Here is a 144,179-nt window from a genome sequence, read left to right as displayed (position 1 = left end):
ATTTCTACCAATAACATTTTTTGTGTGTATATTAATATATTATATCCATATATGCAAAATGTCCCAATAAAAATTGTATAAGTCATTAGGGTGAATTTTGAAAATATACTACTAGGTTATAGATAACCAAGTTCTTACTCTACGTCTTTTTGTCTTCATACATAGAGAGGACAATAGCTTTGAAGTACTTTTACTCTGATCCCCTCAATTTAGTTTCTAAGAACATATTTTGATGACAATAAATATATTTTTAAATTAGAGATATAAACATTTATACAAATGAATTATATTTTATGTTCTTTTATTATTTTTTGTTCATTTACAATGCTTGTTATATATACATATTCATTGATTGATTATGTTTCTGAGGCAAGGTCTTATGTATTTCAAGCTGGTCTTGAGCTCCTTACCTGTAGGAATCCATCATTCCCTTGCTTGGGAAAATTTATTCTACTCTAAATTACTTTCTGTTCTACCTAAGCCTTCACAATATCTCTATACCTAAAGCCTATACTTCTCAAGCCTCACCAAAAGTTTTATGACTTACTTATACAAAATTTTAGACCTAACTTAGTAGATAGATAGACAGATAGATAGATAGATAGATAGATAGATAGATAGATGTACTTGCTGCAGCCTAACTTCTACTATTAACCTGTTCTCTATTTACCATTTTACTCCTGAAGAAAAGAATATCACCACCTCGCTTAATTATCCAAGCATGCCCATTTAACCCACAGTGTTCCGTCTTTTTATCCTCCATACCCAAGTTCCACATTCTGGTGTCATATGTGGGAGTCTGTCTGAGTCCAGCTCCAACCTGTTGAAGGGTTCTTGCGGGGGGAGGAGAGAGGAATGAGGAAGTATTAGATAGAAAGATAGAAGGAGATGATAAGAAAGACAGAGACACAGGATAGCTTTGGGAGGGCCCTGGGTCAATATGAAGTCACCTTGAGGTTTATTCCAAAGGGCTTTTTATACAATGCCCCTATTAAGATCAAAGCACACCATACAGCCAAGTGTAGACCCTTCAAAACACCTGGTACCACCCCTGTGGCCAAATCATCCCATTATACAGCCCTGCTGGGTAAAGCAAGCTCAGACTTTCTGACCTTGAGTTTAGGTCTTACCAAGAAGCCTCTGTGAGCCTCCACACTTACTCTCCTACCTCTACCTCCCAAGTGCTAGGATTAAAAGCGTGAATCTCCCTCACATCCTGACTTCAATCTTAAATTAACAAATAATTGTATATATTTATGGAGTGCAATGTGATATTTTAATACTGGTATATATTTTTAAATGATCTAGTTAGGCTTATTAATGTCTCTATATCTTAAATACTTTCCATTGTGGTGAGATAATTTAAAATCCAGTCTTTTAACTCTTTAGAAATACAAGTTACCATTTACTACACTCACCAGAAGTGCAATAGATGTGCAGAGCCATCTCTTGCCAGAGACTTTGTTACCATTGACTAACATTGTTTATGAACGCCCATTAGTTTTTGGTCACCAATCTACTCTCTACTTCTATGGGTCGGGATCTTTTAAAGTTACACACATAAATAAGATGACACATATACGTGAACCACACAAGTAAGTGAATATTTGTCTTTGGGTGTCTGGCTTATTTCATTTTGAATATTTTAAATTTAGGTAGTGTGGTAGTTTGAATGTAATTGGTCTCCATTATCTCATAGGGAGTGTCGCTATTAGCAGGTGTGCCTTTTTTGAAGGGAGTATGGCCTTGTTGGAGGAAGTGTGTCACTACAGGGGTGAGCTTTGAGTTTTCCCATGCTCAGGATACCACCCAGTGTCTCAGTCAATTTCCTGTTACCTGCAAGATATAGCACTCTTGGCTCTAGCACCATCTCTGCCTGCACATCACCATGCTTCCCATCGTGATGATAATGGGCTGAACCTCTGAAGCTGTAAGTGAGCCACTGCTATTAAATGTCTTACTTTATAAGAGTCACCATGGTCATGGTGTCTCTTCACAGCAAGAGAAACCCAAACTAAGACAGGGAGTAAATATCATCTATCTGTTTTGGTAATTATTATTTTAATCAATAGTTTTGATATATCATTGTTAACATACATTCTTACAAACATTTTGAATGGCAAAGTGACATTACATGACAGAATAATTTATTGGACAAATTCTCCATGTTGGCAGTTGAGGATTTATCTCCATTTTAAAGACTGTATCCCTTGCTGTCTTGGTTGGAAAACCATTATGAACTTGGATAATTGATTTCATGCTATTTGGTGATGTAGTGAACACGGTAATGGAATAGGATGCAAGCTGTATACATTCAAAATATAAATCTGGCATCTCTGAAACATTGTGGGATATCAGCAGACTTTAAGAGTAAGGAAGTTTACCAACCTACCAGTTGATAAAGGCTCATAAGAAATCATATTTCTTTACATCAAAATTTCAGTTTGAGAAGTTTTTATGATGAATATCTAACAAGAGAATTTCCACAGCAAATGCTATGCACATTGCAAAAATTTCCACTAGAAATTTTATTTCACTTTACTTGATATCTATAAAAACATTTCAGTGTCTCAGTGAATGAATGATACAATCTTCCATTGACTAGACTATTTGGAACTATGTGTTAAAAAGGAAAACATGGGAACAAATGTTTATTTAAGTTTCTCTTTTTCTTCCTCATGATATTTATGTCATGATCCTGAGATTTTGTTCACATAAACAACCTTTTCAGGATCTGAGATAATTTTCAACACACATAATTTTGTTCTTAGTTCTCTGACTTCCAAAAATACACAAAAGCTAAACTGAATTTCAAAATCATTCTATAAGGGTGGTCAGCCAGCTGTGCCCACATTTTGTAAAATGTGTTTATAAGTATCTAAATCTATTTTAACTGAAATCATCACATTCTGCATTGACTTTGATTAAGAAGAAGAAGGAAAAGAGAAAAACCACCCAGCTTTTACACTTCTTCAGACAGCTGTCAGCTCAGCACCGGAGGGAAGTGAACGCTGACTCCTGAGCATTGCTGGGAACTGCTGAGTGGGCAGAGCTGTGGGAAACCATTAAATAGTAGCGCAGATTTAATCCTAGATCAGAAAAACACAGGGGCATTATCTATGTTATGAGGCCTGCTTCCGAGGTCAAAGCTCCGCAGCTAGGAAGGGAGGAGGGTCACAGGAGGCCAGGAGGTTGAAGGGAATTGAGACGTTGTAGGCAGATAAGCCTCGGTTTGTCAATAGGCACAGAGGCTGCTGGGCAGACACACGTTGGTACACACAAGCTACAGATACAAAGACTATTGCACAAACACTGGTTACTGGTAGGCACACACAGACCTACACAGGAAGGCTGGCAAAGGCAAAAGAAGAAAGCACAGGTCTCTAACCTCAAGGCTTTGTTTATATAAAATCACACAAAAGTGGCATTTTTCCAGAAATAGTTATTGCTTTGCTTTGTGTAGCTTCTGGGATTGGTCGATCTGGGGTGGTAGGGAAGGAAGAAAGGACAAACACTAGGACACACAGACGCAGAAACACTGAGATCAAGCTAGACTTGGTTCTCTGATGGAGATGCTCTGGAAGCTCAGAATCTTTGTCATGTACAGGGAGATGGGGTTACTGCATACGGATCATCAAGGAGGCTGCGTTACTGTACACAGCTGAACAAGGGGCAGTTAGCTAATCTCAGTTGTAGCAGCCTCTGTATGGGAGTAGTCTCAGGCCAAAAACATCTGGGGAGAGAAAGCTGCAAGCACTATTAACATTTGCACATGAACCAGACGAAGGCTTTGGCATCCCTCTGGACCTCACTTGGGGATGACTTTGATACTCCCGCTGACCTGTGGCCTTGGGATCCTTGGCATACTCTGCTCATGTCAAACAAAAAGCATTCATTAAATCTCTACAAGTTATATAACAGATTACATCACTACATACTTTTGAATTCACTGAATATCTGCTGTCAGCCATTTTTGTTCATTTTTATCCCCGTAGATATCCAGTGTCAGCCATCTTACGTCATGATGAATATTTATACTAGCACCATGTTGTCTAAATATAAACTGACCAGCATAGCCTTCAATAGAAGGTGCCTTCCCACCTTCATTTTGAAGTTCATTTGAGTGCCTTTCTCTTACCTTTATAGCTGTTTATACATCATGAACAGCTGGTTTTGTATCTGTTGCCATCATACAAATGTTATAAATGTTTTAAAACAAGAATGACGTAAGATAAGCCCTACTAATTTAGGCAAAACATAAGAGCTCTGAAAGCAGCATATGCTCCCATTTTTCTACCTTTGGTGTCAAGCATACATTTGTTTTAAAGAGTAAGCCCAACACATGGTTCCCGAATAGAGACCTCAAATTGAGATGTAAGATTACAGCATTCACTTCAGAGATGATTTTTTCGAGTCTGCTAAGTTAATCAATATTCATTGGAAGTCCACTGTGAGGGACTTGCTGGAGCTACGGCAGTGAAAAAAAAAAAGCAGCGTTGCCATCTCAGTTGCTGCTGATGCAGGGGAGTTACTCAAATCCAACCCCATTCTCCCTCGAGAAACAGAGATTAAAGCTATGGATGTGGCTCAATTGGTAAAGTACTTATTATGCAGGCAAGGGGACCATAGTTGAGAATTTAGCTTTGTGAAGGGGTGTGTGTCTGTAATCCCAGTACTGGAAGTGGGAGAAATGAGGATCCCTGATACTTACTTTCAGCCAGTCTACCAAATCGATGACTCGGTCTCAGGAAGTAAGGGGAAGAGGAGTTGAGGAATATATATAAGTGACCCTCTGGTCTCCACGTGCACTTATGTACATATATTGTAGAATATTATTTTAAGGTGTGTTACTTTTGTTTATGCTCTGAAACATTTGTTTAATGATGGAAAGATGTATTTGATTAAATAAAATTCACCTGACTCAGGAGACTGAGTCAGCAACTAACTGACAGGAAGTGGTAGGGAGGAGCCAGGGGAGAAGGGTTTTTAAGGAGGGACAAGGAGAACCATGAGGACTCTTTGGAGGAGGAGAGCAATGAGAAGAGGTGAGCTACTTGCTATTTATTCATCGTCTCTGAAGAGCAGAATTCCACCTTAACCTTTGAATCTTGAGTTCTTTAGAGGGACAGAAGTTTAGTTAAATTCCCTTCATAGCTTTGCAAGACTTGGGAGCCTGTGGGAACAGAATTCCCTCTGGCTACGGCCCTTGTGGCCTAACCACTGCTGGTATCGGCAGAGTTGCAGTTGCTGATTCAGACAGTTGTGGCTTAAAAGGAAGCAACAATTAAATAAAAGGACGACATACATATGTACTTACACATACATATACATACACAAACACATGCATAGAAATACACCACAAACACACACACATCCACATAGATGCATCTGTTTCAATAGAATCTTATCAAAGCCCAGATGAATCAGAGAATCATGCCAAAAAAGTTCAGACTCAAACTGATGACTGTTGAGTGCTCAGTCCTAAATGGAACATCATTATCAGCTCTACACATGCCCAAGGATCTGTGGACATCAAGTATCAGGGAAAATGGGTGTCCAGCCCGTCGATAGTTCCCTCCCAGGGTCCGGGAAGAATCTACAACCAGCTGATAATTTAATCTTTGATGAAAAGAAATGAATCTATGTACATGAAACTCCTTAGTCCATACACTTTATTATTCTGTATCAGTTCTCTCTCTACACAGCTTCTATTCTACTATCATCTTTAGTTCGTTTCTTGCCTGATTTCTCTCTACATTTATCTGCTGTCCCCTCTAGGTTCTATCTTAATTCCTTCATCTTAGTTCTGCCCCATCTAGTTCTTTCCCATATCAGCTCCTCTCCCATTGTTGTGCCCACATCGCAAGACCCCCAAGCAAGACCACCATGGAGCCAATATCCGATCCAAGCACACAGGAGTTTATTAATAACAAAACAAGCCCAGGCTTTGCCCATGTCCAGCACTTGACACATCAGGTGGAGGAGGACAGCTCAGAGCACTCACTTCAAGGGGCTTATATAGGATAGGTTTATGTCCAGAGAGTCACATATCTTGGGATTAGACAAAGGGGCTAGGGGTGAGGTAGATGCAGGGTATCTATAGAGACATATTTTTTTTTTTTACTCCCTGTGTCCTGTTTCTGCTGAGCCCAGAATATATACATTCAGATTTATTGTCCCAGCCTTATCTTCCAATGAGTTAAACTTCTGGTCAGTTCTAAAACTGCTGGTTAGCAAATACCTTTAGAGAAGGGGGAGGGAGCATCTCTCAAGAGGGCTACTGATTTTTCCCTTTCACCATCTCCTTCTCTCTCATCTTGTTCTTCCCCATCTGGCTCTTCCTCATCTTCCATCTTGTTCCTCTGGTATTCTCTTTTAGCCCTTTAATCTAGTTCTTCCATCTAATTCATTCCTCTCCAGTTCTTACCCATCTAGTTCTTCTGGATTTTTTTTGTCTCTTCTCTGTCTCATCTTCAAGTTCTCTCCTCAAAATTCCTCCTCTCTCTCCTTCTACCTATCAGTTCTCCATATTCTTCCCATTCTCTCTAAATCTCCCAGGAATCCAGTTATAAACCCAAACAATAGCAATCCTCTCACAGAGCAAGGTCACCAGGCTTGAATTCTTATGGGACCATGAAGGCAGGTAAGAATTTTCCTCAGGCAGTGACCACCAGGCTTTCTTTTACAACCCAAAAGGGGAGTGGTAAAGGAGGAGGTCAGTAGAGAGCTAATGATTGGTTAGTATATCAAGAAGGTAATTTATGTGCTCAATCTACATTCCTAGAAGTGGTTAGGTAAGAAATTAGGAGTCTATTAATAAGGCTGCAAGGAAGGAGGGTCTCACCCTAAATTGTACAAGAAATAAAGCTATCCTCCTGACTGAGGAGACAGGTGTTGTTTCATTTGGCTTTGGATGCTTAAGTCTGTTCTTAGAGAATACAGAGGTGTCTCTGATAAGGTATTTCATCCCTCCAGGGATGGTCCTGGCCACATGCCACCAATGACGATAATTACAAGGAAGCTTAAACTGGGGTTCTGGCTGTGCATAACTGTCAGTGCAGAAAAGCTACAATAGCACACAAGAAACTCATAGCAGGAAATGGCTGATAATCAAAAGCCAAATATCACCAAGGCTCCTTGAGCCTCAGCTTGACCTCTGGAAGGGCCCTGGCTTCTTCCAGGTATTAGCTCTGTCATAATCAGCTGAAATCCTGCTTTATATATTTTTGTGGCTTATAGCAATCAAGGAAAAGGGGAGGAAGATTGAGGAATAGTGCTGCAATTGCTGTCCTCTGGACATGCCATGGCCATTGCACTCATGAATTCACTGCAGCTATGGTTACCTGCACAAGGTCAAGGCAACAAGATCAGTCAACATTCCATCAGGTAGCACTAATGGGACTAAATGGGTTATCAAAACGGGAGACAGTACGTGAAAGGAGGGTAGGTGAGGGGTGTTGGAGGATGCCCAGGGGCTGTTGCATAGGGGAATTGGGTCAGTATGAGCAAGATACATCGTATAAAATTGTCATGGAATAAGTTAAAGATAGTTTTAAAGTTGAATTGTATCCAAAATTGGAAAAGACAACCCTTGACTCCTCTTCCTCGCTTTCTTTGTTTGGGCAGTCTGTCCTTGCATTTCCTTCCTGAGCCCCCTCCATGCTTGGGATTGTAGCTTTGCTCTTCTGAATGTTGGGAACTCTTTGCTGTAGGGTGTAGTCTCTTAAGGGTTTGGTTGGGGCTATCTCCATCCCATTCATTCTATGAAATCAAACTGTTTTATTTTCTTACAGTCTCTTACCAATAATGTTTGTAGCTGGAGTTTTCCTGCCTGGCCCACAGTCAGGACAAATCTCTATCACCTGCCAGTCCCCCAGCCACTCAGACACAACCAAGTAAACACAGAGACTTATATTGGGTACAAACTGTATGACCGTGGCAGGCTTCTTGCTAACTGTTCTTACAGCTTAAATTAATCCATTTCCATTAAGCTGTACCTTGCCACGTGGCTTGTGGCTTACCGGTATCTTCACATGCTGTTTGTCATCGTGGCAGCTGACAGTGTCTCTCTGACTCAGCTTTCCACTTCCCAGCTTTATTCTCCTCCTTGTCCCGCCTACACTTCCTGCCTAGCCAATGGCCAATCAGTGTTTTATTTATTGACTAATTAGCAACACATTTGCCATACAGAACATCCCACAGCAAATGTTGATTTTTCTGTATATTTCTTTCTTCCCAAGAGAATATAAATTTCATGAAAATGAAGACTTTTCTTGAAGGCAAACTGGTCTTGTCCACCACTTTATTTTAGTATATAAAAAAGACACTTAGGTCCCTTCATAATCCTCCATTCCTTCTCTCTTTTTATTCCAAGCAATCAGTGTCTGTTGTTACCACACATCAATTTCCTAGAAATGTATAAAAACTAAAGCGTGCTTAGTCTTTGTGCTAGTTCCTCAGTAAAATTGTTTATCCTCTTCAAAGTCAGTTTCTAAAAATTTATAGTTTTATAAAGCATGGTTTGGGTGGTGAATCTTAAGAAATTTTTTGCATTAACTCAATGTCAAAAATGTTTTCTACCATTCACAATTCCATATATTTTATATTTTCCAAAGCCCCATTTAGTACCAAGATTAATTTTAACATTCAGGCCTATGATTACTTTGGCAATGCAGTATACCTTTGTGATTATATTGGGCCCATATGGATAATCCACAATCTCCTGCTTCCAGGATTCATGACCCAGTCACATCTTCATTTTTGCATTTCAAAGTGTCATACTCATGGGGTCTTATGGTTGGGAAGTGGCATTGCTGAGGAAGGTGTAATCCCACCTACCACAAGTGGACCCATATGAGCAGATATACCTTTGGATATCTTTGTATTATGTGAGTGATCATCACGTCTCTCTAAAATGGTTTACTGTGGTGAACAACTTAAAGACAAGAATGGAAAGATTAACTACTGACAAAACCTTAAAACTTTGCCACCAAAACCCCATTCAGATGTAGTGAAATAGTATAGGCTTGGGAGCCAGTGGGATTTGGGTTTTAAATACAAATAAAAAATATTCAAGGTTTTTAGTATTTTTGCAACGTGACCTTGAACCTTCTCATTTAATTCTGTCATAAAATTACTATTCAATAATAGGCTATAATGCCTACTTTGTGTATTATCTGAGGAGTAAGAAATAACAAGCTATAACAACTAGAGGAACCTGGGACATAAAATGTATGATGATGATGATTTATATTTCTTCCTCAAACATTTGCTTCCCTTGTGTTGTATTTTTCCATGGAGTAATTTATGCTTTGTTTATTCCTGACTTATCTACGTATATGTCATTCACCTTCATACTAGTGCCATGACTGAGACCATGCGCAAGGTGAGTTGTGTGGCCCTTTAATTGTAGAGGACCCAGCCTAAATCCTCACATCATTATGTTCCCACACGGTGAGATCAAGCCATTTCTACTCACAGATGTTCTGATCTTGTAAATTAGGGAGTAATTAGATCTACCTACCTCAGAGTGGTAGGTCTAAGATAACAAGTACAGTGAGGGTCACAGGACCGAGAACAGATGCATCATGTTCATGGTTGTTGGCTCTGTGGTGCAGTGAGTTTGTTTAACCCCTAGAGGGAGCTGCGAGCGAGTAAGACGCCCAGGAAGTAGATGAAATAGATGGTGTTTTTCTCTTGGATTCTGCTTTTAGCAAAACTGATTAAGGGGTGATTTAAATTGCACAGATTCATCGCCATGTGACATTATGTATGCATTCATTAAATTGTGAAGCAGAATTTAGGTTCAGTCTGGGTTAACAATAATTTAATTATTTTACAAAATGTTCTTAATGTCCTTGGCAATACTGGAAAATTCAAATAATCTCACACACCAGCGTAACCTTCAGTGACTGACCAAATTTGTAAAGCCCATAACTTATGATGTGTATTTTTGGTATATACATATATATATATGAATATGAATTTGATTACCCTAAAATAGGCAAGGCAGCAATCACTTTGAGTCTTATAAACCATAACCTTTCAGAGAAATTAATTCTTCCTGTGGCAAAGATTGCTGAAGCAATAAACTATAAATGGCTTTTATGGAAGCAAATCCAAGGGAGTTACAATTAACATCAGAACATCCAGATAAATCAGAACAGCCCTAACTTCATTTTCAGCTTATTGAAAATGTGCACTAAGGAATATATAACGCTCAACACCAGATCGAGGACCTAAGATTAATGAGTAAAGAGAGGCATATGAAAGAACACTGATGTGACATTTACTCTTCATAGGACAAGGAAAAGATAATGTAGTTTCCAAAAATGGTTTTCCTAAACAATTACTGAATTCAATTCTTATAGCAATTGTATATGAGCTATTGTCTAAGTGAAATAAATGATTTCTGGGTTTTTTTTTTTGTGAACTTATCATAGCCAGAATTTGATAGACTCTCATTAGCATAATGAGGTATGGTCCTGAGTTTGAGCTTCACAATGGTGCTTTTCCTTTCCCTAACACAATATCAGTTGTGAAAGTGCTCATAGTTTGTTTGGAGATTGTGTTCATTGAGTGTTCCCTTCTCTCCATTCTCGACTTCCGTCAAACCTCCCCTTAGGCTTTGGGGAGAGTCCAAATATTCTCTTTGCTTCTTCAGTAAAACTCAATCATCCTATCTACCTCTCCTCCACTCCATAGTTATTTCCTCTTAGGTATCCCAACACACATGTTCTGTCCTAGTTATTACTAGAGTCTAGACTTTATGTGTGGACTCTGCTTATATTTCATTTTGTCTGAAAATGAGAACCCATCAAGGTGTTACATAACAATTATGAGTAAAACTGGATTATTTTGGTAGTCATGGTGCTATGTATCATGCTTCCTGTTCAGTCTGCAAGATGAGGACACTAATGCTAATGATATTGATTGCACATGGAGCCCCATTAACAAAATTAAGACACCAATGTATCCTTTCCTCTCTTTCCAGAAATTATTTTTCCATTTACTTAATTTTAATGGTCATTATAAGAAGGTTCATTAAAATTTGTCTATTAATTTTTAGGAAAATGAAGAACATGCTTAAGTTACATATTTTTCCACAGACCATCTTAGTTACTGTTCTATTGCTGTGAAGAGATACTATGATCAAGACAACTTACACAAGAACATACTTAATTGGGCACTTGCTTACAGCTTACAGAGAATGAGTCCATTATCATCATGTCAAAGAGCATGGGACTGGTGGGCTGGCATGGTGCTGAACAAGTGGCTGAGAAGTACATCTTGATCCTCCAGCAGCAAGCAGAGACAAAGAGTCCTGGCGTGGGCTTTTGAAACCTCAGTGCTTATCCCCAGTGATATATTCCTTCCAAGAAGGTCACACTATAAATGAGTGTTTCTCTCCCACTTGCTAGTTTCCAAATAACCACCCAGCATCTTATATTAATTACGGAATGCTCAGGCTTATTACTAATTGGCTCTTACATTTAAATTAACCCATTTCTATTCATCTATGTATTGCCATGTGGTCCATGGCTTTACTGGTCCTCTGGCATCTTGCTTCTTGGGTGGCTGGCTTGTGTTTCTCCCGACTCTGCCCTTCTTCATCCCAGTACTCAGTTTGATTGTCCCACCTAACTTCCTGCCTGGCTATTGGCCAATCAGCATTTTATTAAACAATGAGAGTAATACATATTCCCAGCATACAGAAGGATTATCCCACAGCATCACACCCACTCCAATAAGGCCATACCTCCTAATCCTTCCCAAACAGTTCCACTAACTGGGGACCAAACATTCAAACATATAAGCTTATGGTGGCTAATATGTTTTAGGTCTCCCTGAAGGCCTCTCCACTGTCACAACAAACCAAATCAGACCAAATAAGGAAAAGGCCCAGGTTTAATGGGTAAAGCATTCCTGGGCGGCGATTCCCTGGCCCCAAAGAGAGGAAACAGGGACGAGAGACCGGAAGAACCACATGTCTGTTTTCTGGGATGAAGCTTATATACTCTGTGGGAGTAGTCTTGAGCCTCTCTAGGGGAGGAGCTACGTTTGGCAGGCTTTGAAGGGACGGGTTTGGGAAGGAGTTATGTTTGGTGGGCTTTGAAGGGATGGGTTTAGGGAAAGAGATAGGGGAGAGAGGAGTTGAGGTGGGTCTTCCACCAGACTCCTTCCAAACATTCCAGACTCTTTGGGTATAGGGGTGCCAGGGGTTGAGGTGGGGCTCCCACCCAAATATTCCAGGGTCCTTGGGTATAGGGGTGCCAGTGTGCCAGGGGTTGAGGTGGAGCTCCCACCCAAACAGTGGCCATTCTCATTCACATCATCACATAGAGTATAAAACTCTTCTCTTGGACTGACTGTAGTTTGATTTTTTTTAAATTAATTAATTAATTTTTTTAAATTTTATAATTTGATTTAATTTTACATATCAGCCATGGATTCCCCTGTCCTCCCTCCTCCCTTCCCTCCCCCCAGCCCATCCCTCATTCCCATCTCCTCCAGGGCAAGGACTCCCCTGGGGATTCAGCTCAACCTAGTAGATTCAGTCGAAACAGGTCCAGTCCCCTCCTCCCAGGCTGAGCAAAGTGTCCCTGCATAGGACCCAGGTTCCAAACAGCCAGCTCATGCACTAAGGACAGGTCCTGGTCCCACTGCCTGGGTGCCTCCCAAACAGTTCAAGCTAATCAACTGTCTCACTTATCCAGAGGACCTGATCCAGTTGGGGGCTCCTCAGCTATTGGTTCATAGTTTATGTATTTCCACTAGTTTGGCTATTTGTCCCTGTGCTTTTTCCAATCTTGGTCTCAACAATTCTCGCTCATACAATCCCTCCTCTTTCTTGCCAATTGGATTCCTGGAGCTCCACCTGGGGCCTGGCCGTGGATCTCTGCATCCGCTTCCATCAGTCATTGAATGAGATTTCTAGCATGACAGAGTGTTTGGCCATCCTATCACCAGAGTAGGTCAGTTCGGGCTTTCTCTCGACCATTGCCAGTAGTCTATAAAAAAAAAAAAAAAAAGAATGGAATCTGACTGTTGAGATTACATTAATTTAGAAATAATCTCCTTGTATTCATTTTGCTGAAGATTTTTTCTGCTTTAATAGAACTCTATGACTCTAATATTCCTAAGTACTGTTATTTACCAGCCTACTTTTAAAATAAATGAAAAAAAATTAATTTAATTTTCTTTATTTTTCTCTCATATATTACATCCTGATCTCAGTTTCTCCTCCTTCCTCTCCTCTCAGTCCCTCCTTCTCCCTGCCCTCTTCTGCAGGATTCCCTGAGTTATGCCTAATGTTTGGCTGTAGGTCTCTGCTTCTGCTCCCGTCCATTGCTGAATAAAGTCTCTCTGGTGGTCATTATGCTGGGCTCTGGTCCATGAGTACAGCAGAGTATCATTAGGATTTGGCGGGGGGATATCAAGTTTCTTGTTCCTGGCCCTCCAGGTAGTATCAGGGTTGGGGTCCTCTTGCGGCATGGGTCTCAAGTTGGACCAGTCGTTGGTTGGCCACTTTCGCAAGTTCTGTGTCATATGTATACCATACATCTTGCAGTCAGCACAAACTGTAAGTCAAAGGTTTTGTGGCTGGGTTGGTGTCTCAATCCCTCTACTGGACAACTTCCTGAACAGAACACCAATAGCACAGGCACTAAGATCAACAATTAATAAATGGGACCTCATGAAACTGAAAAGCTTCTGTAGGGAAAAGGATACTATCAAAAGGACAAAACACAGCCTATAGAATGGGAAAAGAATTTCAACAACTTCACATCTGACCAAAGGCTAATATCCAAGATCGATAAAGAACTCAAGAAATTATACATCAGCAAACTAACTAATACAATTAAAAATGGAGTAGAGATCTAAACAGGATTCTCAACAGAAGAATCTCAAATGACGGAGGTGTACTAAAAGAAATGTTCAACATCCTTAACCATCAGGGAAATGCAAATCAATATGGTTCCGAGATTCCATCTTACACCTGTCAGAATGGCTAAGATCAAAACACAAGTGACAGCTCATGCTGATGAGATGTGAAGCAAGGGGAACACTCCTCCATTGCTTCTAGGAATGCAAACTTATACAGCCACTATTGAAATCAATATGGTGGTTCCTCAAAAAATTGGAAATCAGTCTACCTCAAGAACCAGCTATATCATTCTTGCCACATACCCAAAGGACACTTCATTCTACCACAAGGTGACTTACTCAGTTATGTTCTAGCAGCATTATTTGTAATAGCCAGAACCTGGAAACAACCTAGATGTCCCTCAACTGAAGAATGGATAAAGAAAATGTGGTACATTTACACAATGGAATATTACTCAGCTGTTTGAAAAATAACATGAAATTTACAGGCAAATGGATGGAACTAGAAAAAACATCCTGAGTGAGGTAATCTAGACCCAGAAAGACAAACGTGGTATGTACTCACTTATAAGTGAACATTAGCTGTAAAGGATTATCATGCTACAACCCACAGACTAAGAGAGGCTCAGTAACAAGGGAGTCTCAACGAAGATACATAGATCTTACTTAGAAGAAGAAATAGAATAGATTTTGCAGGTGAACTAGGAGCAAGTGAGGATGGGAACAGGAGGGATTAGGTGGGGAGGTGAAGGGAGAAAGTATTGGGAGAGACTACTGGAATTGGGGGGCATTTCAGGGGTAAGGTAGAAACCTAGTGAAATGGAAACTCCCAGGAATCTACGAGGATGACCCTAGTGAAGACTCATAGTAATGGGGAATATAGGACCTCAACCAGACATCTTCTATAACCAGGATTTGTTGTTTATTCTCACAAAATTCATGTGTTAGGAAATCAGTTCACAGAGAGGCAGAATGCATAGGTATTATGAACTTTAAGAAGTAGGATCTAATGGTAAGCCTTTATAAATGGAGTGTGCCCTCAAAAGGCATGGGGACCAGGTGTGTTTTCCATAAGGGACTAATAGAAAAGCTTGACCCTGGCCCCATCCTGTCTTCCTTGTTTCCTATATGAAGATTCAACCTTTATCCTGCCTTATGGAGGGTCCTGGCCAGAGCCTGTGCTTTGCCTTTCAGATAGCTGTCTTCCAAAGCAGTGAGCTAAATGTGCCATTTCTGATGTAGTTTGCAGACAGTAGTTTGTTATAGTGATGAAATGCTGTCAAGCACACACATATAAAGAAAAGCATTATGTATATAGAGAAAATTTACATTTGTGATACATTTTGAGTTGCAATGGGTAAACTACAGCAGCTTAGATGTGTTTTTTTCCCACTTACTATTCATCTCCATGCAGAAACCAGGGAAGAACCAAAGCGCATACGTGTGTGTGTGTGTGTGTGTGTGTGTGTGTGTGTGTGAGAGAGAGAGAGAGAGAGAGAGAGAGAGAGAGAGAGAGAGAGAGAGAGAAAGAGAGAGAGACAGAAACAGAGAGAGACAGAGAGAGATAGAGAGAGACAGAGAGAGATAGTAGTAGTAGTAGTAGTAGTAGTAGAAGAAGAAGAAGAAGAAGAAAAAGAAGAAGAAGAAGAAGAAGAAGAAGAAGAAGAAGAAGAAGAAGAAGAAGAAGAAGAAGAAATCATAGACCATATCATTACCTGTTAATTCTCTCTGGTGACATCTGAGTTCATTAAGAATAAAATTAGATTCTTTATTAATACCCCAGGCCTCAAATAATGCTAGTTTTCACCAGTCTACTCCATTTATAAGCTACACTGTTTTTTCTCTCATTCTGATTTCCAGCTGTTGAAAAGACTTCTCTCCTGCAACAAACAACACTCTTCCCTTACTTCTTTTCTCCAAGAGACTCATTTCTTCTCATTGTTTAGAACTCAAGGAAATTTCTTAGAATTTAGGAATTGACTCATTTAGAAAGCTCCTCAAACTTTCTCAGCACATCTGCCGCTGCATCTGTGTGATGGCACTCAGTACTAAGTGACCTCTCCACCAAGTGGTGCACTATGTAAGAACAGATGACCCATGTATCTGTGAGTCCCAGGGATCCTAAAGACAAACAGGGCTCTGAGCATTTATTAATCAAACAATTAATATATGCACCAAAAGATAACATTGCTTAGCCTTTTTTTTATATTCTTTTAGAACATTTCTTGAGGAAACTGAGGTTGAGATTGCAATCAGCTAAGTTATTCTAAACATGTAGCAAGTTATCAGTTAGTAGAACCTGTATCTTGATAAATGAATGCTGACCATCCTTTACCTGAGATAGCCAAGGATAGGTGTTGCAGATTTGCTAGAACTAAGTAGGCATGGAGATTGTCATCTTTCTCAAAGAGTCTTTCTGGAGATGAAAGAGAAGGTAAGAAAGAAATAGGGGTAAAAGAAAGTCTTGTTTATTTGTTTATGAATTTATTTATAAAGGTATTGCTATATAGCTCAGGCTGACCTTTAGCTTGACTCCGTCCTATTCTGTGTTCTAAGTGCTGGAATTACAAGCATGTTTCCATCCTGATCTGATTGTTTTTATTTTTTAAAATTTTATTAAATAACTAAATGTAAACATAATGTTTTATTAATTCTTAGAGAACTTCATAATTTTTTATTATATTCACCCCAAACCCACACTCTCAACCCTTCAAATATTCATTCTCTCCTCCATAACCCCCTTTTCTCTTTGAGAAGAGACTGTCTCACAGCAGATGTCCTGGTCCTCACAATCTTTCCACCTCTCTTCCGTGAACCTTACCTTAGGTGTAGGGATTGTGTTATAAATGTACTAATTGGAGATAGGCATTTGATCTATGAATTTTGACAAATTGTGTCTTTCTGTGATGATTGTAATAATCTTCATCTGCTGCAAAAAGAAGCTTCTTGGAGGAGGGTTGAAATCTGTGACTATAAGGATGTCTTTAAGAAATGATATAGTAGAAAGAATATATTAGTAAATCTGGCATGCATTATTAAAGAAATTTTATACTTATTTGCTATAAATTATTCAAAGAAAGTACTCTGATAGGAGTAGATACTATTGTTTAGTTAGTGATATAAACAAAGTGAACTTGTTGGAGAGTTAAGGATTTGGGTTTGTCATGTGAAAATTTAAAGCAAATTAAGAAATGTGCCTGGTTAAGTAGGAAGTATAGCACAGAATATATTGCAGTATCTAGTGGATAAATTGAGTCAGGGTAATGGAGCATCTTAGCAGATCTCCAGTGCTGAGACCCTGGGAATAATTCCTTTGCTGCTTAGGTTTATTTTTCAAATGTGAGGAGTGTAGGTAATCTGTAAGGTGTAAGAGGTCTACAAACTTTGTAACTAGTGGGAATGTGGCCAGTTTCTGAAGTAAAAGGTACATAATTCAGAGCTAAGTATGTGAATCAGGCCTGAGGGTTCAGTTGGTTTGAATTCTGTCCAGAAGTCCTTTGGGAAGTTTGCCACCTCTTCCAAGGCTCAATGTAACAATGTTCCAATGGTCAAGGTAACACATAACACCAATGGGCAAGGTAAGATCACAAACATTTCCTGAGGAGATTATACATTTTATAAATGGAAGAAATGTAAAGATGGTTTGATGCAGTACTTTTTAAGAAGTAAAATACAACTTTTACGAAATAGTAATCAATATGACCTCCATGATCAAATAAATGTGGAAAGGATTATCTAATACATTTGGTTGGGAAATATTCAAAACTTACCAAAAAAAAATTAAACTATTCAAAAATTTGTCCATAAAATCTATGTAAATTTCTGTCTCCCCTCACTTAAAAATTCTTCAGCCCCTGAATAGCTTACTGACTTCTATGGTTATCAGATGAAATACACATATGTGAAGATTGAAAGCTGACAACCACAAATGAGAGAAAGCATGCACTGTTTGTCTTTCTAAGTCTGAGTTATATCACTGAGCATGACTATTTTCCCCCCTCATCTATTTACCTATGGATTTCCAATCTTTGCTTTTCTTAACAGATGAATAATATTCTATTGTGTAAATATACTACATTTTCATCATCCACTCATCAGACGATCAATATCTAGGCTATTTTCCTGGCTATTGTGAGTGAACAGCAGCAATGAACATGGATGAGCCATTTCTATAGTAGGATATAGAGACTTTTGGTTATATGAACCAAAAGTGGTTTAGCTGAATCATGTGGTAGATCTATTTATAGCTTTTTGAGGAATAGCTGCACTGATTTCCATAGTTACTGAACCAGTTTGGATTCCCACTTGCAGTAAGTGTTCCTTTTTCCTCACAACCAAACCAATGCTTGTCCTCATTAAATATTCAAATGAAATTAATATATATTAAGTTCCTACCATGTTCCAGTCTCCATTTTAGGGCATATATTAGTGCCAGAACCAAGGATCTGGCCCTTATAGAGCTCAGTATTCTGGAGGGTTGAAATGAGGAGTAAGGATTGTCCCTGATGCTTCTTCTGACTCTTGGAAACCTATTCTTCATGCTGGATTGCCTTGCCCAGCCTGAAAACAGGCAGAGGTGCTTGGCCTTAAGTCAGCTTGATATGCCATGCTTTGCAGTTGCCCATGGGAGGCCTGTCCCTTTCTGAGTGAATACAGAGGAGGGGTGGATTGAGGAGGGTACGGAGGGAGGTAGAAGAAGAGAATGGGAAGAGAGGAGGGAGGGGATGCTGTGGTTGGGATGTAAAATTAATTAATTAATAAGAAAATTCTAAATTATGGAAGGAAATGTTAAATGCCATCACAAGACTTGTAGAAGTGTAAAAAGAGATACGGGGCCTATGCAGGTTAGGAACAGTCCTCATCCTTGATTGTACAAGCTATCCAAGAGATAATTGTACAAGCTGTCCAAGAGATGATTGTAAAAGCTGTCCAAGAGAGGCATCATTTAGAAGATGAGATTTGAATACGTACTTGAAGGAGGGAAAAGAATGAAACCAGTAGATGATTGATGGGTAGAATAGCATTTCAGGCCGAGCAAACAGCTCCCTGATAAGTTCCTTAGTTTTCCTTTGAGATCTATTTATGTCCAACTCAGAGCTCTCTCTCTCTCTCTCTCTCTTTCTCTCTCTCTCTCTCTCTCTCTCTCTCTCTCTCTCTCTCTCTCTGTGTGTGTGTGTGTGTGTGTATGTGTGTATGAGTGTGTGTGTGCATATGTGTAAGATGTAGTGACTAGACTGAAGGCTATTCACTGTAAACAGAGAGGCACTGAAACACTGGAAAACATCCTTACACACACACACACACACACACACACACACACACACACACACACATTAAAAACAATATGTAGGCATAGATTAATAATATTTGTTGTGACTTAGTATGTTGCTCGGAGTAAATGGGGCCAGAAAAACAATTTTCTCCATTTGAATCACCTATAAATGGTTGATTAAGACAAAAGAGACCAAAATTCATTTCGTTCCAGTGTTGTTTTTGCTCGACAAGCAGGCTTCTTGCTAACTGTTCTTACAGTTTAAATTAATTCATTTCCATAAACCTATCCCTTGCCACATGGCTCGTGGCTTACCAGGATCTTCACATGCAGCTTGTCATGGTGGCGGCTGGCAGTGTCTCTCTGACTCAGCCTTCCACTTCCCAGCTTTATTCTCCTCCTTGCCCCACCTATACTTCCTGCCTAGCCAACGGCCAATCAGTGTTTTATTGATTAATCAGCAACACATTTGCCATACATCCCACAGCACTTCCCCCCTTTTTTTTTTTTCAAAAAGGAAGGTTTTAACCTTAACAAAGTAAAATTACATATAATTTGGGAATTTGGGCGTAGCTTCTCTTACTACTTCCTGCTGGAAGGGGGCACTGTATCTTATGGGGAAACAAAGAAAATTTTAGGATTATGGAATAGTCCATGAGGCTGTATTGTCTGAGCCAGATGCCTTCAAACCGTTCTGGATGTTGGATCATCTGGGCCATGGTATCATCGGAGACCTTTCAGGGGGTCTTGGCTGGTCAAACCTGATGTATCTTAATCTTGAACAAATCCATAGCCTCTGGCTTTCTGTGGAAACAAAAGCAGAGTCTCTTTTGCAAAGTAACATATCCTTACATTCAAATTTTGAAGTCAAGGTATCTTTAAAATATACATTTTGGCATAACTCAACAGCTTTTACAATCAAATGTTTTTCTGCAGTTAAAAATCCCAAAGACAACACAATCCAGATTCTCTGTGTAATATCCATTTTTACGTGGCTTATTTTTTATACTACCTTTACTGTCTCTTTAATGACTTTATTTTTTAAAACTATGTATTTGTTTCTATAACTCTATATATCACCTTTTTTTGTCTCTTTCAAGCCTACGTATCTTTTACACACATTGTAAACTATTACATCTGAATCTGTCTTATTGTGAATCTCTTGCCTTAAACTGCAGCAGCTGTGGCTGCTGGCTCCGCCCACCTCAGCTTCCCAACATGGCTATGTTTACCACCAGCTCTGGGAGCTGTCATAGGTCCATGCTTTTATCCAAGCAGCGTGTAGCTCAGAAACCTCTTTTTGTTTTGTACCAGCAAAGTCTAAATCCACCATGCAGCTTAATGTGCCACTTGCAGAAGCCTGATTCCCGCCATACTGCAGGTTGAGCACGCATGCCAGGAACCTACCAGTAGCTGAAACCAGCAGCTGCCGCTCATTTGAGAGAGACAATTAGGAAGCTGTTTTTAGCTCCGTTTTAGAATCTTTTTTCTCAGTTTTTAGGTGGAAACTCTTGCCACCACATTGGACGCCATTTGTAGCTAGAGTTTTCCTGCCTGGCCCACAGTCAGGGCAAATCTCTCTCACCTGCCAGTCCCACAGACTCTCAGACCCAACCAAGTAAATACAGAGACTTATATTGGTTACAAACTGTATGGCCGTGGCAGGCTTCTTGCTAACTGTTCTTACAGTTTAAATTAATTCATTTCCATAAACCTATCCCTTGCCACATGGCTCGTGGCTTACCAGGATCTTCACATGCAGCTTGTCATGGTGGCGGCTGGCAGTGTCTCTCTGACTCAGCCTTCCACTTCCCAGCTTTATTCTCCTCCTTGCCCTACCTATACTTCCTGCCTAGCCAACGGCCAATCAGTGTTTTATTGATTAATCAGCAACACATTTGCCATACATCCCACAGCACAGTAGTCTTTCTAAATACCAATGAAAAATATACCAAGAAATAGATTAGGGAAACAATATCATTCACAATAGCCTCAAAGCAATCTTGCAATAAATCTAACAAAGGAAGTATAAGATTTGTGTGATGAAACTTTAAGACACTGAATAAAGGAACTGGAGAAGATACCAGAAGAAGAAAGACCTCCCATCCTCATGGATTTGTTGAACTGATGTTGTGAAAATGGCAGTCCAGTAGGGAATCTGTAAATTCAATGCAATTCCCATTGAAATTCCAATGTAATTCTTCACAAAGATCACAATGTAATCTTAAAATTCATATGAAAATGAAAAAGACCAAAGATAGCTAAAAATAATCTTGAACAATAAAAACAGAGGACATTAGCACCTCTGATTGCAAGATATATTACAGAGCTATGGTAATAAAAACATAATGGTATGACATCAAAACACACATATTGATCAATGGAATGGAATTGAATCTTCCCATTCTTAAGACTTAAGCCCACTTTCCTACAGTCACATGGTTTTTGATTTAAAAAAAAAAAAAGACCAGAGGTATTTATTAGAGACAAGACAGAATCTTCAACAAATGGAGCTTGTCAAACTGGATAGTTACATGTAAAAGAAGGAAGCTACATTATTATCTCTCACACTGGACAAAATTCAACTCCAAGTGTGTCATAGACCTCAATATAACACTTGATACCATAAATCTGTTAGAGGAAAAAATAGGGAGTACCTTTCCATTTAAAGGATAAGGAAAGGATATTAGGCCAACAGTTGACACATGAAATCTCATTCAATTAAAAAGCTTCTATAAAGCAAAGGATACTATGGTGATATTGTGTTCCCCAAAATATTGTGCATCCTAATAAACTTATCTGGGGTCAGAGAACAAAACAGCTACTAGATATAGAGGCCAGAAAATGGTGGCACACACGCCTTTAATCCTAGCATTCCAGAGGCAGAGATCCACTTGGATCTCTGTGAGTTCAAGGCCACAGTGGAAAACAGCCGGGTGTGGTAACAAGAGCCTTTAATCCCAGAAAGTGATGGCAGAAAACAGAAAGGTATTTAAGGCGTGAGGAAGTAGGCTGGTTAAGCTTTTAGGCTTTTGAGCAGCAGTTCAGCTGAGATCCATTTGGATGAGAACTCAGAGGCTTCCAGTCTGAGGAAATGAGATCAGCTGAGGAACTGGCGAGGTGAGGAAGCTGTGGCTTGTTCTGCTTCTCTGATCTTCCAGGTTCACCCCAATACCTGGCTCCAGGTTTGTTTTTATTAATAAGAACTTTTAAGATTCGTGCTACAGGATACTATCATTCCAATGAAGAGGCAACCTACAGAATGAGAATAAAATCTTTACCTGCTATACATCTACATATAGGGCTAGCATCTATAATATGAAAAGAATAAAAAAAACTGAACACCAAGAAGACAAATAAACCAATTAAAACTTGGGGCATAGAACTAAACAGACATACAAATGGCTAAGGATTATAACTTTTAAAAAATTTCAGCATTCTTAATAATAAGGAAAATACAACTAAAACTACTTTGATATTTCATCTTATCCCAGTCAAAACAGCTAAGATTTAAAAACTGACAGCAAATGTTGACATGGATGTCAGGAGAGGGAAACATTTACTCATTACTGGTGGGAGTGCAAACTGGTGCAGCCATTATGGAAATCACTGTAGAAAATTCAAAAAAAAAAAACTAGAATAGATCTACCCCAAGATACAGCTATACCAGTTCTGGGCATATTGCCAAGCGATTATACATCCTACTACAGAGATGTTTACTCATCTATGTTTGTTTTGTTCCTTCATTCACAAGAACCCGGAAATGTAAATTGCCGGAAATGTAAATCAACAGATGAATGGATAATGAAAATGTGAACATATACAATGAAATAGTATTTACCTGCAAAAATGAAATTATGACATTTACAGGTAATTGGTTAGAGCTAAAATTAATCATTGAGTGAGGTAACTCTGGATAACAAAGATAAGCAGTATGTCATTTTTCATATGTGGATGCTAGCTCTGAATCTTAGATATGTATGTTTAAATTAGAATATCCAGAAAACTAGAAAGGGGCCATGGAGGGATATTTATAGTGAATGGGTTAGAGCACAGGTGGTATGAAAAGAGAAACTGGAATAATGGAAAACAGAAAGTGTTAAATGGGTTTGGAGGATAGAAGGGCAAGCTAGAGGTAGAAGTATGGAAAAGGATAACCAACACCAAAGTATTGGTGAAATTATTTAGGCCACTCCACGTAGTTAAAAGGAGATTTATTTAATGGCGTAACTTACAAATTAAGGGATAGGTAGGTCGCGGGGTCTGGGGAAGGTGTATCACAGTCCAGCGGTGTTCTCTGGAGCTCTCCTCTGTCTACCTCCACCATCCAGCGTCCTGGAACCAAGAGAGCGTTCGCCGATCCGGATCTCGGGTCCCCAGGCGCCTCCCTTGGCCCCGCCTTGTAGGCGTGACAGTTGCCGAAGTCTCAATGGGGGTTGGAACTTCCAGAACAAAGCTGGAATGGCTACCCACTACATCTCCCCCTTTTTGTCTAAATAAGAAAGTTCTAACCTATCAGGCTTAGAAGGCTGCAGTTTAAAAGAAATAGGCTCAAGCTAATATAAAAAAAAATAAGCCACGTAAAGATGGCTACCACACAGAGAATCTGGATTATGTTCTCTTTGATATTCGTAACTGCAGAAAAACATTTGATTGTAAAAGCTGTTGAGTTATGCCAAAATGTATATTTTAAAGGTACCTTGACTTCAAAATTTGAATATAAGGATATGTTGCTTTGGAAAAGAGTCTCTGCTTTTGTTTCCACAGAAAGCCAGAGACTATAGATTTGTTCCAGATTAAGATACATCAGATTTGACCAGCCAAGACCCCCTGAAAGGTCTTCGATGACACCATGGCCCAGATGATTCAACATTCAGAATGGTTTCAAGGCAACTGGCTCAGACGATACACCCTCATGGACTACTCCATGATCCTAAAATTTTCTTTGTGTCCCCATAAGATACAGCGCCCCCCTCCAGCAGGAAGTAGTAAGAAAAGCTACGCCCAAATTCCCAAATATACCAAGCTGGCTTTAGAGATGGAATTGGCTCACTCCCCCTCTAAACCCAGACATATTGCTTAAAAAAAAAAATGGTTAAAAGATTCTTGTGTCCCAAATCAGAAGAGCCCTCTGATGTGGGACAGAGAAAAACCAATATTTTTATTTAAAGCAGGTTGATTATAAATACAATCTCTTTCTAAAAAAAAAAAAAAGGGGGCGATAGTTTAGATATGATAGAATGAAAGGGTAGATTAATGAACCTACTTTTAAAGAGTAACAACTTGTTTAAAATGTTTTACATCGCTATAGATTTTAGTTTATTGATACAAATTTAAACTTAATTTTGTTATACTGTATATATATTTCTATTCTTATTTGAGGTATTATGTTTATGTAACTCATTTAAAATTGTAATGGATAATTAAAAAATAGATTAATAGTTAGTCATCTATGATAATATTTGTAGCCATGTTAATTAAATCTTCTAGGTATACATAGATATATTTCAGATAGATAGGTAGTCTTTAAACACTTCAAAGACCTACAGAATATGGCATTTAAAATGTTTTAAAAATTTAGACTTTCTGGACAGTGAGACATGTCTGCTCCTGACAGCACCGATTTACTTCAGAGAGGAGTATGGGCATCGAAGACACTCTGTATGGAGTTTATCTTCACCTTGACCAAAATAGCCATTTGGGCAAGAAACTGTTCTTGCCTGGACTGCTTGATCAATTGGACATTCAGGACCCATAGAAAGGTGACCACTGAACTTTGCTTGACAAAATTGTCCTTCAGGTTCCTGCTTTGCAGAGGAAACTTCCAGACATTCTACAGGACACAGAGAAAAGTGAATAAAAGACTCTAGGCCTGTGGGCTGAAGACAGATGCCCCAACTTTACAAGAGAACTTTGAATGACTGTCCAGGCTGTCAGCTGTCTCTGTCTACCCTACAAGACTCCTAAAAGTTGCTTGCATCCTTCTCCCATTTCTCAGGTAGTATTATATCCTTCTGAGGTCTTTGATGTGGCTAAAGACTAGATACTTACAATTTTCCTTAGTTATGATAAAAGATAAGTTAGATATAAAACCTTAAACTCACAAATATAAAATAGATATCTTCTTTTATATTGTAACTATAATTCTTACTTGATAATTATTTTGTTATATGTAATATTACTATGTTGAAGTTAAAACCTTACTTTTTGAAAAAGAAAAAAAGGGGAAGTGCTGTGGGTATCGCTCTATGTAAATAAAGCACTGATTGGCCAGTGACCAGGCAGGAAGTATAGGCGGGACAAGGAGAGAGGAGAATTGAGGGAGGAAGGAGGAAGGAAAGGGAGATGAGCTGGAGCCACCGCCAGGAGAAGGAAGATGTAAAGTACCGGTAAGCCACGAGCCACGTGGCAAAGTAAAGATTAATAGAAATGGGCTGAATATAAGAGTGAGAGCTAGACAATGATAGGCCTGAGCTAATGGCCAAGCAGTTTAATGTAAGAGTCTGTGTGTTTATTTTATAAGTGGGCTCTGGGACTGGTGGGACTTGGCGGTGGGAGCTGGAGAAAAATTCTCCAGCAACACCAAAGACCTTTGAAAATTCCACATGGAAATCCAGTACTATAGAAACTTCCTAAAAACACAAATATACATACATAAAAGGAGTTTAAATGGAGTTATCTTATAATGGGGAGACAATGACTCTCCCAGACACCACAGGCTATCAAATACAAAATTCAATGCCAGGTATAGATTACCTTTTGTTTTGAGTTATTGGTCAGCAGGTTCCCACTGATATCCACAGATACTACAGGATGTTGCCATTGCTCTTGATGGTGAAAATACCCCATACTTGATTCATGGGGAAATGGTGCTGGTATCAGTATGGAAGATTTCTTTATCCCCACTGCTTAGCTTTCATAGTCCTGGGAGGTTCTATGCATTCTACTGGTAGAGAAAAGTAATCAATGGTCTTACTCAGCTGTGATCCATGTGAACATTCATGACTGGCCTATCAAGGTACACCCACTGGTGCAAGTGTGGCACAAATGTGATGGGAGCTACCAATTATTTTATTAATTAGATTTAAAGCCTGGTCTACAAGATCAAACGTATGCCTGGTACTATTTACATGTCTGGCTGGGGGGCGGGGGAATATAATACTATTATTCTGCTAAATGGATACAGTAGTAAATTGCTTCCTAAGTTCTTATTTCTTTTTGTTTTTTTTCTTTTTATTTCCTTCTTTTTTTTATTTTGCAATACAATTCAGTTCTACATATCAGCCACGGATTCCTTTGTTCTCCCCCCTCCTGCCCCCCCCCCCCAATTCCCACCTCCTCCAGGGCAAAGCCTCCCCCGTGGACTGAGATCAACCTGGTAGACTCAGTCCAGGCAGGTCCAGTCCCCTCCTCCCAGGCCGAGCCAAGTCATCTTGCATAAGCCCCAGGTTTCAAACAGCCAACTCATGCAATGAGCACAGGACCTGGTCCCACTGCCTGGATGCCTCCCAAACAGATCAAGCCAATCAACTCTCTCACCCATTCAGAGGGCCTGATCCAGTTGAGGGCCCCTCAGCCATTGGTTCATAGTTCATGTGTTTCCATTTGTTTGACTATTTGTCCCTGTGCTTTATCCAACCTTGGTCTCAACAATTCTCGCTCATATAAACCCTCCTCATTCTCGCTAATTAGACTCCCAGAAATTAGACATCAAAATGCCCAACAGTCCAATTAAGAAATGGGCTACAGAACTAAACAGAAAATTCTCAACAGAGGAAACTCAAATGACTGAAAGACATTTAAGGAATTGCTCAACATCCCTAATCATCAGGGAAATGCAAATCAAAATAACTCTGAGATACCACCTTACGCCTGTCAGAATGGCTAAGATCAAAAACACTGAAGACCCCTTATGCTGGAGAGGATGTGGAGCTAGGGGAACTCTCCTCCACTGCTGGTAGGAATGCAAGCTTGTACAACCACTTTGGAAATCAATATGGTGCTTTCTTAGAAAATTGGGAATCCATCTCCCCCAAGATCCAGCTATACCATTCTTGGGCATATACCCAAGGAATGCTCAACCACACCATAAGAGCACTTGTTCAGCTATGTTCATATCAGCATTATTTGTAATAGCCAGAACATGGAAACAACCTAGATGCCCGTCAACTGAAGAATGGATAAATAAAATGTGGTACATATACACAATGGAATACCACTCAGCAGAGAAAAACAATGATATCATGAGGTTTGCAGACAAATGGATGGACCTAGAAAAAAATCATCCTGAGTGAGGTAACCCAGACTCAGAAAGACAAACATGGTATGTACTCACTCATAAGAGGATACTAGATGTGGAACAAGGATGACTGGACTGCTACTCACATCACCAGAGAGGCTACCTGGAAAACAGGACCCCAAGAAAGACACGGGGATCGCCCAATGATAGAGAAATGGAAGAGATCTACATGAACAACCTGGACATGAGTGGGGGTAATGAAGGGTGAGGGTCGAGGGAAAAAGAGCTTGGGGGAGCAGGAGATCCCAGCTGGATCAAGAACAAAGAGGGAGAACAAGGAATAGGAGACCATGGTAAATGAAGACCACGTGAGAATAGGAAGAAGCAAAGTGCTAGAGAGGCCCACAGAAATCCACAAAGATACCCCACAATAGACTGCTGGCAATGGTCGAGATACAGCCCTAACTGACCTACTCTGGTGATGGGATGGCCAAACACCCTAATTGTCGTGCTAGAAACCCCATCCAACTGCTGAGGGATCTGGATGCAGAGATCCATGGCTAAGTTCTTATTTTTATACCCATAGATTAGTTATTGTTCAACTCTTACAGAAAAGCTTCATTTGTAGTAGACGGTAATTAACAGAGAGACCCACAACTGATCAATGTGCAGAGAATAGGAAACTGTGGAGTGTTCAGCTCTAAATGGGATAGACATCTCTATTGCACCCCATTCCCCATGACTCAATGATCAGCCCAAAAGAGATGTCAGGAAGATTTTAAGAGCCCAAAGGAATAGCTGTCTGAAGTGACATAGTATTTGCTAGACTTGACACGGCCATTGCACACATACAAACACAGAAGCTGTGAATGTATGCACAAGTCCTGTACCAGATCAAGGCAGTGCCATCTCCTTGCATGGTTCCCAGGAAATTGGCCTGACTAGAACATGGTGAGGGAATGAAAAAGTACACAAACACATAGACAGACAGAAATGTCTGGACTTGGGTGCGTTGGGATTACTGATGGAGAAACCATAGCAATCTGGAAGTTCAGTGTTAATCCCACAGAGACAAGAAGAAAGACCACCAACCCAAACTGGCCAAATTAAAGCAAGCTGTATTCATGTACATGGGATCTGGTCAGCCTGGGCTGTCTCCCCTTAAGGTGAAGTTTAAGAGACCAGCCTTAAGCCATATTTGCATGTGCTTTTAAAGGGTAAAACCATGAGAATTCTGAAAACATGGTTACTGAAGCAAAATAAAGCAGTTAAAAAGTCCTTCCTTGAAAAACGTTTACAGAGCATTTTCAAGAACAAGGAACAGGTGGCCCAGGGTTTACAGTAATCTAGGTCAGACTCCAGGTAACAGAAACTTAAGTTTTATAGTAACAAAATGGCTCCCAGGAACAAAATGGGGCTGGGCTGTTTTCTCATTCAGCCTATTTGTTATATAAAGTTCAACAGAAAGGTGGGGTTATTGTACACAGATACAGAAGGATGCAGGGTATTACATACAGACAAACACTGAGGCAGGGTTTATGGTATAAGATGGATCAAGGAGGTAGGTTTAGCTAATCTTGGTTGAAGCAGTCTCTGTAGGGGAGAAGTCTTTAGACCATAGTATTTGGAGTGGGGAGAAAGCTATGGTAGACACTTTTTATACACACTATCAACACTCACATACAGACCACCACTTCCCCAGGAAGGCTTTGCTATTTCTCAGAGCCTAGCTGGGGGAAGGCTCTGCCATTTCTACAAGTCTAGGAATGGCCCTTGACATGGTCGTCATCATGTCAACAGCACACACTCACTCACTCAGGACTTCACTCACTTAGGGATTCCTCTGCTCCCATTCCCTAGCTGAGAAGCAATTGCCAACTGGTGGTTACTGGGGCAAGAAGAGTCAGTTTTCTTCAAGATGTGGGCTCTGAGAGGCAGTACATGGTCTATCAAATGATTCTACATCCATGCACATACGGCAACAATGCATGCCCTCAGCGGTATTAAAACAAGAGAGAGAAAGAACATGAAGTTCAGAGAGAAAGGTGTGAAGAGGAGTGGATGGAATGTGAATTTTATCAAAACACACTATATGGCTGTATGAAATTCTCAAACAGCAACAACCAACAAAAAAGAAGAAAGACTGTTAACTCTGAGATACGGCAGGCTGTGTGCAGACTGGAGTTTGTAGGGCACAGATCAGGAAGGAAGTTTTGGGCTTCTGGTCTTTCATTATAAAAGTTGAGACACTGGAAGTGAGATTTGTTGTATGAGTCAGAAATTCACAGGGAAGGTTTGAGCTTTATAGATTTAGAAACAATCAAGATATTAAATATATTACAAACATGAAATTTGAAGAGATCACCCCGATTGTTTCAAGACATCAAAGAATCCTTCTTGGATGCAGTAACATGAGAAAGAGGAGGGAAAAGCAGAGAAACCACAAAGTAAGGAGTGTCCAAAAAGAGAGGAGGTGAATCAGGAGAGTGTCGTGGTGTGTCAGACAAATGAAGTGATGCAGTGGGTGGTGTGGAAACTTTCAGATGCCTGACAGTTCAAGTAGGGTGAGAGCTAAAAAAATAAACACCAGTGTGAGCAACGTGGAGTCATCGGTGACCTTGACAAGCACAGTCTTAGAAGAGTTAGGAGAGCTGTCCCTTACAAACCTGGAGGAAAAGGAATTGGAAGAGAATGAGAAGGGAGGGCTAATGAGACATCAAGAGAAAAACAGCTTTCTAAGGAATTTGAAGCAAACGCGATCAAAGAAATGGTGGAGGAAGATGGGGAGTAAAGGTGCTTTTTCTTTTAAGATACAATGAGCCAAAACGCCATGTACGTGCATGCTTGTGGTAACAAGGGGAAATAGAGTGACATATATGTATAACGTGGGAGGGAAAGAAGAAACTTGCTGGAGCATTTTCCTGCAGCCATGTGGAGCTGCATGTACGAACTTTAAGTGTGTTAGAAGGCTTTATTTGGTAGCAGAAATAGTTTGCTTCAGGTAACCTGTAGGAAGAGAGTTTGACAGAAGGAATGTAGACAAATAGGTGAGGCATCTTCTACCAAAGGCTTCTTCTGGACATGGAATTTGTCACTCCCTCTCCACCTACGATCCAACACTTAGCAATATTCTCTGTTGTGACAGTAAACCACAGAATATTGTAAAACTGATGAGTGCCACCTTTTCACTGTGACACAGTATAAACTGAATCTCCACATGTGAGGCCTGGCTCGAATATATGGTTAGTATGGATAATACCTCACTTTCTGACAGAAAAACTAGTCAGTTACTAAGTGATCTAGTCACTTGCTACTTTTTACCTGAGCTCATCGACACAACCTATACTGATGTCACAATTCACAGGCTATTCCTCAGGCCTTTGTATAAACAGCCCGTGAGGAAATATTTAATGAGTGAATACATTCACAAGTCAAGTGAATTTCTAGGCCCCCCAAACTAGCAAATCACCTCTTTTCATTTATTATATTAAAGACAACTAAAATTTAAAGTACCAAAGTAAGTACTTAGACATGAGAATTGAGAACTAATTCAATGAGTTTTTTTTTTTTTTTTTAATTTAACAGCTTACAATAAGACACATTCGTTAACACTCAGTTTACTGGAGTCAGAAGTCTCGCTTGGGCTAAGACCAAGCTGTCAGCAGGGCTGTCCTTCCTGATGGCTCCAGGTAGGAAACCCTTCTCAAGCTCACTCAGATTATTGGATTAATTCGGTTCCTTGTGTTTGTGGGGCTAAAGTTCCTGTTTTCTTGCAGGCCTTTGGTCAATGGTTGGTGTTTGCTCCCATGGTCCAGGCACATCCCCTGCTTGTGCTTCCCATGGGGCCCTCTGCCAACAACCCCATATTCTGAATCTTTCTGATTTTGGCCAAAGAAAGTTCCTTGCTGTTTAGACTTGTGTGATTAGATTGGGCCACTGTAGATATTCCAGTAAACTCTTATAAAATTAATCATATTGACAAAGTCCTTTTGCCATGTAATTTAAACACACACACACACACACACACACACACACACACACACACACACCAATTCCTATGGATTAGGCCATAGATGTCTTTAGGGAGGCTGTTCTTCCTACCAATATTTTACTAAAAGACTCAAGGAATTTTCAACACACTATGCAGACATTGATATTCGTAATATCACTGTTCTATTTAGGGAAGCAAGAAGAAGAGAAGTAAGCAATCACAATTTCCTAAATTTAATTCATTTGCTGCTTGGGAGCTCTTCTCTTTCCTTCCCTGTCCCATTGGTGAAGTGATAACCCATAAAGGTCTGGTCAATAATTTATTAAAGTGTGCCATGAGAATAACATATTCATGAATAAGTAGACGCCACCGCTGGTCCAGCTGCTGCTGTCCTGTGGGTCTGCCCCAGGGGTGATGAGGACCAACCTCAAACCATGCTTCTCCTCCGCTTGCTCCTGCTCGGACCACCCAAGACAGTGAGCTCGCGACTCCTTTCCTCAGTTTTTATCTGGTCACATATCCAGAGAAAACCATGCCCATAAGGATAGTCACCCCAAATGTCATTGGTTAAATGGATCGAACTCCCACAACATATCCCTCCCTTTCTCTCCATCCCTTTTCATTCTACTCAGTTCCTGAAACTCTACGGAACCGGGTGCCAGACAGTACTCTGGGCACAATGGATGTGAAAATAGAACTCATTTCCTTAGCTCAGAAGCAGCTCATAGGTTGGTTGAGTCAACCTCCTAGGCATAATTTGCAACAACAGGGGTAGTGATGAACACGAGCAGACAAAGAGATTGAGTTGGCATTATTAGGAGTGACTTTATACATCATGCTATGCCCAGTGCTAGGGTGGAACAACGGCGATTCTTACAGAGTAACAAGACTTCCTCAAGATTCTGAGCCGTCTTTGAGAAACAATTTTGTTCTTCACCTTACGTTCAACTGCCCGAATGAAAACTTTGTGGGCATTTCATTGAAAATAAAAAGAAAACACTTCAGAGTTGACATAAGCCCACTTGCCTTTCTATAACATAACCTTACAAGGTCAAATAAAAGCCTATAAAAATCAAGGCTGCGAGTCACGATTGATGGGGGCGGGGCTGAGCTGGCAAGCTGGCCTGGGGCCTGCCCATATGTCTAAGTCCTTGTGGGACAGTCTCCGCTCTGGCAGTTGCTCTGTCTGCACACTGCAGAAGGCTGATGCACGAATTGGCAGGGCTCTAAATATTTAAATGGCAGCAGTTTGCTACAGGATACTGGCCCTGTTCTCCATAGCAGAAAAGAAAAGATTCTGTCCTGTTAGTTTAGTGAAGTCAAATTTACTGTTCAGTGGGCTACTGGGAATACTTTTGTGTTGGTCCATTCATCCTAAAACTGTATTCTAGAGAAGTTTTTCCAAAACAAAAAATCACTTGGTAAGCTCAATTTTTATTTGTTTGCATATTTATTTTTGTGAGATAGGATTTCATTTCATCAGGCTGATCTCAAATTCACAATCCTCCTGACTCAGTCTTCTGAGTAGTAGGATTACTGGAATGTTTAACTTTAATTTTATTGAACTTTATAAGAAAATTACCTAAAACACAAAAATGTACTCAATAACAAAATAAAAATCTAACCTAGATAGAAAGGTAGAAAATAAAAAGTTAAATCATTTGCTCTATATATCTACCTGTAAAATCATATTACAAAATATTCATTTTTTCATTATTCAGCAATAGTAAGGATTTACCTCCTTGTGGCTCCTTCTATAACTAAATACAAACTGTTATGCCAATACTGTGAACAACTTTAAATACATTTATTTATGTTTGAGGCCTTTTAAAAATATAGAGTTTACCAGTCATACCTCCCCCACTAGAAGTTGATTTAGTAGGTCTGTTCTGGGCTTAGAACTCCAAATTTTTCTAAAGGTCTGTTGTGATTATTTTGTTCTACCAGAGTGAAGTATAATCTATTCAGAAGGATGGTAAGAATGATAACACAATTGGGCCACTATAGCAGTATTTGCTTAGCCAGCAAGACCATGCTTGGCGTTTTGATCCCAGTGCTTGTGGATTCCACAACATGGAAGCTTCTCTTCAAGTAGAAAACATCTTACCTTGTGTTCATTGTTTTTCTTTCTCTTCTCACAGTTCCCCTGCCTCTTAAAAATAAATCTTACTGTCAACTCCACGCTCCCTGCTTTTATCCTGCGAGTCAGTGAGTTGAACTAATTGATGCCTCAGTTCATTGTCCTGAGAAAATGCATGCAGGGAAAGGTCATTAAAATTGCAGAGGGCGAGTTCTCAAAACAGATGATCAGAATTTTCTGGGAAAGTGTATAATCTTATGATCAATTAATAGAATGCACATTCTCAACAGTTGGAAACTCAGAATATTGATTTAACATAGCAATTTACATTTAGTAAAAATTACTCATCACACCAGGGAGCAAAAATCCCCTGTGCATAGTTCTGCCTGCCAAAGCATTTAATGCAGCTTCAGTTGTTTATAACAAGGATATGGCTGAGTCCTCAAGTAGGATCCTCCTCAATAGGACATCCTAAATTACCATGCTCTCAGGGTGGTAGATGGCGCCGTTTGAGAAACAACCTCCAAGAGGACAATCTGCTTGCTAATAATTATATGTCCTGATGTTAAGTCTCTTTATTACCCATATTTGTAATACAGTTTTCCACATTGTGTTCTAGATTACAAAGTGCCCTAAGTCATACTATATCTCAATATGCTGTTTTCTTTGAACTTATCTTTCAGGAGAATTTAAGTTTAATCATTACCTCCTATGAGAGGACTTGCTATTTTAATTTTTAATAAAAAATCCTCAGTGCAGTCATTCCTAGGAATCCACACAGGTAAAAACAAATGAAGATATGTAAGGGGCACCTTTTCCCTATACCAGCTTCTCTGACTTAGAAAGCAGCAGCAGATTTTCCTGAGATCAGGTACGCTGTCTTGGGTTTTGTGTTGGATCCTTTTCTCGATATTGCCTTTATTCCAAGACCCATATTATGCTAAGAACTTCAACATCTCCTTTCTAGTAACAGTAATAGTGAACAACTTGAAATTAAAAAATTAGCAATACCATATGCAAGGTCATTAAAATCATAAAATATTATGAGATTAATTTAACAAAAGAGACACACTGTCAACTCACAGTGAGCTTGTCTTAAAAAAGAAGAGGGACATTTTTAAAACTTAATTTTCTATAAGAAAATATAGCACTAGGAAATTTCAATATTATTAAGGTGTCCATTTCCCTACCTACTTTGTGTGCATGTACACATGTAGGTGTTTTTGTGAATGCACATGCGTGTACAACTCTTGCGTATTTGTGTCTTTGCATGTATGCAAATGAGTATGTTCTTGAACTGGTACACATACATGTGTGTATGAGTGTCTTTGTGTGGGCATGTTTGTGTGTTCACATGCGTAGTTTGGGGGTTATATGTGTATATGTGCCTCTGTGAATATATGTGAGTGTGTGTCTGTGTGTATGTGCACATTTGAGGTTAAGCCCATGTGTACATGTGCATTTATGTGCATGTGTAAATGCAAGTTCATGAGATTGCATGCATGTCTGTGTGCATGAGTCAGTAGGTGATGTGTGTATTCATGTGTGCATGTGAGTATGTGGCTGTGTATATATGTGCATGCATATGTATTTCTGAATCTGTGTAGTAGTGTTCAGGAATATATCTGCATGCACAAGTTTGTATCCATGTGTGCATGTGAAAGCATATGTGAGTCTATGTGTGCATGTGTAGGTTTGTGTGCTATTATGTGTATGTGTTTGAATGTATCTATGGGTGTGGGTGACTGTGTATGTATGTGTGTATATATATATATGTGTGTGTGTGTGTTGTGTATGTATGAGTGTATGTATATTTGTGAGTATGAATAAGAATGTATGAGCTTACATTGATTTCTGTGTGTTTATGTATGCTATTAGGTGTATATGTATGTGTGTATGAATATGGACATGAGTGTGTTAGTGTGTGAGCATGTGTATGAATGCATGTGATTTTGTAGGAAAATGTGGGTGTTTTGTGTATAAGAGTGTGAGAAAATATGCAGAGTAATTGCATAAGTATATGAATGTGTGAGAATGAGAGTGTATATGAGTGTGTGAGGGAGTGTGTGCATTTGTAAGTGTATGGTATGTCTGAGTGTGTGCATGTAACATGTAGATTGTGCATGTTTCAATATATCTGTATATGTTTTTGTGTGAGAGTGGGTGTTTTTGTGAACATGTTTGTGCATTCATGTGCAGTTTGTGTGCATGTATGCATTAGGGGGTGTTTGCAACAACTGTGTGTGTGTGCATGAATGTTCATTTGTGAGTGTATATGTGTGCAGGCATGATGTCCATGAGAGTGAATGCTTGTGAATATGCACATGCAATGTTTATGTGTCCTACAGTATTCAGGACAGAACAGGATTAGTAAACTAAGAGACAAAGAAGCTGACACAGAGTGTCTTCAAATAGACTCACATACATGTGATGAAGTTATTTTCCACAAAGCTGCAAAATGATTCAATGACAGAGAAGGCATTTTACAAATGATGCAAGAAAAACTTTATAATTACTAAAAAACCACTTTAACTTCTGTCTTATAACATTCTCAAAATGATGAAAAATATAAAAAACTAAAGGATAAAGTTATAAGCCTTCTAAGATAAAGCATAGTTAAGTATTTTCATGAACTTGAAGTAGGCTGAGATTTCACATGTAAATGATGTAATCACAAATTAACTTTATTAAAATGAAATAACTTGTAATCATACGATACCATTGAGAAAAGAACTAGATAAGCAGTAAGGTGAGGAAACTAGAAATGACGAATTAATCTGAAAAAGGCTTGTGTCTCCAACATATAAAGAATTTTTACAACTCAATAATAGTGAGACTTATACAAAATAAATGAAACATTTATGGGAACACTTACTAAGTTGAGGAATAGTAAAAGCTTAATAAGTCCACTAAAATGCTCAACATTGGAGCTGGAGAGATGTGGGTAAGAGCACTCACTGCCCTTCCAAAAGACCTCAGTATGGTTTCCAGCAACCATATCAAGGAGCTCACATCAGCCTCTAACTCTAGCTCCAGAAGATCCAACAATGTCTTCAGACATCTGAGAACACATCCATGTGGCACACACATATACACATAAATATATCTGACACAAATCTTCAGAAATGCTTAATATTATTAACCATCAGGGAAATGCAACATACAAGTCACTTTTTAAAAAGGTCAAAAATATCAAGCAGATATTGTGCTCTGGAATTCTCCATGCATGGCTTGTGGAAGTGAAATCAGGTAAAATTACCTTGCAAAATTGTTTGATGATTTTCAAGAGTTAAACATATATGTATTCTATGACCTACAGTCATAGACTTTAGTATTTACCCAAAAGGACAGTAAACATCCACCCACAGAATCATCATTCTATAATGTTTAGTACTACTTTATTCATAGTTTCACCAAGATGAAAAAAAAATTGAACAGTGGTTAAAGATAAATGATACTATATTATAATGAAGTAAAAATAAAGAGAAAAGAATTACTCACATGCAGGCACACACACACACGTCATAAGTCTCAGGGTATCATAAGTTCAGAGAAACTAGAAACAATCTATTATTAATTGTTGGTAATCTTTATAAGAAGTTTAAAATAGTCAAAAATAATTTATGATACTAGAAATAAATGGCTGGTGTCCTCTGGAGAAGCAGGGAGTCATAGTACAGGGGGTAGGAGAGGATTTCAGTCATGGTGAAATTGTTGCACATCCAGAGAAGGATAAGAGAACTAATTTGTTACATTGAACAAGTTTTGCACTTAAAATTTGTACATTCATTGAGTGTAGAGTAAAACCTAGTAAGGCATTAGAAAATACCTTCCAGATTTATCCATTACTGCTTATGACCTTAGTTCAGGCTTTGAATGCTCACACGCTCACACATATCTTATGTAAGAAGTGAGTAGTTCTTTAGGCACAGAATTGTATCTCAGAAGAGGTGCAGTGTGGTCAGCTTCCCCAAACTCCTGTGAACTTCTGCAACTTTCCCACAGTGATGGGCTTTAACCTTGCACCAGATTAACTAAACTCTTTCCTCCTTAACTTGCTTTTGTCAAAGTATTTTATCCTGGTAGCATGTAAAGAAACTGAAACACTATCTATACCATGCAACTTTTTAAAACAAAGACAGAAACAAGTGTCACTTAAATGCAATTCAATTGCATAGTTCACCCATGATCTCTGTGTATCATTGCTATCTGGTGATGTAACTGTTCCCCCATTCACTTGGGATTCTGGCATCTGCTTTAATAGGTCTAGTCCCATCATCATCCCATGTCTTTGTCCATGCAGGTTTCATTCTGTACCTTGGTTTTCATTTCCTTTCGGCCTCTGCAGTTCACTCATATTCTCATGACAGACCCAGTCACTGTCTGCTTCTATTTTATTGATAGCCTTATTAAAATATGGTTCACATGTCAAAAATCCACTTTATTTATTTATTGTACGGGTGCCAGGAAACTTTATTTAAAGCAAAGTGAAAGTAATAGAACAGGCCAGAAACAGGCTTTCATGAACGGCAGCAGGGCACGTGAGGAAAAGCATTCGGAAGACAAGTACAGCTGCTCAAAGGTCTTTACACATAAGGGTGTGTAGCTGGCATCACAGTTTTGAGCTGTTTCCATCATTTTGGATGTGTGTGTGTGTGTGTGTGTGTGTGTGTGTGTGTGTTTGAGAAATAATTTTACATTTATTTATTGCTTTGTTGGGAAAGACTACACATGCCCTCATGTGAGTGTGGAGGTCAGAGGACAAGTTGCTGGAGTTGGCTTGGTTCTCTTGTAACATGTGGGTTCAGGCTTGGTGGCAAGTAACTTTATCTGCTGAGCCATTTCACAGGCCCTACTGTCATCCTTCTAACCTCACAACTCCCTACTTTACAGCCCTAAGCATCTGGTAACTCACATTCTATTTCTATAGATTTTTCTTATTCTTGACATTCACATGAGTGAACTCACGTAATACATGGTCTTTTGTGATTAGCTTCCTTTTTGTACAACTTAAGTTACATTGTCTAGCTTGACTATATTTTGTTTATCTACTCACCTTTGACAGAGGTTTAGGTTGTTTGTACTTTTTGGGTATTGTGATTACTACTATAACCATGAATATATACACTCCTGTATTTATGGATGTATGATATAATTTCTCTTAGATATTGTCTTAGTTACCTTTCTATTGCCGTAAAGCGACACCATGACCAAGAACCAAATGCTTTCTTATAGAAGAAAGCATTTAACTGGAGGCTTGCTTTCACTTTCAGAGGGAGAGTCCATGACCATCATGACGAGGATCAAGGCAGCAAGCAGGCTAGCATGGTACTGAGCAGTAGCTGAGAGATTACATCCTATCCATGAGTTGGGGACAGAGAGCAAGAAACTGGCCTTGGTGTGGGCTTTTGAAATCTTAAACCCCACCCTCATTGACACACCTCTTCCAACAAGGCCACACCTACTAATCCTTCCCAAAGCAGTTCCACCAACTAGGAGTCAAGCATTTAAATATATGAGCCTTTGGGAGCCACACTTATTCAAACCACAATAGGTATTTATTTATGAGCTCTCTCTATATGTCTTTATGTGTTGTCTGTTTCTAAGTTTCTTTGTATCTTATTCTCTTGACAAATGAGGCTTGTTTTTCTCTTATTAAATATATAAAATCCAATTTTATTTTCTTCCCAAACTGTGTAATTCTTTCTATACCTGTTTCCTTACCTATTGGTACCATCACTTATTGCTCCAATAATGTATCTGAAACAACTATTAAGTATCTTTTTTTTAGCACAACCTGAAGACCTAGCTTTGGTTTAATATTGAACAGTCTGTTATTAAACAACTTCCAGGTTTGGTATCATTAAATTTTTCTAGTTAAGAACCTCAGCTTAAAGACTATATGGCACCCAAGACATGCCTAACAATGATTAATCTTTATTGTCAACTTATTTTTAAAATTACCTAGGAGATTGTTGAGGTGTGTCCTGTGTGTGTCCAGAGAAGTTGAACTGAGGAGAAAGATCCACTTTGAATGTGGCAGGAAAATCCTGTGGGATGGCGAGCTGGAATGAGTACAAATGGGGAAAGAGAAAGCTCCTTAACCATGACCCATCTCCTTTTCTACTTCCTAGCCCATAGTGACCTGAACTGCTCTGTATCACAGCCTCTGAGCTGTCTGTAGTGGGTAATTTGGTCCTACAGCCAATGTTCCCATACCCTAGCCTCCATCAGAGTCTGGTGTATGTCCTAGAACTCTCTGCTGTGCCGTTCTGCTTGCCTTCTCCACACTTACCTGTAGCACACTGCTTCAGACTGCTAATAAAAACAAGATGTCTATTGCACTTGAGTATTTTCTATTAAGTCCTATTCTTCATAGCAATTTGCTTACCTTAAATTATACATTTTTTTGCTTTCTTTAATTTTAACATAAATTGTGGTATTCATTTATTTTATTTTCACTTTTGAGGCAGGGTTTCTCTGTGTTTCCTTGGCTGTCCTGGAGCTCACTCTATAGACCAGGATGCCCTTAAACTCACAGAGATCTACCTGTCTTTGTCTCCTGAGCATTGTTATTAAAGGCATGCTTTACTACCACCCAACTTTAAGTTGTTTTAAAGTGGGATAGTGTGTGATTCTTGGAGCTAATGACATAGATACCCTATTATTCCTGATGACATGTTTGCTTATAGATTGGATACTTGTTATATATTTGATTGATCTATATGCCACCCTGACATTGTTTGTCTTTTATTCATTAGTATTGAAAAAGCTACAATGTTCTTCTCTCTCTCTCTCTCTCTCTCTCTCTCTCTCTCTCTCTCTCTCTCTCACACACACACACACACACACACACACACACACACACAGCATCAACCTTAGGAAAACGGCAGCTGGATGAGCCAAATGATTTCCGTGGCTCTCACAAGAAGTCTTGCTGCACTGATGGAGGACACACTATTTCCTTATTTTAATTATGGACTAATCAAATGATCTTGACATCTTAAACCTTGCAAAATCTTCACTGGCCTTCTGTTAAGATATACACAAGTAGAGGAAACTCAAATGGCTGAAAGACATTTAAGGAATTGCTCAACATCCCTAATCATCAGGGAAATGCAAATCAAAACAACTCTGAGATACCACCTTACGCCTGTCAGAATGGCTAAGATCAAAAACACTGAAGACACCTTATGCTTGAGAGGATGTGGAGCTAGGGGAACTCTCCTCTACTGCTGGGGGAATGCAAGCTTGTACTTTGGAAATCAATATGGTGCTTTCTTAGAAAATTGGGAATCAATCTCCCCCAAGATCCAGCTATACCACTCTTGGGCATATACCCAAGGAATGCTTAATCATACCACAAGAACACTTGCTCAGCTATGTTCATATCAGCATTGTTTGTAATAGCCAAAACCTGGAAACAACCTAGATGCCCTTCAACTGAAGAATGGATAAATAAAATGTGGTACATATACACAATAGAATACTACTCAGCACAGAAAAACAATGACATCATGAGGTTTGCAGACAAATGGATGGATCTAGAAAAATCATCTTGAGTGAGGTATCCCAGACTCAGAAAGACAAACATGGTATGTACTCACTCATAGGAGGATACTAGATGTGGAACAAGGATGACTGGACTGCTACTCACATCACCAGGGAGGCTACCTGGAAAACAGGACCCCAAGAAAGACACGGGGATCACCCAATGACGGAGAAATGGAATGAGATCTACATGAACAGCCTGGACTTGAATCAGGGTAATGAAGAGCAAGGGTCGAGGAAAAGAGAGCTTGGGGGAGCAGGAGATCCCAGCTGGATCAAGAACAGAGAGGGAGAACAAGGAATAGGAGACCATGGCAAATGAAGACCACATGAGAATAGGAAGAAGCAAAGTGCTAGAGAGGCCCACAGAAATCCACAAAGATACCCCTGTCAGGGACAAGGACAGAATCTCTAATTAGTGGAAAAATACAGACCCCCCCCCATAAGACAGGGAACTAGATTATCTTACAGTCAGGTTGCCTAGCAACAGGACAATGAGTCAGAGCCCTTGACCCTTTCACCCTGTAAACATCCTATACAAACATCCTGTTAGCTTGCCCCACCTTATGCAGATGACAGCTTCTTGCTCCCCCCACCCTGCAGGAACTATATAAACCCTCCTGGAGAAAAATAAAGTTGCACCTTGATCAGAATCTAGACTTGGTGTATTTCCTTGTATCTCCTGTCTCTACATTCCATCCTTAGGGCGGTCAAGTACTCGTTTAAGCCCTGCTGGCTGGGGCAACTGCACCCAACATGGATGAAACCATCTCTTGAGGATTCGGAACGTTGTCTCCTGGAGGAAAGTTGTTGGATCCCCTGAAATCGCCTGGTTCAGGACGCGATCCTGGAGGAGAGCTGAGACGATGCAGGTAAGAAAGTGGCGAGCCATGGGACAGGCAACTTCATCACAAGATTTATTCCTTTCTGGCCTAAAAGAGACCCTCAAGATACGAGGAACTAGGGTAAAGAAAAAAGATCTTAAAGCCTTTTTTGATTATATTATAGACACATGTCCTTGCTTCCCCCAAGAAGGAACCATAGATGAAAAAAGTTGGGCATGCCTCGGGGACTGTTTAGATGATTACTACAGGACTTTTGGACTAGAGAAGGTTCCCATCACCACATTTTCTTACTGGAAGCTTATTAATGACATTCTTAGGGTCTATAAATATTCCCCTGACATACAAGAGCTTATTAATATAGGAGAAAAAATCTTCAAAGAAGCCTTTTGCTCCCCCTCTACCTGCCCTAAGACCCCCTGAGTGCTTTCTCATCTGCCTTCGGTCTGTCCTTCGGATCACGACCTGCGCTCTATGGAAGAGGGGACGCTCATGACTTTTAAAGCTAGGAATCCCCAGGAGTCTGCTCCTGCCCATCTTTATCCCTCTCTTAATATTACCTCTAACTTCCCTCTAGACCCCAGCCAGGAGGCCTCCCTAGAGGATTGGTCCGAGGGTAGTGGTGTTTACAACTAATTGATCACAACCAGTTACAGATTTCTTTGTTCCTTCTCCACTCCCACTACTACACTTGAACAGCCATCCTCAAAAACTTGGATGCTAAAGAAACTTCTCGGCAACTCCCCTTACGATACAAATGTAGCACAGGCAAAATTCTCTCCCTGCCGAGAGACTGTTCGGGCTGGACAAAAACAAAAGTACCTTCGTTAAACACTTGGCCTTTGAAAATGCAAACCCTGCCTGCCAGGAACTAGGGCTTGGGGTAGCTACTGGTGCTTTTGGGATTTGCCGAGGCAACCATGAGTCCCCTAGGTGGCTAGAGGGGACGGGGGACATTTTGTCTCTGGATGGGCAGTCGCCTGGTGTGCAGGACGGGGGTCGTCTCTGAGATCGTGTTTCTGCTCCAACAGAGTAAGGCCGGTCTGGATGGGGTGGTGGTGGAGGAGGATCTCAAAGTGTAGGAGGTGTTGGTGATGGTTTGTCTTTATGGGGGGGGGGGGGGGCGGAGCTGGCCTTGGAGGTGGTTACTGAGATTGGGATGCTGGCAGGACCAGATGCTTGCTGTTGTGGAGGGTCTTGGTGGCACTGGGGGGAGGGAAGTTTGTGGGGCGTGGAGGGTGGAGGAGAGGACCTTTCCACCTTGGCGCCTGCCGGCTCCTTCATTCATGGGGAGAGAGTCACAGGGGCCGGCAGGGGGAGGGTGTTCTGGGGGGGCCAACAGTCTTCTGATTCTCATGATGTGAGGTAGGAGAACATTCAGCATTAACACCATTGCTGATCATCACAGAAAGACTAAATCCTGTTAATGGTGCCATAAAAGAGATACACTCTGCTCCCAGATGGCTGCCAGAATGCCTGGTTAGAGCTGTAAATATACCTGATCTGCCCAGGAGAGATAGCCCCTCTCCTGAGGAAACTTCTTCTGTTTCAAATGCTGTCCCTCCAGCAAGCCCTCCAGGCTGTTGTCCTTACCCACAGCAACCCCCACCAGCTCTTTAGCTCTGTTATCACTCTGCTCAGAGTTCCTGTGGGGGGACAGTGGGAACTTTACAGCAAACTGTGTTTGAGACCTTTCGCACAGTATACAAGTCCCATAGTCAATCACATTCTGGGCTGAGCGGGGACACTGCTTGTCACAAATCCAGTCTGACAGCAGGGGTCATGTTTCCAAGAGCAGTGCTGAATTTTCATCCAAGGTGTCAGAAAGGCTTGTCAGACTTGCTGGCCTTGGTGTCACAGGCGGTCATAGCCATGTTGGGCCAGCTTGACACAGCCTGTGGCTGGCAGGTAGCACAGCAAACAGGGCAGCACCAAAGAGAGGGCACCCATGAAGGACCGGCAGGTACAGCAGTTGGAGCCGGAGTAGGAGCAGGGATGATCGGTGCAGGAGCCCTCATCATCCCCATTGGTGCAATGGTAGAAGATACCTTGTACTAGGCACATGCATGTGCCATAGACCCAAATCTTCCTTGCTCAGTTGATTCTAGCCTTCTGTTTATAATGATACTCTTTTAATGAATTCTGTAACACTGATGGCAGAGGAAGCCCACCGATTCCATCGTATATAGTGCACCTGCAGATCACTGGGTCAGGTCGCTGTGTTGCCACTCAGGGCACTTAGGTCCCTTCCATCTAGACTAACCTATTACTTCCTCAGATCAATTCCTAGATCTCTAGGAAGAGAAGCCGTGCTGAGATGACTGCCTTGACGGGAGCCTGTTACTGCCATCACCTTAGCAGTCCTTTTGGGGGTTGGAGCAACGGGAACAGGCACAGGAATTGCCTCTCTGGTCCTGTCCAACCAACATTACTCTGAGCTTCAACCTTCCATAGATGAGGATATTGCCCAATTTGAACAGGGAATTTCTGCCCTTGAGTCATCCCTTTCCTCACTAGCTGAGGTAGTTTTACAGAACAGGAGAGGCCTGGATCTCCTCTTTCTACAACAGGGTGGCCTTTGTACTGGGCTCAAAGAGGAATGTTGCTTCTTTACAGACCACACCAGGATAGTCAGGGACAGTATGGTAGATTAAAAAAGGACTAAAGAAAGAAAAAAAAAGAGAGAGAACAAGAGCTTGGGTGGTTCCAGAATTGGTTTTCCACCTCCCCTTGGCTAACGACTCTTCATTCCTCCCTCCTAGGACCTGTTGTAGGCCTGCTCCTGGTCCTTGCCTTTGGGCCATGGGCACTTTCCTGGCTTACTCAGATTCATCCAAAGCCAAATAACAGACCTGCCAGCCAGGAAGATCCAGGTTCATTACCACTGCTTTGATATGCAGGACTCCAGGGTTGAAATTTCCCCTGACTAGAGATGCCCCACACAGACCCCTTCACTCGGGGGAGGCTGCACCTGTGTGTGGGAAAAAGGCTCACTCAAGGCATGATTGGAGTGCAGCTGGGACTGCACAACTGGGGACCATGGTACCCCAAAATCCCGAGAGCCTGGATTATATGCCCTGTTGCATAGCTGTTGTGCAGTAGCAGCCTTGCGCTTACCCATTTCCGCTCCCTCAAAAAACAGCACGGTCCATTGATTCCCACACTATGGGGATGCCTGTGGTGCTTGAGTCTGGAGAGACATTCCCTCTCGGACCATTTTTCACAACCTTTAGAGGGATAGGGCCTCTGTAATCCTCCATGAGAAGCCTCTTTCAGAGCCCTCCTTTTAGACCATTTGAACCTGGTTTATGTTGGCTCTTAGATTTATTACTAAGAAGGGGGAGATGTTAGGGACAAGGACAGAATCTCTAATTAGTGGAAAAATACAGACCCCCCCCCCCATAAGACAGGGAACTAGATCATCTTACAGTCAGGTCACCTAGCAACAGGACATTGAGTCAGAGTCCTTGACCCTTTCACCCTGTAAACATCCTATACAAACATCCTGTTAGCTTGCCCCACCTTATGCAGATGACAGCTTCTTGCTCCTCCCACCCTGCAGGAACTATATAAACCCTCCTGGAGAAAAATAAAGTTGCACCTTGATCAGAATCTAGACTTGGTGTATTTCCTTTGTATCTCTTGTCTCTACATTCTGTCCTTAGGGTGGTCGAGTACTCATTTAAGACCTGCTGGCCGGGGCATACCCCCACAATAGACTGCTGGCAATGGTCGAGAGACAGCCCGAACTGACCTACTCTGGTGATGGGATGGCCAAACACCCTAATTGTCGAGCTAGAAACCCCATCCAATGACTGAGGGAACTGGATGCAGAGATCTACAGCTAGGCCCCGGGTGGAGCTCTGGGAGTCTAATTAGCAAGAAAGAGGAGGGTTTATATGAGCGAGAATTGTTGAAACCAAGGTTGGATAAAGCACAGGGACAAATAGCCAAAGGAATGGAAACATATGAACTATGAACCAATGGCTGAGGGGCCCCCAACTGCATCAGGCCCTTTGAATGGGTGAGACAGTTGATTGGCTTGATCTGTTTGGGAGGCATCCAGGCAGTGGGACCGGGTCCTGTGCTCATTGCATGAGTTGGCTGTTTGAAACCTGGGGCTTATGCAGGGTCACTTGGCTCGGCCTGGGAGGAGGGGACTGGACCTGCCTGGACTGAGTCTACCAGGTTGATCTCAGTCCTCAGGGGAGGCTTTTCCCTGGAGGAGGTGGGAATGGGGGGTGTGCTGGGGGGAAGGGGAGAGGGGCAGGAGGGGGGAGAACAAGGGAATCCGTGGCTGATATGTAGAACTGAATTGTATTGTAAAATAAAATAAAAAAAAAAAAGATATACACAAGTGTATCATTCAAGTATATGACTCTACTGGGCATATGACTATAACTTTGAATAAGTTTACCAAACAAAAATGATAAATTTACCTTATTCATGCTTATTATAAACCAAGATGTCAATGCAGTTTTTGTAGTTTCTCCACGACTGATGCTTCTTGCCAGGATTATTTCAGTGCTGCTTTACTTTAAAAATGTCTTTAAAGTAGAATATAAGCATCAACAATTTGTGAAACCCTCTCGTCATTTTGCTTATGTCCTTTGAAGTTTACTCCAAAAGGCAGAGATATGTACTAGAAATACCAAACTGAGCGTCAGAAAATGGGGGGCTTGTACCTGGCTGTGACACTCACTCTATTCAGACTCCTGTAAACTACTCACCATTCACTTTCTTTTCTCTTGGTTTCATAATAAAACTTCTTATGGTTCTGATGAGGAACTAATATTTTTAAAGAGCCTGAGACACCCTTTGTGGTTCTTTATTGACTGTGGATCGAGCCCCGTTTTTTTCCTTGACTGGCTTAACATAATTTCTCAATGATTTGCATATCAAATCAATTTGGCAGAATTGTGGTTCTGTAGATACAGTATCACATCGAGCATTTGTCTTTTGGATTTGGTTCATGCACTATTTAAAGAGCAAAGTGTAATTTGTTGATGACATTAAGTGTGTGGAAGCTAAATTTTAACACATTCAACGTTTCTTTTTGTATCAGAGGTGCCTTGAGACTTTGAGTGTTGAGAGAGACACATGAATCCATACTCTCTCTTTGACACCAGGAAGAGCTGTTGTGATCTGTGTTAGTTAGTTAGACATATTTTTAAATTTCTGCATTTATAGTGAAATATAACTTCAAGAGAACAATGCAGCAGAAATTGAGAAACAATTTTTAATAACATTTATATATTCAGAGCAATATATTTATTTTCCTTTAAGATCTTAAAACTTTTGTTCTTTATATTTCTAAGAAGCCACTTTCAATCAAAGAGGGATGATACTGTGCAGTTGGATTCCCCCATTCAAATCTACTTTCTTTTTTTTCAAACCTAGATTCTTATTTTGCTCTCAGATTTTGTGTTTGCCTGTTTTCTGTTGCTATAACACAATATGAAGCCTGTGTAAGGTCCAAGTTCCTATACCAGGAAAGGAAGAGGGTCACAGTAGACCAGGAAATTGAAGAGATTTTGAACAGTCATATGGATATAAGACATACTATATTCACTTAGCATGAAGTCCCCTAGGCAGACAGCCACCAGTAGGCACTTACTGGCATATCTGAGCCACACACATGCAGACCAGCATACAAACTGCAGGTCCTGGGTAGGCACACAGGTCTGCAAGAGATGCACACAGGTAGGCAGCAACAGTGCAGGTGAAGGCTCTCCCCCTTATCATCTAATCTCAGGGCCACATTTAGACAGGATCACACAAAAGTGTCATTTTGAAAAAAAAAAAGTTGTAAAACAGATTATGTCATCATTTACTTTTGGGTTCCCTGATATCTGGTGTTAGCCATTTTTTCCTCATGATTTATAGCCTTCCCTCCTTTTCTGCTTCTCCTGATGTCTAGTGTTAGCCCATGCCTGTTCCCCATAGCTGAATACTTATAAATAAATTTAAAAAAGCTTATGTAGCTCATAGTTTGGCGACTGAAAGTCAAATATTGAGTGGTCCCATCTGTTTTGCTTTTGTGAAGAGCACCATGGCTGCTCACAAGATAGTGAAGAAGGAGGATGAGGACGGCTTCATGGCAAACGGACACCATGAGATTACAGGAAGCCAAGTCATTCAGGATCCAGTCTTGTTCTTTTGGAAACCACCTACTCTAGCAAGAACTAAGCAGGGTTCTGAGAGAAGCTCAGTGATGCCTCCTGGCCTAGTCTTCCCAGGGATTGGCTCACCTCTCCCGAGGTCCCACCTCCTAACAGTTCACTTTAGTATTGCTACACTGGGGACACAACTTCTCGCACATGGACTTACAGTGGACACAGTCCAGCCACATCCAAACCAGTGAACCCTCAACTGACTGCAAACTGGTTCTGGTCCTGTCTGCTTGACTGAAATCTTCCTGAGAAAGTGGCCTATAATTTCCAAATTGATAACCAGGAACACCTACCTGCCAGTCTTGATTCTCTTGTGTAGCCACTGCTTACATTTCACAGTAGTTGCAATCATAGAAACTGTACATAGTAAGTTTCATAAATTGTCTACATTTTGTGGTTGCTTTCGCTGCTGTCTTGATGGTTTTAGTAGATTACCCTCTCTACCTAGCTTATTTTCAACAAACTGTCACCATCACCCTGCTGTTTTTCTGAGGGTCTTCTCTTGAGATGACCCCAGTTTTAATTATGGCCTGAGACTATTAAAGAATTTGATGCCCCCCCCCCGCTTTTTTTTAGACTGAGATACTACCTCTTATCTACTTGGGAGGTTTGATAGGACCCACTTGGGGTTTCTGAGCTACTTAGAACACATTCTTTCTGAGGACTTCTGCTACCCTGCGAGGCACCTCCTTTTCCCCCTGTTTCTTTCTTATCTCTCATCACATGCCTTTTACCTTATGTGGAGTGTTGGCATACCCAGCTGTTAAAATTACACATCCAAACGTGGCCAACAAGACAAGAGTGAAGTGTTCTGTGAATTCCAGAGAGTTTATTTTTCTGATACAAGAATTACCTGTTCCCCTATTTTCTCCTTTTTTAAAACCTAAAATCAAAACTGAAAGTTCAATTGTCACTTTGCAATAATGAAGTGGCCATAAGGATAAGAACCATTCAGTAAGGGTGGAAGGCCAGAAAGAGAGAAGCAGTTTGATCAATTGTTATAGCAGCCTTATAACCTTGGATTATTTAGACATAATTTTAGTTGTGAGAAAAAGATCTCAAAATAATAGTGGTAAAACAAGATAGATGTTTATTTCCTTTACATGTAAAAATGTCCAAGAATAAATAAGTCAGACAATGGTCTCTCTGTCCTTAGTTATTCTCTTCCTTTTGTTGCTATGTATTACTTCAGAATAAAAAGCTCAGCAAGCCATATAATACAGCCATCACATGCACATTTAATTTAATGTCTAGAAAGAAGGACCAGAAAAGACACGATGTTTCCCTTTAAAAAACACTTGCAACAAGTTACATAGGGGACTTCTATTTATGTCCTTAGCCAGATTAGTCATGCATCATACTTAAGTGTTAAGATAGCCATGTGTTCAGCTAGAAATGATGAATGTCAGAGTGAAGAAATAATGTGACAGACAGGGAGAGTAGCCGGCTGTTTCTGTTCCAACTGGTCACCCAGGACTTCTGGACACATTACAAAGAATTCTGGACTTCACTACATCTCTTTAATTAGGATTCAGTTACATGCAGCCAAATGAGACCTCTAATTGATAATTAGGACTCAAGGAAAGGTCCTGAAAGTAACAAAGGACAACTGTGATTTATGGAAAGAAGACTCTGAACAGTAAGGACTTAGATTGATACTTGAAAATTGGTGATGATTCTAGGAGGGATACCACATGTTCGCCTGGGCTACAGGATTCGGAAAACAAAAGAGAAATCTGTGCTATTGGGCTATGTATCCATTTTCTCTTACTCTCACCAGCCCATCCTTCAAGCATTGAGGGAAGAGTTAAAAAACTGGAAAAACCCAAACATCATACAACAAGGCAAACATATAAATTATGGTACGTGCAACTTCGGAGCAGTCAAAGTAGAGGACTACAGCTATATGAGGTAGTAAGAGAGAATGATCAGTGAGGGAAAATTCCTGAAGGCCTCATCCTGTCTGATATTGTTCTTTTCATGTGAAAACAAACCCAAGCAGACTGAAACATACTGTTCTGGTGCATGCAATCCCATGACAGGCTTTTTTAAACAAAATATTGATATTAATAACATAAAATTCAGCTTGTTATTAACCTCTATGAAAAAGAGAAAAGGGATGGAAGTAGGCAGGAACAGACATGTGATTTAATTACAAGGGAAGGTATATGTTTTTAACTTGAATGGTTTAGATTTACACTTTAAACTCACATGTCAAACGCTTTTGTATCAAGTAATACATAATAAATTCCTATTTTATTTTATGTGTTGGTCTGAAACAGTGCCTCAGATCAACCAAAAATATGTTGGCTTGCATAGTTGGTCATAGGTTATTCCTGTGGGCCTGGCAGAATTGCTAATCGCGTGACAACTGGCATTTTCAAATTAGCCCAACATAAACACTAAGTTACAGATTTCCTTAGTATTAAACGTAGAAGATATGCATAATGGTGTTTATGTCACGCTTCAGCTCTTGTTGCATGATCTACTTAAAAATGTGTTCATTTAAGTTTAGAGGAAAATAATCATTTCTAACATACATTGTTTCAAAAAGAACATGACATGTAAAACCAGATACTTGGGAAGCAAGGCCACCTTACAGACAGATGTAGTGACGTGTGTGAAGCAGGAATCAGAAGGTTGGAAGACAGGGTGGGAATATTTTTTCTTGTAAACGTTTTGCTCTGTCCATTCATTATGGGTTTGAAGCACTGACTTGAAAGAACACAACTATTCACAGTGCAGTGTGCCCCATGCCATGCTAACTGTAACTACACTAGTTCAGTTTCTCAGATCCTCCCTTTGTGCAGGAAGCCACTGTAAACACTGTAGATGCATTAGATCTTAAAGTGCAAGCATGAGGGAAGCCAGCTGTACTGTCTGATGTACTGTCTGAAGATGTCTGACTGCAAGTTACTTATTCTTGCAGACTTATTCTTACTCTATTCTGTTTCTACTATTCTCGCTCCTTCTCATTCTGAAGTGTCACATAATTTACCTGCCTTTCTGTAAGCAGATATAGTAGAAAATTTTCTAAATCAAAAGTGCTGAATGCTTCTCCTTACTCAGTTTCCTTTTACCTATATAAACCTGCTCCCCTGAGGGCCTGGGTTTCCTCTTATAAAAAGAAGCAGTGCCTTGAAATAAAGTACAAGGAGACTAGGAACCAGAATGCATCACAGCAAATCTGAGTGACTATCACTATGAATGACCTAGTGTAACATTTCTATTAGTAAAGCTATAAGTCAGTAGAGAGGCTGTAACTGGAAACAGTTTGAAGACCGTGTCTGCAAGCAGCCTGGTTGGCATTTCCTCCCTCCTTGTTGCATAGTCGATGGTTTCATGCATAGCAACAGCCTTGCAACAGATCAGCAGGAACATAATGAGCACACTTTCAGCAGGAAATGTTAAATCATCCATATCTGTTGTCATGGGCTGAGTCTCCACTAATTCAGGGGTTGGCTTTCTCCGTTGAAAGGGAGGAAAATGATGTTACGTTGTTTACCGTACATGAATAAATTGAACACTTGGTGATAAAGTGGAACATAATTTATGTATTTTTTTCTCCCCTTAAAAGAGTATCCTGGCAATACTGCCACAGAATTTGCTTAGCTTCACTCTGCTTTTGGATAATCTGCTTCTTTCATCTAAAAGAATCTGTGGAAAATGCTGTAATAGAACAACAAAAGTCCTCACCAGAAATTAAATGGAAAATGGAAAAACAATTTTATTGATTAGAATAAGTATCATCCATGAAAAATAAATGCAAAATTCTAGAAGGCTTATCAAAGCAAAACCTCCAATTGCCGTGTCTTGTACTGCCAGAATGCTTGTAGAAATGAGGGAAAGGCAAAAATATGCAGCTTTCTTTGTTTTTATAGCCTTGTAAAGGTACCTGGCACATTTGTCTGTGCTTTGGCTTATTTTAGTCTTTCTTGGCTCTTATAATAGCTGAAACTAAAAAACATTCTTCTGGAGAGCTTTATCTATCTGGTGATTTAAAAAAATCAATCCATAATGTCAAGAAACTCAGACCTCCCAGTTATTTTTGCACAGAATTATATTTTTCTCTGGGGAGTATCTTAGTATCTTACTCCTCCCACCTCCCGAGGCTTTCACCTTCCTCCAGTGTCACTCTGCAAGCAGCTTCCTACGAGGAGGAAGACTGAAAATGTGGGGGAGCATGTGAACACAACCCACGTGGGAGCCTTTATTTAGAGTGCTTTTATCCACAGATTTAAAAATGCCAACCAAGGTATTCAGTCCTATGCTAGCACTAACTGGGGAATAAAAGAAGGTGCCTAATGCTTGGTACCCCTACCTCCTGGAGGAACTTAGCAATTCTCCTATGTTGCCACTTCTGATGGAATCATTTCCCTGGAATTATCTATCTAGGGATCACAACATCAATGGCAAGAGCTTTCTGGACAGCAAATTCAGGGTGGAGATCTTGGAGTCAACCTGATCTCACTTCGGATTCCTGGAGTAGTTTCTGGCCATGTAGTTTGGTTGCCTTAGCAGAAGGGGCCAGAATTTTAATGTATTTCAAATCAACAGAATAAAACAAGAGAAATTTCAAACAGTATCAGTCACATCTTGGGGGAGGGGGATGCAAAATGATCAAATGGTATGATAACTGTAATGGAAAGAGGTGCCATTTGATGTCACAAAACGTGTGTTTGATATTTTAAAGCAATCCCTCCCCCAACTTGGCCTCTTCTTTCACCTATTACAACTCAAGGGGATAACCACCTAAGTCTTCACTGGTTCCTCAGCTGAACAAGCAATGGTGAATCTCAGGGTTCAGCAAAATGTTTCTACAAAGGGCCAGTGATTAAATGTTTAAGCGTCTGAGTTGCCATCACCCTAGTTGCAGCCATTCAATTCTTTGAAGGACAGAGGTAACCATAGATAATGCATGGAAAAGTGTTACCTTCCCAGAAGACTTTATGGCCACTAAGATCAGTATTTCGTCCTTGTACTTAATTACAAGTATAATGTAATAATGTAATAATGCTTAGAAAGCTGCACATGGGTAGGTAGTAATCGATGTGCAAGGTTGTGGTATCTGATGTCTGTTTTGATTCTAATAAGATCTCTCTTTGCTGCCTAGTTCCTCCTGCCACCTGTGCAGCATTCAAATGCTTTCCTAAGGAAAATAATTTCCGTGGGAGGATCATTTAACTGAAAAGGATTCATGTTCATTTCCCATCCCAACAGAAATGGTTGCATAGCTAGATAATGCACAGTTGAAATTAGATGAACGATTAAATTATCTCAAAATGGAGTATCCTGTTCTTCCCTCATGACATACACTTTCAAATATACTCCGGAGTCTCTGAAATTGCCTGTAGTTTTCCTGCTTAGGTGTTGGTTTCTTTGTGTATTTGAAATTAGTCACAAGCACCGCTTGGACTATCTCGCAATCCTATTTATTTGTTTCTGTCTGTGACATTGTGATTTATGAAAAGAAATGCACATTTTCTCTTTATCCAGTAATAAGTATGGATAGGGCTCCTAAAGATGTGGAATCTCCAAAGTGGAGTCATTCTGTATACTAAAGATGAGTAGGGATGGAAAGCTTTCCTATTTTGCCTCAAGAACGAAGCTATACGTCAGGAGACTCGACTCTGTGATTGGAAGGTGAGAGCTTATATCCCTTTATTCTGTCCCTTATCTGTTCCAGCTTTAGGGCAGAGAGAGTGACTAATTGCCAATAATTTAATCAGCATGCCTATTAGCAAAGTTCCAAGATAATCCAAGAGGACAGGGCTTTGAGAATGAGGGTGACAAATAGACATTTGGGGAGCATGGTGTGCCTTGGAGAGATTCTGAGAGTCATTAAATATGGCCCCACACTGTGCTCTGTGTATTTCTTGCATCTGACTATTCTGGAGCAGTGTTAATTTTTTTTTAATAGAAAGCTGATAAACCAGTTAAAACGAACTTTCCTGAATGCTATGACAATTCTAGAAAATGATCGACTCCTGAATGAGGTGTGCTGGGCCAGAAGCCACAGGAGCAACATTGACTGAATATTGGTTTCTGAAGTTGAGGCTGTCCTTTGGAACTGAGCACTCAATCTGTGGGAATTGACACTAACACCAAGTAGATATTGTCAGAATAGAAATAAATGGTAAGACACCAGGCTGGAATCAGAAATTTAATCCATGTCATAGGAAACCTCATAGACATCTTACCAGGTGTATTGTATGTGACATAATAATAATAATAATAATAATAATAATAATAATAACCACTTTCCTTTAAATTGTAAAGAATTTTAGAACACAGGAAGATACAGCAAAAAAGAAGCCCCATAAAGTAGATAAGAGATCAAGGTAAAAGTGGAAATTTGGGGTTAAATTTTAAAACCAAAGATAAGAGAGCATCTCAGAGGATTTAACCACTAAATGAGACCTTTAGGGTGAAACATCTGCGTTAACTCTCTTTCAAAATGTTCTTTCCTTTCCCTCACCTACAACTTTTTAAAGACTTTCAGCATACCCAGAGGTATAGATATCTTTCACAGTCTTGCCAGCGCTGAGCATGCCCAGAAGTATACCCATCAGCCATTTTAACCTTCCAAACACATGTCCCAAGAGCTCAACCTAATAATGCTCCAAAATATGCCCAATGATTTTCCTTCCTGAAGTTTGGCATGTACCTTCCTCCAACACACTTTTCTTCAAGAATATGTATATGGACTTTTGGTAGTTTGAATGTAATTGGCCCCCATAAGGTCATAGGGAGTGGCACTATTAGAAGGTGTGGCTTTGTTGGAGTAGGTACGGCCTTGTTGGAGGAAGTATATAACTGTGGAGGTGGGCTTTGAGGTCTCATATACACCCAAACCATGCTCAGTGCCTCAGTCCACTTCCTGTTGTCTTCTGATCAATATGTAGCCAGCACCATATCTGCCTGTACACCACCATGCTCTCTGTCATGGAAATGGATGGGACCTCTAAACTGTAAGCCCACCTCAATTAAATGTTTTCTTTTATAAAAGTTGCTGTGGTCATGGTTTCTCTTCCTAGCAATAGAAACACTAACTAAGACAGGTGCACATTCACAATCTGTTCTTCCCTGCAATGTGAAATTGCTTTGTGAATAATTCCTAGGCTATCTCTTCCTGCTGCAAGTAACAAATCCTTCACCACTCTTGTTTCTTGGCTGTGCTTAATGCTGTACAAATCACGTCATGAATCTGTTGCCTTAGTAGAAAAATGTGTTCCAATCAGTTCCAACTGATTCCCAGGCCTGATGGCAGGAGTGGACTTTTCAACACAAAGCTGTAATGCACCTGTCCACGGTCTAAAGAACTGGGTATTGCCTGGTCTCCAAACACAGTCAGAGAAGCAAGCCATCAAAGCACTTGGGGAAGGAAGCCAAATTAGTAACCACAAATTACATTCACTGACTCACAAAATTATGCCTCAGGTGCAGAGCAAAATGATAAAGTTTGTCTTCAGAGTATCTGAACTTCCTGTGCCAGCGCCCCCCCCCCCCGCCCTTCTGCTCAGGTTTTTGCTCTGTGCCACAGCCCATGGGTCTTTCCTTTCTACACCCTTAGCTAATTACCGCCCATGATGCTTAACTCAGGATCCCTCTCAGAAGTCTCTTTGAGGTCCTAAAATGATCTAAAGTAGATAAAAGTCTCTATGGAAAAAGTAGCTTTGAACTTTTAAAAATTCTGTCTCCGATATGAAAAATCCCCACAGACATCTGTGGATCTGAATCCTCTGAGAACTCTACAGTGAAATGACTCATATAAGAATCACTCAAACATTGTTAAAACACAGTTAACTATAAAAAAAATCTTGCTTCAGATTATAGCTATATTAATATATTAAAAAAAACCTGGTGCCTGGAGGTTACATGAGTGAGGATATGTTTTTTAAGAGTCTAGAAAAAAATATGAGGCAATAATATCTCATATTTTTCCATGTAGCATAAACATTATTAAAATTTCTTTTGAATATTTAACTACCTTATTATCCAAAAGAATAATGCTATAGGGCCAAAATATTTTCAGTTCCATGATAAGTAAAAAGAAAGAACATTTGTTTTCAGAAAGGCCTGGGTTCATTACCACTTAGATGGCACCATACATCACGCAGCAAACCCCATAGTTCCATAGGTACAATTTGCAGTACAGTTGAAATGGCATCGACCTTGAATTAGACTGTATGAAGTTAAATCCTGGATATATAACATACATTTACTTTTGTTTTTTTTTTTCTTCTGGAGACAAATAACTTCATCATTAAACGCAGAAAAGAAGAATGTACACTTTTAGGATCCTTTTAGGATCCCCCCAAAAAAAGTCAGGAATACAACATTGGCATTGGTTACAAAATTTATATGTAAAATTAAATAACTATAACTATACATAGAGAGTAGATAGATTGAGTTGATAGACAATATATGCATATATCAAACTATAACTTGTTGGATTATTTAATGGGAGAAATGACTCGCTTCAGCATAGGAATCATTAAAATTAAGCTAGAATTGATTCAGAAGCTTCATCTCTAAAGAGCTGTTCTCATAATATAAGAAGGTGCTATGAAGCTGGCAAGGGAGAACAATATTTAGTAGTCTTAGGCATCTGTAAAGCCTATGAACCACCACTGGGCTGGCAACATTTCTGTAATGATGAAATAGAAAGTAAATCATGCCTGATACTGTAGACCTAGCCAATGACCTGTGATTAGAGATATCATAGAACCAAGAAGGACCCCATCTCTACTTTCTTAAACCAGTACGATTTCTAACTGCATTCTATGTTATTATTGTGCTCACAGAAGGAAAGTATTACTGAAACCCGGCCAAATTGCAGAGAAAAATTGCCGGTGAGTTGTCCATCCCCAACTGATGCAACTTTTGCACTTAAGACCCAAGGAACATCATGGTGGAAGAAAGAGCGGAAAGGTTGAAAGAGCCAGAGGATCATGAAGTGTGCCGATACCGTGCCTTCTAACTGTGACAGGGAAACTACATTCATGAAATCTCAATAACATGACTGCTTAAAGAAGATCTGAACATCTCTACCAACAATTGACACCCCAACCTAGATGAGAGAAATCTCAAAGAATCCCCCGACCCCTAGATGAAGAGGGTTTGGCTGTTGCTTATGTCACTGCTTTCCCAGCCTACAATACGGTGCCAGGGCAGTCAACCAGTGTTAGTGAATGAGTAGGTCAGTGAACGAATGAATGAATGAATGAATGAATAACAAGGCTTGCAAATGCCCATGGAAAATATCTCCCTTCACTTTTAAATAGTACAAAGCATGAGTCCATATTAAAGCAACATCAGTGAGACAGAGTGCGTCTGCTAGTTGGACTTTCTGGATTTGAATCCTTGTTCTATTACTTGCAACTCAATGTCTTTGTTTGAATTTATCCCTTGATACTTGTTGTTAGGATTGATTGTTAAATGACCCCAGAAGTTCATGAGTTTGAACACTTGCTTGTTTTGGAAGCTGGTCCAACCATTAGGTGTTGTATACTACCTGGAGAGGCGCAAACCCAAGCTTTTTGCTTCCTGACATACTAAGATGTAGGTGAGGTGAGACACCACGAACTCATGATAATCTAGCTTTGATGGATTGTGTCCTCTCAGACCATGAACCAAAATAAGTCCTTCTACCCTTAAGGTATTTCTTGTCATACATTAGATCATAGCAGTGAGAACAACAGATAATATACTTGGTTCTTTAACTCTACAATAGATGTACCTCTTGTAGTAGTTGGGAGTAAATGATTATTCATCTAAGGCCAGTGAGGTTTATGTGCTCAAGAAATGTATGAATGAAAACATGAAGGAATGAATGTAGACCAAATTCTAATTGGTCTTAATAATAAAAACCTGGAGCCAGATGTCAGGGTGAAAGCTGAAAGATCAGAGAAGCAGCACAGCCAGCCACATTCCTTACCTATAGGAATCCTCAGATCAAAAAGGCCGAGCTCCTGCCTCCACCCAGCCTTACCACTTCCTCTCTCTGCCCAGCCATATCACTTCCTGTTTCCTGCTCCCAAGTGTTGGAATTAAAGGTGTGTGCCACCACTGCCCAGCCTCTAGTGGTTAGCTCTGCACTCTGATCTCCAAACAAATTTTATTTGATAGAGCACAAACAAAATAACACCACAAATGAATTATATAAATGTTGTCTTTGGTCAAAGATTAATGACAGCTAGTGGTGGTAGTACATGTCTGTAATTTCCAGCACTGGGGAGGCAGGAACATGAAAATTGCTGCAAGTTTGAGGCCATCTTGGTCTCCTTAATGAGTTATAGAACAGCTGGAGTTATTTAACAAGATCTTATCACAAACAAACATACAAACAAGGTCAATGACGTGGCATATCAGATCTAAACCCCTGCCTTCTGAGGCAGCTTTGCGGTCTGCAAATGACCACCCCAGGAAAAAGTCAAAATGTGTTCACGTCCTTTTGCCAAACTTTGCTCACATAAACTCCCAAATTACCTGGATGGTTTCAGCTAAACTTATTGTGACTTCTTCCTAGTTATTCTGGAGTCTTCTATAGCAATGTTTGTAAACTCATGCATATTAAACTTACCCCACAGCTTTATATATTTTTAGTTATGTTCACTCTTTCCCTCCTGCTTTAACCATTCTTACACTTTTCTAAGCACCTAAATCTCTTTTGTTTAGGTCTGTCACCTCATGAGTTTGCTTCTTTCTTAACACATGATGCCATTTTCATTGATGTAATGTATTTCTTTGAATATGTCATAAGAATCTTAAATTTAGGCAGCCAAAGGAAGAAATTTAATTGTCACACACACACACACAAAAAAAAAAAAAAAAAAAAACTGTTCACACTTTGAAAACAGTTTTTAGAGAATATAGACCTTTGTCTCACAATAGTCTATTTTCAAGACATTTAATTTTACTTCATGAACAATATAACACCTAAATCATTAAACTCATATTATTAGCATCCACATTTGTACTTATGTTCACAAGCAGTTTACTTCTACATATGCTAAAATTTGCTAACATAGTTATTATTATTTATTACAAATTGGATATTTTGCTGGGGATGTCTTTCTGTATGCTGTGAATGTGTTGCTCTGATTGATAAATAAAATGCTGATTGGCCAGTAGCCAGGCAGAAAGTATAGTATAGGCGGGATAAGCTGAAAGGAGAATTCTGGAAGTGGAAGGCTGGGTCAGCAGACTATGAGAGGGCCGCCACTGCCATGAGAAGCAACATGTAAAGTACCAGTAAGCCACAAGCCACATGGCAACTTATAGATTAATAGAAATGGATTAATTTAAGATATAAGAACTAGATAGCAAGAAGCCTGCCACGGCCATACAGTTTATAAGTAATATAAGTCTCTGTGTGTTTACTTGGGTCTGAGAGGCTGCAGGAGCTGGATGGACACAGAAAAACTCCAACTACAATATTTTGTTAAATTATTAAATTATTTCAGATGTTGGAAGTCAGATGCACTATAATTGTGTCACAAAGTTCTTGTTTCAGATTTTTGAATAAAGTAAATATATATTTGAAATAAAGATTATTCTCTTTGTATTTGCCTATGCAATAAACAGGTCCTCGTATGTTCCTTACCATGTTCCTTGATTCTTCCTAGTCTTATGACCTTGTGTAATCTGGACTTAACTGCTTCTGGGAATACATTGCGGCAAATACCACTAGATGTTATTTCTGGGTTGATATTACATTGTATGAGGTTTTGCCTTGCTAGCAACATTCTATAGACTTCCTTTGTCTACTTCATGTGTACTATTCAAAGTTCTAGAAAAGTAACATAACCAATAAGAGAGATATATGGATGGATAGATAGACATATAAAATAGAAATTTTGAGGTCTTAGGATGCCTAGTTTATAGAAGTTAAGTATCATAGCATGTTTTCTGAAAGTTGGAGACTCAGTACATGAGTTGGATGTAGTTCAAAGGCTTGAAAGGCACAGAAGGTAGACCTCACATATACCAGTAGGAGAGAAGATGATGGAAAGACCAGATAGTTCTCCCACATTTACCTTGGTCTATTGAATCCTGAACATATTGATGCTATTCATCCTCACTGGGTAGGGCAGTTTGCTGCACTCAGCACTCTATTTTAAATTTTATATGAAACACTCTTACAGATACACCAGAATTAAGGTTTTTAGGTAAATATCTTGGTGCTTTGTAAGCTTGTCAAATGGGTCTGTGTTTGGTTGATTATAGAAAATTCTCCACCATTGTCTCTTCAGTTACTTCAGCTGAATTCTTTCTCTCATGTTACTTTGGAATGCCATCTTGAATACCTTTTCTGTTTTAAGTTTTACTTTTTTTTTAAATCTGTTTGTCTCATGTTCAGCAAATTCTGCTGGCCTGCCTTAAATGCAATTATCTTTTCATTTCCCCAATTCAGCTTCTGTTAACATCACAGAATAAACTCATTATCTGATACATTTGGTAAGTCTAGCCCTCTAGCATTCCATTTCACTCTTGTCTCTGGCTGTATATCTGTGGGAATTTCTCATCTTTTCACGTGTGTCATCCATGTTTCCACTAGTCCCACATGAATGTGAAAAGAGCTGAACAGACTCCACACACAGATAGTCCCGTTTTCATCTCCTCACATTCTCTCAATCACTTTGCAATTCTAACATCTGTCTCATTTTGGACCATCTTCTTTCAATATTTTCCTTGCTGATCTGGGGTCAAATTTTCTTGTGTGTATGCAAATAGTATAATTTTTGTAGCGTGTTAGACATTATTGACGTGTAATAGAGGATGGAAACTGTAATAATTACTCCCACAAAGCACATACCAGTTCTGCTGACATCAGGGTTTGGTGGGGAGAGGTGAGCGTCATCATAACCTAACCCTTATACTCTTCCCACAGACATCAGGTGTTTGAAGAGAAGATTGGACCTTCCACTTGAACAAAGCTTGAGATCTGAAAATGATTTATGCTTTTATGAAAAGAATTTCCTCCATTTCACCTTTATTCTCTTAGAGTAATGCCAATTGTAGACAAAATTCTAAATAGTCTTGGTAAATAAGAAACACAGAGCCAAATACAGAGTTAAAGCCAAAGAGATCAGAGCAAGAGCCACCTAGCTTTAGCTTATCACCAGCAGTAGCTTCCCTGAGAGAGAGCTTCTTCCTGTCTGACTTGTCTTTTTATTGCCTTTCTGTTTTGCCTTCTTGTTGGCTCTAAACCCAACCACATGACTTCCTCATCACTGTCTGTTTATACAGACCTCCAGGTCTCTATGGTTGGTACTGGGATTAAAGGTTCATGTCACCACGCTTGTCTGTGTCCTTGAACACACAGAGACTCTGCCTGCCATGTGATCAGATTAAGAGTGTGTGCCACCACCACCTGACTTTGCTTATGGCTCGCTATGACCTCTGATCTCCAGGCAAACTTTATTTATTAACATACAAATAAAATCACATTTCAGCACAAATAAAATATCACAATAGCCAATTACATGAGTTTGGGGACCACAATTAGGAAACTTTCCCACAATTTTGAGTGCTTTATTAGCTCATCAGTCATTAATTTTTCTCTTTGATTTTTAGAATTGATAAATTTGATAGATGTTTCTTAGAGTTGACTAACCTCCCACTTCAGAGTTGTGCTATTATGTCCACTCAGGACACTTATATATAGAAGTCTGGACTTTTCAGTTTGTAATTTTCACTTGGTTCTTCTTAATGCTTTCAATTATGTTGTTGAAATATCCCATCTGTTTTCTCATTACAGGTTCCTGTCTGCTTTCTCATTTTTATTTAAGCTTGTAAGCTTGTATTTTAAATGAGCAGATCTATATTATTTAAAAGCAGTCAGCTGCCAATTTCAATGAACACATGTCTGAATCTGTGGCTGCTTCTTCACTGACTCTTCTCATGTACCAATCATATGTCTAATTAGTTTAGGTTCTATGCCAGGTATTATAAGTGTTATCTGGAAGCAGGTATAGATTACATTACCTAACTTTGTTTCCCTTGACATCTAAATTCACCAGATGCTCTTGCTCCTGTTAAGATTAATCTATGCTCCAGAAAGCCAGCTCATGCAACAGGAATAGATCCTGATCTGACTGCCAGGGGCCCCTCAAACAGAACAAGCTACACAACTGTCTCCCATATGCAGAAGGCCTGGTCTGGTCCTATGCAGGTCAAGGTATAAAATCATTTCAGTTTTCTCCTTAGTCCAATGGTATAGCTACCACTCTGGGATTTGGCTCCTAACCAATTAGTCCTGGCTTTCCCAGAGTGTCGACTGAGTGTGTCAGCTATTTAGTGCAGCCTACCTGCTTGGGATTGAATCCCCTCTTCATCTACCCATATATCGCCAATTATCTCTCATATCCTCAGTGACTTTCCTGTTGTGTTTTGCATATTTTGTCCTATGCACACTTATCCTAGCTCCCAGGGGTGGAAATGTTACAGGCATCTCTCTTAGAATTCTGAGAATCCTCCTCCACACTTTTCTGCTCTCTACTCACCAGACTCAAATCCAACCACCTCAGCAGCACTGACCTTCATTCAATCATCACTTTTTCAAGTAAGTGAAATTATTTTTCTGTTTGTATTTCATCTTCTTATACCAACACCAGGAAGGTATGCTTGGGTGTACTGGTGGGTGAATATGAACCTACCCTCATGTGCCTCCTTTCTACTTGTAGAACACTCAGATTGTCCTCAGTTTCTTGGAGGACACTGTTACATTCTCACAACAAAAATCTCTTCTTTTTCCCCAATGGGAATCCTTTTAAAGTTTTTAATGGTTATCTTTTTGCAAGTTAAAGGATTTACTAAATATAAATAAATAAAAACCAAGAGTTAATATGTAAACAGACTATTAGTGCAAGAAAGAAAGCAAAGCTGGAATATTGAGATGAAAAATTCTTAGAGTTGACTATGGGGTGAGCAGTTATGTAAAGATTGCATTGTGCCAGGCAGGTATGCTGTGCCCCAGGGAGATCATAGGTATACAGATTTGATCCCAGGGTCAGCTTATCATCTCTGACACTTTACTAGACCCCGAGACTCTTGTTTCATCATCTGTAAACATTATATAATAGTGAAAATACAAACCATGAAATCCACTTTAGAAATCAAATAAAGTCATCATTATAAAGTGGGTTAGAAAAGTACAGATGAAATAATGTACATTTGAAAATGGGATTACAATCCAAATGTACATTGTTTTAAGTTCTTTTCATACTGATGTGAGAATCATACATTTTTCTTTTCTCTAGGCAGAACAAAGGTGTTTACAAAAGAAAGTTCTTGTGTAGAGAGTTGATAGAACAATATAGTTTCCACATTAATCTTTTTCCAAAGGCACAATAGCATCATGGCACTCAAGGAAAAACACCTTATTAAATGTTTTGATAGTGAACTGTTCTTTATGACCTGGCATCATCATCAATCCTCTAAATCTATGGCTAAACATTCCCAGAGTATCACTTCAGTTCTCCTTGAGAACAGAAGTCTTTTAAAGAGTTCTGTTATAATAAAAAAAACTTTCATTAAAATAAGCTTTTTTAAAGGCTCTGTTATATTAAAATTTTTTTATTAAATATCATTGTCATTCTCCATTCCTGGGGTATTACAATGCAACAACTGTATTCTATGTGGGCTAAATTTTCTAAGGAAGAGGGAACTGTGGGCAAGTGAGCATTATGTGCTCTGGGTTTCTGTTCTGTTGTTTACTTGCTCTTTATGCGTGGCCAGGTAGATTCCTAAACGTATGGTTTTCATCCTTAAAGCAGAAGTGGACATGTGTATCAGCCTCATGGAACACATGTCATGACTGAAAGAGCTCACACATCTCTTTTGAAACAGAGTGTGTACAGAGTGCAGTTCAAGTTGGTGATACTTTCATTGTCATTGTCTCAATAATCAGTTGGGCTGTTGAAGTAATTGGCCATTTTCTTTTGCCTCTGAAACTGCAACTTTAAACTCACCTTTACAAATGCGCATGCACACACATATGCATGCATACACCTATATACCTCTCCATATTCTCCTTCCTATTTTAACATAATAAATAAGATAAAACAAAAGAACAACAACAAGAAACCACATTGGAATTGGACAAAATAAACAAACAGAAGGAAAAGAGCTCAAGAGAAGGCACATGAATCAGAAACCCACTGGTTTGCACATCCAGGAATCTCATGAAAACACTAAACTGCAAGCCATGGCATTTATTCAGAGAACCTGGTGCAGACCTGTGCAAGCCAGTGCACACCCTGTTCATGCTACCTCAGGCTCTATGAGTTCATATGTGCTTTATTTATAGAGGACCTTGTTTCCTTGGTGTCCTCCATCCCCTCTAGCTCCTGCACTGTTTATAACTCCTATTCTGCATGGTTCCCTGAGCCCTGACGAGAGAGATTTGACAGAGAGATCCCATTTAAAGATGCTTCACTCTTTATATATTATCTAGCTATGAGTCTCTGCTTTTGTTCCCAGTTGCTGCAGGAGGAAGTTTCTCTTATGATGGCTGAGCAAGGCACTGATATGAGTATAGCAGATTGCCATTAGGAGTTACTTTATTGCTACATTTTTTTTTTTTACACAGTAGTATTTGGTTTTACATTAGGTACCTAGGATACCTAGTCCCTGGTTCTTGGTCACGGTTCCATCCAATGAAATGGGTCTTAAATCAAATCAGATATTTGTTGGTTACTCGCACAAGCTTGTGCCACCATTGCCCTAGTATATTTGCAGGCAGAACAGCATTCTAGATAAAGGGTTTGTGGATGGCTTTGTGTTTACATTTCTGTGCTGTGGAATGTCTTTCTGTATGCTGTGAATATGTGTTGCTCTGATTGGTTGATAAATAGAGCTGTTTTTGCCTATGGCAAGGCAGCTTAGAGGCAGGCAGGAAATACAAGCAGATAGACAGGAAGAAGAAAGGAAGAAGAGAAGAGGAGATGTGAGCCAGCTACCCAAGGAGCAACATGTAATGGGATGCAGGTAAAGCCACAGAACATATGGTGATACATAGATTAATAGTTATGCGTTAATTTAAGATATAAAAGCTAGCTAGCAAGAGGCCTACTACAGACTATACAGTTTGTAAATAATATAAGCCTCTGTGTGTTTACTTGGGTCTGAGCAACTGAAGGACCAGGCAGGACATAGAAAGCCAGAAGGTTTCTCCAGTCTTGCCTGGCCCTGCAGTCCTATGACTGCTTATAAAATAATCTTTCTGAAGCTAAAGGAAAATTCTGGGAAGAGGAAAGCTGAGTGGGGACATGTCAGCCACCATCCAGGGAACAGCATATAATGGCACATAGGTAAAGCCACAAATATGTGGCAACATATAGATTAACAGAAATGGGCAGAGTTTAAGTGTTAGAGCTAGTCAGTAGTTAGCCTGAGCTAATGGCCAAGCAGTTATAAATAATATTAAGCCTCTGTGTGATTATTTTATAAGCATGCCATGGGACTGCAGGGCCCAGGCAGGACTGGGGAAACTTCTAGCTATAAATGGCACCCACACATGGTGGCAAAAGTTTCCACCTAATACCTGAGAGAGCTTAGGAAGAGATTATAAATGTAGCTAAGAGCACCTTCCTAGTTCATGTCACTCATGGAAGGCCTAGTTACAATGATAAGTCCCCTGGTTGTGGAGGGTTTACCACATGCAGGATGAGCTATGGCATGGTGGATTCTCACCGAGTTACACAGAGGTTTCTGCAAGCTGTGCAACATGGTGTGTGGTGGATATAGCTTTTGCTACTGAAAAAAAAAAAAGGCTTCTGGGCTATACACTGCTGGATGGAAGCATAGACCCACTGATTCCCATAGCCTGGTTCCCAGAGGTGGTGGTAAACATAGTTCTGCCATGTTGGGAAGCTGAGGTGGGTGGGGCCAGCAGCCAAAGCTGCCATTTCAGTCCTAGTAATGCTGCAGTTTAAAGCAATAGATTCACAATAAGGCAGATTCAGATGGAACAAGACTTTAAATGGTTTACAGTGTGTGTAAACATGTATGTAGGCTTGGAAGAGAAGAAAATGAATATAGATACCTATATAAATAAATCGTTTAAAAAATAGTCTTTAAAGAGACAGTAAAGGGTAGTATAAAAAAATAAGCCACATAAAGATGGAAATTACACAGAGAGTATGGATTATATTTTCTTGGGAATTTTTAACTCCAGAAAGACATTTAATTATAAAGGCTGCTGAGTTAAACCAATATGTATATTTTAAAGGTATCTTGACTTCAAAATTTGGATCTAAGGATATGTTGCTTTGGAGAAGAGGCTCTGTTTTTGTTTCCACAGGAAATAAGGGGCTATGGATTTGTTTCAGGTTAAGATGGATCAGATTTGATCAAGCCAAACCTCCTGAACCTTAACAGATGATACCTATCAACAAAGGTTATAGCCTGTCTTCCCAGGACTTGGCCATTATCTCAAATTTTCTTAAGATCCCCATAAGACTACCAGCATCCACAATCAGCAGGAAGTCACCTAGAAAACTGTGCCCACATTCCCAAAAACTAGATTATGGATATTTGTCTTTGTTTAGAGATTGGTTATAAATTGTTATTGGTCATATCGATATTTTTCTAAAGAAAAAGAGGGATAGGATATAGATATGATAGGATGAAAGGGTAGATTATTGAATCTACTTATAAAGAGCAACAACTTGTCTGAAATGTTTTACATTGTTATGAGTTTTAGTTTACTGATACAAATTTAAAGTTAATTTTGTTATACTGTATATATATTTCTACTCTTGTTTAAGGTATTATGTTTGTTCAGCTCATTTAAATTGTAAGGGATAATTAAGAAATACAGATTAATAACTAGTCTTCTATGTTAGTCAAACTTATAGTCACGTTAAGTTTTCTAGTTATACATAGATATAATTCAATTAAATAGGTAATTTTCAAACACTTCAAAGACCTACAGAATATGACATTTACAATGTTTTAAAAACTTAGACTTTTCTGGACATTGAGACATGTCTGCTCCTAGCAGCACCCATTTACTTCAAAGAGAAAGACGGGGATCAAAGACACTCTATGTGGAATTTATCTTCTTGGCAAAAATAGCCATTTGGGCAAGAAACTGTTCTTACCTGGACTGCTTGACAAAATGTCGTATAAACTGGACATGCAGGACCCATAGGAAGGTGACCACGGAACATTGCAAGGCGAGATGGTCTTCAAGTTCCTACTTCACAGAAGAAACTGCCAGACACTCTACAGGACACAAAAAGAGGTGACTGAGAGACTTGGCCTATGGGCTGAAGATGGATGCTCCAACGATACAGAGGAACTTTGGATGACTGTCCAGGCAGGTAGCTGTCTCTGTCATTCTAGATTTTTGAAAGTTGCTTACAATGCTCTTCCTGTTTACTGAGGTAATATTATATCCCTCTGAGGTCTTTGATGTAGTAGAAGACTAGATAGTTATAATTATAATTTTCCTTGGTTATGATAAGAGATAAATTAAATATGAAACTTTAGACTCACAAATATAGGATAAATAAAACATTTTCTTTGAATTTGCCAAATATAAGTGGACTGGATATTGTAGCTGTGATTCTTGCTTGATAACTGTTCTATTATATGTAATTTTACTATGTTAAAGTTAAAACCTTCCTTTTTGAAAAAAAAAGGGGGGAAGTGCTATGGATGTCTTTCTATATGCTGTGAATATGTGTTGCTCTGATTGGTTGATAAATAAAGCTGTTTTGCCAATGGAGAGGCAGAATAAGGTTAGGTGGGACATTCTAACTAGAGAGACAGGAAGAAGGCAGAGAGAGACGCCAGCTGCCACCAAAGGAGAAGCAACATGCCAACAGATTGTTAAAGACATGGAACACGTGGCAAAACATAGATTAATAAAAAAGGGGTAATTTAAGATATAAAAGTGAGCTAGCAAGAGGCCTGCCATAGACCATACAGTTTGAAAATAATATAAGCCTCTGTGTATTTATTTGGGTCTGAGCGGCTGCAGGACCACAAAGCCATGGGAGCCAGGTGAGACCAGAGAAAAACTTCAGTTATACCACACTGATTTCCATATTTAAATAGTGTTTGTAGAAGTTTGCATTCCCCCGGCAACAGATTAATGTTCCCCTTACTCCATATCCTTGCCAGCATGAGCTGTCACTTGTTTTATTGCTCTTAGCCATTCTGACAGATGTAAGATGAAATCTCAAAATAGTTTGATTTACATTTCCCTGATGGCTAACATTTCTTTAAGTGTTTCACAGACATTAGAGTTTCCTGTTTTGAGAATTCTCTGTTTAGATCTGTACCTCATTTTTAAATTGGGTTATTTGCTTTCTTGATAGCTTCTGTGTTCTTTATATATTTTGATCTTAGCACTTTATCAGATGTGTAGTTGGTAGAAATATTTTCCCATTTTGTAGCTTGCTGCTTTGTCTAAACGATGATGTCCTTTGCCGTGCATAAAATTTCCAATTTCAGGCAGTCCCATGTATTAATTGCTGATCTTAGTGCCTGTGCCACTGATGTTATGTTCAGGAAGTCTTTTCCTGTGCCAATGAGTTCAAGGCTTTTCTTTTCTTTTCTTTTCAAAATCAGGTTCCTCTATCTGGTTTTATGCTGAGGTCTTTGATATTTTTGGACTTGAGTTTTGTGTAGAGTGATAAATATGGATCCATTTGGATTCTTCTGCATGAACCCATCCAGTTTGACCAGCACCATTTGTTTAGAATGCTGTCTTTTTTCCACTGTTTATTTCTTCCTTCTTTACTCAAGAACAGGTGGTCTTCTGTGGGCCTCTCTAGCACTTTGTTTCTTCCTATTCTCATGTGGTCTTCATTTACCATGGTCTCCTATTCCTTGTTCTCCCTCTCTGTTGTTGATCCAGCTGGAATCTCCCATTCACCCAAGCTCTCTTTCCCTCGACCCTCGCCCTTCACTACCCCCACTCCTGTCCATGCTGTTCATGTAGATCTCATTCCATTTCTCTGTCATTGGGCGATCCCTGTGTCTTTCTTGGGGTCCTGATTTCCAGGTAGCCTCCCTGGTGATGTGAGTAGCAGTCCAGTCATCCTTGTTCCACATCTAGTATCCTGTTATGAGTGAGTACATACCATGTTTGTCTTTCTGAGTCTGGGATACCTCACTCAGGATGATTTTTTCTAGGTCCATCCATTTGTCTGCAAACCTCATGATGTCATTGTTTTTCTCTGCTGAGTAGTATTCCATTGTGTATATGTACCACATTTTGTTTATCCATTCTTCAGTTGAAGGGCATCTAGGTTGTTTCCATGTTCTGGCTATTACAAACAATGCTGATATGAACATAGCTGAACAAGTGCTCTTGTGGTGTGGTTGAGCATTCCTTGGGTATACCCCCACAACAGACTGCTGGCAATGGTCGAGAGACAGTCCGAATTGACCTACTCTGGTGATGGGATGACCAAACACCCTAATTGTCGTGCTAGAAACCTCATCCAACTACTGAGGGATCTGGATGCAGAGATCATGACTAGGCCCCAGGTGGATCTCTGGGAGTCCAATTAGCGAGAATGAGGAGAGTTTATATGAGAGAGAATTGTTGAGACCAAGGTCGGATAAAGCACAGAGACAAATAGCCAAACAAACGGAAACACATGAAATATGAACCAATGGCTGAGGGGTCACCAACTGGATCAGGCCCTCTGAGTGGGTGAGACAGTTGATTGGCCTGATCTGTTTGGGAGGCATCCAGGCACTGGCACTGGGTCCTGTGCTCATTGCATGAGTCGGCTATTTGAAACCTGGGGCCTATGCAGGGTCACTTGGCTCGGCCTGGGAGGAGGGGACTGGACCTGCCTGGACTGAGTCCACCAGGTTGATCTCAGTCTGTGGGGAAGGCTTTGCCCTGGAGGAGATTGGAATGGGAGGCGGGCTGGGGGGAAGGTGAGGGGGGCGTGAGGGGGGAGAACAAGGGAATCTGTGCCTGTATGTAGAACTTAATTGTATTGCAAAATAAAAATTTTTAAAAAAAAAAAAAGAAAAGAAAAGAAAAAGATAACAAAAAAAAAAAAAAAAAGAACAGGTGGTCATAGGTGTTTGGATTTATGGGTCTTCACTTTAATTTCACTGATCAATGTGTTTGTTCCATGTAGTTTTTATTTCTATATCTCTGTGTTGTAACTTGAAATTGGGGATGGTGATACCTCCCATAGTTCTTTTATTATTTAGGATTGTTTTAGCTTTCCTGTTTTAGCTTTGTGTATGTGTGTATTTCCATATGAAGCTGAAAATTGTCCTTTCAAGAGTGTGTTGGAATTTTGATGGGGATTCCACTGAAGCTGTAGATTTTTTTGGTATGATGACAAGTTTTAACTATATTAATCCTTCTGATCCATGGAATATCTGCCCATCTTCTGATAACTTCTTTAATTTATTTCTTCAATGTCTTAAAGTTTTATCATACAGGTGTTTTATTTGCTGGGTTAGTGTTATCCCTAGGTATTTTATATTATTTGAGGTTTATGTATAAGGTGTTGTTTCCCTTCTTTCTTTTTCTTTCCATTTATCATTTGTATATAGGAGTGCTACTCATTTTTGATGGGTAATTTTGTATCCAGCTACTTTCCTAAAAGTATCTATCAGCTGTAGGAGTTTTCCAATGGAAATTTTATATGTATTTATGTATACTATCAGATAATATAATATGCAAATAAAGATACTTTGGCTTTGTCCTTTCCAATGTGTATCCTCTTGATCTTTCAGTCATCTTATTGCTCTAGCTATGATTTCAAGTACTATATAGAAAAGGTATGTAGAGAGTGGGCAACTTCATCTTTTTCCTGATTTAGTAGAATTGTTTTTCTTTCCATTTAAGTTGATGTTGATTATGGACTTCCTGCAAGCTGCCTTTATTATATTGAGGTATGTTTCCTGTATCTCTAATCTCTCCAGGACTTTTATCATGATTGGGTGTTGGTTTTTAATCAAAGACATTTTCTGCATACAATGAGATAATCATGTGTTTTTTTGTTTATATGGTGGATTACATTTACTGATTTATGTATATTGAACCATCCCTATATCTCTGGTATGAAGCCTACTTGATCTTGGTGAATCTTTTTTATGTCTTCTTAGATGTTGTTCGCAAATATTTTATTGAGAATTTTTGCATCTATTTTCTTCAATAAAAATAGATGATCTGTAATTATCTATCCTTGTTGGGACATTATGGGGTTTGAGTCTCAGGTTAACTGAGGCATTGCAAAATGGATTGGGCAATGCTCTTTCTGTTTTTATTTTGTAGAATAATTCAAGAAGTGTTGGCATTAATTCTTTGAAAGTCTGGTAGAATACTGCACTAGAACCATCTGGCCCTGGACTCCTACTGGTGAGGAGAATTTTAAGGACTGCTTTTATTTCACTAGGTCTGCTTGAATTGCTTATCTCATCTTGATATAGCTTGGTAAGTGGTATGCACAGAGAAAATTATCCATTTATTTTGGATTTTCCAATGTGATAGAATACAGGTTTTTAAAGCATGTCCTTATTATTTTCTGGATTTCTTCAGTTTCATTTGTTACGTCCACCTTACTCATTTACAATTTAGTTAATTTGGACAAAGGATTGTCAACCTCAATGGGTTTCTCAAAGAACAAATTCACTGTTTCATTAATTTTTTGTACTATTTTTTGTTTGTTTCTCTTTTACTGATTTCAACCCTTAATTTTATTATTTCTTGCCATCTGCTCATTTGGGGTGTGATTTCTCCTTTTGCCTCTAGGGCTTTCAGAGTGATGTTAAGTTACTAGTATGAGATTTCTCCCATTTTTTTGTGTAGGTACTTAGTTTTATAAATTGCCTCTTAGAGCTACCTTCATAACATCCCAGAATTTTGGGTATGTTGTGTATTCATTTTCATTCAGTTCCAAAATGTCTTTAATTTCTTTCTTAATATCTGTCTCAACCTATTTTCTCATCCAGTAGAGAGTTGTTCAGTTTCCACAAGTTTGTAAGCTTTCTGTTGTTTCTGTTGTTATTGATATCTAGCTTTAATCCATGGTGGTCAGATAGGATGCAGGGTGTTATCTCTTGTATCTTGTTTTGTGTCTGAGCATGTGGTCAATTATGGAGAAGGTTTCATGAGGTGCTAAGAGGAAGGAATATTCTTTTGTGTTTGGATAAAATGTTCTGTAGATGTTTGTTGTGTCTATTTGGTTTATAGATCAGTTTCTCCAGCAGCATTTCTCTGTTTAGTTCTGTCCGAATGATCTGTTCATTGGTGAGAATGGGATATTAAAATCTCCCACTATCTATGTATGTAGATAATGTGTGATTTAAGCTATAGTACTGTTTCTTTTACAAACTTTGGTGCCCTTGTGTTTGGTGCATAGATGTTAAGAATTGCAGTATCCTCTTGGTGGATTTTTCATTTGATGAGTATGTAGTGTCCTTCCCTATCTCTTCTGATTAGTTTTGATTTGAAGTCTATTTTGCTAGGTATTAAAATGGCTTTTTGCCGGGCGGTGGTGGCGCATGCCTTTAATCCCAGCACTCGGGAGGCAGAGCCAGGCGGATCTCTGTGAGTTCGAGGCCAGCCTGGGCTACCAAGTGAGTTCCAGGAAAGGCGCAAAGCTACACAGAGAAACCCTGTCTCAAAAAAACAAAAAAAAAATTAAAAAAATAAATAAAATGGCTTCTTGGGTCCATTTTTTTTAACCTTGAGGTGATGTCTACCCTTGATGTTAAGGTATATTTCTTGGATACAGCAAAAGGATGTACCTGTTTCTGCATCATTCTGTTAGCCTATATCTTTTTATTGGGGAATCAAGACCACTAGTCTTAAGAGATATCAATGGGCAGTATTTGTTGATTCATGTTATTTTGTTGTTGTGATGGTGTTGGTGTTGATTTGTGTGTGTGTGTGTGTGTGTGTGTGTGTGTGTGTGTGTGTGTGTACTTTTTGGATTTGCTGGTCTGAGATTATTTATTTCCTGTTTCTTTTTGAATGTTGTTAACATATTTATGCTTCAGTTTTCCTTTGAGTGTCTTCTGTAGGGTTGGACTTAGAGATAAATATTGTGTAAATTTGGTTTTTTAATAGAATGTCTCATTTTCTCCATCTATTGTGATCTAAAATTGTGCTATGTTTAGTAGTCTGAGCAAAATCTTTGGGAAAGATGAAGACTTAGATTCGCTATTTTTTTTTTTAGAATATAATATAAAAATAATGCATAATATAAGAAAATAAATATAGAAGTCCCACTTAAAGCTATGCAATATTAACTTATAATTTGACCCTACAAGGCACATTTTACAATGTAACACGATGATTATTGACAGCATTGCCTTTTATTTCCTAAAGGCCCAATCCTAGTAAAAATATTTGAATTAACTGATTCAAGACAATTCCATTTTTGTATTCTCTACTTCACATTCTGCTTTTTTATAGCTATTAAATAAAATTTATAATTGCAACTTTTGCTAATGATTCACTTAATCATTAAATAAATGAGAAATTAATTTAAAATGAAATGTCTATATAAAATAGGCACCACAGTGGGAAGTTATTACTAATATCAAGATATGATTATTACCACATTAAAATGAACTTAATATTTAAATAAGAATTATAGTGTAGGTTGAAAAAACAGAAAAATGCATACTACCAAGAAGTAAAAATTATAAGAGATGGTATTTGCCTCTTTTTCTATGTGTTTGCCATTCATTTCATAATTAAAAGAATCCCAAATTTAAAAGATAATATCTTATAATTATTTGAAAGCAATACTGGAGAGATACCATGCAGTGAAAAGCAAAGTACAATTGAGAATTAATTTGTTTAGAATTTAATTTATTTCTGACTTTCACAGATGTTTAATTCTATCCTTAAACTTTCACACAACTTGCATTTTATCTACCTCTGACTAATGGGAAGCAGCATCCTAGAACATAGAGCTATAAACTCACCTGTTGATAGAGAAATGATATTTTATAATTCCTACAATTCAGATGAATCTGTTAGGAGGTGATAGCATAGCATCTGTCTTCAAAATTCTGGAACAAATTGCTCAGCTCGTATCCATCTGTGTTAGCAAGGCACACAGGAACTCTGCTTATCTCTTTCCTTTTCTAATTTAGAATGAGTAAAAAGTCCCAAAGTTATGAGCCACCATTTTGTTGCTATATTGACAATGACTGAGTCTATAGATATATGGTACAAATGCTATGGAAGTCCAAGAAGGAAGTCAGTTTAGAGAAAGTCTTCTCTGACCTGGTGATAGCACATGGTCTAGTATTATGGTGTCAACATTGTTTATTATTCCCAGTAGATGTCTTTTGTGAACCACAGAGCTCAGTAATTCTATTGATCATTCCTTAGAAGTTAAAGGTCATTTCCAAAGGAGCAAAACCATAAGATAAGAGTAATTCTGTTCCTTCATTCCCAATTTTGAGATTTATAAAGAAGCTCAGCTTTTAAAGAGACAGTATTTCTTTCTGTTTGCAAAAGGAGACAATAATTCCTGACTAGGACTATGCAGGCTGAGTGGTCATAACGTTTCTTGTTGTGTATAATTTAATAACAAACATGTAACCCTCCTATAGTGGAATATTTGTAAGGAAGTATACAATTATTCATTTTCAAATACTGTATTTTGTCAGGTTCTGCACATTAATATTTATTTCAGATAAACAGCTCTTAATAAGAAAATAAATGCTGCTCAATTTAGCTCTTATAATATTCTAAGCATTAACTCTTTGCTATCTTGCTTAGAGTATTTCTACACTGCAAATAGGATGAAGTACTTACTTTTATTGGAGAAAAGACCTTAATAAAGTTGACTTAAGTGCTTTCTGCTATAAACTGCCTCCCCTTTAAAAAAAAACCCATAAATTACTTTTAATGCCTCTAAGAAGTAGCCATATATGTACTTTTAAAATTTACGGTTGTGACAGAGATAATGGTACCAAAATGAATAATGTATCCAAGGACTAAGCTTCTATGACTTCTTTGTCAAGCCTTCCCTGTAGTAGCCCCCACCCCACTCCAGCATCAAATCAAGAGAACTTTTCTCAGTGGTAAAAGGGCTACAGCAAACCCTCATATATATATATATATATATATATATATATATATATATATATATATATATAATTACTCAGTTACCACTCAATTGTTTATGTATGAAATGCATGTATTTTCTTTTCTGCTGAATTTAGTGTTTCTTTTCCAACTTATATAATTAAAAAATAGTTTCACTCTTTTGTCTCACTGAATATTGAAAAACAAAAATTTAAAACTAGAACGTATTTCAGAGCAGTGATTCAGTTCTTTCACAGTGGTATCAGTAGCAAGGCCTTATCATATAATGGATTTTATAATAAACTGCATATAAATTTAACAGACTTCCAGTTCTGGGAATAACTTGGACAAATTGCTCTAAAAAAATCTCTGTATAAAAAGAATACAACAAACCATAAGCACAAATAACACACCAAAAGTACTTTTAAATAAATTGAAAAGCCAAAAAAAAAAAAAAAAACAACCCCAACCCAGCCTTGCTAGTGGAAAAGAGCAAGCAAACAAACTTGAGTCAAAAGGAAATATAATTTCACTGATACCAGATGAGCAAATGTCCTATCTGGACAGTACTGGGTGCTGTGGAGGATGAGGAGAAATAGCAGCACCCACGTGATTTCTGTCCTGTAGGATGTGTGATGGTGCACGTGAAGATAGTTTCTGCTCATTATGGAAATTCTCAGATCAAAGATTAGTTCTCAGCTAATTCCAGTATAAGATACTTTATTACAGTTGACAGTATGGACTCCATCGAAGCTATATGAATAAATGATGAAAAATAGGATTTGAAGGAAATACAGCTATCAAATGATAATACCACCCAACTAAACCGTTTATCTAAAGCTTAAAAACACACAAATAAAATTAACAATATTGTTATAGTAAGTGTATGAAATATTTGTAGTATCTAAAATGCATGTATTCAAAATAAAAGTATAGAAACAGTTACAGGGAAAACTAAACTGAATTTCAGCAAGCTTTTGTATCAATAGGAATAAAAAGTTATGTGACATTAAAGAAAGGCAAAGGGTAGCAATTCTATCCCAGAACACTTTATTAAGATTTCTATAAAGAGGGATAGCTTTAATTACCAGAAAATGTGAACAGTTTCATATGCTCTTGGTAAAAAACCTTAACTGCAGTATCTTAGGGGAGAGAGTTGAAGGTATTAGTCAAAATTTAAAACACACACATATCATTCAACAATTATATTACTAGGATTTAGTCTATAAATGTCTATAATGAGAAGATTTGAAATGACTTAGAAAGGATTAAATTACAAGACTCACATAATGAAGAACCTACAACCATTGAATAAATAAGCTATTTTTTCAGGGTCTCCAATGTAAACTAAGTGGACATATTGGGGCACAAGATGAAGCACTACAGATGTGATTTCACTGGCATAAAAATCATACATGCTTAAGAGCACATTCGTGTGAGCATCTGCAAAAAAAAAAAAACCTTGAAAATTGTGATCAACACCTTTCTGTTATGTCACTGTAAAAGACAACTTGAGATAAGCAAGCTATGATGTGAAAAAATTTACTTTGGCTAATAGACTCAGGTTTCAGTCCATGATTGTTTGGCTCATTGTTTTGCATGTATGGCAGCAGAGTACACATGGAACGCACCTGTGGTGAAGGAGGTCTGCTCACCTTACATAGGTCAGGAAGCAAAATGAGAGATGGACAAGATGAGACCTGGCATGAAATACATGTAAAGGTTTAGAGTCCATAGCCATTGGAGAAATGCAGATTAAAACTAACTTGAGATTCCATCGCATCCCTGTCAGAATGTCTATCATTAAGAAAACAAGTAACAGCATATGATGCCGATGGTGTGGAAAAGGAACACCCTTAAGTACTACTGAAGAGAATGCAATTAGTATAACCATGATAAACATCTATGGAGGTCCTTCAAAATAATAAAAAGTATGTACTTTCTACAGGAAGAGGCATAACCTTCCCCATTACAAAACCAACCACCAAATAACAAAACACCTGTCAAGAACTCAGGTTCCCCAGGAATAACTCCAGTTCCATGAGAAGAACTCCAGTTTCCTGAAAAGAACTTCTCCAGCTTTCTGTCAAGAACTGGCCTTTCAGTACTCACAAAGGTTATGGTGGCCTTGATGTTTGTTTCCTCGGTTCCATGAGTGATACCTATTTTCTCTGTCCTCAGAGTATCTTCTGAGTTGCCCAGCTTTCCTCTCAGCTTATAAAGAATTTCAAATGGCTGCTATGTAAGGAAATAGGCATGCCCTTAACTTCATATAGGCTTCCCAATATTACTTTTTTTTAAAAAAAACTGAAATAGCTTTTTTTTTTCCATACAATATATTCTAATTATGGTTCCCTTCCCCCAACTCCTACCAGATTCTTACCACTTCTCCTCCCACCCAAATCCACACCCATTCTTTCTCTCTCTCTCATTATTAAACAAATGGGCATTAGAAAAAAAGATAAAATAAAACCCAATAAATCAGAATAAGAAAATAAACAAACTGGGAAAAAATGAGCCAATGAAAAAGTACAAGAAATACATACAGATACAGAGACATATACATTTGCATAAACAGAAATCCCATAAAAATACTAGATAGGAAACCATAATATATAAGCAGAAGACCAGCAAGGTTTAAAAAAATGCCCAGCCAAAGCTTATGAGAGAAAAGAAAATCTCCCGAAATTCCATTGATTTCTTTTTGTTGCTGTTGTTGTTGGCCATTGACTCTGGGCATGAGGCCTACCTTTAAGCATGGTTTGTATATCAAGTGGGACTTCATTTGAGAAAACTAATTTCTCCTTTGTGAGAGGTTATCAGTTGGAGATAACTTCTTGGTTAGGAATAGGGGCTGTGTCCACTTCCCCTCTCAACAGTGGGAAGCCATCTGGCATAGACAGATACCTGCCCTCTATATGCTGCCATAGTCTCTGTTAGTTCATAAGTGTCTTTATCCTGTTGTGCCTAGAAACCCTTGTTTTCTTGGTGTTTTTTGTCCCCACTGACTCTTAAAATCTTTCTGCCTCTTCTTTCCCAGAGTTCCCTGAACCCTATGGGGAGGGATTTGATGGAGACATCCCATTTAGGACTGAGTGATCTAAGTATTCTCACTCTCTGTACTTTGTTCAAATGTGGGTCTCAAATGCTGGTATAATTTCTGTCTCATGGAGTCGGCCTTAAATCCAATCATGTAGTGATTGGTTATTCCCACAACTTTTGTGCCACTATTGTGTGAGTGTATCTTGCATGTAGGTTACTATTGCAGATGGAAGGGTTTGGAGCTGATTGGGTGTTTGTCTTTCTCATCTGGCAGTGTACAGAGTACCTTCTAGTACCATGAACACTAGTCAGTAGGGGTGAAGCCCTGGGTAGGCACCAGCTCAACTTCTCTGTGTTCAATATTGTGTGTAGGTGTTGTTTTCAGCAGTAGAGCCTTACCATCAGTGTGTGGACAGCCTGGGTTGTTTGAGGAGTTCCATGGGGCACCTTTGGCCAGCAATGCAACGTAACCCATTCCTGACAATGGAGGTTTCATCTGGTGGCAAGAGTTGTGTAGTTGAGGCTTTTTCTACCTCAACTTATTTGGAGACTCTATTTAGATTTCTTGCATATATATATTATTTATATGTATATATATATATATATATATTTAAGATTCTTTTACAGTAGTAGGTTTTCATATGCTCAAATGGTCCTTAGTATAAGCAGAACTTCCTTGCCTTGCCTCCTTTTCCTCCCTTCTCTCCCTATCTCTGTTTAATCTGCCTCTTCCAGTACCCCCCCCATTCATCCATAACTGTATATTTTGTTTCTCCTTCCTCGGGGGATTTTTTTCCTTGTCCCTAATCCCTTATTCTTTATTTAACTTCCATGGTTATATAGCTTGTAGTCTGGCTGTGGAAGACTTAATAGTGGGCTCTGGCCTCAGGGCCATCTTCCAATCTTACTTTTAAAACCAGGCCCTTATCTGTCCTGGGTGCATGGGCAGGCATCTGGGAATCCGGTGCCTGTGGTGTGACACTTTGCACAGCCTTGGTATAGTGGGAAGGGGCTTGGACCTGCCTAGGCTCAGTGTGCTGGGCTCTGCTGACTCCTCATGGGAGACTTCAATTTGGGGGATGTGGGGATGTGGGGTGGCTTGAGAAAGAGGGCTGGGGGTGGGAGGAGGGAGGATGGGGGTCTGTGGATAGCATGAGGAGTGAGTAAAAAATTTCTCAATAAAGAAAAATTTTTAAAAATTTAGAAAAATAAAATAAAATAAAAAATAAAACCAGGCCCTTGATATGCCCTCATCATGGTTTAGACATTGACTTGCTTATCTGTGTCTTCGCTAGACTGAAGGTACTTTTAGTGGGGAGACCACAGCTTATTCTTCAAAATTACTATGTACAATAAATATATGATAATAAAAGAGACCAGGGTTCTACTACCTTTCAAGGGTACATCCCAAATGACTTTCTCCCTTAAGACAATAACTCCTAAAAGTTCTTCCACTTCCAAATAGTACCAAAGCCCATAATCAAATACTCAACACATGAACCTTTGGCAGATCTGCAAGATTGGGGTGAGATTAGATTTAATTTTCATCACATATATTTTATACAATCAAAATTGGATGTTATAAATACATCAGATTTAATCAGTGTATATTTTGACGTTCAAGAGTGATGATTTTACATGGCTCAATCATCTTATATGCATGAGAAAAACCACTGCTTAGAAAGCTTTCACTTCAACATTCAGAGCATATTGACATCTAGACCCCATAATGGGTCTGACAGCCCTTTGATTGATCCAAGTAGAACCCCCTAAACAGCTTAAATGAAGTAGAGCAAGGGTCACTTAGTCCCTTGAGGCTGGAAAGCTCAGTTGAAAAGCCAAGTGTACCAGGGAAGCAATGCTGGGTCACAGGGCCTGCACTGTTCAGTGATGCTATCTTAGAAGACGAGCTGCCAATAGCAGAGCCAGACAATTATTAGCAAGGCCATTCTGACTGTGGTTTTGACAGAATGCATCTGTTGGCAGGAGTGTGAGAGGCAGCAAATGCTTGTGGCTTCTTCTTGCTCTGCCTGCAACATTAACTTATCTTAACCTTTATTTGGCTGAGTGCCTGAAGATCTCCTTAGAAAAGATGCAATTATCCTTTTGCCCTTTCTCAACATTCTCTCATGTCACTTTGTAGTCTGGCTGCAGCAATGTCATGTGCGATGACTGGTGTCTGATATGAGCCCTAGCCAAAGATGTCATTACCTGCGGAGGGTGCGATGATGTAATCTTACACCATGATCTATAGTGGAATATCCTGTGAGCACTACAACTCCAAAAGCTTTTACTGAGTCTATACGAAGCCAGGAGGCTGGGGGAAGGGCAAGGGGACTGTTTTCTCCAGGACTGGTTATTGGAGGCTGACTTCCAGTTAAAGGAGCCTCCTGACAAGTATTCTCTTCTTTGCAGCTCCAATACAATGGCCTTTTGAGCCCCAGATTAAATGAATGCCCAGGGCATGCATCACTCATGCTCTCTCTCTCTCTCTCTCTCTCTCTCTCTCTCTCTCTCTCTCTCTCTCTCTCTCTCTCTCTCTGTCTCTCTCTCTCTCTCTCCATCCTCTCTGAATATTGAGGTTCTTCGAGAAGAAATCTGCCCAATACCATTCCTGGGAGCTTTTCAACTATTCTTTACCTCTTAGAGTGGCATTTGTTTATAGGTTGAAATTGAATATTTTGATTTTGCTGAAATCTTCTATTTTTTTCCTTTCTAAGATAACATAGATGAATTCATTTATATTATTTAGGTTTTTAGGACTCTGTCAGTCCATTCCTCCATCAATTCAATAAGCATACACAGAGTTGCTGATAAAATATTATACCCTGGGGATGAAAAGCAGAATGATACTATGATCAGGAATTTGGTTCTATGAATTATAAACCAGGGATCTTATCCAGGATTAGCCTCTTATTTGATCTTATATTTTGCTTTCTTGTTTTTCTCTACCGAAGATGTTTCTGCCATTCAAGTAGAACCTACTTTGTATAGTTTTTATAAAGTTTGAATGAGGCAATCATTCTACAGAGGATCTACCCAGAGGAAGCTGGATCATAGTAGGATTGTAATACATATATATCTTATCAATAACAAGCCATGAAAATCATTTGTCTGGTGCTCTTGGACAAGAGCTAACAGTATACCTCTGTGTATAGGAAAAACTTTAAAGAAAGATAGTGTCCTTTTATTAGACGAGGTAAACTTAACAGCATCAAAGCTAAACTTCTAATTCTTGTCAAGGAAAATCATTTGAACTTGGTGACTAATAGCCTCATGTCCAAGGACATTGCTCACAGTTACCACACTTTAAAATATGCTCCCCCATCCAGTTCCCCTATCTATCAACTTATGTACAATTCTAAACCTTTTCTTGTGGGAACTGAGTTTTCTTTCCTATGTAATTCTCTCATAAGAATATTTATGACACCAACCAAAATACTAAAAAGTCAGGCAGTTCATTTACAAAGTATATTTCAAGGGTTTAGCACAAACACACCACCTTGTCTTTCTTGAAGAGAAATTAGTCAACCACTCCTTTGCCATCAGATAATCACATGAACAGATCTAGTTAAGCACTTGGTGCCTTTCTGCAAGGTGTTTGGAAGAAAGACCTTGTTTGAAGCCTTGATGCTGTGTAATTCCTTCTACGTTTCTAAACTGATCAGCACCAAAGCCCATGAATCTTGGAAGCCATTCCCTAGTGTTTCACTCTCCCTAGTACTGACAAAAGAAGCACCATCTTCCTGAAGGCTTCAGGAATTAACTATGCTTCATGAAGGAAAATCTCACTGCACACTGTCTGCAGCATCCTTTCCCTCCACACATTTCCTCCCCTCTGGTACTCTTTTACATCTCTCCATCAGTTTCTTTTGTTGCAGTTATCATCAATCATAAAGGACTTGGGGGTGATTATTCTGTTTATGCCTGATCCTCTTCTATATGAAAGTTCCTGGAAGCTCCTGAGCTTTTGATAGTGTCTTGATTACTTTTATATTCTCTTAGGTTGAAATACAACTAGACTATAAGTCAATCAATAAAACTGACTAAATGAATGTAAAGGCCATATGAATAAATTTCTTCTAAACTGGTTTCTCTTTTTCTTTCCACAATCCTCTCTATATGTTCTCATTATATTAGTTACATTTGTATTATGATAGTCAACTGCCTGACACAATAGATTTATAAGAGAAAGATCACTTACTTCATAGCTCTTGATGCTCCAGTCTAAGATTAAGGACACTCATTGCTTTGAGTTTCTGATAGATACAGTGGGTAGCAATGGTACAGGATACCTCAGGGTCAAGAGACAGAGAAGGGCTTGGGTTATAGATTGGTGACAGAGCATTTGAATAAAATGCACAAAGCCTTAAATTTGAGCCAAGAATCTCATGTACACACTCACATGAATAAATTAATAATAAATGAACAAATAATAAAATGAAGAAATGAAAAACAAGAAGATGGAAACAGGGATGGCAGAATCTCCTTCAGGGGCATGCCTCTAGTGGCCTGAGAATATCCCACAATATGAAACTACTAAAAGTTTCAGCCTCTCCCAATAGCTATCTATGCTCTCAAAATCCTAGGGAGGCATTTATCATCCAAACTACAACACTCCATTTCACTTTATCCATATTTCTTTGGCATGAACTGTCCCATCTACCTAGCTGAATGCTGGTAAAACCCTTCTCCCATTGATAACACTAGGAAACCAACCCTTCCCTCCATTATAACACTCCTACTTTTTATACTCATAGTTGTAACCAAAGTAAGTCATGATTCAGTTGCAATGGATCACAAACTTTAGGTAAAAGTGAACAGCTGACGTTAAGAGAATTTTGAAAAATATAAACTGTACTTCCAAAGCACTAAAACTTCTTTCCTGAAGTATAGCCATACACATACACACTAAAGCATTGAGATTATTTTCTTAGTAGTCACCATTAAAATTTACTCTTTTTTTAAAAATCTTGTCAACAGTATATTATAAAAGGAACAATGACCATGACATTTGAATTTGGTATCCATTGGCCTGACCAGAAAGTGCTTAGTTACAATTTGGGGAGAATATTTACCTTTAATATTTTTGAGCCAAATGAAATGTATATAAACACTTAGCATTCTGAGTGTGTGTGCAAGGCACTTCTCTGGAACAAGGTCTAACTATTTTGCCAAAACCTTTATTTCAACTAGTGGTGTCTGCACCTGAACAAACTTCCTGCCTTGAGAAAATATAGTGATCTCGAGGCATTCTTTTGGTAGGTGTAAGTCTACTGACCATTTTTCTAGCCTCATAACGATATTCTCCTATGAAAAGCATTGAGTTTGATTATTACTTGTTCTTTCATGCACACAGATTAACATCACCAGAAAAAGAATGTAAAAGAATTTTAGCAAAGGTTATGAGGGGAAAAACAACTGGTAAGACGTGAATTTTTACCTATGTTTTCCCTTTTGCATAATCTCTAGAACATGGAATGCCTAAAAATCGGCAAAACTCCAAAAACTGCCATTTCCTACACAGAGAAAGCAGATTGCTTTTCAGAAGATCCTCATCTTCTCTCTCATCTCCACAGCATCACTAAGGAGAGACAATGTTGAAATGAAGATTAAGTCTGAGTGACAATAACATAGAATACTGTTGGCAAGCAATGGAGAAAAGAAGCTGATATAACAGTGCAGGTGACATTTGTGAGCCTTAGAACTCCCCTGCCACCTCCAGAAATTCCAATAGGTTTGACATTTTCTAAAACTGATACTAATCTAGAGAAACAAGAGCCCATAAAAATAAAACCTCATATGTTTGGGGATTAAAAAAAATAGCACCCTTTCCATAGATGGATGAGCAGGAGAGGAAGGGTTAAACGGAGAGAATAAAATGCTAGAGTGATTGCATCTGAAACACAGTCGACTGAGGACTGAATAAAAACCAGCATGCCTAGATTCCATATGCATCCTTACCTATTCCAAAATAGGGGTCACTTTCAGATGAGAACAACTTTTCATGCTTTCCAGTTTCATGACCAAGTTGGTTTGAAGGGAAAGGTCACAAGGCCTCTACATTTTACTGGTGCCAGAAAGGACATTTCCTTATGTTGTCCTACTACTTCATTACACAGAGCTTGGTGGAGGTCAAATCTGAATGCTAACAAAGGGAATATAAATCTGAACTACTATTCAAGAAAGATATATCCTTTCCTCCCAGCTCACCGCCCTGTGCTTTATCTCTGCTTCCAATGTCCCAGCTACTACAAAAAGGCAATGTCTGGTTTTTAAATCATTATTCACCATGTGAGGCACCTTTAAGAGTGAGCTTGGTTCTTCTTTGCTAGAGATGAACTCACTCCCTCGTGTTCTCCAGCTGCAGAAATTCTATAAGAACGAAATGAGGCTAAGTTTATCAGTCATGGTTCATCTGCAATATCATATTTTTAGGGCTCTATGTGTCTAGGATTTCTAGCCTCTTCCAATTTTGTTTTCATCACACCAAGTCAATATGATTATCATTTTGATTCAAACAATCTCAACACATTCTCTTTTCCTTGATTTGCCTCTCTTAATACTTAAGCACAAGAGTTGAAGATGACATATCTTGGTTTGTTGTCCATGGGCAACGGCCTTAATAGTCAGCTCTACATCTGATCTGGTCAGCTAATCCTGAGAAGAAAGCTTCAGGCCAGACAAGTCTGCCTTACTTAGAGTACTATGTTCTTCAGATGTCAGGAATACTGCAGTTCTTAGTCAAGCTTCTTAACACCCGGCACTATCCAGGCCTTCAAGAGGCAGTTATGAATTCGCCAAGCAATAGACAATTCAACATATGTAAGGTCTTGAGAGTTTAGAATGATTGTTACTGTTATTGTTGTTGAAGATTAGGATATGAAATAGAAAGAGCAAACAGAGGTAAAAGGGATTCAAAAGGGAGTGAATGGACCTACTTTTGGAAGCTAATTTCAACACATCTAAGTTTATAGTATTGTTTCTTGGCCAGTTCTATAGTGAAAATATTTGATAAACATATAAATAGGTCAGGCAGACAATTTCATCTCATACTGAAGCTTGGCTTTTAATTTGACATGGCATATGCACCAACATATTTAAAATTCTGGATTAAATTTCACCTGGAAGAATCTTACAAACACAAATACAGGATGCCTACAAGATAGCATGTATTAGACTGAGAGGCTCTAATGAGCAACCACCTATGGGACTTACGGTCAATTCTGTCAACTAGAATTGTAGTCCCACAGTCAGCTGTGGCTTACTAGAAAACATCATTCATGGGGAAATCTGAATTTAAAAAAAGTTTTTTGTAAGCCATTTTTCATTGGGAGTCATTTATGTTAAAATAGAAAATATCTCAAATTCATTTGCTATTGTAAGTCATAATATTTAGGTACAATAATAAAAGCCCAAGATTTGTTGCATATTTGACAATTCTTAGAGGGAGAGAGAGACTCTAAGTATATTTAACTTCCATGTTTCTATCCTTATTTATAGCATTTTATACATAATAATTAGAAAGCAGTGTTCTTACCTAAAACTGCCTCCCAAGAATTCTGCTCAACACCTCTTTTGGTGGAGGCTTTCTCTTTAAATATAGTAAAGCTTACAAAGACCAGCCTTTGTATTCCACATCAGAGCATTAGGAAAAGCAGGAAGTACACAGACAGATTATTTTCAATAACATTAGCATAATCTAATTAACATTGAAAATGCTTGCATTTACTGGCATCCTCTAATATTTAAATAGACAGCAATAGATGACCTCATTCAGCAGCGTTTCAGAATAGCTATTATTTGAAGGTGCTCAGTGAAAGAGGCAGTGAATCACAATTTTAATATTATTTTATCATTTATTGGGTTACGACATTTGTATTTTACAGACTTAATTATAATGTACTCTATGTAAACAATGAAGAGTTTGTTTCCTTTTGGCTGGGGTAATAATTTGCCAATGTAAATATTTAAGGTTTTTAATGTATCCCCTACATTTAATGATTTGAAAATCCTCTAAGTGCCTGAACACAGTCAAGGTTATTTTCAAAGCTACACTTTTCAAAGTTTCCAATGGTCCCTACTCATGGAATTATACTGAGATCATCCATGTTAGCCCTAAAGAACCCCTGACACTTGCATAATACTTCTAGCCTCTTGTACTAGAAGCCTGAAGCATTTGGGATTCCTTTCATCCACACACAAATATCAACATCCTAAGCATTCATCAGGGAACTCAATAACAAAAGAGTGGAGACTCAGCAATCCTGCCTGGAGGTTGCTTGAAACATCTAAATATTTAAGAGTTAGAGAAACGTGTTACGAGTAAGCTGTAGTATACAGATGGTGTGGTCTGTGGTCACCAATACTATGGACATTCTCAATTCCTTGGTGAAGGAGTGCTGAGGAGTAGAACCTCCTGGAGAGATATTCAAGAGCTAGAGGAGTTGTTTGTTTGTTTATTTAATATGCCTCCATGCTTTATGACTTTAGAAAAGTGTTCTCATGTCATGGACTGGATAATTGACCTAAGAGCAGGGATTGGGAATTTCCCTAATTCCAGAATTAAGAACTAAATAAACTTCCTCTTCACAAATTATTACTGTATCACCACATAGCTTTTGCACCATGCATATGACCATCTATCTCATCCCAGAATTCCACTCATTTGCACTGAGGGTTATATATCCTCATTCAGAAGTCTTAAACTGCTATCTCTCCCACCAGGAGTAATGCTCTTTTGTAAGCTTTGCATACTTTGGTTAGTGACATATTTACTCAGCAATTGCTCTTAATATACTCTACCTCCATTCAAATTAATTATCAATATTATTCATTCAGTGTTTGAATGTCTGCTTTACTTTCATTTTCTTGGACTCTTCCTATTGTTCCCCAACTTCTCTTATCCGCTTATGCAATCTCATCTGTTTGTAAAAATTAAATCTAGGGAGGCTCAACTTGATGTGCCAGACTTTGTTGACTCCCCAGGGGAAGCCTTACCCTTTCTTAGGAGTGGATGGGCAGTGGGGAGAGCAGGAGGAGAACAGGGAGGGGGAACTGTGGTTGGTATGTAAAATGAAAAATTTTAAAATAAAACAAAATTTATAAAAACCCAGTGAAGCCGGGTGGTGGTGGCGGCGGCGGCGGCGCACGCCTTTAATCCCAGCACTCGGGAGGCAGAGGCAGGCGGATCTCTGTGAGTTTGAGGCCAGCCTGGGCTACCAAGTGAGATCCAGGAAAGGCGCAAAGCTACACAGAGAAAGCCTGTCTCGAAAAACCAAAAAATAAATAAATAAATAAATAAAAACCCAGTGAAGCTGTTTACTTTAAAAAGAAAATCTCAATAGTTTTCCCATCAGCTCCAAGATAAATGTCATTAATAAACCATTAAATTTCTGCCAAGTGGCTTTCAGTAAAGAGCAATGCTAAGGGGCCTGCCATTCTTCATGCTCTGTCATTGACTTCTGCATAGTTCATCTACCAGGAGGCTACATATGATATGGCTAAGTTCTGTGAAGATATTGAAGACATAAAGGGGAATATACAGGACAGTTTGGAAGAGGACCAGTGTAATAGGAAATATACAACGTCAATGGTCTTCAAGTTCCTGAAGTTCAGTTTTCCTCAACAGCTACATTGTATCTCCTTATTCTCTAGCCACACTCTTGTGTCTTTTCTCTGAGTGTTTTTCTATCTGCATCCTTCTTTTTTCTCCCCGGTGCCTTCCCACTCACTTTCTCTGACCACAAAGGAGGCTTTAGGTTTGTCTTTATTATTTTTATTTTCAGCTAAATACAAGAATCATGTGCTCTGGGGGAGCATTAATGTAGACTGTGTTCTTAGCCTATGCTTCTAATACCAGTCGCTGTAGGTCAAAACCAAACAAATATTTTCTTCATCTTTATAGTAAAGGTGCATAGCAGTTATGTTGCGTCTAAGAACAATTGACCTGAAGAGTTTGGGGAAATTCTGATAATTGTTAGAATGACTATTAGAAGAAAGATGAACCTGACTACTGTTGACAAGAACATGGAGATATAAGCACTCATGCCTTCTCACCTTTGTGGATTAGAAGGTATTGTTAGTTTTATGCAGCACTGTTTATCCTGCTAGAAAAGTCACGGGGCACAACAAAACCCACTCTAAGAGTTTATTAGAAGGGAGGAACGGAGAAGAATGTGCTTAGGCCTATTTGGAAGACTTGTGCAAGAAAAAGGGGGAGGGTACTTGGGATCTGCCATTTACGGACCCCCTCCCCTGCACATATGCATATGGCCTTAAGTAGCTATGCCACTCATGCACATAGATTACATGATCACGCTGTGCGCAAATTACGCGACCACGCAGTGCACAGATTACATAGGACGTTCGGCCCGGAAATGACTAAGCTTCTCTCCAGCGCGTGTGCGGTCATGTGGGCATGGCCGGGAATTCTATCAGGTATGTTAACACATCTACTGTAGAAACACATACAAAGGTTTCTCAAGAAAATCTAAAAGTAGAGCAACCATATGGTCACTGATACACTACTAGGAAAAATGAAATGAGGTCAACACGGGGAACATGTATCTACAGTCCACACGTTCATTGCAGGATCGTTCCTATCAGCTTATCCCAGCACACATATGTCCACCTATTGATTGATTGATTAATGTAAAGGTGGCACACACATAGTGGAATGTTACTCAGGGGCAGTAAAGGAAATCTCAGAATTTACAAAAATACGAAGCTGGAGGACTTTGTATTAAGCAAAATAAGCCAAGTACTTAATACATGGGATCTGAAAATGATTGAAAGTTTCCAGCTAAATAGTTCAGTTTGAGAGTAGACGGGTAGTTTATAGAGGTTATGGAGTATGAAGTAGTGGAGATCTTCAGTAGCAGAAATTCAAGCAAATTCTTGTAAAATATAGTGATTGTATCTATTAATATATTTTTTGAAAATTGCTCAGTAGATTTTAAATGCTTTTAATGAAAAGTTGCTCACTAGATGAAGGATTTATGTGAATTGGCTTGACTTAACCTGCCCCCTATCCCCGTGTTTCTAAACATCATGATATATAGTTATAATTTTATAAATTAAAAAAAAATATTTGTTCAAACTCCATTTTAAGTTTGACAAGTTTCCTTTCAGCTTTAACACAAAAGCAAGTGACTAAGCTATCTAAATGGTACTTTCTGTGATAATTCCCAACTTCTTTCAGCATCCTTTCTTAGCTTGGCATCACAGCTTCCTACAAATATGGTTCATGGAGCCTTGCCACATCACGCTGTAGTTCTTTCACAGTTTGTAAGGTCAACTTTTCACATATAGTTTTCCCCTGGCTTAACTTGTATTTCCACATAGACTTTGTCAGATATATTCCCATCTACTGAATGGCTTATAAGTGAACTTTGTGAATTTTCCAGGATACAGAACAGATGGAGAGGATGGTCAGTCTGTCGAAAAAAAACAAAAAACAAAAACAAAACAAAACAAACAAACAAAAACTTCAGTGGTCCACTGTCATAAAATGGGGAAAGTTTAATAGCACAGTGAGGAAAGAATTGTAATTTTTCTACCAATCTGTTTTGTTGCTGTTGCTGTCACTGGATAAAAGCCAACAATATTACTAATTTCTCAGAATAATTATAGGTGTCTTGTCAGATTAGAACATTTTTATTGTTCAACAGTTATTTCTTTATCCCCTGCTATATATTATGACACAAAATCTGAAGTTGTAAAAGCCCCAGAAGAGGAAGAGAAACTGAAATACTATTCACAGCAGATCAAGTTCCAGCTAAATTATTCATGGCAGCTATTTATATGGTGTAATTCCTATACTTACCTGACAATGTGCTGACATGTCATTCTTGCTATATTTTATTCAGTTGGATTATTCAAGTCTGAGAAGAAAGGTAAGAGTGGACTCTCCTCATAGGTTGTGTGTTTTCATTCTGCTAAGTTGCAGGCAAAACTGAGTGTCAAGTTTACAGAGAGCAGCCTCTTCTGTCTGGCTAATTAGAGGATGAGAATATAAATGCAATTAGAGGTCAGATTAGGTCATCCAGCCTTGCTTTATGATTTCATGAATCACTGACTCATAGGCCTGGCAGAAGGAGACTGAGAGCTGCCATCCTTCCTCAGCATGAAGGCAGAACTCTTCAGCAACAAAGCAATGCCACAATCAATTCTCTGTGTCCGTTCTTGTAGCTCTGACAATTGTAGCATTCCTGGATGTCAGAATAGTTTTCTTAATGGATAACTGAATTCTTCATTTTGTACAATCCTTTTAATAATGAACAGAAATAAAAATTGATTAATTCATAATTCATCTTTTTCCCTACGTTATTTTTCTTCTCAAACACCTTTGCTAAGCACACTGCAGTTTATTAAGAGCATGAACTCATGCTTGTAGGGCTTACTAGCTGTAGAACCTTGGGGACACATTTAAATCTCACTTTGAATCACTTTCATTATCAACACAATTGAAGTGACAATAGTACTTTACCTCACAGGCTTCTATGAGAATTAAGTAAAAATGTGTGCTCACATTTGCAAATCTTTTGAATTCATAGTGACATGTTTTGGGAGTTCCATGAATGTTTATTGAAAAATTAAAATACATTTAGAACAAAAAGAAATTAAGACATAGAACAAAAGAAAAACAAAAACCTCATTCTAGAGTCAGCCTTATTTCCATTTCATTGTATATGTGTCATAGTCTTAAGCATGTATCAGTCATACACGGCTTGGAATTGGAAGGATGCCATATGAGGAAACGCTCAATATCACCGATTTCTTCACTTAATGTTATTTTATGAACATTTCTTCATATCATTAAAAAATATTTACAATTGTTTGACAAATGCACAGAGCCCCACCCATCCTGTGAGTTTAGCAGTCTACCTGTTGTTCAGTGGTAAGTGATTCAGTTTTTCCTTTTTTAAAAGCTAAAGCAATAACAAGTATCCTCAAAAACAAACCTTTATTTATTCTCTTGAATATTTTTTAAATTAGGGTGTTTGGGAGAAAGGATATTTCAATGGTTTCAAACATGTACTACTATGTTCCAGAATGAAGTTCATTAATGCTCCTATGAAGTGTTACAATAACATTTTTCACAGTAACATTGACATTTTCTAACTATGATAGTAAGATTTTTATTATTTTAATATTTTAGTTTGACATTTTTTGATGCTACATTTTAAAATATTTCTGTATATTATAACTAGCTTAAAATGTCCCAAATTTGGTGGTAAAATCTGAATCAGTTTAATATTCTTATTTTATTGTTTCTTACTCAAGTGAATAATTTCTATGTAGTAATTATCATAAACTACTTAATACTGTTACAGAGTTACAGCTTAGCCTTTGGCTTGCCAAGTAGAATTTACAGCTGTTTTGTGTTTTTCTTTGGGCCACATTTTCAAACTTGACCTGAGATGTTTCTTCTTTGGGTTGTTTCTCATACTGTAAATCAGGATAAGGGGCTCACTAGCACTGAGGATCCTTACCCTCTCAGGGTTTAAATCTACTCAGAACAGAAATGGCTGAAGTGGGGAGGAGATGAGATGAGTTGGAGGATGGGAAAACAAGGTTAAATATATAGTATGAAAATTTTAAATAACACAAGGGAAAAATAAAACATGAAACAATTAGTGATCAACATATGGCAGGTGACAGTGAATGAGCTGTAGAACACCAACTGAGAGCTTGGTCATCTAAAGAAAGGAGATCCCAAAGCTGTGAGTTCTCAGTTGGAAAGGGCTTGGCACACGGAAAGGGCAGGCAGTCCAGGAAACAGAACTATACATGTAAATGGCAGCCCATCACAAACACAAAGAAAATGGCTTTTTGCATCAGATCTGCATAAAGAGTATGCTCGTATAATTGTTCTAGGGATTAAGTGAGTAAATGCTGACCCCTGGCCTGGAACAATTGGTTTTTTACTAGTACTGATTTTTATTGTTAAATGTCAATTCTTTAGACTTAATACACTATTTTAATTAGCTGTGTGAATGATTCCTCACATAACTGTAGTAGGGGTGTTTTGACTTAATATTTATCAGATTTATGACTAAAAAGGAAAGGGATTAGAACCAGAGCCCCCATATCATGATATATATCTTATCTTTTGAAGTAAAGTGAACAGCTCTTCATTTGGGGAAGTTAATTAACTTCATTCTAGCCCACCCACTGTAACCGGACTCCTTCCATTTCAACATGATAGCCTGATTTTGTCTGAAAGGTCCATAGTCAGTCCCAACTTTTTATAAAATCAAATGCTATATGTTGTTACTATATACAAAATAAAAGATATAATTATCTTTCCAAAAATCAGGAATTAAAATAGAATTATTAAAGTAATAGTTAAGTGAAAAAGTAATATATTAATAACATAAAAAGGATAAAAGGATTTAGAAAAGGTCAAAATATTAACTGTGAAGATTTTTTTTAACATACTTACGAACCTTTTATGATATTCCTCTTTTCAAAGTGTAGTGTCTCATTCCTGTCTTCTGAACTATGGGATAGATATAGCATCAGCTTTAATGACTGGAACATCATAGACAAGTCAGTTCCTTATGTCTAAAACTTGGCCATACAAAAATCAATCTTTATAGTTTCCTTCTTTCCATCTTGGATCATTGTCTTCAGAGGAACACAGCAGCCATGCCATGAAAGCAGGAAGTCATGTAAGTGAAGTCACTGTAGCCCTGTAGTGCGGAATCAGACTGAGGTTCCAGGCACCAACTTGTCACCCATGTAAGACACTAACTGCTTTGGAACTTGAGTGGGGAGATGGTTCAGTAGTGCTTGCCAGCAAGTGTGAGAACTTGAGTTCAAAACCCAGAGCACATGGAAAAGTCAGACACAGTGGTGGCAGTCTGTAAACCTAGTGTGGTAACCAGGTAACAGGGTGTATGCAGTGATAAACAAGAGGGCCTGTCTTAAACAATATGGAAGGCAAGGAGCAACCTCTAAGGTCCATACACACATCATGACACACATGTACCAACATTCACACATGCATGCACACATAAACATGCACATACTTACCATGTTTATTTGTTCAGAGAGAGAGAGAGAGAGAGAGAGAGAGAGAGAGAGAGAGAGAGAGAGAGAGAGAGAGAGAGAAAAGGCTGAAGCTCTACACATCTTGACTCAAACTTTGCGTCAGCTCTGAGCCAGAACCACATAATCCAGCTCGTCCCAAATGCATAACCAACAGAAATTGTTAGTCATAAAAGCTTGGTTATTTTTTAAACTACTAGATTTTGAAATAACTTATTACATAACTATATACAAATTGTTACACTGAACATGCTATAAATTGAGATTTCAACATGCATTACCTAATCTAATTCACTTGAGACAAAAAATAGTCAAATGTTCTTAGTGACCTAGAGGGATATTTTCACAAGCAAAAATGAAGAACAATCATTAGAAATGTAAATATTTAACAAGAAATTACTTCTAGACAGGCCATACATTATGTCAGAGACTAGGCATTCACCACACCCATATCTCCTCTTTTTTTCATGGACATAATCCTGGACAAATACAGCCTCCATTACAATTCATCTTGGCAATAATGACAGCTGACCAAATGAATGTGAATATCTTCCACAAAATTCTTCAAGCCTTCCTATCTTCCTGCTAGCTATTGACAACTAGAGTGGACATGGAAGACACATGATAACAGATCCTCCTGAGCAAATATGGGGTAAACATCTCCCTAACCAAAGCAATGGAGGATTCTCATTGTCAATGCAGTCTTGTAGGTCACAGGAAGCTTCACCCAGTGACCACACTGGGGAGGAACATGAGCAGTGACTGGTTGGTTTATAACCACATTAGCAAGGAATTGATACACATCATTGTTCACAGTTAGTCATTTGGACCCGTTTAAGTGCAAAGAAGCTGGGGGATACAGTCCTGGTTTATACAGAGGCTCTGTTGCAACAAGTGTACAACAAAAACGGGGGGATGTGTCTTTTCTACATTTTGGGCTGACCCAATCCCCAAGTTAAAGTCCGATCTTCATATTGCTTACAGTTCCTAAACTAATACCCCTAAAATGCACAATCTTCTTCACAGGGTTGAGATGGCTCCTTATGTGATCTGACAAACTGTAAACAAAATGTAGGTTATGCTGCATGTAAAGTACAGGAGGACGGAACAGGGACAAGGCAACCACGGGAACTCCTCTTCTCGTAGTAACTGGTCATGAAAGTGCTGGGATTTTGCCAGGCAGGAACCCTGTAGCTCTTCTGTGTGAGATGTGGGTAATTCCCTTATCTGGCCCTTTTCTGCTTTCTGGAATGCACTTGATTGCCAACTGTTTTTCTAGGTGTCTCAGGAAGTCTATTGTCTTTAATTCTCTAGAACCATATCTATATGGTTATTTAGGAGCAGCTTTGCTTGAAGGCCGAATGTATTTCCCAGTCTGCTTCCTACTAGCATCATACTGGTGAACAGTTGTTTTCTGAAGTCCAAATGGGCAGAAGGCCATGGCTTGACAGTAAAGTTTCTTAATTCCTGTGTTTGCATCACTTCTTTTCCGTCAGCCAATGCTCACAATCAAATTTTCTTTTCTCCGGACCTGAATTATCTTTCTGACTCGAGAGCTTCCCATTCTCAGCTTAATGATTCTCTTTTGAGATTGTACTCATCAGCTCTGTCTCCAGAATGACCTATAACATAAGGTTTCATGTGATGGAGGTTTGAACCTCGGTCTTTCAGCCTCATGTCTCACTATTTAGAGTCTAGCACTGGTCGTCCCAGCCCCTTTCATTCCATCTGCTACCAGGAAATTCTCTTCTGAACTCATCATTTGTAGAAGATATTGTTAAAGGCTGGTGCAGGCTCTGCTTTCTTCTTGCTCTGCTGCACTGGTTTCCTTGCCATGGATCCACTTAGCAGTAGTGGGTACTGGTGAATAGTTTATTTAATTATGCAGAAGAAAATGAGATCAATTCGTAGCAATTTGTCTTTTTCTTTTTTTCTTTCTTATTTATTTTTATTTTGTATTATTATTTTTTCTTTTGAGACAGAGTTTCTCTGTGTATTCTTGGCTGTCCTGGAACTGCAATTTTTCTTAATATCATTTGTATTCCAAAGCAGTTTTTGATAGTTTGTCAAGGTAAAATAAAAGTCAAAGATAAATTGAAGTATATGAACTCTGCAGTCTGGGTAGATGAAGAGAAGTCTTTTGCCAGAGTGATAATGCCACACAATCTTTTAGGTTTCAATACTGCAAATGTAGAAGAAAGAGTGGGGAGAGGAGAAGGAGAAGTAGGAGAAAGGGAAGGAGAAAGAGGAGAAGGAGGAGGAGGAGGAGGAGGAGGAGCATAGGGGATTTTAAGCAAACAAAAGGACTTTGTTCAACTTCCATATGGCAAAATTCTTCTATTCAAAGAATAACTGGATTTTCTAGCACAGAACAGATGATTGGAGCTCTAACTACTCAAGATCTGGGGAATTTGAATACAAAGGATTCTACGCAGGATACTCTGGAATTAAGCAAAAGACAATTTTTACACTTTTTTTCTCTTATGAAGAAAAATGTTAGAGGGATGTTAGCAATAATGGAAGCATGACACACTGGAGTCATTCTAGTATAACACTTGTATGTAAAATGACGATAAGCATGACTATGATCATGAAAGAAATGGAGGAAGAAAGGAAAAGAATGGAAAATGTCAGGATAAAAGAATCATGGAGAAAATAGAGAGGAGGAAAAGGGAAAAGAAAAATTGTCTATCAATGGGGTAAATTTAAGGTTCATCAACATCCCACAAGGCAAATATCATCATACTATAGACAATGAAACTATGGCTCAGACAAGTGGACAAGAGAAGAAAAGAACAGGCATTCAAACTTGAAGACATGTGTCTTCTTGGTTCTGACACTCTTATTGTACCATGTGCTGTTAAGACTGTGCAAGAAACACTACATGAATGCAAAATACTTGGCATAAAGTAATCATTCAATTATGGCTATCTCTCCTTGGATTCCACACTGCAGACTGTATAAGGCCTATATGTACTATTTCACACATCAGAAACATGACTGTATTTTATTTTTAGCACTGAAGAAAAAATATCTATGTAGGTTTATTTGAACCACTTTAAGACTGATAACTATAAAGTAAAATAGCATAAATAGATTTTTCTGACTTGGATAACAGTTCTTCTAACTTTGAATAAAAACCAATTTGTTTGTGAAAAAAATCCTAAATTTTCATTTTCTACTGCTTAGTATTATATATAGTTTTAGGGTATCATTTAACATTTTTAGCTTTAGGTTTTCATTCATTGTTAGAAAGCAAACAGTAAAAAGCAACTTGCAAAAATAAGGTGAAAATTAGCTAAGATAAAGCTTCAATCCAAAAGCACAAGTTGGGGACTTGAAAAAAGAACTTCTTGCTGTCCATGAGCTAAAAGCACAGGCACTAGCTTCATACCCAGATTGCTATATAATAATACAACAAAATCATATATATAATTGTAAACTGTGATAGCTTACATTTTTAATTATCTTTAACAAAAATTGCTAGAGTATGTCTTTTGTGGAGAGTCTTTAGAAAAAATTTCTTTTGACCTACTCTAAAAATATTAAATAGATGGTGCTGTCATTTGAGAGCATAAAGGATTTTACATTTATTAATGTAATGTGCTTGAAAAAGACAGAGATGTTAGAAATGACATCAGTCATCAATGGCTTTTGGCATAGTCCCAACTCTCCCATATTTCAGCATGTAATGAAACCATGTTTATTGGCTTGCACAGGGCACTATATCCAGCTGAGATGATAAGTTGTATGGGGATGGATTATCTGCTTGCTGCCTTGCAAACTCCCTTACTCCCCGGTTTTGTTAACAGCAACATCTACAAAGAGGAGCAACATCATACCAATACTCTGAGACTATCACTTCTGTGACCTGCAAGGACTATATTGCAAGAAGACTATGGAATATTGCTTTCTTAACTACTCCTGCATGATCATAGTTAGTTAACAAAACAAACAGCATTCTAGAAGTTTATATGTGGAAATAACTAGATTTTTCTTCTTAATGATAAGCAAGAATCTTGATTTGGTTTTTCTTTTAAAACAGTGAAAATACATGTGTGTGTGTGTGTGTGTGTGTCCTCATTTCCAATTCTCTTTTTTGAATCAACTGACCTTGACAACACATATATAAGAATGCAATTCTACTGAATAACACAAAAGGAAATAGATATCAACATTCAGTTGAAAAGATTAAAAGAGAAAATATAATATAATTCAATATTTACTTTTATGAGAATACAAAGAAGCCTTGAGAGAATGTATAAGGAGTGAAAGAAGTCCTAAATGAATGCATATTTTGACATGGGCACAGGCATGTCAAGGACCAAGGACTTGGACCCATGGAAAACTGGGAAAGCCTTTCCCCTGGTCAAGTTCAGAAAGGCAAAGCCTTGGTCCAAGTACTAGTGTTCACACACACACAAAAGGCAAAGTTCTTGGTCCAAGTACTAGTGTTTACAACTGATTAACTAGTGTGTGTATAAACTAGCAATTGCAGCTTCCTCGACCTGGATGCTACAGCTGGAGACTGCTCACAATGCCCTCCTATAGGGACTAGCTAATTCCTTTCCTTGTTCTGGACACAACAAACACGATGAGGTTCTGGGTTGTTTTGATAGTTGGTGTCACTCTAGCCATCAAAGTGCAGGTAGCCCACCAGACCCCAGCTTTTCTATACGTATGTCTTTATGCATGTCCTTTCTTCTTTGCCTCGCAACCCCTACTTAGATTTCCTAGTCTAGTTAAGGCACTGAGCTATACTGGCTGAGGTATACAATCTTAGATTTTCAGATGAGTATTCTTAAAAAACATCGTGCAATTCATACTCTAAGTTCAATACCAAGTAATTTAGAGAAATCTATATAGCATTCACTATTTCATACATACAAAGCAAAATTAATAAGACATAGTTCAGTGATAAGGTAGTAAGGAGAATGTTACACTTGACTTGGAGGTAAATATTACTTTTATTTTTTCTTATATATAGATAATTTTAAAAATAATTTTAAATGACCAAATATGTATTATATTAGACTTCAATAAAAGCTGAACACAGTAAAAACATCTCAATAAATATTTTTATTTCAAATTGATAGGACACATTATTACCATATAAGGCATCAAATGCCATGAGAAAAAAGCCCATCATCTTCCATGAGTGCCTTTATAATATCAAAAAATACACAATCAACATCAAGTACTTTCAGTTGGCAAGAACAGTCGGATGAAAAGCCAGGAAAGAATCACAGGGACATACACACCAGAGGAAGATCCATCTTTGTCTCCTTACTCAAATTGGTTTTCAGTCTGTGTAAGAAGTAGTCAGAGAGCAGTGAGAAGTGAGACCACAGGGGAATCCCTAAACTTGGGATCCAAAGACAGTGCTGTCCACATTTCTAGGGAAGAAAATATTAATTCAAGATAAAATAATTTATAAACATTCCACACACTTATGAGCTTGTAATTGAAAGGTTAAAAAATAAATCAAAAAGCATTTGTAGGACTCTGAACAAACAAAACAGGTTTATGTTCTTACAGCATTTCATTCTGAGGTTGATTCCAAATTCTTTATTAGTTACCCATGAAAGACTTCTTGTTCATAAAATTAACGTTAAGGCATGCCAAATTCCAATAAGATGACTAGTCTAACAATAGCTTACGAATATTAAGATTCTGTACCTATAAAACATACCCTAACATATATACAGGCTTCTACACAGCAACCTGCATACTTAACTAACAAAAGCCATGACTATGCTTTTAAGTTAAGTCATGGATTTTTGGAAGCAATTCTGTGTATTTGCACTAGCACCTTCCCTTTTGATAATGTTGATGTCAGTGAGCCAAATCAATTCCAAAGTTATATGCCCATAAAAACTAAAAGAGAGATTTTACAGAATATTATGTGGACTATAAAATGATATAGCTGAAAAGAGTCTGCAAGTCAACACTGTTAATTATCCATCTTACGAGTTCCTGAGAAAAGCCTATTGAGACTTCATTTTAATTCTCATCATGGTCACTGTTTATGCCCAGTTTGAGAAAAGCTAGAGCCATTCCAGAAAACTGTAAAGATGTGTCTTGTTCTGTGGTGCATTTAGATCTAGGGGATGACATTGCATCTTGCTGCCACACGGGAACAGTCGACAAGCGTTGCGACTCTCTTTTGTCAGGCCACATTTTTGTGGGAGCTTGAGTTGCTGCAGTAGAATCAGATATTCAGACTGGAAAATCTTCTAACAGATACATAGGTGTTCTCCCTGTTGCTGTGACCATTAATCCAGATAAGAGTTTCATATGTGTACACACTTGAGAGACAAAGACCAGAATGTTCATTGTGTAATTGCTTAGAATGCTTTCTTGTTGTAAAGAAACTTAAAAGAAAACATATGTGTGTGTGTGTGTGTGTGTGTGTGTGTGTGTGTGTGTGTGTGTGTGTGTGTTCAGATCCTTAATTCTTGATATAAAATTATCATGGTGCACTTTCACTAATTTGACTTCACTCTAGGGACAAAGGAAGGGATGGCACAAACATGTTGGTATGGCAGTTTGTTTACATTTGAGCCTTGAAAGGATATGTGCTGGTCAGGGTCAAACTTGGCCTCAAAACAGATTTTTAAAAAGGGAGATGATGGGCTCAGGTATTTTAAGCTTTTGATATCAAGGTGAATATCTGGGTATTACAGAATTAAGGGACCCAGCAGTTGCATGGGTGAAAACACCCAGGCCAGAGAGAACTTGATGGTTCCCAGCCGCCCGCTGTTCTTCTAAATCATAGAATTAGTACTTAGCAAGAAGGTGGGAAAGACAACAGCTTCACATGAAGGGCCAGCACAGCATACTGCATGGTCACATCAGGCGCTCCAAATGGCTGGCAGGGAAAGAGCATTGCAAAGAGCCACACAAACTCTACAGCAGTTTCCAGTGCCCCCCAAGGGGACAGGTTATCAGAAATATTAGGAAGCCTACACTGTCCATTAATTGCGTGAAGCTTCCACAGATAACAACTGGTACCATGTGGAAGAGATCTCCACAAAGCCCAAGAAAGATCCAAGATCTACAGCATTGCCTCAGTCTATTCAATGTCTGGTTTCTCACATGGCCAGGCCAAAGCAATTCTAGTACCCAAACCACTTTGGATTGTATTGTGATCAATGGTGCTGAAAGTTCAGAATGTTTCTTTGTTGGTATTACCTTTACCTTTATTGTTATTTTCTTGCAGTGCAGAGGGCTTGACTCGGGGTCTCACACATGCTAGGCAAGCGCTGTACCCTGAGCCATGTCCATATTCCTGAGCTTCATTTTAAAATCAAGAAATCATCTCAAAGACAGGCACTAACAGAATGGGTGAAGGCAACACAAATATTATGCCTGGGGGAAAGCAGATAAAGGTAATTATTAGAATTACATCAGCACAGCTTAAAGAAAGCGTCCGGGTGATTTTCTCAATTGGTCCCTTTGGGTGTAATGGCCTTCTCTGGTATCACCAGAACCTTGTGTCATGCTCTCTGTGTTTGAGCAGTTTGAGATAACGTGGAAATGAACATTTGCTTACATTCAATTTAGAATCTTCTTTTCTGAAAAGGCATTTTTAAAAGTGCTGCCTTTAGAGTGTATCTCTATGATTTAGCAGCATAGTGAGTTCATTAACTTCTTGTATTGAAGAATTCTGGCTTTTTTTCTTATCATTAGTTTTATAGGATTGAAAGGATAGCCTTCATGTTTAATTTCAAGCTCATCAAGAACGGAAAATTGAACCACAAATTAGTGCTGTTTTATTTGCTATGAAACTAATTAATTATGATTTATAAATAGATAAAAAAATTCAGAGATCTCATATAAATAAACATGAATAGTTTATTGTTTTTCTGAGACAGTCTCACTCTATATTCCAGGCTGTCTTGGAACCCACTATGTAGTCTAAGCTGGCCTTGACCTTGCATTGATCTTCCTGCTTCAGCCTCTTAAGTGTCAGAATCAAGGCATGACTCACCAGGCCTGGCATTAAACTGGTTTAAATTTTATTTTACAAATTTTGTTGTTGCAGTTTGAACCCAGCTCAGATCTACTCACTCATGGAGCTAGATTACTCCCTTCTTACTGCAACATCTCCAAAGTGGTTCCTCAAGCAGACTAGGAATCAAAAATGAATAAACCTCCAGAAGATAAAGTTTAAACTTCTGGGAAGCTGCCTTCAGCACAGATGACCTAAAAGTCCCAGAGACACAAAGCATAAAAGACTAGCTACAACAATCAAAATACATGTTACTTCTCGTGCTTTGTGTCTCAGTAAGCCAGCACTTCATGGTCAAGTACTTTATTCTACAGGGTGAGGCAATGGGGCTGCATATACAGTTTCCACACTTGCCTTACTTTTCCCTAAGAATTCTGTGACACGCTTGCCATCCCTAACTCATCCTCCACTACTGTGTTTTCCTTTAACTTGTAATAAAGGTAACTCAACAAATTGCTCTGATATCCACAAGGACTCATTCATATAGATACACAAACTCATATAGTTCACCCACAGGCCTCAGTAACAACACAGGTGTCTACACTAGACTTCATTAAGCTTAAGAATCTCCAACAAAATTCCTTTCTCACTAGCTCATCCTTTCACTCACACCCATTCCTGGCTCCAGTCCTCTTTAAGAATGAACTCATTTTATACTAATAAAACACCTAAGTGGAAGGGTGTGGGTCACTTCAAGGAACATCAGTGCAATACAGATCTTCCTTAGGCTGCATTTCCCATCTCTTTCCTGACCACCTTGCCCACAGAACCTCTCATAGACTAAACATTTCACTTTATGAGGGGAGAACATGGTCCTTAAGGGTAGGTTTTCAGGATGATCTCTAGACCTTGTCAAGGGGAATCAGGATAGTGATGAACACAACTCCCACTAAATGAATGAGTTTGATTTTTCTCTTTACAGTGTAAGATTTTGGCTATAGGTTTAAGGACTTTTTAAGTAATGGCTTATACTAGGCATAGTGCCCAGGAGTCTAGCTGCAATTATACTGGAGGTTTTCTCTAAACCACCACCACAAAATATCACCTGGGCAGCATACCAGGCCTGCTCATGACATAGACCTGTCTAAACGTTTGGCTGCCAGAAGATATGTTTTTAAAGTGTAATCCTTTGCCACACATGTATGAGAAGTAAAGATTTCAAGGGCACAGGTCATCAGGCTGAAGGCAAATCCACAAGGAAACAAAGTATGTATCAACAACTACTCTACTTCATTGGGGAAAAAAGGCTTCAGGAAAACACCTTATATTAACAGTTAACCTCACATGGGTCTGAAGATGACATATCATTTTCTTTATAAGAAGGTACATATTAATGACATAGTTGTCATTTCTAAACACAGTAATATTTTAAAATATAGTATTTTATAGCTTTTAAAAAATAACCATTATCTTAAAGTTTCAAAACATTCACACTCCCAAAGTCTACATTTTAGTGTTTAGTCAAATTACAGGAATAAAATTTTAGCAAGAAAATGGAAAAGCACTTTGGGAATTAAACGTAAGCTTTGCTATTTAATTAGTGCTTGTGTTTCACAGAATAGATTGCCACATGATCCCATTGTGCAGGAGCCCTTCTAGTACCTAATAATAATATCCATGTTTATGTAAAAAGAAAACACTTGTATATTAGGTCAGTGGAAGTATTTTGCTATAGAAATAGAAATTCATAGTCATTACAGGTGAATTAGTTTTCAGTTTGCAGTAAGTCAGGAATAGATGGCCATGGTTTCTTTTACATCTTATACAGGTTTTCTTAATAAAAGATCCATGGAAACAGAACACTGGCTGGCTTTTGGGATGTGGAAAACAACAATAACAACAACAAAGGATAACTTTTCTTGCCAAACAAAGGACACCGGTGACGTAATTTTTTCACATCAAACCTATAGTTGTCTCTCAAGAAGTTCAGAATTAACTCTGTACAGCAAGGGCATCTTCCTCCACCAAGGACAGTTCCAAGGTGTTTTCATTAGTGCTGGTTTTCATCCTGAAGTTGAAGGAACCGTAGAGTTTTGCAGACTCTTTGGAAGAGGCAAATCTGTTTCGACGATAGAGCTCCCCCTTCCACATAGACATCATCAGCAAGCACGAGAGGACGACTCCCCCGAGTGTGAGGAGGCAGAGCCCAGCTATCACACAGCGGTCCAGGTGTGCACCTAGCCTCGCACTCTCCTTTTCTAGGCGCTCCATCTCCCGGGCTGCCACGGTATTGGGATCCACTGTCACCTCCCGAGGGACAATGTAAGAAATGATCACCAGCAAGATGCCAGTGACCAAGAACAAGATGGCACTGATGAAACCATAGTCTATGGACTTCCCTGAAGACGTGGCTTCTGAGCTGGTGTCATCCTCGTCTTCAGATATCAAAGACATGGCAGCCTCGTGGGACCACTCGTTAGGGTTTCCCCAGCCGAGATCGCCAGGGTGGTGACTGCCTTTTGCTGATGGGGATCTCTGACTTCTCTGTTCTAAGTTGACATTCTCATCCACATAAGTAAAAGACGTTTCTAGTTCCTGGCTGCAACAATTGCAGACTTTACGGTCTGCCATTACTTGGCTGCTCCCTGACTCAGGAGGTCCTGGTGGGAAAAAGCTTGGCTGAATAGCGTTATCTTGGAGCAAGGAGGTTGGGGGTTCTGAAGAAGAGCTAAGTCTAGACACTTCCACTACAGCTGCTCCTGGTGTGGATGTTGAGTTTTTCTGAGAGCAAAGAGCCTCTCTGACGGCTGCTTCCTCTCCCTGGTCACCAAAAGTCCCTCCTGAACTCCAGTCCACAGCATTGCACAGGTCCTCTGGTCTGTTCCTCTTAGTCAGGGAGTGGAGCTCCATGGGAGCTGGCTAGAATTCCTGTAGCAATTTTCAGAAATTCTTCCAGTGGCAACACAGTTAGATAAGAACCCAGCAGAATCTAAGCCCGTGCTATAGAGAGGCCTGCTCCTCTGGTCCCCATTTCCTTTATAGTCATGGCTGGTTAAGGACACCTTAGCCTCAGTTCCTCATGAGAGGGACACACATAAGAAAGGGAACCTGGTGGCAGAAGAGCGTGGAAAGGGTAAATCTTCTGACTTGTCACAGGGTTAGCAGGGAGAAACTCAGGTCAGGGGAGAAAAGGAGCAAGGAGGAAGTGGCAGTATCTCTGGAGAGAGCACACTGCCGTCACCAAGCCAAATTTATCCAGGGACTCACACGTTCCCGTGACAGAATCCCTCAAACGAGAAGGCAAGTTTCCTGTAGAAAGACACAAATGAGAAAGGCAGGGCCCTCTTTAGCAGAGCTGCCGGATTTCTGGAGTTCTCCAGCAAGTGCAGACTTCTTAACAATTCAATTAGAGTGCATGTTTATACTCCAGTTCGGAATAGATTCTAATACAGATTAGCTTTAATGAATGTATGCTCCTATCAGCTGGGTGCGGTTGGATCAGCATCTTGACTTAGCAGCTATGAAGTGAATGAAAAGGATGACTTAATCAGCCAGTGACCAAAAAAGGAATCAGGACTAGTGATTCTCTTATTCATGTATCTAGTAACTCACTACACACAGCCCTGGGCCCTGTGTGTATATATATAATATATATATATGTATGTATGTATATAATATAGCCTTATGCTCTTCTACTCTGTTTAAATCCACTCCCTGTTCCACAGGGGCAGTTTACACATTTCACTGTGGTCTCTGCAAAACACAGTGAGCCAGTCCACTTCACACATATGTACTACGTGCTCCCGTTGAGTGCCTGCTGCTCCCACTCACGAAGTCTCGGTGGATCGGAGTTACTTCTCTGCCCTACAGTTTGCTAACACACAAGCACAAGAAAGTAGCTCCCCGGACGTGTTTACAAACTCGATGTGCAAGCAAGTTGAGGGGGTAAAAAAGAATGATAAACAAATAGCATTGAATCAAGACAAAGAAGGCAGAAGCAGTTTCCAGAGCTACAGCTGAAGCTCTGTATCCATGGCACTCCCTCACCTCTGCTCGCCTTGATGGGATGGAACTCTGTGTTGAACAGAAAGCCAGGAAGCCATCTGCCCATCTACTACTCCCTCTGCTAGCTTCCTGGGGAATAAAAATTCACTCTCCATTCTCAATAAATACAGGGGGCTGAGTCAAGGACTCCCTTTGTTTTTATTTCAATCCAGAGTGGTGATTAACTTTAACCCGTGGCTGGAGGATTATGAATCAAAATCCCCACCTCCAGCAGCTGGTAACAGAGGTTACCACCTAAGCCTCACCTAAGACAGCCAAGCAAGTCAGAACAGAAAAGAAAATCGACATGTTTTCTGCTGTACTTCAAAGTCCCCAACCCTCCTGTCCACTGAAAATACAAAAAGTGAATCAACAACAAACACAAAACAAACCCACAGTGCTAAGCGCAAAAAAACATAACTGAATCAGTTTTCCTTCAGCAAGTGGACAAGCCCCTACTGAAGGATCCTTCAATGAAGGAAGTGATGGGAACCGGTTTCATCAATTACCGAAAAGAAACACTCACAGATGGATCCCTCAGGCATGAGTCGCTCTGATTAACCTTTGGCACAATTAACTAATCGTATTAGACTCCTTTAGATAAAATCGGCAGGGTCCCTTACGAGACTTCCGATTTATGACAAAGCAGAGAGATTAATATTCTCTCTCTCTCTCTCTCTCTCTCCTCTCTCTCTCTCTCTCTCTCTCTCTCTCTCTCTCTCTCTCTCTCTCAGAGACTCACTAACTGTACAGTCGATTTGCAGATCTGTATTCTCAGGTTTCCAGCCTCAGTGGATGACGGATAATCCCAGGGGACCAGCCAAAGGTCTTTTCTTCCCTCCCCCTATTTTCCCCTCTCTGATCTGTTTAAAAGCTCAGTTAATGAGATTGCACCTCCAAAGCAGGGGGCAGCGTTTTCCCCAGTCCGCTGATCCTCAACTAAAGGCAGTAAAATATGGACAGAATTGACAGGGACAAGGCTAGTCCGCAGGAGACCACCTAAGGATGTGGGATGCGGGATGCAGGATGAGCGAGCTTACAAGACCCGCTGCTAGCACCCGGCAGGGGAGCCCCCAACAGGCTGCGGGATCAATCAGTTCTCCTGGCGAACTCTTGGCCCATCAAGGCACCTGCAGTCTGGCTGCGTCCGCTGAGGTCCTGCAGGCACCTAGCGCGGGGAGTGGGGATGCGTGCCCCAGCTCCTTTTAGCTCCAGGCTCCGGCTCTCTCTCTCTCTCTCTCTCTCTACTCCGCTTGCTTCTTCCCCATCCCACTCTCTGGCACTCACCTTCTGCTTCGGCTACCGGGTGAAGCTGGAGCGGGAGCACTCGCGTCCGCGTGGCTCCCTGAGAAAGTCCGCTATTCCCCAGCCGCAGCACTTGTAGCCAGTGTTCCCTGCTGGGTTCCGCTGGGTGGGCGGCGCCCGCCGAGTCCGGCTGGGCGGGGCAGGGCGGGGCGGGGTGCTCCCTTTTGCTGAGCATCCCGGGAGATGTAGTTCAGAAGAGGTCCTTACATTCCCTCCCATTCGCTTTGTCCCGTACCTCCAGGATTTTGTTCTTCTGGAAAATAGTTACTTCCATCCACGCACGCATTTACCTGCTTGGACCGTCAAGCTCTGGACTCTCTAAGATGAGTGTGTTTCCCTTCCCTCCCCAGCGCCTCCCATCCCCATCCTCCCAGCCTCAAGTGCAGCCACAGGATTCAGGAGGAGGACTGGGGAAACAAGCTTTACATTTAGTTCCCACTGTGTGCCAAGCCATTTGCATACTTTGTCATATTTAATAGTCAAAACACATGTTCAAGGTAGATTTTGTCAGTCTTCTTTTTAAAACGAGGAAGAAGACCCACAGGGATTCAGTGCTTCCCCGGCCCACAACCAAGATTACAAACTCAATAATTAGTAGCTTTTGAAATAGTATCCAGAGTGTGGTTCCAAAGTCATCGCCTTTCCCGTAAAATAGGTAGCATTGTGAACACCAAGAGTAGCAGTGCCCTGTTCTCCAGTTTTACCCCTGCATTTACTGTTACATCTTGTATCTGCTGAAGGTATGCGAAACTAGGAAATTGGAGAACAAAAGCAGTGTTCTTCATTGCCAGGCCCTTTTTTTTCTACACGTTTGATTTAGCTCATTGAAGGCACTCAACCTTAGAGGTACTGTAACAGTCCTCAACTTTACAGAATATCTGGATTATAAAACAGTAGTCAAACCCACACCGTTGGTATTCAATAAATTCTAAGTATTATGCTATACTAACTGACTGGGGGTGGGCAGAGCGTGAGAGGAGGGTCAGGTTTGGCTAGGAAAATTTATGGTTGTAACTCCTGAGGTTGTGGCTCTTGAGATAGGAGAAGCTAACTTCTTTAGGTAACAACCCCCCACCTTTTTTAACCAGGCTTTAACATCCTACAACAACACACCTTGGAAATGTGCGCTTTGTGGACCACATCTCCTCTGTTGTCCGGCACCTCCTCTGGAGTGATTTACGATCATGGATTGATTCCATCTAAGGAGCAAAGGATGACAGTATCTGTGGCATTTTCTGCTTGCAAGAGGCTCACATAAATGCTGCAGTCACTTGAGAGACAGGTCAGCGTCCTCAAGTGACACAGCAAATGATAACAATCCTATTTATTTTACTTCACAAACATGTGATAAAAGCCATTCGAATGGTTCCACAGACTTCTTAAAATCCAGCCTCTTTGAAATCTGTTTGTCCCACAATTTTATTGTAACTCCTTACACTATTAGTTTTGGAATTGCATGCCATGACTTCCTTGGCTCACTATTCTGTTTCCCAGCAAGAATATATTTCTCTGTTCCTCTCTCCAACTCATCTTTCGAAGACACACTTGACAACCTTATTTATGAGGGAACTTGTCAGTACTATATATTGGTAAAGGAACCCAAACACACTGTAGGTGTCCCCAAGGGGACAACTAAGATGTCAAAAATATCTTGAGCTGTTGTTAGATAAAGAGGTGCAGCGGGGACTTGGGGTATTTAATCAAAGGAAGAGACTGGGGCAGTATAAAAACTAGCTTTAGGTTAAAGTTCATAACATCAAATGTATTTCACCTCATGGTTTTATAAGGGAAATTAGAACCAATGACAGTAATAGTATCTATTAGTGCTAATATGTTACCACTGTAGATGCTGATACTTTGTAAGGAGTGCAGGATTTTGCCGCTTTTTTTCATGGAAGTCACATGTAAGAGGTAAATCACAGGTGTAAACATAGAAGGCTTCTCATGACAATCACCCCTAGGCTGCAGCGTCTTGGGAGCCTACAGGAAAACTTTGTGGGCTCATGGATTAGGTTAGCCATTATCCTCACTTAGACACTGGTGCACCTCAGATATTGGGGCACACAGACTGGGGAGTTCTGTCAGGTTTAACTAAGAGACTGATTTGGCATTTGATTCAAGTAAAAATATTCTATTCTATGGAATGTCTCAGAAAAGTGAATTATATACTGCTAGAGAGGCTTCATTTAAAAAAAAAAAAGGCAGAGGCATTTATTGGCAGTGTTAAAGGAGGGATTTGTTTAATTGGATTATGCAACCTCTGTGGTCTCCCTGATGAACTAATTCTAATCTATATGTATTACATGAGGTATTTCCCATCTAGGCCAACTGCAGAGGAATCCATATCCTGTAAGTTTGTCAACGTTGGGATTTTAAATATTTATTAGCCACTATCTTGTGACATTTGTTGAAGGTAACTACTAAACGTTGTTTAACCTATGACTTAGGCACTTGAACATTGAATGGCGATTGTGCACACCTAAGATCACTATTGACATGTTGAACATCTTACACGATACAGAAAGTTCAGTCTTTCTCTTTTATTCAGAGAAGTCAGATGACAAAACTCAATTGAGACTTGAGATGATTATCAGTTATTCTCTCATTCCCCATTATCGTCACACTCATATAAAGTAAAACAAAACATTAATTCACATCACCAGGGAGGCTACCTGGAAAACAGGACCCCAAGAAAGACACGGGGATCACCCAATGACGGAGAAATGGATGAGATCTACATGAACAGCCTGGATATGAGTGGGGGTAATGAAGGGCGAGGGTCGAGGGAAAGAGCTTGGGGGAGTGGGAGATACCAGCTGGATCAACAACAGAGAGGGAGAACAAGGAATAGGAGACCATGGTAAATGAAGACCACATGAGAATAGGAAGAAGCAAAGTGCTAGAGAGGCCCACAGAAATCCACAAAGATACCCCCACAACAGACTGCTGGCAATGGTCGAGAGACAGTCCGAACTGACCTACTCTGGTGATGGGATGGCCAAACACCCTAATTGTCGTGCTAGAAACCCCATCCAACGACTGAGGGATCTGGATGCAGAGATCCACGGCTAGGCCCCAGTGGAGCTCCAGGAGTCCAGTTAGCCAGAAAGAGGAGGGTTTATATGAGCGAGAATTGTTGAGACCAAGGTTGGATAAAGCACAGGGACAAATAGCCAAACGAACGGAAACACATGAACTATGAACCAATGACTGAGGGGTCACCAACTGGATCAGGCCCTCTGAATGGGTGAGACAGTTGATTGGCTTGATCTGTTTAGGAGGCATCCAGGCAGTGGGACCGGGTCCTGTGCTCATTGCATGAGTTGGCTGTTTGAAACCTGGGGCTTATGCAGGGTCGCTTGGCTCGGCCTGGGAGGAGGGGACTGGACCTGCCTAGACTGAGTCTACCAGGTTGATCTCAGTCCTGGGGGGGGGGAGGCTTTTCCCTGGAGGAAGTGGGAATTGGGGGTGGGCTGGGGGGAAGGTGAGGGGGGCGGGAGGGGGGAGAACAAGGGAATCCATGGCTAATATGTAGAACTGAATTGTATTGTAAAATAAAATAAAATAATAATAATAATAATAATAAAAACACAAAGCATTAGACTCTACATTTTCTTTAACATTAAAAAGATAATTTAGGGGCTGGAGAGATGGCTCAATTGTTAAGCACACTTGCTGTGCTTGCTGAGAACCTGAGTTCAATTCACAGAACCCACATGGCAGCCCACAACCATCCACAGATCCAGGTCTAGGAAACCTGATTCCCTTCTGACCCCTACAGGTCCCAGGCAGGCATGTAGCTCACAGACATGCAAGCAAAATGCCGATACACATAAAATAAACTAGGTAAATCCAAGCAAAAATTAAGTTGATTCTTTGTCAATATACCACAAAATTTCCTTCAGAATGTTGCAGAGAAAAATAGCAAAGGAGAATTGACTGAGTTCCTGAAAGACAAGCTTTGCAAAAATTCCACTGGCTGGTAAAACATCCCCACACCCAGTCTCCATCATGCACTGCCATATCTAAAAGATTCCCCAAAGCCTGGTTCTAGAACTGCTTTTTAAGAGTCTTTCTCCCCTCGCCGGGCGGTGGTGGCACACGCCTTTAATCCCAGCACTTGGGAGGCAGAACCAGGTGGATCTCTGTGAGTTCAAGGCCAGCCTGGTCTACAAAGCGAGATCCAGGACAGGCACCAAAACACCAGAGAAACCCTGTCTCAAAAAACCAAAAAAAAAAAAAAAAAAGGAGTCTTTCTTGGTCAACATCCTAAACTTCTTCCTATTTGACACTATAGTGGTTTAATTCACTTTCCTTTAAACTGGCATTTTACATATGAAAAAGTACTTCATGCATACTTTACACTGCTTTCTATGTGTTCTTCCTTCCAAAATAAAACTTAGCTTCCCCTGAAAAACAGCCTTTTTTTTTAGAGTCAATGAGCATGACATAATCCAGCATACATCCAACAGCAGTAGATCTGCAGTATCTGCTTACAAAGCCAGTGGCCTTAATTAAGTGATGGCATTAAGAATCTATATAATGATTTCTATTTTACATAAATTTTAATATGTCTCATGTTTACTCTGGTATTGGAAGAACAATCATTATTATGCTAGATTAACTAGTAATAAAATAGATTCTGAGTAAATTGACTTAGTTAAGAGTAATCCTTGGGGCTGTTAACAACTAGTCTCTTGTAGTAATTACAAAGGAAGTCATCAAATTTTCTCTCCTCAGACAAAATGATAAGGACTAATTGCACATAAACTTCCTTAGAGGACTTAATGTTTTCATGAGATGCTGAGCAGTGGAAAAGGGAAAAAGATGATTTCTGGATAGTTTGGTTAAAGTTTGGAAATAGTCCAAGGAGTATGACTGATTTCATACTGCAAGTCGATGCTTCTAAGTTATAGAAGACTGATGACATCCAGAATTTAAAGTGAGATCTCATTTATTAGGCAAACTCTATGAATTACAAAAATTATTAAATTGTAAATTTAATACATGTACTTACAGTAGCTGTGCGTGTTTGTTAAATAAGACCCGTGGCTGATGCTGACAATAGCAGATTCTGAGAGTCAGTGTTTTTCCCAACATAGAGTTCCCCCTAGCTACTCAAAGTCTCCTCCTCCTCCTCCTCCTCCTCCTCATCCTCCTCCTCCTCTTCCTCATCTTCCTCCTCTTCCTTCTCCTCCTCCTTCCTCCTCCTTCTTCTCCTCCTCCTTCTTCTCCATCTCCTCCTCCTCCTTCTCTTGTGTTAATTTAGATTTCAAGAAAAGAAGCCACATCTCCCAATTTTTATTTATCAATTCAAAACTTTTTAAACACTGGCTGAATTGAAGAAAGCTGTAACTGTGAGAAACATTTGAGTATCAGAAATTCAAGAAATTTATACTCATCTTCTATTGAGTATAAGTTGGAAATCTGGAGAAAAATATGAGATCTGCCTTCCTTGAATATTTACGAAGTTACTAGAGTTACATTATTAGGCTAAAATCCAAAGGTCAGAAGGGCAAAGCAAGCCCCTAGAGCTTTATTTTACATGGATTGTTAGATGAGTCCAGAGGGGACAGTGGGAGACTGAGGGGCTAAGGAGAGGGGTCAGATGGGGTCTTGACCTCACCAAGAAATGGAGCTATAATAAATCTTTTCTATTCTCTCAACATTGGTTTGAACCCTGAAATGCTTCCTTCTGGAAGTGTGAACTAGAAGTCAGTCAGGCCCTCACAGGAAATGCTCCCTGCTTCATGAATTTCCCTAAAATTTAACCAAAGTGAGTCCAAAATGCTAGGAAACAACTTTCCTAGCAGAAGAGAGTTAGATATCATCCACCAAAATGAAAGCATCATTTTCAACCAGCTTTAACAGTTTGCAAATTAAAAAAATTAACCATGGAGAAAACCAACATCTAAAGGTTACATATTATGAATTCATACATATATAAGAACATATAATCCATATGTATTAATTTATGCCTATCAATTTTTAAATAAAAGATACGGTGTAGATAATGCTGTCTGGCAGAATTGCGGATTGAATGTGAGGAGTTGTATGTCACTATAAAAGTGTAATAGGAGAAAGATTTGTTTGGTGTTACAAAAGCTTTATACCTCAAGTTAAATCATGTACAGTTTGGTATTAGTGTTCAAGACTTGTATGGAGAAGGAACAGCATCACGACTAAGAAATAAACTGACATTTAAAGCCACAGTGAAATGGTACACTCATCCACCGGAATGAATGTCAAAACAATGAACAACATGAGATTTTAGTAATTTACAAAGCAAACAAAACCACATATACTGAATAAAGGGGATGGATGTAAAATGAAGCAATCACTTCTGAAAACTCAATTAATTACAAAAGTTAAACATGATCCAGAAATATCCTCCTAGATTTTACTCTACAGGAATGTGTGTACATGGTTTAATGCCAAAACTTGTGCAAGAAACTGTCAACTATCAACAGGACAGATAAATATATTACATAATATTTATTTGCACGTTGAAATACATACAATGAGTGAACTAGAGTTGTATCCAAATGGATAAATCTCACAACCATAATTACAAAGTACAGAGGAAGTTTGCTTGTATTTATAAAGAAGATGATTTTTTTTTCTAAGCAAATTTTAGAAACATTGAGACCCTGAACTAAATGCCTTAATAGTTAATTTACAGCTCATGAGAAGTGAGAGAACTACAAAATCATGTTCCTCAACAATAGGCATTTGAATTCCAGAAGTTAGTGTTTTAGAAGAGTCATGTAGAGCCTTTTAGTAGAAAAAACTAGAGACAGCCAGGCTTGTTTAACACTGGGAAATGTATTTATAACTTAAAAAGAGCTTGAGAACCCAGGATTCTTGTGTCCAAGGAGTAAAGTTCATTTTCCTCACCATTTGTTTTGGGGGTGAAGAAGAATCATAGTGTTGTTTTTAATGTAAGCAGGTAAAATCAAATTTCCTTTACTTCTCACCTAAAACAAAGACTCCGAAGGTTGTATGCACAGCAGAATTCTGTTAGCTTCCTGTCACAGTAACAAATACTGGAGGTAATCAAGTTGTAAAGAGAATCGGTTTTTGTAGATCCAGCTTTGGAGGTTTCAGTCTATGACTGTGGTCCCCATTCCCTTGGGTCCTATGTTAGTCCAGCACATCACAGGGCATGGTAGAATAAAGAAGTGAAGCTCACAGCTAGAAGAGGAACAGGGAGAAAGAAAAATTTTTATTTAAGCCCTCTTTGGTTTGTAATTTTTCAATACACACACACACACACACACACACACACACACACACACACACACATACACACACACCCCACTTTTACATGTAGGCCTTCATGCAAGAGAAATATGTATGTATCTTTCCACGTATAGTGTTTATACTTAACATAATGTCATATTTCCAGTCATACAATATTTTCTGAATATGCCACAATTTTTTTCTTTACAACTGCATAAGATCTATTATGTGCCATAGATTCTTTATCCATTTATCTAGTGATGGAGATACAGGGTGGTTCCATTTCCTGACTGTGGTGAGTAGAGCAGTAACAAGCGTAGATATCCAAGCACTGCTGTGGTACCTTGATTTTAGGATCTGTCTGGTATGTACCAAGAGCTATAGCTGGGTACATACCTATACCTGTTGAGGGACCTCCATACTAATGTCCATGTGACAGGATTAGTTCATGTTCCCACCAGCAATAAACAAGGATTCCTATCCCCCTCCCTGTGCCAACATTTGTTGTAATTTGTTTTGTTTTCTTGATGATAGCCACATTGACTGGAGTGCCATAGAATCTCAGTGAAGTTTTAATTGCATTTCCATGCTGACTAGTGATATTGAGCACATTTAAAAACATTTATTGTTCATCTGCATTTCCCATTTTCAAGAACTCTATGTTCAGTAAATGAATCCATTCATTAATTAGGTGATTTGATTTTATGGTATTTTGTAGTTGCTATTTTAATATATTCTAGATATCCCCTATCTGATGAGTAGGTGGCAATTTTTCCCCTCCAAACTGCAAGCCCCTTCTGCATTCTTGTGGTCGTCCCTTTGTTATGTAGAAGCTGCTTACTTCATGCAACACCACTGGACAATTCTTGGCATTATTTCCCATGCTACTGAGGCGGCTTTCAGAAAATATCCACTTCCGTGGTATCTGCAAAGCTTTTGCGGTTTTGTTGTTTTTGTTTTGCTTTGTTTTTCACTCAGTTTCAATGTTTCAGGTCTAATATTAAAGTTTTTTATCCATTTTGAGTTGATCTTTGTGAATAATGAAATCTTGTTTAAACTGGGGAGACTCAATTTTCTCAACTTTTTTTTATACTATCTGTTTTTATTAACCAATGTATATTTATGATACTTTTGTCAACCATCCGGTGGCTTTAGTTTTATGTAGTTATTTCTCAATCTTCTATTCTATTCCATTTGTCTTTTTCTGTGAAAAGTACTTGGATGACTTTGCTATTATGGCTCTTTAATAGAATTTGAGACCAAGTGTTGCAATACCTTCTGCTTTGTTCTTTCTGCTAAGGAATGTTTTAGCTGTTGGGGACCTTGTGTGCTTTCTATGAATGTTTATGTCACCTATGTAGTAGAATATTGAAATTAACCACTATTATTATATCAGTACCTGTCTGAGATTTAATATCCATTAGTCTTTGTTTTATGAAAGTTCAGACAGTCTTAACCCTGCACAAAAAACTACAAGCAACTAAAGAATGCTGAGAACAGAAGAAGTAGTCTTCCCTGGCAAAAAGCACATCAATTGGTCATCCTATACTGCATTGTCAGCCCTGAAAACACTGCACTTAAAGGTAACATTATACAAACTGAGCAGTGTGTGTGTGTGTGTGTGTGTGTGTGTGTGTGTGTGTGTGCAACAATAATTACAGAAAAAGAAGCTGAAGATAAAATAAATTGTATAGTGGCTTTATCTCCTCACAATTTTAATTTCAAGTCTTTATTTTTTTTTACAAGATAACAAAACAGCAACACTAGTTTATCCCTGGCTTCTATTCACTTGATCCACTGTTTTCTATGGGTATGTATTTACAGTTCTTTAATCCAGTTAGACAGTCTGTATGTCTTTTTTTGATTAGTTGAGACCATTTAGTTTGAAGGTTGTCATTGAGAGATGTTTGCTAATTCCTGTAATTTTATTGATGGTTTTTCTAATTGTTTTAATTATTGTATGCCATTTCCTTTCTTCCTGATTAGTATTAGGAGTTCTGGTTTACTGTGTTAGATATTGTGTATTCCTTTCCATCTCTTCTTTGTTCATTTATTTCTTTCAGAAAATGTAGTTGTGTCTGTGCTTTTTTTTTAATCAAAACTTTCTTCTGCTGCTGTACATAATATTTCTGCTAATTCTGTGACCATGACCTGCCTAAACTTGTCTTTATTTTAAAATGTGTTGGGATTCCCTGGGAACCCACAGGCTATTCTGGCCAGGAAAACAGGTAAGCTACCTGAATATCTTCACTTCTTCCTCCTCACCTCCAAATCCATTCCCTCAATCTAACTCCTAGCTCTGTAGCAAACTACCTGCTGCAGCCTTCCCAAACTCCCTGCCTCCATCTCCAGCTCAGCTGATCATACAAATTTTCTCCTTCAATTTTCCTGCGTACTCATCCTTTGTCATAATCCACAACTCTAGCAGGTATTCTGTGGGAGCCCTCTTACCACTCCAGCCAGAAAAGAAGGCAGGCTAACTGTAGATCTTCACCTCTCCTCCAAAGTCAATCCCACAGTCACACTCCCAGTTCTATAGCAGACAACATTCTATGCCTCCCCTTCCTTTCTTCCCCCATCTTCAAGTGATAAAACAGATTTTCTCCTCCAGCCTTCCTTCTGTGACTTATTCCTCCATCCCATCCCCCAATTCCAGCAGGCATTCCCTGGGAACCGACCAACCAAGCCTGTCAAAGAGCAAGTAGGCAAGCAAAGCAAGTTGGCAAGCTCTCTCCTCTCCTTCAAGCTTCCCTCCTCTCTGTTAGTGTCCGTAAGAAGTCCCCAAAGACAACCAGTCATGATGCAATCAACAAGAGTGCTTATTATACCATATGCGTGATCAAGAATCTGAGACTAGGGACCTAGGGTAAAGCCAAATAGTATTTTTCTATTAAAGGACTGTAGCAATAAAATGACTCCCAGTGACATTCTGCTATACTCATATATCAGTGCCTTGCTCAGCCACCATCAGAGAAGCTTCCTCTTGCAGCAGATGGGAACAAATACAGAGACTTACAGCCAGACAATATAAAGAGAGTGAAAGACCTTGGAAAACTGAGTCCTAATTCCAATGTCTTTATCCTCAGGGTTAAGGGCAGTGTTTCTCAATCCTTGGATTGTGACCCTTACACAGGGATCGCCTAAGACCATCAGAAAGCACGGATATTTACATTATGATTTATAACAGCAAAATTACAGTTAATAAAGCAGCAACAGAAATAATTTTATGGTTGGGGTCACACAACATGAGAAACTGTATTAAAGGTTCGCAGCATTAGAAAGGTTGAGAACTACTGTTTTAGGGAAACCTGCAGAAGAGGAGGCAAAAACAGTGTGAGAGCCAGAGCGGGTGAAGGACACCAAGTAACAAAGCCCTCTAAATTAACATGACCAAAGCTCACATGAACTTACATGGGCTGATGCAGCATGTTCAGTGTGTGTGGGTCTGCAACAGATCGGGTCCCAGAGCAGAAAAAAGTGGACACATGATCCACCCCTAACTCAGGATCCGTCTCCTGTTAATAACTACTTGCAAATGAACATTTAGTTTTCTCCAAGGAAGTCTCTCTTTGGAAACAAGCTTCTATTAAGTGTAGGCCTCATGCCCAGAAGTAGATGGCCAATACAAAACAAAGATAATGGCATCTTTTATTGTGTTTTTATATTTGATTCAATGTGTTTTTCATTTCCAACATTTTAATTTTTTTTTTCAAAAATCTGTTTCCTTAACAGGGTTTTCTTTCATATTGCTGATTTTCTTTTCATCTGCTTTCCTGGCTTTTCCCTCTATGTTGCTGACCAGGTGATGGATTGAATTCACCTGTTGGTTTGTATCATCTTTGCCAACTTTCATCAACCTGTGCAGCTCCTGTCCACCAGACTGGCTTTCTGAGGACCTAAAAGAATGGGGTGCACTATAGTTGAATGCTATAGACAACCTTACTTCAGTTTCAGTGTACTGTTTCAGAAAACAATGGTCTGGGGAAAGTTGTTTAAGTTCAGAAAAACATGTAAATGAGTGTCAGTAAGCACACACTAAATATTAAGAGAGCAGCCCTTTCCTAGAACTTTCTCAGGACAGACCAACTTAAACACAATACCTGGCATGGACTACAGATTATATCTATATAATATAATATATCTATATAATATAATATATCTATATAATATTCTGGATAAGCACAAAGGCTATATCCAGATTCAGGGTACACTGACCAGATTGGGTTCTTTAACTATGTTCTGACAGCCAATGAGAATAAAAATGTAAAATAAATATAAATTGGATGTAAGTGTTTGTTGCGGAAGGCAACACGTCCAAAAACAATCCTGGAAACAAAGTGCACCGAGGTAAAGGACCTCTGCCTTTTTGCTTGGAGCTTCTTTCACAATTCTCCAAGGTATCGTTCACCATGGGTGATTCTTTTAACCATTTTCTGACAATCTTGAGGTCCTAGGTTTTTTTTTTTTTTTTTTTACAAGAAAGCTTTTGAAATATTTCACTTTACCAACCACACTATCTTGGAACGTGGTCATTGAGGAGTTATGATCTTTGGGTAGAGTGAACCTTGCTTTTTAATGTTTGTATCTGTTTTGTGTTGTGATTTACCCTTCTGTTGGTTTATGTCACTTGGTTGGTTTATATTCTGTTGAAAAGTGTGTGTGTATGTGTGTGTATTACATATATGCATATAATTTTTTTCTCAGTGGATTGCATCTTCTTATTGAAGACCCCACTACAGAAAGTTTAAACCCCAGAACCATTCAGGAAGAAATAAACAAACTGCATTTGGAAGTGCTCCTCCACCCCCTTCATCCTCCCCACCTCCACCCCACACCCCCTTACCCCTGCCACAGACCCTCCTCTGAGAGCTGTGTGGCTAAAGCTGTGTTAAGACTACTTCTCTATTGTTTGTGTTTTCTCTGCTCTTCCCTGTGTGTTTTTCATTTCCTTTGTGACTTCTCAGCTCTTCCTCTCTTTCAAACTAAACTTTGTTTTCTTATCCCATCTCTCACCTCCATCATTTCACATGAAGACCTCGAGTTTGCCAATGTAGACAGAAGTCCATGCTTGGTTTTGCCTTGAAATATCTGTTTATGTTTGATTGCCTTTCTGTTTACTTATTTAAACAACTACTCCCTTCTTGCCTGATATTTTGGTGAACAGGGTAACCTCTGATGATTAATTACCAAAGATTACTTTTTATTTATTTTTTTATTATTTAAAAGCATTTCAACTCTTTGACTGTCTCATAGCTGCTTGTTTGTTTGAGATCAGGTCTCACTATGTAGCTCTCTGTGTAGAACTCTCTCTGTAGACCAAGCTGGTCTCAAACTCATAGAGATCCTCCTTCCTCTGCCTCCTGGGTGCTGGGATTAAAGATGCTACCTATCCCAGTGCATGAGTATTTTTACAACATATTTTTCTGGAGACACTGTTGAGTTTATGGGACAGTTGTTGCATTGATTTCTTTGTAAGCTCATCAACAACATTTAATACTTCTGTTATTCACTCAACAGGTATTGTCAACAGTTTCTGTGCTGAAAGCGTGAACATACAATAATGAGCTGAATTGATTGACACGCCTCTCCCAACTCATAAGGAACTTACATTCTGATGACAAGTCTATAAATTTAACAGGAAGCAAAACATTATTTTATAAATGTTACAGTAAAAGAACTGGATAACGAAAGGAAAATGTGGTAGTTTGAGTATAATTGGTCCCCATAAGCTCATAGAGAGTGGCAGTATTAGGAGGTGTAGCCTTGTTGAAAAAAGTGTGTCACTGTGGGAACAGACTTCAAGGTCTCTTTTGATTAAGTTTCACTCAGTGTCACAGTTCACTTCCTGTTGCCTTCTGATCAAGATGTAGCCAGCACCATGTCTGCCTATATGCCACCATACTTCCTGACATGATAGACTGAACCTCTCAACCTATAAGCAAGCCATCCTAACTAAATGTTTTACTTATAAGAGTTGCTGTGGTCATGGTGTCTCTTTGCAGCAATAGAAGCCCTAACTAAAACAGAAGTTTGTACCAGGGACTGAGGTATTGTGATAGGCCTGACCATGTTTTTGTTTGGAGGAATTTGGATCTTGGTACTTTGGGTTGGGAAAGCAGTGGAATGTGTTAGGCAGAGCTTAATGGGCCATACTAGTAGGAGCATGAAAGACAGTGGTGCTAAGAATTATTTGAAAGGCCAGGAGCTGGTTCAAGATGTTTCAGTGGATAAGAATTTTAGTATGTTGCCTAAAGATCATTCTTGTGGTATTTTGGTGAAAAATGTGGCTGCTTTTTGCCCTTGTCTGAAGAGTCTGCTAAAATGAAGAGTTTTGGAGTTTTGGATTAATTGCATTGACAGAGGAAATCTCAAAACAGCCTAGTACAGACCCTGACATGTGGTTATTAGTGGTATCCCTAATAAATATTTATAATGAAAAGGAGCAGGCTGAGCAAATAAAAACATAAAATGTACAGATTGAGGAAATGGGCACCAGGAAGTGGAATACAGCTAAATCCTGTGTTCAAGGAGATAATGAAAAGGACTGGTGCTTTGGAACAATACCCGCAGGATCTCCAAGACTTGGGGGTGGCCACTGTACATCCCAGAGGAGTTCGGTGACAATCCAGTGATGATGGATTGCAATGAATATTTGCTAGTAAAGCTGATAGGTTATAGTGTATGACACACTGAGGCCCCCAATGCCACCAGTATGAATGAATATGTACTGGAGAGGCGGGAAGATGAAGTGAAGAGATTTTTGTTTGTTTGTTTGTTTTTCTTGTTTTTTGTTTGTTGGCTTGCTTTGTTTTGTTTTCTTTTGTGTGGGAGGATGGTGCAGGGGTGAGGGGAGGATATAGCGGAACCAGGAGGTGAGTAGAATTGGGGTACATGATGTGAAACTTCCCAAGAACCAATAAGGAAATTAAATGAAAAAAAAAAAAAGAAATGGAATAAAAGGAGTGGTGACCTCAGGTCAAGATGCCACCCAGCTAAACTTCCAACTTATGAAGAGGAACTAAAGAAAAAGCTTAGAGTTGGGTGTGGTGGTACACGTCTTGAAGCTCAGCACTCCAGAGGCAGAGGGTGGTGGATCTCTGAGTTTAAGGCTATCCTGATCTAGAGATCCAGTTTCAGGAAAGCAAAGCTTAGGCAGTGAAGGCCAGAAAACTGCTGAAGATGTAATTGAACAAGGGGAACATGTTCCAGCCCCAGCATACAACAGAACTTGGCAGCATTGGCTATGTGATTCGGGAGTTAAGGATAGAAGAAAGGGGCTATGGAATTTCCCTGGAGACTAAGGAAAGCTGCTAAGGCCAGGCATGTGTCAGGGGTGTCCCTGAATGGAGGCCTAGAGAGGCCATTGCATGAAGCTGTGAAGGTGAAGCCTGGATTGCCTTGGAGAACCCAAGATGTTAAAGATACCAGAGCCATGAGATACCTATGAAGGAGAACTGATAAGAGGGAGTGAAACCAGTCCAAGAGAAAGGAGTGTGCTGCAGTCAACAAAGCCGAACAGAATTGGAGATCTGGGGAGCATTTTGACATCAGACATGGAGATGCAGAGCTTAGAATTTGCCCAGCTGGTTTTCAATCCTGCTTTGGTCTAGTATTTCCTCACCATGGTCCCTTCCCTATGTTTTGGAACAGTGATGTATACCTTGTGCCATTCATTATATGTTGGAAGTATGTCATCTGTTCTTTTATTTTGATTTCATAAAAGATTACAGTTAAGGGATTGCATGAATCTCAGAGGAGACTTTGAACTTCGGGCTTTTAAACATTGTTGAGACTGTGATCAACTATGGGGACTTTTGAAGTTGAACTAAATGCATTTTGCATTATGATATGCTTACAAGTCTTTGGGTGCCAGAGAGTGGAATGTGGTGATTTGAAGGAAATAGGCTCATAGGGAGTGGCACCATTAGGAGGTATGGCCTTGTTGAAGTAGGTGTGGCCTTGGAGAAAATGTGTCACTGTGGGATTTGGCTAAGGGGTCTTCTTTGATTAAGTTTCACTCAGTGTCACAGTCTACTATCTGTTGCCTTCTGATCAAGATATAGCCAGTACCATGTTGTCATGCTCCCCGACATGATGATAATGGAGTGAACCTCTGAAATTGTAAGCTAGACACCCAAATTAAATGTTTTCCTTATAAGAGTTGCCATGGTCATAGTGTCTCTTTGCAGCAATAGAAACCCTAACTAAGACAGGAGACACACTAGACAACAACTGTTTTTAAATCAGGAGAACAAAGCAGATCTCCTCATAATGAGACATTTAATGAGACACATAAAGGAAGAAACAGGACATTAAATGTGAGTACAAATGTCAGCAGCAGATAGATCGTCTTTGGACTTCTAAGATAAGATGTGTAGGCATGACCCTGAAACCTACAAAGCACAGTTGGTGGCCTTCAAGTAGGAGAATAATAAAATCTTACTGTAATTTAAAAAAAACATGATACTGGAGAAAAGAATTTGAAGATGAGCTAGCCTAACATCATCATATAGCCTATACACATCCAAGCTCAAAATAGCAGCAATGGAGTTTAAATATACAGACACAGGTGAGTTATAAGAAAAAGGTACATCTTGAAAACCTTAATCAGGATGGGGCTGTAAAGGCTATGTGAAAATCGACTTTGGAACAAAAACATATTACCTTGGATAATGAGATGATAATGGTGAGAATGGAGTGGGATTGGTGGCATAGTGCAGTTGATAGAGCATCTATCTAACATGGACAAATCCTTGGGTCCATTCTTCAACACTGAAAGTAAAGACAGAAAGATCAAAATGTCCAGAAGCTGCAGGGCAATGCTGACTGGATGTGCTCCATGCATATCTGTGTGCTCAAGTGTGTTGTTTTAGTCCTTGAAATAGGCATGGGAATAATGCGTGTGAACTTATTAAAGGCTGACGAATTAAAGTGTCTACAGAATCTGCCTACTAAAGTATTCTTTTTCTTTGTGACTTTAAGATGGCCTTGAGGTCACAATTTGAAAGTAGGCCTGTGTCACTGAGTCACAACCTAGAGTGGAGCCACGTTGATCCACAGGACCCTCAGATGTGATCCTAAACCAACTTTTATCCTCATGGAAAGAATTGGAGCTTAGTGTAGCCGCGTGTCTTGGCTCTATAATTGCACTAGGCCACAAAGGAAATCAGAAAAAGTGGTCCCTATTTGTTCATTGGCCAGTGAAGAGAGTGGCTTATACAATTTGTGTATATCTTATCATCTTTTGATATTAAAGTGATAAATATTTTGTTTTTTTATATAGGTATCATTATTATTAATCCATTGGATATTATTTTCCATACTTAAAGCAATCTGTCTTTCTTTGGTCATTTTCTTCTCATACCCTTTCTTTTTTTCCTATAAAATAGGTATATATAAAAAAGCATAACATTTTATAGCTTTTTTTCATAATTATAAATGGACCTCATTAAATGGATGTCTAGGTTGTATTCCTATAAATCCATAAACATATGTCTATTATTTTTTTTCTATTTGTTTTTGTTTTTATTCTTTGACTCTTTGCTTTTTGGCTCTTGGTGGGGTCCACCAACCAGCTCCCAAATAAATCACAAATGGAGACTTATTATTACTTATAAATGCCTGGCCTTAGCTTGGCTTGTTTCAAGCCAGATTTTCTTAAATCTAGCTTTGCCCCTAGGCTTTTTCCTTTTCTTACTTCTGTAATCTTACTTTCACTCTTACTCTGTGGCTGGGTGTGTAGCTATGTGGCTGGCCCCTGGTGCACTTTCTCCTTCTCTTGCTCTTCTTTCTTCTTCCTGGATTTCTCCTCCTCTTTTATTCTCTCTGCCTGCCAGCACCACATGTCCTTTCTCTTGTCTTACTATTGGCCATTCAGCTCTTTATTAGATCAATCAGGTGTTTTAAACAAGCAAAGTAACACAGCTTCACAGAGTTACACAAAGGCAACATAAAAGAATGCAACACATATTTGCACCATTAAATAAATGTTCCACAGCATAAACAAATGTAACAGGCCTTAAAATAATACTCTACAACATATATCTTGAGAGAAGTGTATGCATGTGTGTGTGTGCGTGTGTGTGTGTGTGTGTGTGTGTGTGTGTGTGTGTTTATGTTGTGTAATATTGCAAGGGGATATATGTAAAATATACTAGAGGGAGTGGTCCCACATTTTAAAATTTCAGTACAATTTATTAAAGAGTGTTTCTGAGATGCTTGGATTTAATGATATATGATTTTATCCCCTAAGAGCAAAATATGTTTTTAGCTTTTCCCCAAGCCTCTAGGACTATGAACTTTTCATATTTTACTCAGCATCCTACAGAACTATTGTTACATAAAATAAACTTAAGGACACACTGTTGCAAAATAAAAACACTTTTCAAAGTCGCGTCAGAGAAGAACATTTCATATTTAGATTTGTGCATTTCAGAGCCCTTAAGACTTACTGTATATTGCTATAAGGTTACTCAGGCTTATCTCTTCATGTAACCCATTATGTTTTGGAAAACCTTACATCATTAAGTACACCAGAACTATTTTCTTTTTAAATTTATTTTATGTGCATTGGTGTTTTGCCTGCATGTGTGTCTGTGTGAGGGTGTCAGATCCCCTGGAACTGGAGTTACAGACAGTTGTAAGTCGTAATGTGGGTGCTGGGAATTGAACCTGGGTTCCCTGGAAGAGTAGCCAGTGCTCTTAACTACTGAGCCATCTCTCCAGGGCCCAAAAGTATTTTCTTAAAGTATCATTAGACTTCACAATACTCAGATTTCAGCATTTCTCTACTAAGGGAGGGCCTAGTGTCAGCTGACCTTTCTTGAACCCTTTTTCCTATTTTTGTTTGTTTAGTGTAGATTCTAACCATCTCATTAGTACAACTGCAGTTATCTGCTGGTTACAACTTGCTTTTGATCCCGCATATTTAATACCTCCCATTGCTAATGCATTGAGCTTTATGAAAATAAAACCTGGTCATGACAACATCGTTCTTGAAATAGTGAATCTAGTTGTCATTGCCCAAATTTGACTTCTTTAGTACTTAGTAATCTCTTCATGTTCTTATGAAAACTCTTGTCTGTCTCCTATCCTTAGAAAATTTTAAGTATTACTCATTTAAATCTTGCTTCCTATTTGCTATTGTTACACCCCTAAGTGCATTTCTGTAGGTTCTAGAACTCCAAGATTTATTCTTTCTATCCCCAAATCTTACTCCTTTCAAAATGTCTGTCAGTTTATTCATACATAAAAGTGATTGCTATATTCACTCCTCTATATGTAGCTTGGTGGATAGTGGAATTGGCTGGCACACCACGTCAGTGTTTGTCACTTAGACCTATGACTTTGAATAACTTATATGAAAGTGTCATAGTTTAATTTCCTTATTGTAATTGAGAGGTGGGTGATAATCATACTATTTTTCTGACTATGACTCAGGAGGATTAAGTAAAAATAGTCAAAGAACTTTCAATAGTGTCTAACATCCATCTAGCAATGAAATATTTTACTTCATAACTCTTAGTTTTTAATTGATTTTTTGACTGTTCTAGCTGTTTAGCCCATCAATTATTTTCACAATTTCAATACGTATCTTTTCTACTTTTTTCCCTTTTTGTCACCATCTGTGCCTGTCCTCATGTTGTAAATGTGTTGCCCCCCCTTAACTTTCCATGGATATTGACTACATATGTTCTCAACTTCATAAACAGTACCAATTTTTCACTGTTCTGTTACTACAATTGTCTGTGAGCTTTTAGTTAATCTCTCTTCTGAGGTGTATCTTTTCTCAGAGAGTTGGTTATTTTTGGTGTCTTCAGCCTCATAGCTTGCTCTCAGACTGGGTGCTCCATGTGTTTCAGAAGCTTCCTTGAGGTGACTATATTACTTTAATCATGTGCTTTGCTTGCCTTTGATGTTGTTTCTGGTCCATCCTGCTGACATCTTTCATTGTTTGTGAAGTAGCTTTTCCTCTTTGAGAACTGTCTGACTCTCCCACCCAGGACTTGTCTCTTCCTTATCTGCCAGCATGGTCTCCAGTCTCATGAACTATGAAATTCAACACAATCTCCCACTTGTCAGTAAGTTCTCTTACTGATCTGTCTTCTCCACAAATGGCTCTAAATTTTACCCCTCAAAGCTGTCAGTCCAGAGAGCCCCTACATGCTAACTGCCTTTGCTAGGTGGTGGCTTACTCTGTAAAGTTTTAGCAACCATTCTCCACCTTGATCACTGCATTGTTTCTCAGCATAACCTGGTTGTTTAACATAAACATAGTGTTTTCCTTATTTGCCTGTGGGGAAGGGGAGAATTTCAGTACTAATTTAGCCCTTGATCTTCAACCTTCCACTCCACGTTTAAGACAACAGATGTTAAGGGATTGTTTTCAATTTGCTGAGCTTGGTGATGCATAAAAGTAGGAAACAAACTCTGTAGCCAACAGTGAGTTGGGAAAACTATCTCTGTGAAATGTATCCCTGTAACACATCCATCACCCAGACAGTAAGATGTTGTGGGTGCACATACAAAGCGGCTTGACTCATCTGGTCTTCAATGCACTGTCTGTCTGAGGAAGTGTCAGGATGAGAAATGTGAGAAGAAATGCAGGGTCTAGAGAAAATGCATTACTGGCAGGTGTTGGGTGGTCTTCATGACCTTTTTTCCCCCCTGTTTTCATCTTTCAAAAATATAAAGTAAAATAAAGCTGACTTGAAATAATTTCAAAAAACGTATGAAATGAAAAGCCAAGAAAGGTTATATTGTGCTATATTTAAAAATAATTGGAGAAAGGCAAATGCTAGAGAGGCAAGGAGGGTGGAAGAGACTGTTTGAGGAGGAGGAAACAGAAGAGAAGAAAGAAGAGAAGGAGGAGAAGAGGCCAAAAGCAATAGGGAGAGAGGATTAGGGAAAATACTTCATGAGTGGATAGAAAGATTCAAAGAACAACAAGAACAAATCAGATTAAGAAGTTTTCAATACAAGATGGATTTTTTTGGATCTACAACTTTTGAAGATTCAGGTAAAGGGCCAATAAGATAGCTTGACCAACCACCTGAGTTCTCTTCCCAAGACGTACATCACGGAAAGAGAGAACAGTTCCCAAAAGTTGTTTTCTGACCTCCACAGTCTTGACATGGCACACACATGCCGACTTCCTCCACCTCAAAACAAGTAAATGCAATGATGAAAAGTGAAATAGGATTCTTACAATTTTATTTCATGCTTAATCAGCATAGCGATTGTACATATAATGTAAGCATAAAGTTTGATACGTGTGCACATTGTATGACAATGATTAAATCAGGGCAATGAGCATATCAATTCTGATAAAATTTATCACTTCTTTGTGGAGAGAATATTCAGAATCTTCTTGCTATTTTGAAGTATGTAACTCATTATTAGCAGCTATAGTTACTCATCTCAGCAAGGGAACACCAGCACTCAGAACTCATTCTTATCACAGTATTTTACACTCTTTGAGTAACCTCCATACTCTCACATCTTCAGCTTCTGGTAGCCCCTATTCTACTCCCAACTGTAAAACTGATTTTTTTTCCAATTTTGTAGGAATTTGAAATTATGGAAATTTATCCTTTGATTCCTGTCTTATTTTTGTTTAACATGAGGCCCCCTAGATTCAGCCATGTTTTTAAAAATGACAGAAATTCTTTCTCTGGCTTAGAATAGTACTCTATTGTGTATACATAACACAGTTTCTCTTTTCCATTCACCTATTATTGAACACCTGGCCTTTTGTTTGCTTTTGTTTTTATTTTAAGTGTTTTCCCTTTGTGTCATTTGAAAAGCTACAGCTTTGCATGCACATATGTAAAATCCCCAATGACATTATTGGCAGCACACTTGTTTTTTTTTTTTTTTTTGGTTTTTCGAGACAGGGTTTCTCTGTGTAGCTTTGCGCCTTTCCTGGAACTCACTTGGTAGCCCAGGCTGGCCTCGAACTCACAGAGATCCGGCAGCACACTTGTGATCAAACACCTTAATATCTTCCCCAGCAAAATGTCTCGAAAGTCACAATAGCTGACATAATCAATGTCACCAGCTTTGTTGGAGTCTAGATTTGGTTTTGCTACCAAGATTGAAATAAATACTGCTTTGGGTTTTAAGAATCTATTGTTTAAAGACAAAAGACAAAGCAGTGGCCCTAGATAACCCTTGCTTTCACCTCCCCACCAGGCCCTTTTGGACTTGACTAGGCTAATTTGTACCTCTGTAGTCAAATGCTGGGTCACTCATTGGTCTGTCAATGAGAAGGCTTGTCTTTCTTCCACTGCAAGGTAGCAGTAGAAGTCTAAAACAGTGATCCAAAGGCTGTTGAAGGACAAACTCAAAACTGATACATAGCCATTTCCAGTACCTTATTTTGTCAAATCAAATCACCAGCTCATTTAGGATCCAAGGGATAGAGGAATAGACTGCAGTTCTTGATGGGATGGATTGCTACTAAGTCATGTTGCTAGGACCATTTTTGCAATCAATGTGGTAAAGTGCTGAGTCTGAACCTAAAATAGGAAATAGTGCAATCAATGGACTCCAGTCACGTATGCATGGATTGCCTTACCAAAATCAATTTCCTACCATCATCTTTTCTAGCCACACTTGGATTTCCCTTGAGGTATCCTGCTTCCATTTTTGTGTAGCAATCTTGTGTGTTTGAAGGAGATTGATTGTACTTCTGCTAAAAGGCACAAATCATTAAATCTAATTACATTTTACATACTACAGTTATTGGTGCAGAAAAGAGATGGAAAAATATAAGCCAAATCAAATAAGGGACTTCCTTAGCCATAATTAGCTCATAAATAGTTCAGTCAAGGTAAAAATTCAATGTGACCAATGGGCAAAGAGCGAAGAAGTGTGTAGTCTGTCTGCATATTCCATGGGATATGTTACCCTGAGAGCAAAGTTAGCATGCAAGAGGAGGAAAAAGTTGAAGAATCACTAAGAAATGAAGCAAAGGTTCAAGACAACAAGTCTTGAGGTTTCTCTTACCTTTGAGTTTCTTGACCTGAGTCACTGGGTCACCAGCTTGAGTTGGGTTTTCTGACACATGTGAAAACATACAAATCTCATCAGGCTCCTTGAGGTAGTACTGGGTTAAATTTATCTGACTTTCAGGTATAGAATATGTGTTTAAAGACCTTTAATATCCTGAAGTCTACTATAATCTAATAGTCTTATGTGGTTAAGTAGCAGCAAATGTCTGCAAGAAAACGAATAGCAATAAGTACACTCAAATTAATATGGCCCAGTTAATGTCTATAGAATAAATGTATAAATCAATTGATACATGAAACATTGAAGAGGAGGTAAGGCAAAAGAAGAAGACTTTAAACCAGACTGAAATCAATTATTTCATATACTTCTCTCATTTTGCTACAACCATAGCTTGAAAGAGTTGCAAATTAATGACTTCTAATTAAACATTGTTGGATGCACCAGAAAGAAAAACAGTGACTTACCGAAAAGAACAATTCAACAACAGTTTCAGAATGAGAGAATGAGAAATGATAAACCATGTGAGAAATGAGGGAACAAGTTTTCAATGAGTATCAACATGACCGCTTCACACACCACATTCACATCTTGTAAACTGGTAAGGTAAAGTTTATTCCATAAGTTCTTATTAATATCCTGACATCAGTATTCGCAGGAAAGGGTAACTGGGGTACCTGGCAGTGACTGTTGTAAACACTAACTAGCACAGACTGATGCTTTGTTAAAATGAGAAACAAATGGCAATATGAAATGTTAAATCTGTGGGACAGAGCCAGTACTCATACACGGTGAAAATTTCTCCTTTCTTTGGTATTTATTGAGAATTATAATGCACTGAACAGTTTCACCTGCAGGATCAAATCATTCCTTTAGAAACTTGAGTCAGTATTGTTAAGCAGCAATAGAAATAAAGACTAAACATTGGGGGAAATCACTGTAAGGAACTCTCAAACATGTAATGACAGGATCTGACACTGTGCAAAATCAATGTCACTGTCACATCTGCTAAGCTGTGGCATACATCTATCAAAAATACTTTAGAAATAATTAAGTGGCTCATTAAAGCACTACTCTATCTCTCCCACATTGTGGGGGCAGACTATGTAACTCATTACCAAACCACTTAACACAGCAGAGCCCTCACTTTGCTATTTTAATCATCTTCTAAAGTCTTACATAGTCTTCATAGTCATAACAATGGAGAATATTGCATGCGTTTCTTCAAGACTTAAAATAATGATCACATTTAGATGATATTTTTTGCACATTGTCAAAGAAAATGAGATCTCAAATTTCAAGTAGAAGAAACCTTGTTTGTTCACCTTCTGCATAACTATAGTTGGCAACTTTTTATTATGATGATGCTGCAGTCTGCACATTTATAGCTTCAGACATTAAGTGAAATTTATTGAGTGTACACTCTGGTCAGACTCTGTGCTAGATGCTGGAAATTCAAAGACAAAAGAACATGAAAATATCTCTATTTTCAAGTGTTTCCCCATAGAGTATAGAGTATCTGTGGAAGACACATTTTCCTTACCCTTTCTGTCTTTTCAAAAGTGCCACAGGAGCTCCAGCATTTCAGTTTATAATCAATTCTTCTTCTGTGTTAAAGTTCTTATATTTATCACTAAAATCATTTATCTACTAAAATCATTTATCTACTAAAAGATGTCTTAAACATTTCCTAAATTTAACTAAATGGTTCTCCTGAATCCACTTAAATGCCTGATATTTCTGTATAAAGCATGCTGTTGTCTTTCATAAAATGGCAAGTTCTCTTTCCTCTGCCTTCTCTCAGTAGTTGGCATGGAACTTCTTTCGGGATGAGAAGTAAAGAAACTACCCACAAATCATCAAAAGTAGAAGCATTCATTTGACGCATAAGCTAGCCCTAATGGGAAATAGTTGGCACATTTTGTCCTAGAAATTATAAGGAAGCAAAGAGTACAAAAACCTCTGCTTCCATTTAGCCATGAATTAAGAGTGAAAGACACTCTTACAGGGCATTTGTCCTCATAAATATTTTAAATATCATGACCAGATGTGCTTGCTGTTTCTCGTTTAATTGAGCTGTGAGAATGAAATCACTGGAGCGGGTTAGCACTTTTCAATATCTCCAGGGGTTTTCATGTTCTCTTTCCTACAACTGAAGAGAGACAGACATTCAACAGTTTAACAATGTGAGACATATGTTGATTTCAAACTAATATATATTGTCAGATATTTGTGTAAGTGTGGGTACTATTAACTTTAAAGAATTTTATTGTCATGATCTATTACATAAAAACATTTTTACTTGGCAGTTCACAATCCAGACATGTGTGGATGTCATAGCCGTGTGCCTCAGACTCTGAATTTCTTCTGTCCTTAAAAAAAACGAATTGAGCATGAAATTTTCACTGCTCCCTTTTGAATAGGTTAGATGTCAAGGAAGTATTTAGTACTCTACTAGCCTCTGCACACATCACTGAACTAACATTTGTCACTTTTTGTTCTCATCTTCCTGATCAAAATGTGAGTTCTTATAGAGCAAGGAATGAGTTTTATTCATCCCTCTACTCCCTAGAAGTGAAAAGAGTAAAAAAGTGAAAAAGATACGAAAGGAATGAAAATAATGGGGGTGAAGAAAGGAAGTCAGGAATATACCAAGAGTATCTGCAAAGCTATATTAATGAATGTTGTTGGAGATGGATGAACTCTCCATTATATACCTACTTAGCAAAATGGTCATATCTGCTAAAACACTAACATGTCAAAGAGGAGCAAACACTCAGGAGTGAAAGACTACTTCAAACACACAATAGTAAACTCTTAAAAAATGCAGAGAGCCTGAGGGCTAATTTATTAGGAAACCTTGAAACACTGTAGAATAAGTGTATGGTTCCAGGAGATAAATGCAGGAAAATGACAGTTCAAGGCCAGCCTGAACTATACATAGTGAAATCTTTTCTCAAAACCCACAAAACAAAGCAACTCCACAACATTATCAGTTCTTATTATGATAATTTGACTCTAGCATTTAGACTTTCTATGGCAGCTTAAAAATAATAGTCGTCCATGTGACCCAGTAATCCCACTTCTGGGTATTTATTCAAAAGAATTGAAATGAGATGTTAGTATTGCTGTTTTCACTGTAGCAGTATTCTCAACAACCAAGCTGTGGAAATGATCTAAATGTCTATATTTGGATGAATGGATATAAACTTCCTAAGTGCATGCAAAAGACTGGTTCCCAGTACTAAAAGAAGATGAAATACTGCAGTGTGTGGCAACAGAATGAGCCTTGAGGACATGTGCTGTGTGAAATAAGCTAGTTGCAGAAGAACAAATATCATGAGACTTATTTATGTGACACACACAAAATAGTCAAAGTCATAGAAGCAAAGAGCTTCATAGTCTCTAGGATCTGAAAAGAGAGAGGATAGGAAGTTGCCAATCAAGTGGTATAGAGTCTCAATTACACAGGATGCGTAAGTTCCAGATTTCTACTACATCTTCTTTTACTTATAGCTATCAACACTATTTGTTATACTTAAATCAAGTAATTCTGTTAAGAGTAAAAAAAAAATGTGTTTCTTTTTGTTTTGTTTTATTTTTAGAGAAAATAGAGCCAGAAGAGCTCAATTTTTTTTCACCATTTCATTATACTATTGACTTTGAAGGGATTTTTTTGGGAGGGGAGGGGCTGCTGGTGATTTAAATCAGATACTGACAATATGGTAGTCTAGTACTCTATCACATCCCCGGCTCACATATATCTCCTTTCTTTCAATAGTTTCCCACTGATAAATCCTTAGTTCTTATGCAATTCTGTCACATGTCATGATAATAAAGACATTTTAGATAAGTAATAAAAGTATAGTCATAAGTGCTTTGAATTGACCAGGAAGTAGGCTCTTCATTGCATACTCCTTGAGTTACTAAGGGTAATTTCTCATCATTAGCAAGTAGAACATAGTGGAAGTGAAACTTACTGGTGATCAGGCTCTGACCAAGTGTTTCAAAGTTCTTGCCCACTTAGCCAAAAAAACTGAAAATAAGGGTTCGTACTGTCCTACTTTTATATCAATTTGACACGAGTTGGAGTCACTGGACAGGAGGAGCCTCAGTTGAGAAAAATGCCTCAACAAGATGGGGCTATAGGCAGGCCTGTAGGGCATTTTCTTAATTAGTGATTGATGGGGGACTTCCCACATCATTGTTGGCAGTTCCATCCCTGGGCTGGTGGTCCTGCGTTCTATAAGAAAGCAGACTGAGCAAGCTATGAGAGCAAGCCAGTAAGCAGCACCCTTCACAGCCTCCTCATCACCTCCTTCCTTCAGGTTCCTGCCCTGTTCGAGTTCCTGTCCCAGTTTTTTTGGTTGATGAACTGTGATATGGAATGGTAAGCCAAATAAACCATTTTTTCCCAAGGTTGCTTTTGGTAATGGTGTTTCATCACAGCAAAAGTAACCCCAACCAAGACAGGGCTCAAACAGATTTGCAAAAGCAGCAAGGGGGTCATTTTACAAGGAGCATAGTAATAGTGCAGCTAGAGAGAGAATGCACAGATTCACAGCAAGACCCCTGAGTGGAAATACTGAAGGGCCTTGGTTACTCTTTTGGGATTCCTTTTATGAGGATCAGCAGAAGAAAGAGTTGGTTTACTAAGGGGTATAATTTGGATGGTGCTCTATTTAATTGATAGATTAGGTTATATAATCATTTTTTGTGCACATGTTCTTTCCTATAATGCATCCGCTTTGAACCATATGCATATCCAATTATGCATAGGCATGAAATGGTAAATATAGACCTTTCCCTAAAATGTTCCTAGAGGACATAGTTTTGCCTTACTGCCTATACACCAAAAATTAGTTTAGGCTGGATCTGCCCTTATGTTTTTCAGACACAGATGATATTGGGAATATATTAGAATAGAGACTGTCTAAACTTGATTGTTATGAGGGCCAGAGAACTTATATTAATGTCCAAGGATGGGGACTCATGTATCCCAAAGTAGGTGGAGTCAGGGAATTCTAAGGTTGCAGGGTGCATCACTTGGAGAAGTGTGTGTGTGTGTGTGTGTGTGTGTGTGTGTGTGTGTGTGTGTTACATTCAGGTGAAGTAACAAAACATCCAAACACATTATTGCATATATTGGGGTACAGAACCCAAAACCAAATAGGGGTCACAGAGCATGAAACATCTCCTTTGATTCCATGACTCAACACTGAATGACTTCCAAAGACAGGGGGGGTAAAAACCCAATACAATTTCCATACTGTTTGTTGGAAAATATGTAGCTCCAAGGCTCTGCAGAGAAGTCTGACTACAGTTGGCTGGTATATTGGATAGGTCGCATAGAGGTGTTACGTGAATTCCAACTGAACAACGGGAAAAGGCTTAAATCCGTTGCTTGCTAAGGGGTTAGATGTGCAACGTTGGGCTTCAATGAACCTTTGTACAAACACAAACTGATCATTAACTTGAGTGTAATCTACTGTATGAGAGACTCTAAGTAAGAAATACCCAGCCAAGCTCATATTGAATTATGACCACAAAAATTTAAGCAAAATTACATAGCTATCTTAAAAGTTTGTTTATTTTTTAATTGAGATATAAGAAGAGTATATAAAGGCTGGAGAGATAGTTTAGCTCTAAAGAGCAGTTGCTACTCTAGCAGGTATGCATGTATTTCATATACATACATGTAAGTAAAACACCCACACACATAAAATAAAGATAAACTCAAAAGATAGAAACAAATAATGAAAAGAATAGTGTATATTTGTGGCATACAAAATGACTCTTTGCAATATACATACATTGTAGAACGATTAAATTGAGCTAATTTACTTTTACATTCCCATCAACAATATCCAATTTTCTTTTCCCAAATTCTTGGCAACATTATTGCCATTTTAAAAGGTGTAAGATGGTATCTTATTGTTATAAATTTGCATTTTCTTATAATTAGTATTGTTGAACTTTTTTCCCCTTTATCTCTCTTGGCCATTTATATGTCTTCTTTTGATAGACGTCTATTCTAATCTTTCATTCACTTTTAAGTTGCTATTTCTTATCTACCATTCAATTGTTTAAGTCTTTTATTTATTTTGGATATATGCCTTACAAATATTCCAGCCAAATTTTATTTCTGTCCTTCATTTTATATTACTTCTTTTGATGTGCAGATTTTTTTAATTTGATATGATCTAATTTATCTATTTTGTTTTTACTGACTATGGTTTTAAGGCTATATCCAAAAATTCAATCTTCTAGGCCAATAACTGACGTTTATCTGCTAAATTTTGGGAGTATTTTGTCACCATAGACATTTCAATAAGAAGTGTCCCTCATAAACTGAGATGTTTGAGTGCTTGGTCCCCAGGTAGTGATGCTGCATGGGAGTGTTCTGGGATGTGCAACTCTGATCCACCAAGTATTTGAGAAGGATTTGAGAGTTAATAGGCTCAATCCACTTTCAATTCACTCTTTCTGCCTGATGTTTGTGGTTGAAGATGTGATCTCTCACCTTCCTATCTGACGACTTGCTGCCATGTCTTCCCTATCATTATGAACTCTCCCGCCTGGAACCCTAAGCCAAAAATGAATTCTTTATTCTGCAAGTTGCTTTGGGTTATGATATTTTATCACAGCAACAGAAAAGTGATTAATATAAGCATGCAGCAATATTAATCTGACCACTCACATTTATGTAACCTCTAGTCAAAATTTACTCAAAGTACCTGGAAGGTGACGCAAATGGTGTTTAATAACAATTTTTCAGTATTAATGACAAATTTTTAAATAGCAGAATAGAACAAAATATTAATTGTAAATACTTTATTTTTGTATTTCAACTTTTGGTATAAACTTAAGAACGTATGTAAAGATGTTGGATAAACTCTTGGCTTAAATTTGCTAAAGTTCCCATCTTGTATGGAGACATGTTTCTATCTTATAATATCAGGCTTAGGATATTTGTGGTGGTAGGACATTTACATTAAACAATATTTTAGATAAAATATTTTAGATAAAACTTAGTAAAAAGTGCTGGTTCATCCATCAAGCAGAGATTATATAAAAAGTATAATTTAAGTAGATATTTAAGTAGGTATTCCTGTGTTCCTGGTGTAATTGCTGAGACAGTTATGAAGTTGGTGTTTTTCAAGAGGTCATCCACGGTCAGGGAAGGAAAGAAAAAGTAAATCATCTGAAAAGCCAAATAAAAATTTTAAGCCCTACAAAGTCTCCAAACCTGGATGACTCACCTATTTTTTCATTACATAGCAGTTTAATGTGGAGTCTGGTAATCAGATATTTAAAACCTTTCCCTTGGCAATCCTAATTTTAAATATCTTTTGACATTTCAAGCAGATCACAATATGGCAAATTCTGGAAATGAAGGCATCAGAGATATTTCCTTCTGGGGAGAACATTAATTCAGAGAATGAAAGTTCAGGATATTTAACTTATGTGAATTGCCAGAAAGCTAATGTTCTCTGGAGAAATTTTAGGATATGAGCAATAATGATAGTTACCATGGCTTACATTATACACACATCCTGTGATGAGAAGCAAGTCTACAAAGAAATTTACATTTTTGGTTCTCAGATATTCAGGCTTTTGATTCAATCTTTCTTGAAAATAATTTCTTGTGTCTTTTGGACATCCCTCAGAACCCCTTTCAGTTTTTTGCCCAGAATTATTGAAAGTAAAATATTATTTTCATCAGCATTATGTGTGCAAAGAAATAGTTGTAAAACATTAATTGCAAATAGATTAAGATGCATGAAAATGATCTTTTTCTGGTACACTCTTCAGGAACCAGTGCTTTTAACTCATTAGTTTGTTTTATAGGCAGTTATTACTGATCTGAAATGTGTACATAGTGTACTATCTCTCATCATCAACAAAACATTTTGATTATTGTTATCATAGAAAAAAATAATACAGATAGTCATTAGCCTGGAGTTTGTTCTGAACTCAGAGTTCCTCTGTAAGCACACTGGAAACTAACTTAAAAACATTTCCTGAAACTGGCTTAAAAATCAATAAAATGAAGCTGGGCGGTGGTGGCACACGCCTTTAATCCCAGCACTCGGGAGGCAGAGCCAGGCAGATCTCTGTGAGTTCGACGCCAGCCTGGTCTACAGAGCAAGATCCAGGACAGGCACCAAAACTACACAGAGAAACCCTGTCTTGAAAACAACAACAACAGCAATATAAAATAAATAAATAAAATGAGACTTGGCAAATGACAAGTAATTGTTTGACTGTTTACACGCCTGACACTTTCATCTCAGATCTTATCTAAATACAAATAAGGCAGATGCTCACTGTCACACTCCCAAATAGGTCAAGTGCACACTGATGCAAGCCATGACTTCCCTGTGTGGCTTCCACACATCCCCATTCATACTGATGATGGAGAACTGTGAAATGGAATGTGTTGCCCAACACATGAATTGTTCTTTGCTCAAATAAACGCACTGAAATTTAATTGATATAAAGCTTATATTTTAACATTGTATACAATAACAATTTTGCCCATATTACCCTTTTCTTTCCTTTTGCTCACCAAGTAGGTCAATATGTAGTTAAAACAATGTTCTACGTGAATTTTACACATATTGACTGAACCAGAAAATAATTGTAAGTTTCAGTTTTGTTATGTAAATTATCTTCTTCAGCTCCGAGCATCCCCATTTTGGTTTGTTTTAAACATTTCCTGCGAACACCTAACTTTTCTAGTGGCTCTTAAAATACGTCAGAATTTCACCTGGTTCTGCCTCCTGAGTGCTGGGATTAAAGGCGTGCGCCACCGAGTTCGAGGCCAGCCTGGGCTACCAAGTGAGTTCCAGGAGAGGAGCAAAGCTACATAGAGAAACCCTGTCCAAAAAAAAAAAAGTCAGAATTTTCGTAGGCACCAAGCATGTTACTGGTGATACTATTCCACCGTATGCGGTAGAAATAGTCTCTATGTTCTAGTCTGGTCACTCTCTAGGCTGGGTAAACACTGCTCCTCCTTGAATTTTTTCATTTCACTTAAAAATTTATAATTTCTGGAACTTTTTTTTTAGTTTACTTTTCCCTTAATTTCTTATTTAACCATAGGTAAAGTCAATACCCCTGAAGTGCTAAAATAAAGTAAGTTTTTGTTAACCAAAAAATAATGTTGTAGTAGATGGCTTGGATGATACACATAGTGATCCTCCTACTTCTGCCTCCTGAAAGCTGGCATAAAAGGTGCTCATTAGCAAGCCCAACTAATTTACATTTCTTAATAAATTACAAAAGTCATTGATTGATGAAAGAAAATAATTTATAATTATTGAAACTCTGTGGTACTAAAGATTAAGCTCAAGGACTTACATATGGTTAGAAGCACTCTACCAATGAACCGTATTCCCAGCCCTATTTATTTGTTTACCTTATTCTGAGGAAAGATCTTTCTAATTTGTCCTCTCTAGAAATGAATTAATGAATTCACGTTGTCTCCCAGGCAGATCTGAGACTTGTGATCCTTCTACCTCAACCTTCCAAGTAACTGAAATTAGAGTCCTGAGCCATTAGGCCCAGATAAAATATTCATAACTCTTAGTTACCTCCCATTTCCAGCTGATTGAGTGCTATGGAAAATATTCTTGATTACTGAGAGTCACAGTAAATGAAGATATAAATGAGAATACGAATGAACAGTGAGGGTACCACAGTGGCCTCTTGTCTATGTCATTCTTACTCCAAAAACAATTTCCAGTTTTAAAAATGTAAAGGTAGTGGGCATTGCCCTGGAGGAGTTTATGGGCATTCAAAAGCATGTCTTCGTAAATAACATTCTTGGATTTTGTGGCTCTGGTTTCCAGGCAAGATGGAAGTAAATGTGCATGAGGACATCGCCTCTTCCAAAGCCCCAGCACTATGATGAAGGGTGGAGATGATCTCACTGTAGCTCGATAGAAACCAATGCTGTGAAAGGAAACTCATCTTGACTGAGGGAGAAGTGAGGACCTCTGAGCTGGGCTCAGTGCCTGGACTCAAGGGTTGAAGACAAGGACTGCACAGAGGTCAGTGATCTACTGGATGATTCCAAAGAATCAAAATTCAAGATCCACTATTCTCCACTTAGAGTTGGAACTAACTTGGAAATAAATGTGTCTAACTCCATCATTGTGATGGAAATGGAAGCAACATTGGCAGAACGCTGGGCCTGCAGGAGCAAAGCAATCTGACTTGCAAACTGTCTTGTGTTTAGTGTTTGAGAACAGAATTGGCTCCTTTGAAACAAAGACCCAGCATTCTGAAGTTAACTCAAGGACTGAGTGTGGGAGAGGTTGAGAACATGAGCTATCAGGCTGCAGGGGTGGGCACCGAGGGAGAGGGTGCTGAGAAAGACTGCTGGGGGGGGGGGTCATTTCAGGGTGGGGTGGAAGCTTGACACAAGAGAATCTCCCAGGAGTCTATGAGAGGGCCCTAGCCTAGACTCTTAGCAATAGTGGATAAGTATCTTGAATTGGTCATCTCCCATGAGCAGACTGGTGCCTGGCCAATGGAGGCAGATGCAGAGACCCACAGCTAAACATTAGGCAGAGTTTGGGAATCCTGCAAAGGAGAAGGAGAAAGAAGTATAGGAGCCAGAGGGGTGAAGACATCATGTTCCCAGAAGACTCACACAATCAATTAACCTGGGCTCATAGGGGCTTGCAGATACTTAACAAACAACCAGGGAACTTGCATGGGACTGACCTAGGAGCTCTGCATATTTGTTACAGTTGTATAACTTGCTCCTTTTGTAGAACTCCTAACAGCAGGAACAAGGGCTATCTCTGACTCATTTTCTGGCTTTTGCGACCCTACTCCTCATACTGGGTCATTTTGCCCAGCCTTAATACAAAGGGAGGTGCTTAGCCTTACTGCAACTTAATATACCATGTTTTGTTGATATTCATAGGAGACCTTCCCTTTCCTGGATGGAGATGGAAGAGGAGGGGATTGGGGAGTGGGCATGACGGATGGGGAGGCTGGGAGGAGAAATGCAGGAGAGGCTGCAGTGAGAATGTAAAATAAATAGATGAATAAAAGAAAAAGAGAGAGAGAGAGACAGAGTAGTGCTCGAATTTTTGCCATCTCTTTGCGCATCTTGTCTATGTGAAAATGTGTCCTTCTGCAAAGCCTTACCAGAAACCTAATTGTTCAGAACCTTAGCCTTGCACTTTTAGACTGCAGAGTTACAAAAAAATACATTTCTTGTGTTCAAGCCATACAGCATTTATGGCATTTTGTTTTAGCAACATGAGAAGACTAGTATAAAGATGATGTTTGTACATCAAGGTAATGAAAAGTCTTTGAATTCTCCCATCAGAATGATTAGCTTTTTCTTTTGATTAGGACTGTGCAGGTTGAAAGGAAGGGAATGTTTCGTCTATCACAACCATGAAAGCAGAAAGCTATTCATAACTTTTCCAGACACTCATATGGAGGCCAAACTAGAAGTAAGTATTCTAATTTCTAGACATCTCAAGAATTAAAGTAAACTTACTTGTGGGTACAATTTGGCTATGTATTATGCTTGCATGGCTGCCTATTTAATTGTGTGTGTGTGTGTGTGTGTGTGTGTGTGTGTGTGTGTGTGTGTGCCACAATACTCATGGAGGTTAGAAGACAGCTAACAGAAGTTGAATTGGTTCTCTTCTTTCACTATTAGTATCCCAGGAATCAAAATCAGGCAAACATTTACACTATGAGCCACTTTGCAAATCTCTACTGAGAAAATGTAAAAGGCCAGTGGTTGAAAGACATTGCCTCTACAAAGTCTTGGAGTAATTTCTTAGAATCTACAAGTATCTGTGGTGACACTACAGTCTGAAATATTGGTCACTATCTTTTTTTTTTTTTCTTCTTCTTCTTCTTCTTCTTCTTCTTCTTCTTCTTCTTCTTCTTCTTCTTCTTGTCATTTTTCTTAAATCAGTGAAAGTTGTTCAATTCAATTGGAAGTAATGATCCTGAATTCAATTTTGGGCTGATCAAGAACTAAAGTACACTATCTTTGACTATTTAAGGTAATATGTTCCTTCTGCTATGAGAGGTCACTAATCAAATAAGATTGTACTCAAAGTTTCTTTTTTCTTTGCAAATTAACATAGACTTCGATTGTCTTTACTGGTTGGAGGTTATTGCTAGTGATGAAGCAGCCATGTGCAATGGTTAGAGAAATGACAAGAAGCAGTGCAGAGATGCACTGAAGTTCAGGGAATATTTCTTACTATGGATCTCTTACTTTTACTACAGACTTTGACAATAGAAGCATCATGAAAAACTTGCTAAGCTTAGGCTATTGACAATTCATTTGTTTTTATTTAGCATTGGAAGAGAGAAACTTTGATTCTTTTCTAATTTCTGGTTTATCATTTAGAAAGTTAAAGCACTATATTGTAGTTCATGAAGAAGGTTTTGGGTAAAAAAAAAAAAAAAAACACAATAATAATGTTGTTCCCTGGCTAAATGGTGACTTTTTTATTCTCTCCCTTATGGCAAGGTCATAGGCTCTAAGTCATGCTGTGGGAGGGTCTGTATGTCAAATGTGTTGCTGATTGGTCAATAAATAAATCACTGATTGGCCAGTGGCCAGGCAGGAAGTATAGGCGGGACTAACAGAAAGGAGAATTGAGAGAACAGGAAGCTGGGTGAGAGAGACACTGCCAGCCGCCATCAGGACAAGGAAGATGTAAAGTACCGGTAAGCCACGAGCCATGTGGCAAGGTACAGATTAATAGAAATGGATTAATTTAAGATATAAGAACAGTTAGCAAGAAGCCTGCCACGGCCATACAGTTTGTAAGCAATGTAAGTCTCTGTGTTTATTTGGTTGGGTCTGAGTGGCTATGGGACTGGCGGGTGAAAGAGATTTGCCCTGACCGTGGGCCAGGCAGGAAAACTCTAGCTACAAAGTCAGACAGATGCGGGTTCACTCTTGGTCTCCTCCATGGCTATGAACCTTGGATGTGCTCCTTTCTCTTATCTGCACAGCATGGTAATGGGTCAATATTGAGTGAGAAGAGATGCAGTGAAATGTTAGAATTAAAGCATACACACAGTACCCACATGGTAAATCACAGACGCTGTGTCATGTAGAGTCTGCTGGTGTCTGTAGGAGGAGGATTGTGCTGCTGCAAGAGCAGGATGAGGTACCTTACTCTGTTCTTATTCACTCAACACTGACTCCACGAATATTCATGAATTATCTGCCATGTGTTCAACACTGATTTTTAAAACCTGTTATAAAGGCACAAACAAAATAGGCATGGCTTCTGTATTTATAATGCCAAGAGAAAATAGTCAGAGTCAGATATTAAACTGTCATTATAAGGACATAGACATGCCAATAGGGATCCATGTTCTATAGGGAACTACATAAAGCCATAGGAGAATGTAAATAGGGATGAAATTTCAACAAGAAATAAAGAATGAGTTTTCTGCAGATATAATGTTGCACTCAAAGAAACAAAAGAGATAACATGCAAACAAACAGACAGGGATCCTCCAGGAGAAGCATTCACTATGATGGACCTTGAATAGAGAAGAAATGGATGTACCTAATGAGCACATGGATGAACAGTGAGGATAAAAGATGGAGCATAAGGAAAGAAGGGTAGATAGTGGCTAGATCCAACTTGTTAAACAGTGGAATTGTTTTCTTCCCTGAAGGGAATAAAATGTTATTTGAATAGCTCCTCAGCCAGCTATTGGGGGAGGAGTTGGTTTTCTTCAAGCCAACTATGCTTCAATGGAAAGCCACACACCCAAGAATATTTGGACAGCACAAATTGGTCTTGATGGGTTTTACAGAGAAAGGACATGCAGTTGGGTAAATACAGAAGTGGAGGTAGATCAGGGAGGCACTGAGTAAGCGAATGTGATCAAAATCTACTATACAAAATTCTCAGACAACCAATAGAAATAGTTTTAAATGTTTAAATGTAAGAGTGATGTAATCTAATCTACACACTAACAGAAAATCCCTTCAACAGTTGTGGATGATGGAGTAACGAGGACTAGTTAAAAACTATCATGCTATTTCACCACGGATATAATAGTCTTTCAAGGAAGAATTGTGGCATAAGAGGAAGGTAGACAAATATTTTGTAGACATATATATTGCCGGTGATGCTTTATTTACCATCCTGATCTTAGATTGATAAAAGCTGGAGAGAAGCTGGAACTACTTGCTAAGGTCTCACAGGGAGAAAGAAGTTCTGTTTGGTTTAATCATGAAGCCTATAACCCTGAGCAGGGCTGAAGCCTGCGCTTGCCATGTCATAGGCAAATAGTATGGACCCTATTCCTCATGCAAGGTTATGACGATCAGCATTCTCTTTAGCCTTGAATGGCTTTGGAGGGACTGAGAAGACAGAGGCTTGTTTCTCTCCTCTGAGAGACCACTTCAGGTGGTTTCATAGTTACCTCAATACAAGCATCACCAGCAGCTCCAGAAGCCTTCCTCCAGAATGTTCTAGTGTTTCAGAGAAGTAGCATTTATAGAAAGTGAAAGGAATTAATGGAGTCCTACCCCTGTCCATTAGGAAAAGTAAAAGGATAATTGCTTCACATGCATGGTGTTGCAGACAATTAGGCAGAGGATCAGAATAAGTGTTTTGTAAGGAAAATGGAAGATCACCAAAGCATATGTGTTTTGATGAGATGGCCAACAATTACAAGCCGATATTTCGGAAGATCTTTTACTTGGCTGGGGGATGAGGAACATAGAGTTATTATATAGCACAAAGAGTTTGATATCATTGAAGAGAGAAAAGACAAAAAAGATGTCAGATGCTGAAATGGGGGAAACAAACCAGTCGCTGATACCACTATGGAAAAGCTACTACATAAAACTAAATATATCATTTCCTTTAAATTACTCTTTTTACTGAGGTTTAGAGATACCAAGCAATTAGGCTTATATCATAGCTAATAAGTGATGGGGCCAAGATTGTAGGCCTGTTGGTTTCCTGAGCTGAACTTTGATAGTATATTCTCTTGTCACTGAGAGAAGGAAAGGAGCCTGGGTTTTAAATGAATTCTGCCAATGATTCTAGTCTGCTGTGGGAAGTTCTGTATGCTGTGAATGTGTTGCTCTGGTTGATAAATAAAAGGCTGATTGGCCTGTAGCCAGGCAGAAAGTATAGGAGGGATAAACAGACAAGGAGAATTCTGGGAAGAGGAAGGCTGAATCAGGAGATACTAGCCTGCTGTCCAGGGAGCAGCATGTAATGGCACACAGGTAAAGTCATGGAACACGTGGCGGCATATAGATTAACAGAAATGGGCTGAGTTTAAGTATAAGAGCTAGACAATGGTAGGCCTGAACTAATGGCCAAGCAGTTATAAATAATATTAAGCCTCTGCATGATTATTTTATAAGCAGGCCATGGGACTGCAGGGCCCAGGC

At 39.0% G+C, this 144,179-nt stretch overlaps 1 protein-coding gene across 1 annotated transcript; it reads right to left on the bottom strand.

The window, feature by feature from the left end:
* Window positions 1–103,132: 103,132 nt before the first annotated feature.
* On the bottom strand, window positions 103,133–104,050 carry Tmem74 (transmembrane protein 74). The gene has a single exon (XM_059247385.1). The coding sequence runs from the start codon at window positions 104,048–104,050 to the stop codon at window positions 103,133–103,135; it is 918 nt and encodes a 305-aa protein (XP_059103368.1).
* Between the last annotated feature and the right edge of the window lie 40,129 nt (window positions 104,051–144,179).

The sequence above is a fragment of the Peromyscus eremicus genome, chromosome 20 (genome assembly GCF_949786415.1).
Source record: "Peromyscus eremicus chromosome 20, PerEre_H2_v1, whole genome shotgun sequence".
NCBI lineage: Eukaryota > Metazoa > Chordata > Mammalia > Rodentia > Cricetidae > Peromyscus > Peromyscus eremicus.
This window is presented reverse-complemented; position numbering and strand designations above follow the sequence as displayed.

Bases quoted from the DNA above. Each gene is read 5' to 3' on its own strand.
- Tmem74 (XM_059247385.1), bottom strand. From the start codon at position 104,050: ATGGAGCTCCACTCCCTGACTAAGAGGAACAGACCAGAGGACCTGTGC.